This window comes from Podarcis vaucheri, assembly GCF_965113315.1.
Source record: "Podarcis vaucheri genome assembly, chromosome: 4".
NCBI lineage: Eukaryota > Metazoa > Chordata > Lepidosauria > Squamata > Lacertidae > Podarcis > Podarcis vaucheri.
The window spans coordinates 8,170,676-8,293,548 of NC_138762.1; the positions used below are offsets into that span (position 1 = coordinate 8,170,676).

Here is a 122,873-nt window from a genome sequence, read left to right on the forward strand (position 1 = left end):
CCTGGCGGTGGGGCGGAGAGACCTTCTCCCCGCCTCCAGCCTTCAGAAGGCTGCTCCGAAGCCTGGTGGTGGGGCGGAGAGACCTTCTCCCCGCGCCAGCCTTCAGAAGGCTGCCCCCAAGCCTGGCAGTGGGGCGGAGAGACCTTCTCCCCGCACCAGCCTTCGGAAGGCTGCTCCGAAGCCTGGCGGTGGGGCGGAGAGACCTTCTCCCCGCGCCAGCCTTCGGATGGCTGTCCTGAAGACTTGTGGTGGGAGCAGTGGCATAGCGTGGGGGGTGCAGGGGGGGGCCTGCCGCACCTGGCGCAACATCTGGGGGGGCACGGAAGAGACTCAAGTGCTAAAATCCACGGGTTAGGGGGCGCAAATTACTTGCCTTGCCCCGGGTGCTGAGAACCCTCGCTACGCCACTGGGGCTGAGTATGGGGGGAAAGCAATACTGACCCACCTTATAGGGCTGTTGTGGGAAACCATTACAAATCCAAAACAACATTATGCACTCAAAATGCTAAGCTTCTTGCATTAAAATCTCCGCAGTGCATAACTGAGAGTACAGTGGTACCTCAGGTTACAGACGCTTCAGGTTACAGACGCTTCAGGTTACAGACGCTTCAGGTTACAGACGCTTCAGGTTACAGATTCCGCTAACCCAGAAATAGTACCTTGGGTTAAGAACTTTGCTTCAGGATGAGAACAGAAATCGTGCTCTGGTGGCGTGGCGGCAGCAGGAGGCCCCATTAGCTAAAGTGGTGCTTCAGGTTAAGAACAGTTTCAGGTTAAGAACAGACCTCCGGAACGAATTAAGTTCTTAACCCGAGGTACCACTGTACATATCTTTATAAGAGCATATTTCATGTAAAAATAAAATAAGCAAATGCAGGATTCTAATCAATTGAACTTATTGTTTGCTATGTCCATGGAGTTTTCTTGGCAGGGATACTGGAGTGGCTTGCCGGTTCAAAAAGCAGAGACATCACCATGCTGACAAAGGTCCGTGTAGTTAAAGTTATGGTTTTCCCAGTAGTGATGTATGGAGGTGAGAGCTGGACCATAAAGAAGGCTGATAGCCAAAGAATGGATGCTTTTGAATTCTGGTGCTGGAGGAGACTCTTGAGAGTCCCATGGACTGCAAGAAGATCAAACCTCTCCATTCTGAAGGAAATCAGCCCTGAGTGCTCACTGGAAGGACAGATCCTGAAGCTGAGGCTCCAAGACTTTGGCCACCTCATGAGAAGAGAAGACTCCCTGGAAAAGACCCTGATGTTGGGAAAGATGGAGGGCACAAGGAGAAGGGGACAACAGAGGACGAGATGGTTGGACAGTGTTCTCGAAGCTACCAGCATGAGTTTGACCGAACTGTGGGAGGCAGTGGAAGACAGGAGTGCCTGGCGTGCTCTGGTCCAGGGGGTCACGAAGAGTCGGACATGACTAAACAACAACAACAACAACAACAACAACAACAATAATAATAAATTTTATTTATATCCCGCCCTCCCCAGCCGTAGCTGGGCTCAGGGCGGCTAACAACACTCAAATAATCAAACAGTCAAATAGTCACAGAGTCTAAAAATATTTCATTATAAAAATTAATTAAAATCAAATTGATGGCAAAACAACAACAAAACAAAACAAAAACAAAAACAACAACAAAATTGTTTGCTATACACATGCTCCTTCCTAATGACTGGAAGGTTTTTGTACAAACATAAAGCATGAAAATAAACATGCACTATAATAATAATAATAATAATAATAATAATAATAATAATAATAATAATAATAATAAAAATCAGGGACGCGGGTGGCGCTGTGGGTTAAACCACAGAGCCTAGGACTTAACGTTCAGAAGGTCAGTGGTTCGAATCCCCACGACAGGGTGAGCTCCCGTTGCTCGGTCCCTGCTCCTGCCAACCTAACAGTTCGAAAGCACATCAAAGTGCACGTAGATAAATAGGTACCGCTCCGGCGGGAAGGTAAACGGCATTTCCGTGCTCTGCTCTGGTTCGCCAGAAGCGGCTTACTCCTGCTGGCCACATGACACAGAAGCTGTATGCCGGCTCCCTCGGCCAGTAAAGCGAGATGAGCACCGCAACCCCAGAGTCAGCCACGACTGGACCTAATGGTCAGGGGTCCCTTTACCTTTATAATAAAAATCTATGAGAGTTACAGTCCCCAGCAAGATGGCAGCAAAAGCATTGGCAAATCTGCAAATTATCAGGAACGTCAGGATGATAAAACCTCATTTAGCAAATAGGCATGAGTGACTGGTCCAAACTTGCGGCTGCTGCAGAGAAGTTTCAGTAGGTCTAAGATATTGGGGGGGGGGGGGTGCTGCCACCCAGCGGCCTCTTGCATGTAGCGCAGAAAGAATGATAGACTCATAGAATTGAAGCGGTGGAAGGGCCCCCAAAAGGACATTGAATCATAGAGTTGGAAGAGACCACAAGGGCCATCGAGTCCAACCCCCTGCCAAGCAGGAAACACCATCAGAGCACTCCTGACATATGGCTGTCAAGCCTCTGCTTAAAGACCTCCAAAGTAGGAGACTCCACCACACTCCTTGGCAGCAAATTCCACTGTCCAACAGCTCTTACTGTCAGGAAGTTCTTCCTAATGTTTAGGTGGAATCTTCTTTCTTGTAGTTTGGATCCATTGCTCCGTGTCCGCTTCTCTGGAGCAGCAGAAAACAACCTTTCTCCCTCCTCTATGTGACATCCTTTTATATATTTGAACATGGCTATCATATCACCCCTTAACCTCCTCTTCTCCAGGCTAAACATGCCCAGCTCTCTTAGCCGTTCCTCATAAGGCATCGTTTCCAGGCCTTTGACCATTTTGGTTGCCCTCCTCTAGACACGTTCCAGTTTGTCAGTGTCCTTCTTGAATTGTGGTGCCCAGAACTGGACACAGTACTCCAAGTGAGGTCTGACCAGAGCAGAATACAGTGGCACTATTACTTCCCTTGATCTAGATGCTATACTCCTATTGATGCAGCCCAGAATTGCATTGGCTTTTTTAGCTGCCGCGTCACACTGTTGGCTCATGTCAAGTTTGTGGTCAACCAAGACTCCTAGATCCTTTTCACATGTACTGCTCTCAAGCCAGGTGTCCCCCATCTTGTATTTATGCCTCTCATTTTTTTTGCCCAAGCGCAATACTTTACATTTCTCCCTGTTAAAATTCATCTTGTTTGTTTTTGCCCAGTTCTCTAATCTGTCAAGGTCGTTTTGAAGTGTGATCCTGTCCTCTGGGGTGTTAGCCACCCCTCCCAGTTTGGTGTCGTCTGCAAATTTGATCAGGATGCCCTTGAGTCCATCATCCAAGTCGTTGATAAAGATGATGAATAAGACCGGGCCCAAGACAGAACCCTGTGGCACCCCACTAGTCACTCTTCTCCAGGATGAAGAGGAACCATTGATGAGCACCCTTTGGGTTCGGTCAGTAAGCCAGTCAGAAAGTCCATCCCCCCATCTTGCTGACAGAAAGTTCTTCCCGGTGCTTAGTCAGAAGGGGAAAATATGGCCCTCCAATGAAACTGAATGTTGGAAGCTTCAGGACAGACCAAATAAAGGCCTTTATAGAGCATAGACTAAAACTGGTGGGGTTTGCTATGTAATGCATCTGTCCTGTGTTCCTGCCTCCCTGATATTTGACCTTGAAATGTAACCGTGCCTCTCTGCTTGCCTGGACGGAGAGAACTCTGGCTCAGTGTGTTGTTATCGCCACTCCAAAAGGGACGCGGGTGGCACTGTGGTCTAAACCATTGAGCCTCTTGGGCTTGCCGATCGGAAGGTCGGCGGTTCGAATCCCCGGGATGGGGTGAGCTCCCATTGCTCTGTCCCAGCCTCTGCCAACCTAGCAGTTCAAAAGCACACCAGTGCAAATAGATAGATAGGTACCACTGTGGCGGGAAGGTAAATGGCATTTCCATGCGCTCTGGTTTCCATCACCGTGTCCCATCGCACTGGAAGTGGTTTAGTCCTGCTGGCACATGACCCGGAAAGCTGTCTGTGGACAAACACCGACTCCCTTGGCCTGAAAGCAAGATGAGAGCTAACCTCATAGTTGCCTTTGACTGGACTTAACCGTCCAGGGGTCCTTTACCTTTTACCTTATGCCACCCCAATCTCAGAAGGGTGAGATGCCAGCAGCTTGCCCAGAGTTTGGTCCCCTTGGAATGAAGATTGGTGGAGACTTGTGGTGTCTTTAGGATATCTGGTTTTATTTACGCGTATATACAGTGGCCACTCAGGTTGTGAGCGTGATCTGTGCAAGATGCACGTTCGCAACCCACGACAGCACATCTGCACAACGCGGGTTACAATTTGGGGCTTCTGTGCATGCACAAAGCGCAATTTAGCATTTCTGCACATGCGCAACCACCGAAACCCGGAAGTAACCCGTTCCGGTACTTCTGGGTTTCGGCGGGTCCGTAACCCAAAAAAACGCAACCTGAAGCGCCTGTAACCTGAGGTATGACTGTACAAGTTGAGTATTAATTTAATCTCAAAATAAAAAAATTCCTTCCAGTAGCACCTTAAAGACCAACTAAGTTAGTTCTTGGTATGAGCTTTCGTGTGCATGCACACTTCTTCAGATACACTGAAACAGAAGTTGCCAGATCCTTCTATATAGAGAGAAGGTGGGGAGGGGTATTACTCAGAAGGGTGGTGGGAATGGGAGATAGGCAGATAGCTGAGATGAGCCTGTTGACGACTCTTAACGACTGTAATAGGTCTTACAGGAAAAGGCAAGGGGTGAAAAGGTGAGAAATGGCTTAGTCATGTATAATGGGATAAGAATCCAATGTCTTTGTTCAAACCAGGTCTCTCCATGGTTTTAAGTTTGGTAATGAGTTGCAATTCAGCAGCTTCTCTTTCCAGTCTATTTCTGAAATTCCTTTGTAGTAAAACAGCTACTTTGAGATCTTGTATAGAATGTCCTGGGAGATTGAAGTGTTCTCCTACTGGTTTCTCTGTTTTGTGATTCTTGATGTCAGATTTATGTCCGTTTATTCTTTGGCGTAAGGTTTGGCCTTTTGTCCAATATAGAGAGCTGAAGGACACTGTTGGCATATGATGGCATACACAATGTTAGACGAACTCCCCACCTTCTCACTATATAGAAGGATCTGGCAACTTCTGTTTCAGTGTATCTGAAGAAGTGTGCATGCACACGAAAGCTCATACCAAGAACTAACTTAGTTGGTCTTTAAGGTGCTACTGGAAGGAATTTTTTTATTTTGACTATGGCAGACCAACACGGCTACCTATCTGTAATTTAATCTCAGAGCATTAATAGCTCCAAAGATCTCACTTTTGCGTTAATCATAGCTTTGACTCCAGCACAGAGCAAGCAGGTCTCTTGTGTCTCCAGCTTCCAGCTCACACACAACTCTGCCTTTTGTTCTCCTACCTAGCAGCTGGTGGTCGTGCTGGGATGCCCACCCATTTGTTCCATGGCACTGAGCAACTTCGTTAGTTATGCTAATTGTGGTGCTTAATTCGCCAGCCAAGGGCTGCTTTGGCAAGGTTGCTCTTATACCAGAGTTTCCCAATCTTGGGTCTTCAGCTGTTTTGGGACTCCAATTCCCATCACCCCTAGCTAGCAGGACCAGTGGTCGGGGATGATGGGAGCTGTAGTCCGATAACAGCTGGAGACCCAAGCTTGGGACTCGTACATTCCACCTCCAGGGACACAGGATCCCAAGAATTGGGACTCAGGGCATCATCCAAACTGACCCCACTCTCTGAAACCCGTAACAATATATATTTTGCATGAACCTTGCCTCTGTTGCCCCGCCCCTTTTGCTCCTGGTCCCTCCCACCCCCAGGTGACCCCCCAGGTGAAAAGAGGCCCTCTATCGCCGCCCCCATTTCCTACTATATACAAAGAACCATTAAACACACACACAAACCATTTGTTATTAAGAGTGGGAATTGAAGGATGAAACAACCAAAGAAGTAATGATAAAGTGGGCAAAGGAATTTGGCTATACAATCCAACTAGAAAACTGGGAAAGATTGTGGAAGGTGGATATCAATTTCACAGCCTGTTATATGATAAGAGAGACCATGATGAAAATGTTTTACCGCTGGTACCTCACTCTGAAAAAATTGGCTAAGATTTACAAAAAGCAATCAAACTTATGCTAGAGATGTAAGAGGGAGGTGGGAACCTTTTATCATACACAGTGGGGATGTAAAATTGTAAAAAAAAAAAAAATGGAACGTGGTATATGAGCTGAAAAAATTATTGAAGATTTCGTTTGCCAAAAAGCCACAGGCTTTTTTTGTTAGGCTTAATATCAAATGACATTCCCAGATAAGAACTGGAAGGGGGAGAAAATACCACCATTATTAGAATGGCAAAGCAAACTGTGAGTTTGTGGAAATGGCAAAATTGACGGCAATCATTAGAGGACATTCAAATCAGAGAATAATTAAGAGTGGGATGGAGTAAAGGAATATATGAAAAAACATGGTTCTCAAACTGGAATATTAATAATGTGTAAAACGTGCAGGGGTAAGCAAGGAAATAAATTAACTGAATAATGATTAAATTATAACAACACAACAAGACGGAAGAAGTAAAAATTTGAGATCACACGTGGGTGAAGGGGAGTGGGGGAAATGTGAAATGTTATTTATAATATAAAAGTTTCAATTCAAAATTTCTAATTGTGATGTATTTGTATACAGCAAAGAAAAGTTTAGAGTAATTAGGTATTTTTTGATTTATGTAACAGGCTGGGTTTTTTTAAAAACAAACATGGATGGTGAATTTGATGTTTGTAATTTTTCTTTTTTTCTTTTTGCTTGGAAATTAAAAAAAACAAGAACAAACACACACACACAAAGCCGCACCACGGCAGGTAGCGAAATATTTATTTTCATAAAACAAGGGTGGTCGTCGTCATCAGCAGGGAGTTGACAAAAAAAAATCTCACACCCCCCACAGAAAAAATTGCCAACAGTACAGTATGTGTTATTTAAAGGGGGCAAGGCTAAACGAGGACTCTATAGTCTTTGTTGAACCAGATTCGGTTTGCCTCCCACCCCAGAAAAGGGGAAGAAAATTATGCTGAAGGTTCAGAGTTTGGGGTGGGAAGGAGTGTTCGTGGCGGGGGTGGGGGGTGCGGGAGAATCTAGGGACGCTTCCCAGCCCCCGAAGGTAGCAAGTGACCCACAGACAGAGTACCTAACCGAAGGGGGACCGTCACCTGGCGACTCTGCGTTGAGTTTTGTGATATATGCTGCATACGCCATGGGAGGTCGTTTTTCAAACAGGTTCAAAGAAAACCACCAAATTGGCAAAAATTGGCATTGAATGCGCAGGCAGACAGGCAATGTCTTTCCAAGGCAGCTCATTCAAAAGCCAGGAGAAGAGGGGGAAGATAGGAGACCCCCCAAAAAACCACTGGAAGCACTGTCATCCTAAACATCTGACTGAGTGGGGATTATCAAAGGGAAGGAAGGGAATACCCCCGGAAAAAATTGAAGGGGGGGAAAATAGAGCCCTCCCTGCCAAAACAAGGGACGCAGCCGGGTCCGGTTCGCCCATCCAACTTCCAGAGGCGGCCCCTTAATTTTGGGCTGCTCCCCGGAAAGAAGAGAGCATCCTTGGGTACCACTGCCAGACCTAAAAAGGGGAAAGCAAAGGCAACCAGGAAGTGTTGGTGAAAATTTGGAAACTGCACTGGGAGGGGTCCTCCTCTCCTGCCTCCTCACTCCAGCTGGTGTTTGGGGCCTGGGTGCCATGTCCGGAGACTGGGCAGCAACCGTGAGAGTTTGGGGCTTTTTCCTCCAGTCCATGGAGCAGAATGGGGGACTCCCATCTTAGACGCGAGGGCCACTGTGGCAGAGAAGGCAAGAGACCGCAAGGGCAGGCTGCTCAAACACAGATTTATTTTTTTTGTCAGGGCTGTGACTACGCATTAAATTCCAGAAACTTTTCCAATCGGAAAACGTTCGGGGCATCAATGTGGAGGGTGTGTCTTCCAATATGCCTCGCTCATCTTTCCTGCGTGAGAAAGAAGTCATAGCCCCTAATCCTCAGCTTGGGACATAGGCACAAAACCAACCTCACCCATCTGGCAAAGGGTTTGGGTTTTCTGGGCCTGACAGGGCCCAATCCACCAGGAAGGTCTCTGGCCAACACCCCTCCGAACTGAACAGGAGCCGCACAAGGAGTTTGCAAGAGAACTTCCCAGGGGATGGCTGGGGATATTTCCCTAAGTCTCTTCTCTTTGCTTGTTGCGTATTATTTCTCTTCACCTGTTTTTTTGCAAGAGAGGGCGGAGAAGGATTTGACTGCAGCACGTGGTGAAAACTATCAAGGCTCCTGACACAGCCTCTATCCCTGCCTCTAAGAGCCATGGAGCCCAAACCCCAATGCAAATACACTCCCCTCTCTCCCCTAGTATTGAAAATATTGCTCAGGGGGCAACTCTCCTGTTCTCAACCGGGACTTGGAAGTGCGAACGCATGAGAAACACCTCCTCAAATACACAGATCTGGGCTCTAGGACGTTATCCCCACCAGAGACCCGGAACTGACAAGAGCCATAAAGGCGCTTTAAATCTAGGGGTTGCTTCCTTGAAATTTAGCTGAAGGATGCCCAAACCGTCGTTTGCAGCCCTGAAGCAAAGGAATGGACTGCTCCCCATTCCCATTTCTGTAATCCTAAAACAACACTGCCCTCTTCTTGCTTGCTGATGGTTGGCGCAACTGCACAGCGCCGTGTGAATCTGAACCGCCCAATTCTGGCAGCTGTTTCAATGCCACTGGCAAGCAGGGAACATCTGGAGTACCTGCCGGGCTGGGCTCTCAAACATCAGGCTTGGGGAAACCTCAGAACACCCCCCCCCCCCGCTTTTCAGCTCCTTTCCTGAATCCCCTTGGTGGACGCAGGTGTGTCAACCAAACCGAAACGCAGCCCCCGTTCGCTGGGGAACGCAAACACAGAAGGTCGGTCAAGGAGGCGACAGGCCACAAGCCACGGATGGAGCGATGCGTTTCAGATTTCTATGCATCGTGGCAGCCTGCGCTACTGAGAACTCGCCGGGAGGAAGAGGGTGGGAGGAAGACTGGCCCAAGCAACCCAAGAATGAAAGCCCTGCTCTGGAGGAGCGAAGCGGAGAGTCCAGCTTTGAGATGGCGGGATCCTGCATGCTTAAGAAAAACCAAAGGGGAGAGGGGGCTTCGATGGGGTCCGTCCGGGCCAAGGATTTCCTAAAACTTCCAGGAGGGGCTGAGCAGAGAATCCTTCGCATCCACCCGTGATTTCGCAGAGAGCCGGCTTACTTCCTTCAGGGCGACGGGAAGGAGGCGCCTCCCCCCCCCCCGATCCGGGGACAGACCAGGTTGGGGGTCCGGCGGCAGAAGGTCTGGCCACGGACTGGGCCCTGGCGCCAGTTGGTCCGAGTTGGCAACTGAAAGGGACGGCCGAGGAGGAGACAGAAAACACCATAGCCCTCTGGTGCAGGCTTATTTACAAGGGGAGTCGGTGCCGGGAGGACCGTCGGGGCATTAACAAGCAGGAAAAACACTGTGGAGGAAAAAAGAAAGAGAGGTAAACTCAGAGCAGAATTACGGTGCCTTGTTGCCCGAGCCAGCCAGCCCCTACACACTCAAGCAACGGGTCACAGGCACCACGTAATACTTGCTTTGCATTTGTGAGAATGAGACGGGCCCGTCCTGGTTTCGCCTAGTTGCCCACGAGCAACAGGTGTATACCGTATTTTTCGCTCCATAAGATGCACTGTTTCCCTCCGAAAAAGTACAGTCATACCTTGGGATGAATACGCTTCAGCTTAAATATTTTCGGGTTATGCTCCGCGGCGACCCAGAAGTAACGGAGTGCGTTACTTCTTAGTTTCGCCGCTCACGCATGCGCAGACTCTCAAAATGACGTCACGCGCATGAACAGAAGCAGCAAAACGTGACCCGTGCACGTGCAGACACGTCTTACGTTCGCTTCAGGATGCGAATGGGGCTCCGGAACGGATCCCGTTCGCATCCAGAGGTACCACTGTAAGGGGAAGTGTCTGTGCATCTTATGGAGCGAATGTGTGGTCCTTGGAGCCAAATCGCCCGAGTGCGGCGCGCGCCGTTGCCCCGCCCTCCCAGGCTGCCGGCGGCCTCCCCTTTCCCCTGAAGCCCCGGGAAGGTTTGGGAAGAAGAAGAGGAGTTTGGATTTGATATCCCGCTTCATCACTACCCTAAGGAGTCTCAAAGTGGCTAACATTCTCCTTTCCCTTCTTCCCCCACAACAAACACTCTGTGAGGTGTGAGTGAGGCTGAGAGACTTCAGAGAAGTGTGACTGGCCCAAGGTCACCCAGCAGCTGCATGTGGAGGAGCGAGGAAGCGAACCCGGTTCACCAGATTATGAGTCCACCGCTCTTAACCACACTGGCTCTCTGGTTTGGGAGTGGCAGGCAGGCTGTGCGCCGTTGCCCCGCGCTCCTGGGCTGCTCTTTGGGGGTGGGAGCCCCACCGCTCTGCCAGCAGCCTCCCCTTTCCCCTGAAGCCCTGGGAAGATTTCGGAGCCATGGCACCTGTCCGTCCCTCCACTACGGCTCGCCATGGCTCCCCTTCCTTGCCCCCTCCGCGGCTCGCTTTAAAGCAGCAAATTGCCATCTCTCAGTGCCTCCTAATTCAACTGCAAAGGCTTGATTGCCTAACTGGATTCTGAGCTCCGTTTGAAGTTGAAAAATATTAAGTTTGGGGATTTCTTCAAGTAGCAGTTTTGCGGAACTAGTCAATGCAGAGAGCATTGGAGGCTGCCCACTCTCCACCTTAGAGCAGATTTATGCCACAAGGTGCCATAGGAAGGCACTGGACATAGTAAAAGATCCATTGCAACCTGGTCACTGTCTCTTCGAGCTCTTGCCGTCGGGACGGAGATACAGGTCGATGAAGACAAGAACGAGTCGTCTTAAGAACAGCTTCTTCTCCAGAGCGATCTCGGCCCTGAATAGGAAGCCCGGACTTTGAAAGTCATCGAATCTCCCTTGCTGTATTATATTGTATTGTTTAATTAGTGTTTTTATGGAGCAGTCAAGTAATTTCGTTGTCCCCGAAGGGGGCAATGACAATAAAGATATTCTTCTTATTCTTATAAATACATGCAGAGCATCTCCACAAGCCAGTACAGTGGTACCTGGGATTAAGTACTTAATTCGTTCCGGAGGTCCGTTCTTAACCTGAAACTGTTCTTAACCTGAGGTACCACTTTAGCTAACCACTTTAGCGATTTCTGTTCTCATCCTGAAGCAAAGTTCTTAACCTGAGGTACTATTTCTGGGTTAGCGGAGTCTGTAACTTGAAGCGTCTTTAACCTGAAGCGTCTGTAACTCGAGGTACCACTGTAATAGTGAGCTCAACTAAAACCGAGCAGCCACCTGGCTCAGTAACAGTTTGACCTGCACAACTATTTCCATCCGATCAGTGCTATCTAGGCAAGTTCAGTCTTTGACTGAACTTTGGAGTTTAGTCAGATGTGATAATAATGCATTTTCTTTTTTCAGGCATTGCAGGAAACTCCCCCCCCCCCCCCGGTTGTATTTCAGGAGGGCAGGAACAGCGCCACGTGGGCGACTTTTGTGCAAGGGAAGAGACCAGCCTGGGGCTGCTTTTGCCCAACAAGCCTCACCATTGGAATCCACCGATGGGCTCTGTAAACCTGTGACGGATCAGGAACGTGGCGACGGCTTCAGCAACCTGGAAGAGAGCATCCAGAGATGTTGAAAGAGAAAACAGAAAGGCTTGCATGTGAAGGGAGCCCTGAATAAGCCCTGCCTCCCTGGAAACTATCAGGGGCACTGTATAAATAAATTTATTGATTAATCGATTAATATTCTACAGTCTTTTAAATGTGTTTGCAGGAGGAGGTTGCTATTGCTTTGCTGTTTGTGTTTTAACTACAGTATTTGTGTTTTCATCTAGCGGTAGCTAGACTGGTGACTGGGAGCAGCAGCCGAGACCACATAACATTTGAAAGACCTACATTGGCTCCGAGTATTGGCTCCCAAGCACAATTCAAAGTGTTGGTGCTGACCTTGAAAGCCTGAAACGGCCTCAGTCCAGTATACCAGAAGGAGTGTCTCCACCTCCATCGTTCTGCCTGGACACTGAGGTCCAGCACCGAGGGGCTTCTGGTGGGTCCCTCACTGCGAGAAGCCAAGTTACAGGGAATCAGGCAGAGGGCCTTCTCGGTGGTGGCACCTGCCCTGTGGAACGCCCTCCCACCAGATGTCAAAGTGAACAACAACTACCAGACTTTTAGAAGACATCTGAAGGCAGCCCTGTTTAGGGACGTTTTCAAGGTTTGATGCATTACTGTCCGTTAATATGTTGTTGGAAGCTGCCCATAGTGGCTGGGGAAGCCCACCCAGATGGGTGGGGTATAAATTAATCATCATCATCATCATCTCCTGAACCGGGCTCAGGGTGTCTAACAGCAAATATAAAACACTGCAGAGGTCGCTACAGGGCCAGGTTTAAGGTGTCGCTCTTAGCATAAAAGGTAAAGTGACCCCTGACCGTTAGGTCCAGTCGCGGACGACTCTGGGGTTGTGGTGCTCATCTTGCTTTATTGGCCGAGGGAGCCGGCGTACAGCTTCCGGGTCATGTGGCCAGTATGACTGAGCCGCTTCTGGCGAACCAGAGCAGTGCACGGAAACACCGTTTACCTTCCCGCCAGAGCGGTACCTATTTCTCTACTTGCACTTTGACGTGCTTTCGAACTGCTAGGTTGGCAGGAGCTGGGACAAAGCAACGGGAGCCCACAGCGTTGTAGGGATTCGAACCGCCAAACTTCTGATCGGCAAGCCCAAGGCTCTGTGGTTTAACCCACAGCGCCACCCGCATCCCTGCTCTTAGCATACAAGACCCTTAACAACTTGGGATCAATTTACCTGCAAGATTGCCTTGCCCCACGTGTGCCCACCTGACTGCTGCAGTCGGCGCTGCTACAGGTGTCCCATAATACCTGCTTTGTATTTGTAAGAACTCGATCTTTTGGTGCGGCCACTCTTACACACTGGAACTCCCTGCCTTTTGATATCAGGCAGAGCTTTCACTGTACAGACATACCTTGGAAGTCGAACGGAATCCGTTCCGGAAGTCCGTTCGACTTCCAAAAACGTTCAGGAACCAAGGCACGGCTTCCGATTGGCTGCGGAAAGCACCTGCAGCCAATTGGAAGCCATGGAAGTCGCGTCGGACATTCGGGTTCCAAAGAACGTTCAAAAACCAGAACAATCACTTCCGGTTTTCGATCGTTCAGGAGCCAAAACGTTCCGACTCCCAAGGCTTTTGAAAACCAACATACAACTGTACAATTTTCGGCACCTGCTAAAAGCAAGCCAACCCATCTGCTTGGAAAGTTGACGCAAGCCGTAATAATAGTTATACAATAATAATTTATTATTTACACCCCGCCCATCTGGCTGGGCTTCGTGATCCATTAACTTTTCCCGAATGTCTTAAATTACCGTTACTGATTTTTCTCAGGGATCCTTTTATGGTTTATCTTTTCTTAGTTAACTGCTTTGAGGTTGCTAGGGTTATTTTTTACCCCCCCACTCAAGCAGGGTATAAATAAAAAATATATACATTTTGCAAAAACAAAACAAAACATGGGGGCGAACTGTAATTCTGCCCTCAAAGCCACGACTGTTCCAAAACGCCACTCACTTTGTCCGGAGCGTCTTCGTGGACTGCGTGGCCGCACTGAGGAAGAACTTGCATCTGGAATTTCCCTGCAAGGGGGCAAGAGAGGGTGAGGCAAGACTCCCAGAATCCTTTGCTCCCGGCCTTCTGCTTTTGACTCCATGGGTCATAGGCACGGAGGAGGCGGTGGCAGCCCAAGACATGGTTTTTTCCTCCTAAGGTAAAGTACAGTGGTGCCTTGGTTCTCAAACACCTTGGTTCTCAAACACCTTGGTACTCAAACAACTTGGAACCCAAACACTGCAAACCCGGAAGTAAATGTTCCGGTTTGCAAACTTTTCTCAGAAGCCGAACATGCTCCGTTTTGAGTGTTACGCTTCCAATTTGAGTGCCGCACTCCTGTATTAAGTTTTACGCTGCAGTCTGTCTGTTTTGCTATTTATTTTGCGCTTTTGTTTTTGCAGCTCTTTTTTTGTGACTGTGTGGAACCTAGTTCAACTACTGATTGATTGTGTGACTGCAGTACCTTGTTTATTGCTTTCATTTTTATGGATCAATGGTGTCGTTAGATAGTAAAATCCATGTTAAATTGCTGTTTTAGGGGTTGTTATTAAAAGTCTGGGACGGATTAATCTCTTTCGCATTGCTTTCTATGGGAAAGCACGCCTTGGTTTTGGAACGCTTTGGTTTCAGAACAGACTTCCAGAATGGTTTAAGTTTGAGAACCAAGGTACCACTGTATCTACTTAAAATCTTGCATTGGTTCACAGGACGAACAATGACTATCATCAGTGCAGGTAAGAAAAAAAATATTTTTTTATCTTCTACAATACCATCTTATCTATTTTATAGTACAGTACATTGATTATTGCTTTCATTTTACGGATCAGTGGTCACATTAGATAGTAAAACGTTAAATTGCTGTTTTAGGCGTTGTTCTTAAATGCCTGGAACGGATTAATCCCTTTTGCATTACTTTCTATGGGAAAGCGTGCCTTGGTTTTGGAACGTTTTGGTTTTGGAACGGACGTCCGGAACGGATTAAGTTTGAGAACCAAGGTACCACTGTAGATGGATGCCACCCTGCATCCCGCATACAAAAGCTGACTGAACCAACAGTGGACCCCACTGTGACGTTAACATATGGGAGTGCTGGAGGAGAAATAGTTAAATAGGTTACCCAATCAGGACCCAGGGGGGTGGAGTCAGAGGGGCTATAAAATCAGCTCTGGGAGGGACAAAGGGAGGAGTTCGTTGGGAGTTGGGTGGTTGGTTGGAGGGGGAGTGAATTGGGATAGAGTCTGTGGGTAGGTTGAGTTAGTGTAGCGAAATACGCTGAGTCAGGAACAGTTAGGAGCTAGGAAGACAAGTCAATATCTGAGAGGTGGTTTAATGAGTGAGAGCAGGTAGCGGAAGTTATAGGTCTGGATAGGCACCCCATGAATGTAATTGACCGATAACATTTATGAAACCACACGCTTGTTAAACTGCAATAAACAAACAGAAGTTTATGTTCCAATTTAACCCTGACCAGACTCAGTATTGTACCAGGTAGGGCCTGGGTGGTGGTAAAAGCGACCCCTGACCATTAGGTCCAGTTGTGACCGACTGGGGTTGTGGCGCTCATCTCGCTTTACTGGCCGAGGGAGCCGGCGTTTGTCCACAGACAGCTTCCAGGTCATGTGGCCAGCATGACTAAGCTGCTTCTGGCGAGCCAGAGCAGAGCACGGAAACGCCGTTTACCTTCCCACCGGAGTGGTACCTTTTTATCTACTTGCACTTTGACGTGCTTTCGAACTGCTAGGTTGGCAGGAGCAGGGACCGAGCAACGGGAGCTCACCCCATCGCGGGGATTCGAACTGCCAACCTTCTGATCGGCAAGCCCTAGGCTCTGTGGTTTAACCCACAGCGCCACCCGCATCCCTGGGTGGCGAGAAATAAATTGGTGGCACAGGGATCAATAGATGGTGAAATGTCCGGGGACTCTGTGTGATCGCCACACCCACTAGTAATGGGATAGCATCCTCCAGCACACCTGGGGAGCAGCAGCAGTTGCTTAGCTGAGGAATCTCTGCGTGAGAGGCCTCAGGAGCTTGTCTCACTCTGCACCCGAGGCCACCTGAATTCCGCAAACCCAAATGCTGCAACGGTCTACATGCAAGTTACGGGGATTTGCATTCTGGGTGGGGCAAAGCACCCAGGAGGAGTGCGAAAGCCCACCCACAACCGATGGAAATTTCAGTACAGCTTCCTCCCAGGCTTTTGGGATTAAATGCACTTTCAAACGTATCCGGTCAGGCTTAAGGACTAGGAACTTGTCTCTGTCCTTTAAACCAGGCATGTCCAACAGGTCGATCACAATCTACTGGCCTATCACAGGATGTCCCTGGTCGATCTTTGTTTTTTTGTTTTAATGTAATATTTATTAAATCCTGGTTGATCTTTGGACCCCCCGAGAAATCCCCACCAAAAACAAACAAGAAAAAAACAACTCAACAACACTGGATCCCCAAAAATGGCTCAACGACCCTGGTCAATCCTTCAATGACAATGGGCAAATCAGTGCCAGTTCTTTTATACTGTGAGTAGATTGCAGTCTCTTGGGAGTTGGACATGCCTGCTTTAAATAATCCCAATTAAATAATCCGAATTTTAAAAAAAATCCGAATTAAAAAATAGCACTTTCGAACGACAGCATGCGTTCCGACAACACCCTAGTCCCCAGCTTTAAGAACTCTAATTGCCAAGCAAAGGGCCGATCTATCGGAGGTCATTGTTTGAATGACATTATCCAGAACTGGCTACCACCATCCCTGCCTCCTGCTAGATCCCTCAAAAGGCAATCCCCTTGATCCTCTTGGAAACCAATCAGAGCCCAGGACATCAGCATATTTACCTTGCATCTGGCCAATGGTTAGATCTTTATCCAGTCTGTCGACACCTAAAAAACGATTCCAGGGCACAGGAATAGAGAGAGAAGGAAGAGAAAGGTTTTTTTAAAAACGTTTCAAGTTATTTTGCCCTGCTGGAACTCCTGCAAAGGGCGGGGGGGGGGGGTTTGGAGGAGAAGAGAAGGGGCGAAGCATAATCCAGTACTTGCTGGAATTTCTGTTTTATTAAGGACGGGAGACAATTGACACAGGGCTCAGGGACGTTCTCTCTGCCCATCAACTTAAAAAAAGGACACTTAAAGCCAAATTAGAATACGTGAAACATTTTTGCAGAACCCCCCCCCTTACAACAGCTGTGGTTGCTGATGGGAGTTGTAGCCCAAGGCCATTTACCTTTTTATTTTTAGTTGTTGCTTCGTTAACAGCGTTTTACAGACAGTAACGTTTTCACAACGGCGATTTCTTAATTGTTCTACGTTATTTACGCTGCATTGGCAATGATCCGTCGTGTTCCGTCACACTATATTTATTTATGGTGTGCGAGCCGCTTTGGGATTCATTTGAACAAAAAACAGCGTAGAAATATAAGAAATAAAATCTATTGGCCGAACTGGCACAACCACAGGTTCCGCTTTTTGGTCGTTTACAGTGTGTCAGCACCCGAACTTTGAAACTTCCTGCCTATTGAGATTAAGGAGCCTTCTCTGTACTCTTTATGGAGCCTGCTAAAAACATTCAGACAAGCCTACCACGATGCTTAGAAAGTCATGGCAATTTTAATGTTTTTCTGTGTGTCTTAAATGGCTGTAGCGATTTTTTTCATGATTTTCTTGTTTTATTCTTCTGGTAAACCGCTTTGATTGTGTGTTTTTTCTTCATCTTCTTTTTAGACAAGTGGCGTTTAATTCTAAGAAATACAGTGGTACCTCAGTTTTCGAACAGCTTAGTTCTCAAATTACTTGGAACCTGAACACTGAAAACCCGGAAGTGAGTGTTCTGGTCTTCGAACTTGGTTTGGGAAGCCAAACATGCTCCGTTTTCAGTCCCGAGCTTCCGTTTTTAGTGTTGCGCTGCTAATTTGCTTCCTGCCAATGTAATTGAAAAGTTCCTCTTCCGTTTTTAGTGTTGCACTGCTAATTTGCGTCCCACCATTCCGACAGAAGTCTTCTGTTTCTAATTGCAGTGTCCTGGGGTGATATTTGGAGCTTTTATTTGGTGCTTTTGTTTTTGCATTTATTTATTTATTGGCGTTATTGTTTGTGTGGCTTTTTCGTTTCTGTGACTGTGTGGAACCCAATTCAGCTACAGAATGACTGATTGTGCGACAGCAGAAATGGATAAAAGCAGCAAAGGCAAGAGAACCATTAACATTGTTTATTGCTTTCATTTTGTGGATTAATGGTCACATTAGATAGTAAAATTCATGTTAGATTGCTGTTTTAGGGATTGGTTTTTAATCTTCTGGAACGGATGAATCCCTTTTGCACTACTTTCTATGGCAAAGTGCGACTTAGTTTCGGAAAGCTTTGGTTTTGGAATGGACTTCCGGAACGGATTAAGTTTGAGAACCGAGGTACCACTGTAAATGCTGAATAAATAAAACGGGAGAAGAGCCAGCCATGCAAATGTGACCGTCCAAGTCCGGACCTGAGCAGCCATTCCTCCCTACCCAAAAGGTGACCGGTACCTTGTAGGAGTGCAAATATCCAGAGATGTAGGGATCAGATGGGATTACTATGAGGAATTATAAAATATGCATCAAGCCATTGTGTCCGCTATGAAAGCATGGCGTTGACTGGGTTCGATTCATTGACAATAATTTCTGATCAAATCCCACAACCCTCTGCATCTCTGGCCATTTCCTCTACTGTCCATTTCTCTTTCTTGACAAGTCACGTATGCAGCCCAGTTGCTTCGCCAGGCATGCATCCTGGGCCATAAAAGATAGTGGGCAGTTTCTTTGATGTAGCTTTTCTGATATGTTAATCTTAGGATATTAATCTCAGGACCAGGAAACAGATTTTCACATGAAGGTGATTAAAAATTCCTTCCAGTAGTACCTTGTTGTTGTTTAGTCTTTTAGTCGTGTCCGACTCTTTGTGACCCCCTGGACCAGAGCACGCCAGGCACGCCTGTCTTCCGCTGCCTCCCGCAGTTTGGTCAAACTCATGCTGGTAGCTTCAAGAACACCGTCCAACCATCTCGTCCTCTGTCGTCCCCTTCTCCTTGTGCCCTCCATCTTTCCCAGCATCAGGGTCTTTTCCAGGGAGTCTTCTCTTCTCATGAGGTGGCCAAAGTATTGGAGTCTCAGCTTCAGGATCTGTCCTTCCAGTGAGCACTCAGGGCTGATTTCCTTCAGAATGGATCAATTTGATCTTCTTGCAGTCCATGGGACTCTCAAGAGTCTCCTCCAGCACCAGAATTCAAAAGCATCCATTCTTCGGCGATCAGCCTTCTTTGTGGTCCAGCTTTCACTTCCATACATCACTACTGGGAAAACCAGAGCTTTAACTACACGGACCTTTGTCAGCAAGGTGATGTCTCTGCTTTTTAAGATGCTGTTTAGGCTTGCCATCGCCTTTCTCCCAATAAGCAGGCGTCTTTTAATTTCGTGACTGCTGTCACCATCTGCAGTGATCATGGAGCCCAAGAAAGTAAAATCTCTCACTGCCTCCATTTCTTCCCCTTCTATTTGTCCCAGAAGTATGCCAGCTTAATTAGCTTTTGTAGTGTAACTTTGTCCCCACGAGGGGTTTGTTGAAATGCTCAGAAGAAATCTGATTGGTTCTTACAAACACGGTGTAAAAAGTTCTTTTGTGCATAAAACGACCTGGGCCGGATGGTGGACAGGAATTATTATTAAACACACCATTCCCAGAGTCTTGCTGGTTCAAGCCTCTGTGTGTATTCTTATTAATCAGAGTTCAATCCTTCCTTTGCTTTGGTCAGTACCTGGCTGCAGAATGCTACCTGTAAAAAAAAAACCCTTCCTCCCTCACAGGGCAGACAAAGCCAGGGCAATCTGACCTGTGAACAGTGACAAGGAGCCTCTCCACAAGGAATTTTTTTTGGGGGGAGTGTCTTTGTGGGGCTTGCAGAAGAAAGTGAAGCAAGAAATACACTTACCGGCCAAAAGCAGCAGCTTGGGAACAGAGCAGTTGAGGAAGAGGTTCGAAAGGCCCCGGAACCAACCATCCCAGTACGTTTCCGTTTTCGCCAGCTCAATCCGCCATGTGTAGGCCACATCCTTCTTGGTCTTTTTTTCAGGGTGGGGTAGGGGGGAAAGAAAATGTCCGCTTTAAAACGCCAGAAACACATCATGCGAGCATTGGGTTGCAGTCCTCCAGATCCCAGAGGACTACAACTCCCATCATCCCTGACCGCTGGGGCAAGGCTGATGGGAGATGGAGCCCGGAAGTGCAGGAAGGCTGCAATGTTTTCCCAAACCCTGATGTATCCCAGACCGGATCCATGGAAGCGTAAGAGGAGGGGAGGTTGCAGTTAATATTATTCCGAGCACAATTCAAAGTGTTGGTGTTGACCTATAAAAGGTAAAAGGTACAGGACCCCTGGACGGTTAAGTCCAGTCAAAGGCGACTATGGGGTTGCAGCACTCATCTTGCTTTCAGGCCGAGGGAGCCGGCGTTTGTCCACAGACAACTTTCCAGGTCGTGTGGCCAGCAGGACTAAACTGTTTCTGGCGCAACAGGACACCGTGACGGAAACCAGAGCGCACAGAAATGCCGTTCACCTTCCTGCCACAGCGGTACCTATTTATCTACTTGCACAGGTGTGCTTTCAAACTGCTAGGTTAGCAGAAGCTCAGACAGAACAACAGGAACTCACCCCCGTCGCAGGGATTTGAACCCTAAATGGCTTATGCCTAGTATACCTGAAGGAACGTCTCCACCCCCATCATTGAACCCGGACACTGAGGTCCAGCTCCGAGGGCCTTCTGGTGGTTCCCTCCTTGAGAGAAGTGAGGTTACAGGGAACTAGGCAGAGGGCCTTCTCGGTGGTGGCACCCGCCTTGTGGAACTCCCTCCCACCAGATGTCAAGGAAATAAACAACGACTTGACTTTTAGAAGACATCTGAAGGCAGCCCTGTTTAGGGACATTTTTAATGTTTAATGCTGTATTGGGTTTTTAATATTTGGTTGGGAGCCCCCCCAGAGTGGCTGGGAAAACCCAGCCAGATGGACGGGATATAAATAATATATTGTTGTTGTTGTTGGGCGGGGTATAAATAATATGTTGTTGTTGTTCCCATGAGACTGTTTTCATTCAAAACAGTCTGTTCCCCAAAGCCTATTGGTCTTCACTTGCCAGCGGGAGGACAGCAAGGAAGGAGCCAGTCTGACTTCTCCAGGCAGGGAGTTTCAAAGTTGCCTGGGAGAAGCCACTGCTGAGAAGACCCTGTTTTCCCTGAAGGGCCTCCCTAAAGTTCTCAAAACTCTGGCAGGTTCTTATGGGGAAATACAGTCTTTTAGATAACCTGGACCTGAGCCATATAGGGCTTCATAAATCATAACCAGCCCTGTATATACCGTATTTTTCGCCCTATAGGACACACTTTTTCCCCTCCAAAAATGAAGGGGAAATGTGTGTGCGTCCTATGGAGTGAATGCAGGTTTTTGCTGAAGCCTGGAGAGCGAGAGGGGTCGGTGCGCACCGACCCCTCTCGCTCTCCAGGCTTCAGGAAGCTATCCACAAGCCTTGCAAGCCCGGCGGGATGTCCCGCGGGCTCGCAAAGCTTGCGGGCAGCAGCCTGCAGCCCACAAGCTCGGGGGATAGTGGGGAGGCGGAGCGCCGTCACCCCGCTATTCCCCGACCTGATCTGGAGGCTGGCGGGGGGGGGGGGTAGAAGCAAGCTTGCTTCTCCCCATCGCCAGCCCCATAAGCTCGGGGGACAGCGGGGAGGCGGAGCGCCACCACCCCGCTATTCCCCGACCTGATCTGGAGGCTGGCGGGGGGGAGAAGCAAGCTTGCTTCTCTCCCCCCCCCCCCGCCAGCCCTACAAGCTCGCGGGATAGAGGGCAGGCGGAGCGCCGTCACCCCGCTATTCCCCGACCTGATCTGGAGGCTGGCGGGGGGGGGGTAGAAGCAAGCTTGCTTCTCCCCATCGCCAGCCCCATAAGCTCGGGGGACAGCGGGGCAAGCCGCTGCCCCACGGAGGCTTGGGAGGCTGTCCCCGAAGGCAGAAGAGGGAGACGGAGCGCTCCGTCTCCCTCTTCTAGCTTGGGGATGGCTGAGCAAACCTGGGGGGGAAATAAAAAAATTTTTCTTTATTTCCCCCCCCCCAAAAAAAAAGCTAGGTGCGTCCTATGGGCCGGTGCGTCCTATAGGGCGAAAAATACGGTAACCAGGCATCTGTAGGCAACCCTGCTTTGATCTTTTATCATGTTTTAAATATTCTGCTGGGAGCTGCCCAGAGTGGCTGGGGGAAGCCAGCCAGATGGGCAGGGTACAAATATACTATTATTACCATTATTATTATTATTATTAGGCTGCTAAAGAAGTATTCAGAGGTCATGGGGAAAGAGAGAAGAGGCAGCCAGTGGGTCAGGGATGGGGAATACCTGTGATGTTGCTATACAGTGGTACCTCTGGTTAAGAACTCAATTTGTTCTGGAGGTCCGTTCTTAACCTGAAACTGTTCTTAATCTGAGGTACCACTTTAGCTAATGGGGCCACACCACCGCCGTTCGATTTCTGTTCTCATCCTGAAGCAAAGTTCTTAACTGAGGTACTATTTCTGGGTTAGCGGAGTCTGTAACCTGAAGTGTCTGTAACCTGAAGCGTCTGTGACCCAAGGTACCACTGTACTCTGACCCCATCACCCCTGCCTGACAGCCCAACAACAGCCAGAGGCCCGCGGTTATTCCCCCAATCCTGACAAGATGCCTTCCTCACCTCTGCGTCATCATCCTTCTTCCTTTTGTTCATGGATTCTCCATTTTCGTCTTCCTCCTCCTCTTCCTCCTCCTCTATGATCCCCTCCACGATGGTTTTGGGACCTCCAGGGCTGGCCGCACCTTCGCACCTGGTTCAAAGGAACAACAAGGAGTGAAGGAGACCTGGACAAAAAGACCCCCAAGTCAATTTGAAACGCTCCACCTTGGCCTTAATGAGACGGGGGGAAATACCAGCATATTACATAGGAAACTGAAGTTATCACACCCCATGTAGGTCCCATAATTTTTAGTTTTGGTTTCCGGAATCCCGGGGGCAGAATGCATTTCATCCTTCCCTGGACGAGGATGTGGGATTTCTGTAAAACTCATTGATTCAAGAAAAACTCATTGATACAAGAAAGAAGATTCCACCTTAACATTGGGAAGAACTTCCTGACAGTAAGAGCTGTTTGACAGTGGAATTTGCTGCCAAGGAGTGTGGTGGAGTCTCCTTCTTTGGAGGTCTTTAAGCAGAGGCTTGACAACCATATGTCAGGAGTGCTCTGATGGTGTTTCCTGCTTGGCAGGGGGTTGGACTCGATGGCCCTTGTGGTCTCTTCCAACTCTAGGATTCTATGATTCCCTCCCCCTCATTTTTTTTCCTTTCTCCTCCTGTGATGAGGCTGTATTTTAATGTTTTAATGTTGTATTTTAATCTTGTTTTTAAGTTGTATTCATTCAGCTTGTTTTTATTATTGGTTGTTAGCCGCCCTGAGCCCAGCCTTGGCTGGGGAGGGTGGGGTATAAATAAATTTTATTATTATTGTCCGTGAGGCCGGCGTCATGGACGCAAGACTGCAGTCTGACCACAAAACTGGTAAAAGCCAGTTAAGCGAGGAACCTAATAGCAGAATGCTAGAGTGAAAAACAACTCCAGATGAGGTACAGGGAGGGTTCTAACAAACACAGTCGCACCTTGGATTTCAAACTCCTTGGCTCCCGAACAAATTAGCTCCCGGACTGATTTGTGAGTGTTCCGGTTGTCGAACATTCTTTTGGAAGACAAACGTCCAATGGGGCTTCGGATTGGCTGCAGGAGCTTCCTGCAGCCAATCCGAAGCTGCGCTTTGGTTTCCAAACGTTTTGGAAGCCGAACGGACTTCTGGAACGGAACCCGTTCGACTTCCAAGCTACGACTGTACAGCAAAAATAAATCGGCTGAGTAAAGTTGATTTTTGAGGACTGTGGTTGGATGAAGAGATGGAACAGCTTTCCACATTTCCACTAATACAGTGGTACCTCAGGTTAAGTACTTAATTCGTTCTGGAAGTCCATTCTTAACCTGAAACTGTTCTTAACCTGAAGCACCACTTTAGCTAATGGGGCCTCCAGCTGCCGCCACCGCATGATTTCTGTTCTCATCCTGAAGCAAAGTTCTTAACCCGAGGTACTATTTCTGGGTTAGCGGAGTCTGTAACCTGAAGCATCTGTAACCCAAGGTACCACTGTATAGAGTGCATCGTAATGCAAAGATCTCACAGATTCTCTGGTCTCTGTCCTCTAAAGCATTACTGAATAAAGTCTGACCGACTGGATAAGTGTTGTGAGCCTCTGCACTTGAACCCCCAAGGGAAATTTCTCCCAGAATGGGTAAACAGGGATTAAGGGGCATGGAAGTATTTAAAGATAAAGGTTTGGATTTGGAAGACTGCAATGTGGTCCCACTCAAAACATGGCTTTCAAGCCCCCCTCCCCCAATATTCCTACTACGCTTCAGGAAAAGTCACAGCGCCCGGCCGTCCGGCAAAAGGAAGGCAAGTTCCGAGTCAGAATTGTATGTATTGTTAAAGTATTTTTTGGTTGTGCCTTTTAAAAACAATGCCCGCATAATAATAATAAATAATAATAACTTTTTATTTATATCCTGCCCTCCCCAGCCGAAGCCGGGCTCAGGGCGGCTAACAACAATAAAATAATACAACATTCTAAAATCATTTCATTAAAAAATTACTTCAAATCAAATTGATGGCAACCATTGGGATGGAGTTCTGTGAAGATTGCCAAAGGAGGGAGTCAGACTGTGCCCTGGCCAAAGGCCTGGTGGAACAGCTCTGTCTTGCAGGCCCTGCGGAAAGATGTCAAGTCCCGCAGGGCCCTAGTCTCTTGGGACAGAGCGTTCCACCAGATCGGAGCCACAGCCGAAAAAGCCCTGGCTCTGGTTGAGGCCAGCCTAACCTCTCTGTGGCCTGGGACCTTCAGGATGTTTTTATTTGGAAGACCGTAAGTTCCTCTGTGGGGCATACCAGGAGAGGCGGTCCCGTAGATACGAGGGTCCTAGGCCGTATAGGGCTTTGAAGGTTAAAACCAGCACCTTAAACCTGATCCTGTACTCCACTGGGAGTCAGTGCAGCTGGTATAGCACCGGGTGAATGTGATCTCGCAGCGAAGACCCCGTAAGGAGTCTCACCGCGGCATTCTGCACCCACTGGAGTTTCTGGGTCAGTCTCAAGGGCAGCCCCACGTAGAACAAGTTACAGTAATCCAGTCTGGAGGTGACCATCGTGTGGATCACAGTGGCTAGGTCAGGGCGAGAGAGGTAAGGAGCCAACTGCTTAGCTTGGCGGAGATGAAAAAATGCCACCTTTGTTATAGCTGTAATCTGCGCCTCCATGGAAAGGGAGGTGTCAAAGATTACACCCAAACTCTTAACGAACGGTGCTGGCACTAATTGTGCCCCCACAAGAGATGGGAGTTGCCCCCCCAATCCCATATCGTCCCGCCCCAGCCAGAGGACCTCTGTCTTCGAAGGATTTAACTTCAACCGACTTTTGCTCCTTCTGCTGTGGCTGATAACCCTATGCTGCCTTTGATGTTATCTACAGACACCCCCCCCCAAAAAAAAGGAAAATAAAAATCTAAACTACCTGACTGGGATTCCTCAGAGGGATTTTGGGGAGAGCACACACACTGTTAAGTTGCAATCCAAACCCCAGAAGATCGGCTCCTGCGGGAATGTCGCAGCCATGATGAGAAGCTCCCGCCACCATTTCACACATCCATGTACGAAAACGGGGCAGAAAGAGACGATAAACGGCAACTGAAGAAGGCACGACTTACTGTTTGACTTGGCCAACCATAGAAACCCTGGCAGATTCAAGATTCCGTATCTGTCCGCTCTTTACACTAGAGAAAGAGAAAAGGAAACAGCCATTAGATGAGGGTTAGTTACTGCCAGGGTGGATAAAAATCAATTTATTTATTTTTATTTTGGATTTAAATTGGATTTTTTGGATTTAAATTGGATTTTTAAAAAAATGTGTTTGGAGGGCAAATCTTTTTAAAGATCGTTTTCTATTTAAGTTACATTATAGTCCAAAGGCTATTCTTCAGGAAATAAGGATTTGTTTTAAGTTTTTCATGTCTGCTAAAACTCAGTCTAAGGTTTGTCCGTTTTTTGTTTGTTTTTTTTAATTAACCACATCAGTTAACAAACATGGATACATATGCTATAGTGTTATTGTTTTAGTTCAATAAATTGTTTCAATCGTTATTAAGGAAATGGTTATTTTTCTCCTTCCAATAAAGTACAGCAGAAAAGTTGTCCAAATATAAACAGGTAACTTATTAAACCTCGCAATAATTTCATAATTATGTCAGTGTATTTCTAATAGTATAACCAAATCAGTAATTTTTGATATAACTGTAAAAACTACTCTGAAAATGTATTATTCCAAAAATGAAACCTTCATCTGGTTGTAAATATTAAGATTATACCAGCAAGAATGAGTCTTTATGTAAAAAAAGATTTAAATCAAGTCTTACTGACTAGTGATTGAAATTGTGATTGAAATCGATTTGATTTAAATCAAATCCACCCTGGTTACTGCCTGCAGCTTTTTAGCAGAGCTCTGCAAGCAAAGAATCACTTTCCCTACAGGGAACAGCTAGATTTTAAAACCAATGGAAAACCTATGGAGCCAAGTTACGGATTGTTTGCAGTATCACCAGTTACATGATATGTTTAAATTAGATAGAAAAAATGGATTTTTGGACCAAAGTTCACAATTTGAAAAAGAACTCCTGCAAAATCAGGATAAACTTATGTCTAAAATGTGTAATTTTTTATTGGAATGGGAAATAAAAGACGAGCTTGTTAAAGCTTCAATGACATAAAGGTAAAGGGACCCCTGACCATTAGGTCCAGTCGTGACCGACTCTGGAGTTGCGGCACTCATCTCGCTTTATTGGCCGAGGGAGCTGGCATTTGTCTGCAGACAACTTCCGGGTCATGTGGCCAGCAGGACTAAGCCGCTTCTGGCGAACCAGAGCAGCACACGGAAATGCCATTTACCTTCCCACCGGAGCGGTTCCTATTTATCTACTAGCACTTTGACGCGCTTTCGAACTGCTAGGTTGGCAGGACCAGGAACCGTGCAACAGGAGCTCACCCCATCACGGGGATTCGAACCGCCGACCTTCTGATCAGCAAGTCCTAGGCTCTGTGGTTTAACCCACAGAGCCACCCGCGTCCCTTCAATGACATACTGGGTAATAGATACAGATCACAATACAGATCTTAACCTCTGGGAGAAACTCAGAGAAAGTGACCAGAAATTGACAGCATGCTATTCATTAAAAGGGAGCTATTTAAAAATGATTCATAGATGGTAAAGTCCGAGTAGGTTGGCTAAGATTTATAGAACAGAATCAGATTAGTGTTGGAAGTGTAAAGAGGTAGAGGGAGCGTTCTTCCACATGTGGAAAAAGTTAAAGGGTATTGGGAAATTATTTATAATGAACTGAAAGAAAACTTTTAAAATTACTTTCCTCAAAAAACGAAGTCCTTTTCGTTTGGGATAACTCAGAGTGAAATTCCCAGGTGTCAGAAAAGGTTATTTATGTACGCAACAACTGCGGCCCGTGTTCTGTTAGCCCCAAAATGGAAAGGTAGAGTCCCAACCCAAGAGGATGGGCAACTGAAGTTGATGGAATATGCAGAACTTGCAGATTTAACATATAGAATAAAAGAGCAAACACATACGTTTGAAGAAGACTTGAAAACATTTATTGAATACCTGGAAAATAACTGTATGCAGCTGAAAACGCTGGCAGCATTAAGATAGATTCAACAGAGCAAATCATTTTTGATGGATGTAAAAGTGGAAAACTGATTTGAATGCCTATACAGTGGTACCTCGGGTTAAGAACTTAATTCGTTCTGGAGGTCTGTTCTTAACCTGAAACTGTTCTTAACCTGAAGAACCACGTTAGCTAATGGGGCCTCCTGCTGCTGCCGCGCCACCGGTGCCCGATTTCTGTTCTTATCCTGAAGCAAAATTCTTAACCTGAAGCACTATTTCTTGGTTAGCGGAGTGTGTAACCTGAAGCGCATGTAACCTGAAGCGTATGTAACCCGAGGTACCACTGTAGTAAAATACTCAGGGGTGTATGATATGTAAAATGAACCATGGAAAGAGAAGAAGGGAAGTCACTGGATATTTTAAAGTTTGTAAAATGTTTACTTGAAATTGTAAAATAGGAAATTTAATTAAAAATATATATATATACAGTGGTACCTCAGGTTTCATACGCTTTAGGTTACATATGCTTCAGGTTACAGACTCCGCTAACCCAGAAATAGTGCTTCAGGTTAAGAACTTTGCTTCAGGATGAGAACTCGTGCTCCAGCGGCACGGCAGCAGCGGGAGGCCCCATTAGCTAAAGTGGTGCTTCAGGATAAGAACAGTTTCAGGTTAAGAACGGACCTCCGGAACAAATTAAGTACTTAACCTGAGGTACCACTGTATATATAGAGAGAGAATGAATTGCTTTCCTAGTAAATGGGCTGTAAATGGGCTCCCTTTGCAATGGGCTGCGTAAGTTGCGCAAAGTTTCCCCTTTACCTCCATTCGATGGCGTTCTCCAGAGATTTGAATGTCTTTGGACGACTCCGAAGGAAATTCTGCATGCTGTTGAGGGCATCCATGGCTGTGCCTATGAACAAGAAAGGGGGAGAATCTGGCATGAAGCAAACCAGTGTTTTACAGAGGAGATGATATCCAAACCTACATAACTGTGACTGGGATGAAATCAAGGGTGCCCATTCATGCTCCCCCTATCCTTATAGCAGTGTTTCCTTTTGAATCATGAGGTCTAGAAACTTACTTGCTTTTTTAAAAAAAGTTTCTAGGCCTCATGATTTAAATAGAAAAACTGCCTAGGTCCCAACTAAAGAAGAATGGCAACTAAAGCCAACAGAATATGAGCTGCTTTGCAGACCTAACATATAGAATAAGAGAACAAGAACATACCGTATTTTTCGCTCTATTGGACGCACCGGACCATAGGAGGGAGAGAACAGGGGGGGGAAAATGTCTTGTTCTCCCCCTCTAAGTCAAGGTGCGTTCTGTGTGTTCAAGGTGTGTTCACCCGAAGCCTCCAGAGCCCAGCAGAAGTTCCCGCTGGGCTCTGGAGGCTTTGGGTTCCTTTCGACCTGCTCTTTGGGGCTGGCGGGGGGGGGGAGTGCTGCTTTCCCCACCGCCAGCCTCCAAACCAGGTCGGGTTTGGAGGCTGCTATCCGCAAGCCTGGGGAGCCCGGCGGGAACTTCCGCTGGGCTCCGGAGGCTTTGGGCGAACGCACCTTGCTCAGTGCGCCCCAGGCTTCAGGATGCAGGCTGCTATCCGCAAGCCTTGGGAGCCCGGTGTGCACTCCCGCCGAGCTCCCAAGGCTTGCAGATAGCTTCCTGAAGCCTGGAGAGCAAGAGGGGTCGGTGTGCACCGATGCCTCTCACTCTCCAGGCTTCAGCGAAAGCCTGCATTCGCCCCATAGGACGCACACACATTTCCCCTTCATTTTTGGAGGGGGGAAAGTGCGTCCTATAGAGTGAAAAATATGGTGCGTCCAAAGAAGATTGGAAGATGTTTATTGAATACAGTGGTGCCCTGCAAGACGAATGCCTTGTAAGACGGAAAACTCGCTAGACGAAAGAGTTTTCCGTTTTGGAGGTGCTTCGCAAAACGAATCTCCTATGGGCTTGCTTCGCAAGACGACAATGTCTTGCGAGTTCCTGCTGGTTTTTTCCTCCCCCCCCCCTTTTTCTAAGCCGCTAAGCCACTTATCAGCTGATCCGATCAGCAGATAAGCCGCTAAAGGCCGCTAATAGCACTAATCCACTAATCCTTCAATGGGCTTGCTTCACAAGACGAAAAAACCGCTAGACGAAGAGAATCACAGAACGGATTCTTTTCGTCTTGCGAGGCACCACTGTATATGGAAAGACTGGTAGCATTCAGATAAATTCTGAATGGCAGCAAGACTAATGGCTGAGTAAGAGGAAAGGAATCGAGGGAACAAGCGGCAAGTGACGCCGACTCTTACCTTCCACTACGTCAATCATGCAGAGGCCCAGCAAACTGGGCACCAGGTTGGACGCTGCCGTGTGCACGGCGATAGCCCCACCCATGCTGTGGCCAATCAGCATGATGGGCGGGGCGAGGTCCCCGTACATGGCTTCCACCACACTTCCGACGTCCCTGCAAAAAAGAAAGGTTGCTCCTTCCTTGCACACAGGATAATGCTTGGAATCACAGAATGGTCGAACAGGAAAGGACCCCCGAGAGCCATCTAGTCCAACCCGCTGCAAACCAGGGATCTTTTGACTAGGGCGGCACTCGAACCCGCAACCCCGAGATTAAGAGTCTCCGGCTCAACCTCCTGAGTGATCCCTTATTTACTTGCATGGGCCAGAGCTCAGAGACAGAACATCTGCTTTGCAAGCGGAAATCCTCTCCCAGTAGGCGCGTCTGAAACTCTGGGGAGCTGCTGCCAGTCAGTGTTGGAGACACAGAACTAGATTGGTCAACGGTTTGCATGTCACCTTGAGCTCCTTGAAGAAAAAGCTGGGAGTCAATGTAGGAGGTGCAGACAGGTGACCCCACCTAGGCCCGAAGTCATCCCGGGCCTCAAAACCAAATTCCCCCTTTCTCTCTTCTAAAAAATCCACAGCTTCTGCTTTTCTCTGCTTTCTCACAAGATGCTGCTGCGTAAGCAAAAGGTTATTTTTTTATCAGTACAAGAAGGCTTCAAAAAGCTAATGAATAGGCTCTGTCGATGCCAAGAATAAGCAGGCCTGGGAACTGAGTCTTATCTCATCCAGTTGCAACAAATCTTGGATACACAAGGCTTCTCAAACCCCCTTGGTTTCTGTACCCCCTTTTCTGGGAAGGGTGCCAGGAGTCCCAGGACAGGAGCGTTCTGTTCATGCTCAGAGGCAGGGCTCCTGAGAAGGGGGAGAAAGGGGAGGGAACTGGAGGGGAATATATGCTCAGTGCAATGGCTGTAAAAACTTGCGCTTGTTTGTGAAGTTATCACACTAGCTTCTTCTACCAAGCCCGGATGGTAGAAATAAAGCTCTTTCTCTGAAATTATCCCTTGAGTGTCTGTTTGACTCCCATTTCCCTCTCCCCGGGTGCAATGCTCTTCCCACCCCAGGGCAAAGCCTGAAAAGGCTACACCACCGTTTCAGCTCAGCTGCTTGCAGCAAGGCACTGGCAATGCCAAGGTTGTGGGTTCGATTCCCGTATGGGCCACCTGCATATTCCTGCACTGCAGGGGGTTAGATTAGATGGCTCTTAGGGGTCCATGAATGATTCATTCCTATAAATTAGCATACAAATACAATGGTCCCTTGGTTCTCAAATGCCTTGGTTCCCAAACACCGAAAACCCAGAAGTGTTTTCAAACGTTTTTCAGAAGCCAAACATCCAATGCGGCTGTCGGCTACTGTTTCCGGGGCGCCTGCACCAATCAGAAGCCACACCTTGGTTTTCGAACATTTCGAAAGTCAAACAGACTTCCGGAACGGATTAAGTTTGGTGCTTTTGTTTTTGCTATTTATTTTGTGTTTTTGTTTTTGAGGTTTTTTTCGGTTAATTTGTTTTTATGACTGTGTGGAACCCAGTTCAGCTACTGATTGATTGATTGATTGATTGTGTGATTGCAGAAATGGATAAAAGCCCTCCATCCAAACAATGACTATCATCAGTGCAGGTTAAGGGGGAAATTAATTTTAACTTTTATCATCTACAATACTGTCTTATTTATTTTATAGTACAGAACACTGATTACTGCTTTCATTTTATGGATCAGTGGTCTCGTTAGATAGTAAAATTCATGTTAAATTGCTGTTTTAGGGGTTGTTTTTAAAAGTCCGGAACGGATTAATTCGTATTGCATTACTTTCTATGGGGAAGCGCGCCTTGGTTTTGGAACGCTTTGGTTTTGGAACGGACTTCCGGAACGGATTAAGTTTAAGAACCAAGGTACCACTGTAATTCTTTTTCGTTTGGCTGCTTTCAAGGAGGAAGAAGCGAGGGCCTGTTTATTGTCACCGAAAAACGACCGCCATTTTCCAAAGCCTGCACGAAGGCGGAGACATAGCAGAGCCTGGCGGGAGAGGCAAGCAAGGGCACCCACATTTTCTGTCCTGGGGTGCTAAACGCCCCTGAGCACCTACGCTTCCGAGGGAGAAGAGGGACCACAGCAGCTTTCCCTCACGTTCCTCAGGAGCTCGACACCCGTGAACAGTTGGAAGGCGATCTCCTCACACTTTGGTATTGAAATGGACTTCCAGAACAGATTAAGTTTGAAAACCAAGGTACCACTGAACAGAGAACTCCCATTTTAGGCATGACCGAGGCACAACACTGAACCAGAAGTGACCCAGAAACGTCATAAAGATGACACTGAAACAACACTAAAAGGCCGAATGGGGTGTCTGCAGGCTTTTTTTAATGGATTTCCGATTTCCCACAAAAGGTGCAATGACATGGAACGCAACCCCTTGTGCATATGGGGAGTTGCCTGTAAATCAGAAAATAATAGGTAAGTGCAAACATCCTCTCCCGTTCTGATTTTTGGAAAAAGTTGGCAAAAGCACAATTGTCTCCCTATAAACCTGGAGTTGGATTTAAGATACTGCATTTGTCTCTCTTACACAAAACCCGCTTTGCCCTTGGAAAAAATAGGCCTAGATTTAGTCCAGAAAGATGCTCGGACGAAAGGTAGCCTAGATTATTTTTTTTAAACAAGTTAGCAACAGCCGTTTGTCAAAATCTCTCGCTCCAGGCCGCTATCGGGGGAAAGTCTTTGCAGAAGGGATCTCTCCAAGACCCCGGTGCTGACGCACAAACGCCGCAAACTGCTGTGTTTGGCAGAGCTGCTGCTTTTAGACCAAAACAGAGCAAGTGGCTGTTGGTGGCTTCACAGATGGCCGCCCTGCAAGGAGGCAGATGTCCCTGCCAGCGTGAAGGACTCTGTCACCTTCGCAAGGCAGCTCTCTGGAGACTCAAGAAAATAAATTTGCAGGGTGGGTAGATGAACGAATTTCAAAGAGCCTGGCCCAAGAACGGTTGGGCTACAGCTGAGGACCAGGTAAGGTAAAAGATAAAGGACCCCTGGACGATTAAGTCCAGTCCAAGGCGACTATGCGGTTGCGGCTCTCATCTTGCTTTCGGGCCGAGGGAGCCGGCGTTTGTCCACAGACAGCTTTCCGGGTCATGTGGCAAGCAGGACTAAACCGCTTCTGGTGCAACGGGACACCGTGACAGAAACCAGAGCGCACAGAAACGCTGTTTACCTTCCCGCCACAGCGATACCTATTTATCTACTTGCACTGGCGTGCTTGGACCCCTGACCATTAGATCCAGTCGTGACCGACTCTGGGGTTGCAGCGCTCATCTCACTTTATTGGCAGAGGGAGCCGGCGTACAGCTTCCAGGTCATGTGGCCAGCATGACTAAGCCGCTTCTGGCGAACCAGAGCAGCGCACGGAAACACCGTTTACCTTCCTGCCGAAGCGGTACCTATTTATCTACTTGCACTGGCGTGCTTTCGAACTGCTAGGCAGATAGCCAAATGCCCAAAGCCAGGACACTTTTTAGCACAGAGAGAGTTTTATCGCTTTGACGGATGCTTAAGGGCCAGTCTCAGGTCTTCCAACTTCACTCTTAAGTCCTCGTCAAAATCAAGGGCACCTCAGAATGGGTTGTCTTTATACGGCTGAGAAAACCAAGCACAGCAAGACTAGACTACGGAACAACCTACTTGGACATCGTCTCTGCAGAGAGGTCTTCTGGGTTCCTAACTTTTGTCTCACCTGCAAAGGAAAGCGGATTTCTTTTACTTAATCCGTTTGACAAAATTCATATGCTGCTTTAGTCTAACAAAGCCTCTAAGTACGACTCGCGATATGACATTTTGGTTCCTGAAATTCATCATCATCATTATTTCATTTGTATAGTGCCTTTCCATAACTGAAACAATATTCAAGGCAGCTTACAACATAACAAGATTTACATAATTACAAACACTACTGAAGTCGTAAACAAAAAATAAAGCACATCAAAAAGTACACAACCAAATGGAAACAATTTCCACATAAATCATAAGATCTAAAACTAAAGATACAATAATATCAATAACAGTAAGAAGCTCTCTCAACCTCCCATGAACAAATACACGAGCCCAATACAGTGGTGCCCCGCAAGACGAATGCCTCGCAAGACGGAAAACCCGCAAGACGAAAGGGTTTTCTGTTTTGGAGGCGCTTCGCAAGACGAATTTCCCTATGGGCTTGCTTCGCAAGACGAAAGCCCATAGGGAAATCTCCGGGGACCTGTTTTAAATTGCTGGCGGTCAGGAGCAAAGACTTTCGCCCACAGTCGGCCTTCAGAAGAGGTCCTGGACCTCTTCTGAAGGCCGGCGGGGGGGCAAAAGTCTTTGCTCCCCCCCCGCCTGCCTTCCCGGGACAGCGGAGACTTCTCCGCTGCCCCGGGCGATCTTAAAATGCTGGCGGGCGGGAGCGAAGCGTTCGCTGCCGACCCCCAGCATTTTAAAATCTCCCCGGGACAGCAGAGAAGCAGCCCCCTGCGACCCTCTCCCGGCTGGAGAGGTGACGTGCGCCTATGGCAGGAGCCCGCCAGCATTTTAAAATCTCCCCGGGACAGCAGAGACTTCTCTGCTGTCTCGGGGAGATTTTAAAATGCTGGGGGTCGGCAGCGAAGTGTTCGCTCCCGACCCCCAGCATTTTAAAATCTCCCCGGGACAGCAGAGACTTCGCTCCCGCCCGCCAGCATTTTAAAATCGTCCCGGGACAGCAGGGGCTTTTAAAATGCTGGCGGTCGGCAGCAAAGCCCTCCTGTCCCCGGAGCTTGCGGGGCGGGAGGTGGGAAGAAGGGCTTTTCTTCCCACCACCAGCCTTCAGAACAGCCTTCTGAAGGCTGGGGGTGGGAAGAAAAGCCCTTGTCCCCCCCCCCCAGCCTTCAGAAGAGGTCGGGGGACAGACTGTCCCCGGACCTGGTCTGAAGGCGGTTTCCCTAGGAACGCATTAATTGATTTTCAATGCATTCCTATGGGAAACCGTGCTTCGCAAGACGAAAAACTCGCAAGAAGAAAAAACTTGCGGAACGAATTAATTTCGTCTTGCGAGGCACCACTGTAATCTGTTCAACAGCCTCAGCTTTTGTAGCTGGAGTCAGTCCAGCTCTCCCAGGCCAGATAGGAAAGCGCCAGCAAGGCAGGGTGCGGGTCTTCCAGGGCTCACAGCCAAGGTGGTCTCATTTAAAACAACACTGGCAGAAATTTAAAACAATTTAAAAGAGGAGCCCTGTTATAAGAATTTTAAGGTCTTAAGTATATAATAAATGTTCATAAATGTACCAAGCAAACACGAACATAAATATGTAAACCACATGTCTGAAGAAGCACAGGAAGACAGTTCTGAAACCATTTAGACTCCCAAACTGACCAAATGTTTCTCTGCAAGGAGGGAGGAGGTGAAAAAACCTTCCTTGTTACAGGAATTTAGTAATCCCCATTTCAAAGGAATCGCCAGACTACCAGGAAAGGCAATCAGATAACCTGGCAGACATTCAAATTTCTGTTGTAGACCGCCTTTTCTGTGATGCAGGTATGATGTTTGTGGGGGGTGGTCTTGGGTTATATCCCTTTCTGTGATGTATGTATGATGTATGGAGGGGTGGTCTTGAGCTCCAGGGCAGGGAATTTAAAATGTCATTATATGGCCTTGTGCGCCATTGTTCTGGGTTCCTCCTCCCTCCTGCGTGTGGTGAGTGAGGACCCTGTTGCAACAGATCAATAAAGATCAGGCTTACTAGCTGCTTTGCTTCTCAATGTTCTCTGGTTGGCCTCTGTTATTTTCTCCTACCAAGAGGAAACCCACTTAAGGACTCTATACAGGCTCTTGGATACCCCATAAGGGAATAAGGGCAGATTTTGTTTACAACAGCCCTCTCTGCTGAGCAGCAGCAGCAGTCCTTAAGAGCCTGTCAGGCCCCGCCTCAGGCCAGATGGAGAGACGCAAAGGCTGGGCCCTTCAGGCCCTCAGCAGGCCGTCCTCACAATTCATTCCGATTGTGCAGATAAAATACAATGGACAGAATTCTGCAGGATGTGTTGCTAGTGTGTGGAAACAGCCAAGATCCAAGTATCCTCAGGAATACACGACCAGGTGGAAAAGACACCAGGTGCCATCCTGGTACCCGGGGCATCTTCACTTGGTCACAAAACGTGCCTGGCAAATTTCAAACACTGTTCAGAAGCACTGCTGCCCCCAAACTGTGGAGACAGAGCATAGATAGCATGGCTTGTAGTCCTCGATAGCTCTCCTTTCCTCCATAAATTTGCCTAATCCTCTTTTAAAGCCATCTACAGTGGTACCTCGCAAGACGTTTTTTGAGTCGTTCCGCAAGACGAATTTCCCTATGGGCTTGCTTCGCAAGACGAAATGTCTTGTGAGTTCTTGCGAGTTTGTTTCCTTTTTCTTAAAGCCGCTAAGCCGTTAATAGCTGCTAAGCTGCTAATAGCCGCTAAGCTGCTAATAGCCGTGCTTCGCAAGACGAAGAAACCGCAAGACGAAGAGACTCGCGGAACAGATTAATTTCATCTTGCGAGGCACCACTGTAGTTTGGTGGTCAGCATCTTAAAAAGCAGAGACATCACCTTGCCAACAAAGGTCCATCTAGTTATAGCTCTGGTTTTCCCAGCAGTGATGTATGGAAGTGAGCTGGACCATAAAGAAGGCTGATCGCCGAAGAATTGATGCTTTTGAATTCTGGTGCTGGAGGAGACTCTTGAGAGTCCCATGGACTGCAAGAAGATCAAACCTATCTATTCTGAAGGAAATCAGCCCTGAGTGCTCACTGGAAGGACAGATCCTGAAGCCGAGGCTCCAAAACTTTGGCCACCTCATGAGAGAAGACTCTCTGGAAAAGACCCTGATGTTGGGAAAGATGTTGGGAAAGATGTTGGGAAAGCACAAGGAGAAGGGGACGACAGAGGACGAGATGGTGGGACAGTGTTCTCGAAGCTACAAACATGAGTTTGACCAAACTGCGGGAGGCAGTGGAAGACAGGAGTGCCTGGCGTGCTCTGGTCCATGGGGTCACAAAGAGTCGGACACGACTAAACGACTAAACAACAACAACAGCTTGGTGGTCATCCCTGTGTTATAAGAATTTTCAGGTCTTATAAATATATCATGAACGTTCATAAATGTACCAAGCAAACACATATATAAACATATAAACCACATGTCTGAAACCCATAGGAAAAGTCCTAGATCCATTTTGACTCTTTCAGTCATCTCCAATATTTTCTACAAGGTCAAAGGAAATGCAGAAACCTCCCCATTCTCTCTGTCCTCACAAATCCTGCCTTAAGGGCACATTTAAGGTGTGAATAGGGTGAGTCTGTGACCTGGCTAAGGAATTAAGTATTATCATTACAAAAGACTGGCCATGCTGCCCAGGTAATCCAGTCAAATGACCATTAACAAGTAACCTGGCAGACAGGGTAAAAACAATGCACTCAGATTTCTGTTGTAGACCGCCTCTTCTGTGATGTAGGTTTGATGTTTCTGGGGGTGGTCTTGGACTCCAGGGCGGGCAATTTAAAATGTCTATATAAGGGCGGGCACACCTTTGTTCTGGGTCCTCCTCCTCTCTCCTGCATGTGGGGGGAGCACCCTGTTGCAACAGCTTTTAATAAAGACCAGGCTTGCTTTTCACTAGAATTCTGGTCTGGTCTCTGTCATTTAGCTAGCCGGTAAGGGCTTTCAATTGTGCTCTGCCAGAGGCCCAGAGAAAGACCCCTTTTGACTCTTATTACACCTGCCTCCTATGGGAGTTCCATAATTAGGAGCTAAGTTTATTTATTTTATTAACTTTATTTATAAGTTAAACAAAAACAAAAACCTCAAAGCGGTGCACAAAAAGACAGGCTTGTTGTCAAAGGCTGATCCGAACCTTCCCATTTAGGAAAGCCTTTGACCAACTGAGCTGTTGCTGAGACCTGCTGCCTGCATTTTGCAATGTTAATGTCTACTTGTTTTATTGAATTGTTGTGTGCATTAAAAAAAGACTACCTGTGTCTTGGCAATCGCAAGAGCCTTTTGGGCGAACGGCAGAGTGAAACCTTTTTGGACTAAAATAATTTAACCACACTAGGTGGGGCTCGATGGCTCGATATAATCTTTTAATGAATCCTTCGGAGAGAACTGCCATTTAAGGTCAGGGAGTAGAGGGGGTGGTTGGCTGTGGAGAGAAAAACCCACAGCAGTACCAAAAAAAGAGTCGCCTTTGATTTCTGAAAGGATTCCTTACCATGTCCTCTCAGATCCAAAGCCACGATCCGGCACTGGACACGGCTGATGATGGCAGACTGCAAGGAAGGAAAAGATTTCATTTATCCGTTTTATTTAACAGGGCTTACATACGGCTTCATCACCAATACCTGTAAGGCGTTTACAAAAGTACAATATGAACTATTGGGAAATAATTTATAATGCATTGGGGGGGGGGGATGTTTAAAAGCACTTTTCCAAAAAACAAAAACAAAAAACAGAGCCCTTTCTTTGAGGATAATTCAGGTGGAAATTCCCAGGTGTCAAAAAAGGATATTTATGTATGCCACTGCTGTGACTTGTGTTTTGTTAGCCCCAAAATGTAAAATGAGAGAGGTCCCAACCAAAGAAAAATGGCAACTTAAACTGGTAGAATATGCATAGCTTGCAGATATAGAATAAGAGAACAAGAAGAACATATGTTTAGAGAAGACTGGAAAACGTTTATTAACTATATGGGGGGGGGGAATTGTGTACATTTGAAAACGCTGGCAGCATTCAGATAAATTCAATGGTGTAAATAAGTTTTGATGGATGTAATAATGGAATACTGAAAGGTTTATATAAAATGTGCAGGGATTTATGTTATGCAAAATGAACCATGGAAAGAGAAGGAGGGAAGTCCTGAAATTTTAAGGTTGCTTAAATAAATATTTTAGATTAAAAACAGAAAATTTAATTTTATTTATAGATAGCACAATATGAACTATCCACTCAAAATAATGATTATAAAAAGATCAGGCATTAAGCCGACCTTAAAAAGTCAAAATGTAAGTAAAAGTACAACCACACATCCCTAGAACTGTGAGGTCCCTCCCAACTCTACAATTCTATGATACATGTTGAAGCACTTGTCAAAATTACATGCCGGGGAAACTTGCCTGAACAATAATAGATTTTTTGGAACGTGCTGTAAGCAGCATAGCGAAGGCATGCTTAATATCAATGGGCAGGCGAGGAACAAATATTATGTGGCGTTATGAGAATTAGCTAACAGGACCAGTGGTCAGGGATGATGGGAATCATCATATATAAAATACATGTTCATAAATGTACCAGGCAAACACATACATAAATATATAAACCACGTGTCTGAAACAGTACAGGAAAACCAGGAAAACCACAGTCCTGAAACCATTTTGACTCTCCCAAATTGACCTCAGATTTTCCTCTGCAAGGAGGAAGGATATGGGAAAACCTCCCCATTGACTCTTTGCTCACAAATCCTGTCTTAAGGGCGTATCTGTGTATGAATAGGGTGAGCTTGTGATCTGGATTTAGGAACTGAGTATTTACCATCACCAAAGAATGCACAGGCTGCCCTGGTAAAAGCAATCAGTGACCATTATCAGGTATCCTGGCAGATGGGTTTTCTGCTGTAGACAAGCCTCCTTCTGTGATGTACATATTATGTTTTTTGGGGTGGTCTTGAGCTACAGGGTGGCGATTTCAAAAGTCTATTTAAGGGCCTGCGCACCGTGGTTCTGGGTTCCTCCTCCCTCCTGCGTGTGGTGAGTGGGGACCCTGTTGCAACAGTTTGATAAAGATCAGGCCTACTAGCTGCTTAGCTTCTCAATATTCTCTGGTTGGCCTCTGTTATTTTCTCTTACCAATGGAGAACCTACATAAGGACTCTTGGGTGCCCCACAAGGGAAAAGGAGCAGTTTTTTCTTGTAATGGTGGCACCTGTCAGTTTGCAATGCGGCCAGTTTGGAAAGCCACGCACAAACACTTTACTTCCCCACTGGGAAGGGAAAGGGCTGACGGCCAGAGGGAGCGCTCTGGTCCCATTGACCAGCCTGGGGGGGCCTCGGACAAAGAGGGCAGGCAGTTTGGAGCAGTGTAAAGTAGCAAGGAGGCCCCACCAGGAATATGAATGAAGCTCAGGGGGTTGGGGGAGAGAGTGGGGAAACAGTGGGACTGGGAGAAGGCCAAGTCTCTCGGAGGGCCTCCGGTCTTTTAAGTAGTGGAAGGGGGGGCTCTGCAATGGGGACAAGGCGACCCACTTAAAGAAGAAAAGGCTGAAATCAGGACAAGGTGACCCACATCCCCAGAGCAGGGGGAAAATGAATTCTGCAGACCAGGCTAAACTCATACAAGTAAACATAGGGGTCATAGAATTGTAGAATTGTGCAATCCCCTGCGATGCGTGTCCCCTCCTGTTTGGAATAATTTATTCTGCAGGTTTTAACTGCCGGGTGGCGCTGTGGGTTAAACCACAGATCCTCTTGGGCTTGCCAATCAGAAGTTCGGCGGTTCGAATCCCCGCAACGGGGTGAGCTCCTGTTGTTCAGTCCCAGCTCCTGCCAACCTAGCAGTTCGAAAGCAGGTCAAAGTGCAAGTAGATAAATAGGTACCGCTCCGGCGGGAAGGTAAACGGCATTTCCGTGCACTGCTCTGGTTCGCCAGAAGCGGCTTAGTCCTGCTGGCCACATGACCCGGAAGCTGTATGCCGGCTCCCTCGGCCAGTAAAGCGAGATGAGCGCCGCAACCCCAGAGTTGGTCGCAACTGGACCTAATGGTCAGGGGTCCCTTTACTTTTATTGTTTTTTAGCTGCTCGCGCTACTCGGGGGGAGCTGTAAAAAAGGGGAATACAAAAGCATGGCTCTCAGAGCGCTACAGATGCCACCCAGACTCCTCTGCTTTAGAGATTTCAACAGGTTCAGCCAGGATTAGACGGGCTAGAAACCGGATGAAAAATGAAATCCGAAAGCCGAGGTGCTTCCAAAACCGAATTCTGTGTTGAAGACCTTTTGTTCATCGCCATTTCGGCCCCACCTCCCCCCCCCAGGTGGCGTACATGGGTCTTCTCCCCCTCCTCATTTAATACCCACAACAACCCAGTGAGGTAAGTAGGCTGAGAGGCAGTGAACCGGCCCAAGGTCGTCCCCCCCTTCAGTGAGCTTCACGGCCAAGTGGGAATTTGAACCTGACACTCCCACCAATACGCCATACTGGAAATGCCACGGTCTGCGGCTCCTGTGGAACGCCAGTAAATTTATAAAGCTCCTGGTGTGAAGGTCTTAACATTTATTTTACTTATTTTAACAATATGTACTGCTTAACCATTTTTGTCAGAAAGAAAACCTCTCTAATGCAATTACATAGAGTTAAAAAGTCATGAGAAAACGCCAACTAATTTAACAGATTTTGGAAACAAGTAGGCACAACAAAATGTCAGGGGTCAGCAAACCTTTTCAGTAGGGGGCCGGTCCACTGTCCCTCAGACCTTGTGGGGGGCCGGACTATATTTTTTTGAGGGAAAGGAACAAATTCCTATGCCCCACAAATAACCCAGAGATGCATTTTAAATAAAAGCACACGTTCTACTCATAATAAAAAAATTCCTTCCAGTAGCACCTTAAAGACCAACTAAGTTAGTTCTTGGTATGAGCTTTCGTGTGCATGCACACTTCTTCAGATACACTGAAACAGAAGTTGCCAGATCCTTCTATATAGTGAGAAGGTGGGGAGGGGTATTACTCAGAAGGGTGGTGGGAATGGGAGATTGGCAGATAGCTGAGATGAGCCTGTTGACGACTCTTAATGACTGTAATAGGTCTTACAGGAAAAGGCAAGGGGTGAGAAGGTGAGAAATGGCTTAGTCATGTATAATGAGATAAGAATCCAATGTCTTTGTTCATGTAACAAACGTTCTACTCATGTAAAAACACGCTGATTCCCAGACCGTCCACGGTCTGGATTTAGAAGGCGATTGCGCTGGATCTGGCCCCCGGGCCTTAGTTTGCCTACCCATGGTCCAACTATTAGGGATGCAGGCAGAAATAAGAGGATCGTGATCTACTAGGTGAGTGATCCAGTGGAAATCAGTACAAGAGGATGGTTGGGGCTGATCCAAAAACTGCCCCTCCTTCTTTCCTGACTGCTTACAAATCCAAACAACTAAAAAGGAGGGAGATCTTTCTGGGGGTAGGAACTGTTTGACAGTGGACTCAACTCTTCATGGAGGTTTCTAAGCAGAGGTTGGACGGCCATCTGCCATGGATGATCTAGCTGAGATTCCTACATTGAAGGGGGTTGGACTAGATGACTCTGGAAGTCCCTTCTAACTCTACAATTCTGTAACTTTCAACTCGTGGCATTTACTGAAGACAACCATCTGCATGCCGGCTCCTCCTTAGACCTGAACCCAGTACAGCGATTGCATCCTATAGTGTGCAGGATCAAAGTTTCCTTTGCACTGGGTGGGGAGATGTGTGAACTCTCAGTCGGAATGGTGGAAATAGGGAAAAAAGCTCCAGTCTTTCCCAAAATAAGGGGGGTGGGGTGGGATTTGCACCAGCCACACTTATGAAAAACAAGAGCCCTGCTGCAAAGACGATGACGCTTCGTGATTTGTTCCTGCCAGATAAATAACATATTTTTGGAATTGCAGTGATTAAGCGGCATTGAGGCTCCAAGGGTTTTAAAAATAGGCCTTTTGTTCCAGGAAAATCGACTGGGTGGCAAAAAACCAGGCGCACCCAGCAGCGGCGGAGAATGCCTGTTGAAAAGGCTCTCAAGAGACAAGGAGACAAGGGATGCCTGCAACTGCGGAAGCCATTATGCCCTCCAACTTTTAAGCCAGGGATGGGGAGCCTGTGGCCTGTGGATGTAGCTGGACTCCAAATCCCATCATCCCACAGGCCATGTTGGCTGGGGCTGATGGGAGTTGGAGTCCAATGGCCCCTGGGAGGATTGAGGTTCCCCTTATCTTAATTTATTGGGCTGCAGGAATCCAAGGAAGGGCAAACAGGGGCTGGGTTGAGGGATTTCTGCAAGTCGGTAGCAGCGAAAACCTAGGCATGTCTGCTCAGAAGAAAATCTTGTGGCTTGCTACCCAGGTAAAGTGGACACAGGGTTGCTGCCTTAAGCCAGTTCATAAGAGCTATGCTGCATCGGATTTCCCATGCAATGTTCTGCTTTCATCAATGGTCCAAGCAAACAGGAAGCCGCCTGCAACCAAGTCAGGTCATTGTTCCATTGAGATCTGTATTGCCTACCCTGGCTGGCAGCAGCTCTCTGGGGTTTAGGACAAGTCTCTCCTAGCTCTACTAGGAGATACAGGGGAGAGTGAGGCCATTGGTCCATGTACCCTAGACTTCCCTGACCTGGGACGCTTCTGGCTGGGGCTGATGGGAGTTGTAGTTTGAAAACAAATGAGGACACTAGGTTAGGGGGGAAAACAGGGATAGCTTAACTGGCAGCAGCAGCAGCAGCTTATAGAATTGCAGAGTTGGAAGAAGGGGTCGCTAGGGTCATCTAGTCCAACCCCCTGCAATGCAGGGATCACAGCTGCAGAATCCCTGAAAGGTGATCACCGAATCTCTGTTACCTCCTGCTTGGTCTACTGCAACGCGGTCTACATGGGGATACCTTCGAAGCTGTCTCGGAAACTGCAGCTACCGGTGACTGGGGGCTGCAGCCGAGACAACATAACACCGGTCTTGAAAGACCTACACTGGCTCCCAGTACGTTTCTGAGCACAATTCAAAGTGTTGGTGCTGACCTTTAAAGCCCTAAACGGCCTCGGCCCAGTATACCTGAAGGAGCGTCTCCACCCCCATCGTTCAGCCTGGACACGGAGGTCCGGCTCTGAGGGTCTTCTGGCGGTTCCCTCATCGCAAGAAGCCAAGTTACAGGGAACCAGGCAGAGGGCCTTCTCGGTAGTGGCGCCCGCCCTGTGGAACGCCCCCACATCAGATGTCAAAGAAATAAACAACTATATGATGTTTTAACTACTGCCATAATTGTATTGTTTATCATTATATTGATTGTTAATTTAAACTTAATTTTACAGTACTGTATTTCTGATTTGTTTAGTACGGTATGTGAGTCTGGCCTGGGACTGTAATAAATTTAATTCAAATATATGACGTTCAGAAGACATCTGAAGGCAGCCCTGTTTTGGGAAGCTTTTAATGGCTGATGTTTTAGTGCATTTTTGGCCTTCTGTTGGAGGCCGCCCAGCGTGGCTGGGGATACCCAGCCAGATGGGGAGGGGTAGAAATAAATTATTATTATTATTATTATTATTATTATTATTATTATTATCATCATCATCATACCTCCAATGAAGGAGAGCCTGCCACCTTCTGAAGGGGCCTTTTCCTCTGTCAAAAGGCTCTTGCCATCACAAAGTTCTTCCCGGTGCTTAGTCAGAAAAAAATATGCCCCTCACTACGAAGCTCAATATTGGAAGAAGCAGGACTAAACTGAAGAAAAGTCTGTTTCATGCAGCGCAGAGTTAAAAGGGTGGGATTCTGTGTTCCTGCCTGACTGGAAGCCTCCTGAAAGCGCAATAATGCCTCTATGCTTGCCTGGACGGAGAGGGGTTCATGTGTGTGTCTCTGTATAGTGCTACACACTAACACAGAGTGGTAAGATTCCAGGGGGTTCAACAATCTTGCCTCCTTGGAATAAAGGTTAATGGAGACTGTGGTGTCTTTACGATGTATGGTTTTCTCTTCTACACTCACAGCAGGTGCCCTGCTCTCCGTCGTAGCCTTTAAAAACAAGGCAGCTATTGTGCTGGAAAACCACAACGCATTTGCTTGCGGCCATCAAGCCGCAACAGGGATTCTCATCCCGAAGGACGCTTTCCGGGTTTATTCTGTAAAGGCGCCTCGCAAGCAGAAGGGGCTCCGTAAACAACGAAATATTAACCGCAGGAAAAGACGTGCAATCAGCTGTTCACTTACGGTAAACACAGCCCAGGAAAGGGCAGAATGGCCTCCGCCGTGTAGAAGCAGTAAGACGGGACCCTCGGACCCACTCTTGTAAATTCGAAAAGTGTATGAACAGTTAAGGACATGGTAACCTTCTCAAAATAAAAAGAGAAAGACCTCCGAGTTAAGATGCAAGCTGCAACATCGTCTGAGCCTCCCAGGAACACATCGTCACTCAGTCAACAGGACATTATTTTATTTTTTTACGCCCAGAAGACTTTGGCACCGTCCTTTGGCAGCGCTGAAACGGTTCATTGCCACCCAAAGCGAGCTCAATCAGGGAAACATTTTGCAAACATCACCACCCAAGGCCATCTGCCGGGAGCCACACAGCGTAGAGGGTGGCAGCTTCTAAACAGGGGCCTTATGGCTACATGCGCAACAGAGGACCCTATAAATCAGGATTTTTTTTAACAAAGGAGGGGAAAAGGATATATCCTTGCCAGAGTCGCTCTCAACCACAACATCCTCCATGGACTCGAAGTACTGGCTCCACGGGACAGCAGAATAATCGCGCTTCCTTCCAGGCCTGGAAAACAGAGACACGATGCTTAAATATTGCACCTGGGTGGCTTAAGAAGTATTTTGCTGTGTGCAGGAAGGCCCTTTATGTGCAACAACAGCCTCGTTCTTGCAGTTTAAAAGAAGGAGAAGAAAGTTACAGCCATTCCTTTCATTACAGATTGGATTCCCCTGGGGTACCATAAATTAATCCAGGCTCCATCACTGAACATCTTTTGCCAGCAACTCAAAATTTCATTTATTTACCAAAGAAAGCTTTAGAAATCTATACTGGTGGATAGTGGAGCCAGGTAACAGAAATAATATCACAGGTTAGCACACAGACATTTCACAATCATCCCGGGCCTGAATGTAAGGAAGACTAAGATCTACATCAGGCATAGGCAACCTCGGCCCTCTAGATGTTTGGGGACTACAATTCCCATCACCCCTGACCACTGGTCCTGTTGGCTAGGGATCATGGGAATTGTAGTCCCAAAACACCTGGAGGGACGAAGGTGCCTATGCCTGATCTACATCCAGCAACCTGCAGCCTCCCAGATGTTGCCAGACTACAACTCCCATCATCCCTGGCTGCTATACATGCTGACTTAGGTTGATGGGTACATAAGAACAACATACTGGATCTGACCAATGGCCAATCTAGTCCAGCATCCTGTTCTCACAGCGGCCAACCAGATGCCTGTGGGAAACCTGCAAGCAGGATTCGAACACAAGACACCCCCCTCACCTGCTGGAGGGATGCATCAGGGGCTGAGAAGGCCAAACACATGCCATACAAATAAGGTGTTCTATGAGATTACAGGGACACAGGTTTGGGGGCTAAATCTCCTTCTCTCACGACCAGATACAGTGGTACCTCAGGTTAAGTACTTAATTCGTTCCGGAGGTCCGTTCTTAACCTGAAACTGTTCTTAACCTGAAGCACCACTTTAGCTAATGGGGCCTCCTGCTGCTGCCGCGTCGCCGGAGCACAATTTCTGTTCTCATCCTGAAGCAAAGTTCTTAACCTGAAGAACTATTTCTGGGTGAGCGGAGTCTTTAACCTGAAGCGTATGTAACCCGAGGTACCACTGTACAGTGATCCGTGCTGGATGCACATTCACAACCCGCAACGTTTGCAAACCGCAGAGGCGCCTCTGCGCGTGCGCAGGATGCAATTCGGTGCTTCTGCACATGTGCAAAGCACTATTTAGCGCTTCTGTGCATGTGCGAGCAGCGAAACCCGGAAGCAACCCGTTCCGGTACTTCGGGTTTCAGCGGGTCCGTAACCAAAAAAAAAACGCAGCCTGAAGCGTCTGTAACCTGAGGTATGACTGTACAGTGGTGCCTCGCAAGACGAAATTAATTCGTTCCGCAAGTTTTTTCTTCTTGCGAGTTTTTCGTCTTGCGAAGCACGGTTTTCCATAGGAATGCATTGAAAATCAATTAATGCGTTCCTATGGAAACCGCTTGCCAGGCTGGCGGTGCGGAGAAGGGCTTTTCTCCCCACCGCAAGCCTTCAGGACAGGTACGGGAACAGAGGGGAAGGGGCGCAGCGCTTCTCCTCTGTTCCCGGGGCTTGCGGTGGGAGGAGGGTTTTTCCTCCCCACCGCCAACATTCAGAACAGCATTCTGAATGTTGGCGGTGGGAAGGAAAACCCTCCTCCCACCGCAAGCCTTCAGGACACCCATCCGAAGGCTGGCACGGGGAGAAGGGCTTTTCTCCCCACCGCCAGCCTTCGGAGGAGCCTTCCGAAGGCTGGCGCGGGGAGAAGGTCTTTCCGCCCCACTGCCAGCCATCGGAGGAGGTCCGAGGACAGTGGGGAAGACGCGCTGTGCTTCCCCGCTGTCCTGGAGATTTCCCTATGGGCTGTCGTCTTGCGAAGCAAGCCCATAGGGAAATTCGTTTTGCGAAGCGCCTCCAAAACGGAAAACCCTTTCGTCTAGCGGGTTTTCCGTCTTGCGAGGCATTCGTCTTGCGGGGCACCACTGTATTCCGAAGCTTCACCTGAAACTACTCCAGCCAGGAAAGTGGCGCTTGCCTAATTTCTTCCCTACAGCAACACCAAAACAGTCTCGCCTCAAGCATTATTTTCACCGTGCAAACAGAAGCTGAGATTATTAGCTCAAGGTGGCCTCCGTCCTCCGAAAAGCTGCTCAGATCTGCCAGAAGCATAGCCAGATGTGGTGCAGAGCCAGCTTCCCCAACCTTGTGCCCTCCGGATGATTTGGACTCCCACAAGGCTGCTGGGAGTGAAGCGTCGAAAACATCTGGAGAACATGAAGACTGGGGGAAGGCTGGTCCAGGCTGGTTAGCTGTTCTCACCGCAAAGTCTCGGGCAGAGATCGCGGCTGGCTCTGCTGCCAGTGTTTTTTTTTTTTTATTGCTTTCACTGGGGAGTGGACCTGGGACTTCTGCGTGCAAATGGTGTGTTCAAGCAGCGAGCGACGGCCCCTCCCAGAGAGACGCCTTCCGCTGTCACTTTGCATCATCCATGCACAGCAAGTTCCCTTCAGCGATTCCCCACCCAGCCTTCCCTGGCAAATGGCCAGCAAGCGCCACAATCTGGTAACACCGTCCTCTCCTTCCCCGCTCACTCCTGGACCTAAACACCACCTCTTTGCATGTAGGGTTCAAGTCCCTCCTTTTTGCAAACAGAACACCCCGCGATCCCTCACAGCCCCCATGCATTGCTTGCGCTGGATGAACATAGAATAGAATCATAGAATCATAGAATCATAGAGTTGGAAGAGACCACAAGGGCCATCGAGTCCAACCCCCTGCCAAGCAGGAAACACCATCAGAGCACTCCTGACATATGGTTGTCAAGCCTCTGCTTAAAGACCTCCAAAGTAGGAGACTCCACCACACTCCTTGGCAGCAAATTCCACTGTCGAACAGCTCTTACAGTCAGGAAGTTCTTCCTAATGTTTAGGTGGAATCTTCTTTCTTGTAGTTTGGATCCATTGCTCCGTGTCCGCTTCTCCGGAGCAGCAGAAAATAACCTTTCTCCCTCCTCTATGTGACATCCTTTTATATATTTGAACATGGCTATCATATCACCCCTTAACCTCCTCTTCTCCAGGCTAAACATGCCCAGCTCCCTTAGCCGTTCCTCATAAGGCATCGTTTCCAGGCCTTTGACCATTTTGGTTGCCCTCCTCTGGACACGTTCCAGTTTGTCAGTGTCCTTCTTGAACTGTGGTGCCCAGAACTGGACACAGTACTCCAGGTGAGGTCTGACCAGAGCAGAATACAGTGGCACTATTACTTCCCTTGATCTAGATGCTATACTCCTATTGATGCAGCCCATCACCTACCTCTGATGGAATCTCATGCACCAGGCTCAGGATCAGGCACGACCCCCCCACACACACAATTCTTTGAGCTGGTTGCTGCCTTGAGGTTGCCACTATTACAATGTGATTTTTACAACACGTACATGAAGAGAGAAGTGCATTGAGCTTTCACATCGCAAACGACAGCCTTCTATCTCCTTCTCCATCCTTCCTCACCGGGCAAAAAAAAGAGGACCCATTAAACCCTTTGGACACCCCATGGCATAAGGCCGGATGTGGGTGGCGCTGTGGGTTAAACCACAGAGCCTAGGACTTGCCGATCAGAAGGTCGGCAGTTCAAATCCCCGCGACGGGGTGAGCTCCTGTTGCTCGGTCCCTGCTCCTGCCAACCTAGCAGTTCGAAAGCACGCCAGCGCAAGTAGATAAATAGGTACCGCTCCAGCGGGAAGGCAAACGGCGTTTCCGTGCGCTGCTCTGGTTCGCCAGAAGCGGCTTAGTCATGCTGGCCACATGACCCAGAAGCTGTATGCCGGCTCCCTGTGCCAATAAAGCGAGATGAGTGCCGCAACCCCAGAGTCGGCCACGACTGGACCTAATGGGCAGGGGTCCCTTTACCCTTTTACAATGAAGAAAGAAGCGCATTAAGCTTTCACATCACAAACGACAGCCTTCAATTTCCAGGAGAATCCCCTTCTCCATCCTTTCTCACCGGGCAAATAAAAGGACCCCTTAAACCCTTTGGGTAAGGGTGAAGAAATTGCAACGCCCCACGCCAGAAGGCCAGAAGCAGCAGTCAACCTGGGATTCCCCAGGTGGCCTCTGCCAATGTCTGCAACCAAGGAGCAGTGCTTTTTACGGTGCACTATTGTCTTCAGAGCACCTCCTTGCATGCAGAAATTCAGTCCTGCTCATGAACCAACCTTGGAGAGCACACTCTCTCACACTCTCAGCCCATGGGGGCAGGGGGGGAGTGGAAAACTAGGCTGACCTACCCTGCAGAGCTGTTGTACGCAATGCATTTCAGAAAACACCGTATGAACACCGCAGCTGTTGTTATCTACCCTTTGAAAGCAGGCACTTTTACATACTTCTGCCCTGTCCTTAGGAACTGGGCACCTCATTAATACAACTCCACCCCCCCCCCATATTACACATCACATAACCCCTATTTGCTGTTGGCATTTGTCTCAGGAGACAATGGAGGAGTGTGGCTCTGGGGTTATGTCAAACCCCCATGATACACACATACATATCCACGCATATCCACATTGTATATATGTAAAGGAAAAGGGACCTCTGACTATTAGGTCCAGTTGCGGACGACTCTGGGGTTGCGCACTCATCTCACTTTATTGTCTGAGGGAGCCGGCGTACAGCTTCTGGGTCATGTGGACAGCATGACTAAGCCGCTTCTGGAGAACCAGAGCAGCGCATGGAAACGCCATTTACCTTCCCGCCAGAGCGGTACCTATTTATCTACTTGCACTTTGACGTGCTTTCGAACTGCTAGGTTGGCAGGAGCTGGGACCGAGCAACGGGAGCTCACCCCGTCGCGGGGATTCGAACCGCCGACCTTCTGATCGGCAAGTCCTAGGCTCTGTGGTTTAACCCACAGCGCCACCCGCATCCCTTACTGTATATATGTGTGTGTATATACAGTGGTACCTTGGGTTAAGTACTTAATTCGTTCCGGAGGTCCGTTCTTAACCTGAAACTTTTCTTAACCTGAGGTACCACTTTAGCTAATAGGGCCTCCCACTGCCACCACTCTTCTGTTCTCATCCTGAAGCAAAGTTCTTAACCCAAGATACTATTTCTGGGTTAGCAGAGTCTGTAACCTGAAGCGTCTGTAACCTGAAGCATATTTAACCTGAGGTACCACTATATATATATATATATATGCTTTCGTAGATTTTCACGGGTACAGGAATGCAGGTTTTGGTGTCTTCGGGTGTCTTCCCGTGTAAGAGTCGGGGTGTCTGTGCGACGTTTCGACGAGGTCTCACTCGTCATCTTCAGGCTGGTGCTTTCGGCTTCTTGTTACTGGAACAGAGCAGAGTCTGGTGTTTGAGTTCCTATAAATACTGTTGAGGGGTGTGGTGTATAGCCTCCAACGTTCTGGGCAAAGAGGAAGTTCCTAGATTAGTGTGCCTTTTCTTCTTTTGTTCCTTAATTACTTGAGGGATATCTTGGGTGATTTCATGAGTGATATTCAGAATATCACTGGGTGGGTCATTAAGTGTAGATTAGTTGCTAAAGCTTTCGTGTCTTGACCTCTTGAGCTTGTGAAGAGTTTTTCTGAGAAGATTGCTGTGCTGCATTTAGTTGTGCTCTGGCTTGGCTTCGTGTATAGGGGCGAGCTATGGTTTTGTGCCTTGTGCCAGCCAGATCTGTGTAGGGATTGCAGGGGGGTGCAGCATCCGGAGGTGCCACTATAGTTTGGCTACTGGATGGAGTCTGTAATATGTCTGTGGAGAGGGTCTGGGTTTGGGTCTGGTGTGGTTGATTGGTGACGGCGTTCTGTGTGCCTCTGGTTCTGGTGTCGGTTTTTGTGGGGAGGGCTAATTTCCAGATGTCTGGCAGGCGGGACGTGTCGTCACGCTTGTTCATGTTGTGAGGGTGTTTCTCTATCTCGATGGCTTCCATGATTATTCTCTTGTGGTGATGTTCCATGTTAAAGAGCAATTTGGAATCTGCAAAATTAATTTCATGTCCTGTTTCTTTCATGTGTTGGAAAAGAGAGGAAGTTTTTTCTTCTTTTTTGACGGCATTCTTGTGTTCTGCGATACGTGCATTTATTCGTCTGTTTGTTTGTCCAATGTACGTGGCTGGGCAGACTTTGCAGGGTATTTCATAGACCCCTTGGTTTTCCAGCTGGATTTTGTCTTTTGGGTTTCTGAGGATATTGGCTATTTTTTGGTTGGTGCAGAAGGCTGTTTTGATATTGTGTTTATGGAGGATTTTGCTGATTTTGTCTGTAGTGCCCTTGATATAAGGAAGGAGGGCCATGCCATTGTTTTCTTCTGTGTCTTGGTTTTTGGGGGGTGTTTCTTTTTGGATTAGCTTCGTAACCCTGTTTTTCTGGTATCCATTGGCGATTAACACAAACTGAGACCTCACATAAGACAGACAGACACACCAACAAACTCTACAAACTAGAGAAACGCCAGAAGCCCAGCCACCCTCCACAACAACCCATGAAACAAACAGTACATAACATATCAAACAGGATCCTCACCCCAACTGAAACCAAAGTACTCTCCAAAGGTTTCAACTTTGCAGTCGCCCCGAGACGCATCCCCACGGAAAACATCATATGCGGAGTCGAAGCTAGCCTGACCAAAATCGACCCAGATGAAGCCAATAAAATCAGACTTGAAGTCACCAACATCCTCTGCTCCAGCAAACCACCCAGAAGCAATTTACACAAAGAAGAACAGAAAGCACTCACCAACCTGAGGAAAGACAACAACATAATCATTCTCCCAGCAGACAAAGGCAACGCCACTGTTGTGATGAACACATCGGACTACCAAGCAAAACTATCAAATCTACTCCAAGACCCTACCTACCAACCTATAAAAACAGATCCCACCACCTATCTGGAAAAATTTAACAGGTTTGTACTCAGCCATTTTATCTTAAGTACAGTAAAAGTTCTTCAAGTAGCAAAATATAAAGATAAAATGGCTGAGTACAAACCTGTTAAAGTTCAGTCTTTTCCAAAGCTTGGTGAGAAAGTAACAAAGGATACTTCGTACTGGAAGAATTTCAAGTAACAAGAAGCCGAAAGCACCAGCCTGAAGATGACGAGTGAGACCTCGTCGAAACGTCGCACAGACACCCCGACTCTTACACGGGAAGACACCCGAAGACACCAAAACCTGCATATATATATATATATATATATTGGCAGGGGTACCTTTACCTTTACCTATATATATATATATATATATATATATATATATATACACACACACACACACACACACATATATACACAGAGAGAGAGAGAGAGATATGAAAATACATATACATGAGAATATACATACAATGTATGTATATTTAGGACACACACACAAGGCTTCCATTGAAAGCAGAGAGCGCCCCCTCCCCCTCCCCCCCTTCAGAGCCCCCCTTCATTTTGCAGACAATCATTCCCCCCAAAAAAGACTCTCCCACCCACGCGTGTTCTGGAAAATCCCCCCACCCCACCCACTCCCAAAATAAACCCTGGGCAAACCCCGCCCTGCCCCATTCATCCTCCCCAAAGCCACGCCCCCTCCTGCACTCGGCGCCCCCTTCCCCACCCCAGCCGCATGACGCCACGCCGCCACCCTGGTCCCCCGCCGCGTGACGTCATCTCCCTCCGCGTGACGTCACCCGCCTCCCCCCGTCTCCCCCCCCCCCCGCGTACCCCATGCGCATCTTGGGGAGGGCCTGGCCGCTTCCCCCGGCGGGTCCCGGCGGGCGAGGGGGCAGGCGGCCCAGCTGCAGCTCCTTCTCCAAGGCGGACATGGCGAGGGCAGCGGGGAGAGGCGAGGCGGCGGCGGCGAAGGGGCAGGATCCGGCCCCCGCCCTCCCAGAAGGAGCCGCCGGCCAGCCGCTCCCAGCAGCCTCTGCGCGCCGGAAGGACGCCTCCCCGCGCCCCAAGGCGTGCTGGGAAATAGAGTTTCTGAAGATTCCAAACGGGAGCGGCCGCGGTGCACCCTGGGAGGCGCGGTTCCGTTTTAAGAGCATGAGCGAGGCGGGGCGGCGCCGTAGAGATAGTAAAGTCTAGAGTCGCTCTTTAGTTTTCCATGATTAAAAGCTGAAATAAATTTATACTTTTTCCATTACAAATGTTCATATTCAATTCACTCATGCAGTCAAAATCATCGCCTTCCCTTGCCCTCCCTTCCGCGGTTCTGTATATTTACCCATTGTGACTGCATGTTCCAATTGCTCAATAATTGTTATTGTCCCCCCTTCTCAACCATACCTTCATATACTTTAAACTGCTGAATCCGTTCCATCCCTGCTAACGTTTCAACCTGCAAACATTTTCCACTCTTCTTTAAATACTCTTCCTGATCTCTTATTTTATAGTTACAGATGGGTAGCCGTGTTGGTCTGCCATAGTCAAAATAAGAAAATTCCTTCCTGTAGCACCTTAAAGACCAACTAAGTTAGTTCTTGGTATAAGCTTTCGTGTGCATGCACACTTCTTCAGATAATTGTGTGTATCTGAAGAAGTGTGCATGCACACGAAAGCTTATACCAAGAACTAACTTAGTTGGTCTTTAAGGTGCTACAGGAAGGAATTTTCTTATTTTATAGTAATAATAATCACAAAAATAATAATTTATTATTGTTAATAATAATGTTGATATCAATATCACAATTAAAATTAAAATTAATTAATAATGACTATTTATGTGGACAAGGATTAAATGTAAGGTATGTGTTTAGAATAGATTTATGAAAAATTTTGAAAACTTATTGATTAGAATATTTGTGTGAGATCGTATGGGAAAAATACGGAATAACAGATACAATCTTGTTTAAAATGTATATAGGAAGTGTAGTGGAAGTTAATCAATGAATTTTTTTTATTATTTTCATATTGAGATATTTGTAGAATTAAGTTGGAAGAGATTCTTCCAATTTTTCTTTTTTTCTCTTTATTTTTTCTTCTTTCTTCTTTACTTCTTTTTCTCTCTTTTGTTCCTTTTATATATATATGTGTGTGCTTATTTGTAATATTTTGCTTATATTTTGTAACAATTATGTTAAATAAACAATAAATTTTAAAAATAAATAAAAATAAATAACACTCTTAATATTATTTTAAAATCTAAAATTGTTTTTAATTCTAATAATCATAGTAATCATAATAATTACTAATAATTACTAAATTCGTTGATTTTGCTAAATCTGAATACTCCACCCATTTCACCCGCCGTTATTCTTTGCTGCCATTATTCCCTCTCTCCCTTGTTCTCCATCCCTGCGCTTTTGAGAGAAGCAGAGCCGCGGTACCTCAACTGGAATGCTCCTCTATATTCTTATCTCTACGGTGCTACCGAAGGCCCCCGCGGAGACGCCTTTCCTTGGCGGCGCCTGCAGCCCCGCAGCGCCCTCTGGAGGTCGGAGGTCGCACCGGAGGCGGCGAAGTCCCCGCCGGGCTTTCCTCCCGCCGTTGGCGCCGGTTTCCCAGAAGGCCGCGCGGCGGCGGCGGCCGTTGCTAAGCAGCGGGAAGCGGGCTCGGGGGGCCTAGTCGGGAGGATGAAGCAGAGGAAGGCCAAGGCGGCTGGCCCGGCCCGGCCGGGGTCCGGCCGCAAGAAAAAAGGTGAGGAGGGGTCTCGGGGGGAACCCCGCAAAAGTAACGGGGCGCGGCGGGCTGCCATTATCGACCCACCCCGAATTGGTGGGTGAGGTGGGCAGGGAAGGAAACGACAACCCCTCCCCCCGGGCTCACCGCATACTTTAAATTTACTATTATTATTATTATTATTATTATTATTATTATTATTAAAACGGCAACCCCTCCCCCCGGGCTCACCACATACCTTAAATTTACTACTACTACTATTATTATTATTATTATTATTATTATTATTAAAACGACAACCCCTCCCCCCGGGCTCACCGCATACTTTAAATTTACTATTATTATTATTATTATTATTATTATTATTATTATTATTATTATTATTATTAAAATGACAACCCCTCCCCCCGGGCTCACCGCATACCTTAAATTTACTACTACTATTATTATTATTATTATTATTATTATTATTATTATTAAAACGACAACCCCTCCCCCCGGGCTCACCGCATACTTTAAATTTACTATTATTATTATTATTATTATTATTATTATTATTATTAAAACGGCAACCCCTCCCCCCGGGCTCACCACATACCTTAAATTTACTACTACTACTATTATTATTATTATTATTATTATTATTATTAAAACGACAACCCCTCCCCCCGGGCTCACCGCATACTTTAAATTTACTATTATTATTATTATTATTATTATTATTATTAAAATGACAACCCCTCCCCCCGGGCTCACCGCATACCTTAAATTTACTACTACTATTATTATTATTATTATTATTATTATTAAAACGACAACCCCTCCCCCCGGGCTCACCGCATACTTTAAATTTACTATTATTATTATTATTATTATTATTATTATTATTATTATTATTAAAACGGCAACCCCTCCCCCCGGGCTCACCACATACCTTAAATTTACTACTACTATTATTATTATTATTATTATTATTATTAAAACGACAACCCCTCCCCCCGGGCTCACCGCATACTTTAAATTTACTATTATTATTATTATTATTATTATTATTATTATTATTATTAAAATGACAACCCCTCCCCCCGGGCTCACCGCATACCTTAAATTTACTATTATTATTATTATTATTATTATTATTATTATTATTATTAAAACAACAACCCCTCCCCCCGGGCTCACCACATACCTTAAATTTACTATTATTATTATTATTATTATTATTATTATTATTAAAACGACAACCCCTCCCCCCGGGCTCACCGCATACCTTAAATTTACTACTACTACTACTATTATTATTATTATTATTAAAACGACAACCCCTCCCCCGGGCTCACCACATACCTTAAATTTACTATTATTATTATTATTATTATTATTATTATTAAAACGACAACCCCTCCCCCCGGGCTCACCACATACCTTAAATTTACTATTATTATTATTATTATTATTAAAACGGCAACCCCTCCCCCCGGGCTCACCACATACCTTAAATTTACTATTATTATTATTAAAACGACAACCCCTCCCCCCGGGCTCACCACATACCTTAAATTTACTATTATTATTATTATTATTATTATTATTAAAACGACAACCCTTCCCCCCGGGCTCACCTCATACCTTAATTTTTTTATTATTATTACCGGGCTCACCACATGCCTTAAATTTATTATTATTACCAGGCTCACCACATGCCTTAAATTTATTAATATTATTATTTCTATTATTACCGGGCTCCCCACATGCCTTAAATTTGTTAGTATTATTATTACTACTATTATTACCAGGCTCACCATATGCCTTAAATTTATTAATATTATGATTACTGGGCTCGCCACATACCTTAAATTTATTATTATTATTATTATCACTACTACAACTACATTTATATTTATATGCCGCCTGGCAAGGGACTCGAGGTGCCTTGCAGACAACAGCAAGAACAGCTCAAAACAAAGAAAGAAAAGCAACCGTCAAAATACAATTTAGCACTGATAGAATTTGGGAATTATTCTAGGGACAGAACTACCTAAATTGCACAGCTCCGTTTTGTAACAGGTAAAATTGAAATAGAAGGAATAGGAGAGAAAATAGAAAACATACGGGGGGGGGGGGGAGAGAAGTTAAAACAATGAACTATGGACCGGGGGGGGGGAGAGAAGAGAAGCCAATGTTTTGTTGTGTATTTGGATGTTATTGGGTTACTATGTAATAACTGAAAGATGATAAACAAAGTTCATTTTAAAAAAGAAATAAACTAACTGGCCTGTTTTGGATAAATAGTAATGCTGTGGTCTACCTCTTCTCCACAGACGTCAGTGATATCTCCCCCTCTACAAGTTTGCCTCCGCTTGTAGAAGGACAACTGCGCTGCTTTCTGAAGCTGACCATTAGCAAAATCTTATGGATGGTTGCCAAGCCACCTGCTTCCTTCCTTATCCGGGTGAGGTGGTGGGGAGAAACATCGGACGGGACAGCCTTTGTTCCCCGGGATACCTCGCAGGCCGAGCAAAAAACCCTCAAAACTACGACCCGCTACCCAGTTCGGTGTGGACCAAAACAGTTTGTCTCCTATCTGACAGGTACAGCTACTTCTTTGAAGTCTGAGCATGTGGTTTGTTAGTTTAGGGTTGGACAAGCTGCCAAAGCACAAATCGGCTACTTTTAAAATGAGGCTGCATTTTAAATCGCATTGAAACCTGTATTTTAAATTAGTTCCCCCCCCCCATTATGTTTTTACTGTGATTTTATTGGTGTTAGCTGCCCTGAGCCCGGCTCTGGCTGGGGAGGGCGGGGTATAAATAAAATGTATTATTATTATTAAATGAAAGGCAATGGATGTGTTTTGCCCCTTCAAGGCAAGTCCCAGTGAGTCAGCTTAGAATGAGATGTAACAAACAGTGAAATTATTCTGCATTGCTGGCAGATAAGGTTCATTCTCATAATCGGTGGGCAACTTCTGCTTTTTCAGAGCCTTATAAAAGTTGCTAGCTGATGGTCCCTCAGTTTGATGCCTGCATTAGAAGGATTTTATTTATTATTTTTGGTGGGAGGGACACCCCTTCCCATTGCCCCTTTCACTTTCTCCCCATTTCAGGTCCTTCCATCACCCCTTGTTCCAGGCACCAGCCTGGGCCACCTCCATACCAGTTTCTTATTTCCATCATGGTAAGTATCCAGCCATGGCTAAGAGATGGAGGTGAGGAACTGGTTTTCATATACAGTGGTACCTTGGGTTAAATACGCTTCAGGTTACATACGCTTCAGGTTACAGACTCCGCTAACCCAGAAATAATACCTCGGGTTAAGAACTTTGCTTCAGGATAAGAACAGAAATCGTGCTCTGGCGGCGCAGCGGCAGCAGGAGGCCCCATTAGCTAAAGTGGTGCTTCAGGTTAAGAACAGTTTCAGGTTAAGAACAGACCTCTGGAACGACTTAAGTACTTAACCAGAGGTACCACTGTATAGGGTAGCTTGAATAGCTCAGCCATTTGTTTCTGCATCTTGAAGTAAAAGCACACATTGTGCTGTTTCTTCACGTTTTGTTTATTGAGCTCGTTTATTTTTGTTTGTTTTGCCTCCTACAGATATGGGTGCTCTTGTCCTGGAAGTAATGGCCAAACCAAATCACCTTCCAATTGGCCGGGTGCAAATCAATGGGCTGGCACAGCTCTCTCCAAGTCACCCAATCAGCGGTTTTTTCACCATTGTCTCACCAACATCTGAGAAGATGGGAGAGCTGCAGGTAAGTCTCAAACCTTTCCCTGTTTAATGGTCACCCCCACCCCATGTCAGACATGTGCTCCAAGTTCAACACATGGTGAGGTGGGCATGAAAAGATAAAGCTACTAACGAATTTAATAAATAATAATAATGTGTGAAGCGATGAAAAAACTCGCTTTCCAAATGCTAACTACTACTGCTGAGCCCTTTCAAACATTTTCTTACAGGTATCTCTTGTTCTGGAACCGCTGTCCGAAACCTATGACAGCAACAGCTCCGTCCCAAACACAGACGTCAGCTTCAGTGCTGGTTTGTCAGTCCGGGGAACCAAAGAAACGGCTGACTCTAACCCATTCCTCGCACCCTCGCAGCCTCACAGGCCGGCTAGCACGAATATCGTTGGAAGAGAGTCCGCTAGCAGTAGTAGGGCCACCACACCAAGGTGTTTTTCTCTTTTTTCCCCATTTTTATCTCAATGAATGTTTTAAGATGAAGAGACAGATAAATACATTTGAGCCATACATTTGTCAGGGTGGAGGCTTTTGTTTGTGTTGTGAAGCCTTTTAATAGGCTTTTGTCATTTTCTCACCTGTTGTTTGCCACCCTGGGCTCCCTTGGGAGGAAGGGTAAGGTAGAAATTAACTAAGTGATGGCAGGGATGGGGAACATGTGGCCCTCCAGAGGTGGGACCCTCAAAACTCCCATCAGCCCACTGGCACAGCCAAATATCGGGGATGATGGGAACTGGAGTTCAGCAACGTCACGAAGGCTTCATGGGGTCGTATCAACTGCCATTTTTCTTGTAAGGTCCATTCACTTTCCCAAAGCATGTATTCAAGGGAAAAGGAGGCACCCAAGGTCCTGTGGCTGTTCTGGGTTTAGTACCCCATTAGGTGGGTTGGGGAGCTGCCTCCAAGGCCTTTGGCTCTCGCGTATTCGATTGCCTCTGAACCTAGAAAGGGCAGGCCCTCAAGAGACCCAGGAAAGGGTGCTGGCCACTTTTGTTTTGGTTTAATTTGTAAGTGGAGAGCAGCTGGAGCTCATCTTAGATGGAAAGAGAGGCCATATTGTCTTCAGTTGGTTCCTTGTCTCATAATCTCATATTGATGGGAAATTGGCAACCAACTGGTCTGGGAAAAGCACTCTCCACTCAAGATTGCACATCTCCCTTGAAGAATGGCGTGGTCTAGGTTTTCCACTGCTGGGAAGGAACCAACCTGATTGTGTTTTGCATTCTCATGTATCTGTTTTGGACAGGACTATCGGCTGCTAGCAAGTCTTATGCCTGTTTAAAGTCCTTTTAAAAAATTGCTAATGGGCTTAACTCTGGCTTCCATTATGCACCCAGGGAGCTCAGTATTCCTCGGGAAAGCTTATTTTAGCACATGGGTAGACAAGCTAAGGCCCGGGGGATGGGGCTGGCCCAATCGCCTTCTAAATCCAGCCTGTGGACAGTCCGGGAATCAGCATGTTTTTTACATGGGTATAATGTGCCCTTTTCTTTAAAATGCATCTCTGGGTTATTTGTGGGGCCTGCCTAGTGTTTTTACATGAGTAGAATGTATGCTTTTATTTAAAATGCATCTCTGGGTTATTTGTGGGGCATAGGAATTCGTTGTTCTTCCCCCTCCCCCCCAAAAAATATAGTCTGGCCCCCAACAAGGTCTGAGGGACAGTGGACCGGCCCCCTGCTGAAAAAGTTTTCTGACCCCTGTTTAAGCAGATCAGAAGCTGCATAGGTGTCTGTTATGCATATCAAAGTGGATTGGTGTCATTACCCATAAGCATTTCAGGGTGGGTGGGCGTGCCAGTCTCTTCCCAGTTCATGTGAAGCCATGACTTGAACATCCTGGGTTGCAAAACGGCTCATGAGCCCTGTCTCTGTGTCCCTCAGTGACGATGACCTCTGTCAGGTGATGCAGAAGGAGATTGCACTCCTCAATGGAATTCAGGAGAACATATTGCCAAATGTCTCAGTGCCCAAGTAACTCTGCAGGCCAGAATGTCCCCTAGCCCTTCACTCTGCAGTACTCTGAAGGCAAGGGTGTGTTTTCTGTCCCCATTATTCAGCTCTCCCTGTCAGTTATACTGGTACCTTATATGCATGCCCAGAACAGCATTAGGGGCATTTTGGAAAAACCATCCTTGAGTTAAACTTTGTGATGGTGCTTATGTTTTGGAACAGGGGCAGGGATCACTTGTACTTTCAGGAGAACTCCGAGAACCTAAAAGAAGGGTTTTTTCGACCTCACCAACACCACCTCCAAGGGCACAATGATTCTGTCAATGCAAATGATCCAAAACAACAAGGATTGTTTTCCGGTGGCTCTGATCTTGAGGCTCAAGTGAGGTCGGCTAAGGAAAGTCCCAAACCTGCCCATGTTCTTTCTTGCAACAACCCACCCACAAAAGATCTCCTTTCAGGTATGTATATAAACAGTTGGGTTTCATCTACGATGTTATTGTTTTAAAAAGTTCTGTCATGTTGCACTTTCCCCTATAGGAGTGGTCAAAGAATGGCTCACCCATAAGTCAGTATGTACAGTTGTTATTTTAAATTCAGTGTTCACTCTTGTTCTCTTTTCCCCAGCCCTTTTGGATAGAGGCAATAGACTCCGAAACGCTATGGTAGTGTCTGCAATGACTTCGAATCCCGATCCCGATATACAGCTTTATGAACTTCAGACCATGAAGCAGGATGTCTCCAAACTAGTTGAAAAGTGAGTTTGGGAGAGTATGTGGGAATATTTGTGTCATGGATATAATGGCATTCAGGATGCTTAATAAAAGCAGTATGTATCAAATCACTTTTTCAGAGTAGTTTGGGGCCAACAATTCTATAGACACAGACAAAATAGTTATGGTTCTATCTCTGACATCTGCTAAATTAGGAATATGCAAGTTGCCAACTCTATATCAGAAAAAACCCATGAAATGTGTACATTTACATCTCATTTCAGAGATATATGATCTAACTTTGTGTGTGTATACTAAATTGATGGAATCAGTAGATTGGTCCAACAGTCTGTAATCATCTTTACTCATTCGGTACCCTGTTTTCCGAATTCTTACTCAAATTAGTGAAAATGGAAGCCTGTTGAACTAGAGAGGGGCTCAGATTGTTTTTAGGGTTTTTTTGCTGCAGGAATATGTCTGAAGTCCAATGGGATTTATTACAAGTTAAATGTATATAGGACTGCAGCCTATAGCAATAAAATTTGTTTAAATGCCTGGTGCCTAAATAATGCTAATATTGGCACCAAGCAAACCTCATTGGTTTTGGTAATTTATCCTTGCTTAATATCATAACACCCCCCCCCCCCAGTTCAGCCTTACCCAACCTAGTGCCCTTTGGCTAAATTGGACTACAACTTCCGTCACTCCTGGCCATTCACTATGACTTCAGGGGCTGATGGGAGTTGTAGTCCAAAGCATCCAGAGTGTACCATGCCTGGGAAGTGCCTAGTTCATCTTTATTGCCATATTTTCTTATCCAGGAATCTTAAAAACCTGCACCCTGGCCTCATATCTGCCACTGAAGAGCCTCTTCAGCCACTGCCTGATGGCTCAGAATTTGATTTACATGCTGAAAACACAGCAATCCAGCTCTTGCTGGGCAGGTAAGATGTGAAATGTGTGGGGAGACCTCTAGCAACAAGGGTCATCATGAATACAATAGATTCTGTCTAACACAGCTAGAGACTCAGTCTCATTTGTGTTCTAATATTTGTGTGTATCTGAAGAAGTGTGCATGCACACGAAAGCTCATACCAAGAACTAACTTAGTTGGTCTTTAAGGTGCTACTGGAAGGAATTTTTTTATTTTGACTATGGCAGACCAACACGGCTACCTATCTACAACTGGAATCATTTGTGTTCTGTACATCACCTAGCAGAGTGGTGCTGGATAAAAACCAAAAAGCTAGGACAGTGCTGAATTCAACGTTACTGTGTGCATGCACATATCTGTGTATGTAGCTAGATAATGTACATATTTACCTTCTTTCCTTTTCTCCCCCACAGTTCTGGTTCTTCCCCTCTGCGCCTTTTGGATGGTACAGGCTCTCCCCTGGAATGTATCTCTCCCGGGAGTGAGGTGTATGACAGTGAGCTGAACGACCCCCACTATGACCAGAGCCTCCTGGAAAACTTGTTCTACACAGCTCGAGTAAGCGCCAGAGGCGTGTCGGTGGTTGGGGCATGTTATTGTGACTAAGCTTTCCATGAACCAAGCCAATCTTACCACAGTCAGCTTACTGGCTAGAAAACATTATTTGTACATACCGTATTTTTCGCTCTATAGGACGCACTTTTTCCCCTCCAAAAATTAAGGGGAAATGTGTGTGCATCCTATAGAGCGAATGCAGGCTGCACGGCTAAGCCCAAAGCCAGAACAGGGAGACGGAGCGCTCTGCGCAGCGCTCTGTCTTGCTGTTCTAGTTCGGGGTTAGCTGCGCAAAGCCTCAGCAGGGCAGCAGGGTGCCTTCACCCCGCTGTCCTGCAGAGGCTACGAAAGCTGTACGAAGGTGGGGGGAAGGCTGCAGCGCTTCCACCCACCACCAGCCCCACAAGCTCGGGGAGTAGCGGGAAGGCGGCGCTCCCCCCCGCCTGCCCCAAAGAGCAGGTCGAAAGGAACCCAAAACTCCCGCTGGGCTCCGGAGGCTTCGGGTGAACGCACCTTGAATGCACCTTGTTTTAGAGGGGGAGAACAGGAAAAAGAAAAAAAATGTCCTGTTCTCCCCCTCCTATGGTCCGGTGCGCCCTATAAAACGGAAAATACGGTAGTCTGTTATCCTGTGTTTGAAGGAGGAGGCATTGCTCAGTGTTGGAACCCATGCTTTGCCTGTGCAAGTTTCCAGATTCAACCTCTGTCATCTCTAGTTAAAAGGGTCTGAAGAGGGGCTGTGAAATACTTTTCTGCCTGAGATACTGGAAGGCTGCTGTCTGTACTGGGCTAGAATGAACCAGGCAACAATTCTGCAAATCAAAGTCTGCTTTGCTTATGTCAGCACAGTAACCTGGCACCCACCACGTGTTTTAGACTACAACTCCCAGCAGCCGTAGGCATTGGAAGTTAGCGTATTTTCGCTCTATAGGACGCACTTTCCCCCCTCCAAAAATGAAGGGGCAATGTGTGTGCGTCCTATGGAGCGAATGCAGGCTTTCGCTGAAGCCTGGAGAGCGAGAGGGGTCGGTTCGCAGCTATCCGCAAGCCTTCGGAGCGCTCCAAAGGCTTGCGGATAGCAGCCTGCAGCCTGAAGCCCGGCGAGCGCTGCGCCAATTCCCGCAGCGCTCTCCGGGCTTCAGGCAGCCATCCACAAGCCTTCTGAGCGCGGTGGGAGTTCCTGCCGGGCTCCAAAGGCTTGTGGATAGCTGCCTGTTCTGGGGGCTGGGGTGGGGGAAGCTCAGGCTTCCCAGTCCCGCAAGCTCCGGGAGCTGCGGCGAGGTTGCACGCAATCTTGCCGCCGCTCCTGGACCGGGGGGGGAATTCCCCCCCAAAAAAACTAGGTGCGCCCTATGGTCCGGTGCACCCTATGGAGCGAAAAATACGGTATAGTCTCAACATTTGGGGGGTGGGGGGCAACAGATTGGGGAAGGCTGCCTTATGTTCTTCCTCTCTGCCTCTCCTTTCATTCTGTCTTGCCTCTCTTGCGCTGGGCATCGTCCAAAAGACGAGAGCTGCAGAAAGACAAAAACGTTTGTTTTAGGTGTGCAAAAGACTTAAGTGAAGTTTAAAACACTACCCCCCTCCTAGGCCAGTCAGATTTATGTGGTGCCCCCCCCCCAGAAGATTAGCACAGCTCGTCCACAGAGTGTTCTCCTGAGAAAATAATGTGGTACTCACCATGAAGATTCTTTTAGTGTGAGGCATCTGTATCACACCCTTGGCAGCTAGAGGCATCCCACACAAAAAAAGTATTCATGTAGGAACACATCAGATATGCCACACCTCTCATTTGTGCCGGGTCTTGCTGGAGGAGTGGATGAAGGCCGGAGGTTCTGCCTGTGCCCCTTTAACAAAATAGAATTTGAGGAGAAAATGAAAACTTGCAGTGTTTGGGAAAGGTCACCATATTTTTTTAAAAAAATAATTCTATGGTTCCTTTTATTAATCCAGCAACGTGCCTACTAAAACGGATCATGTATTTCAGCAACTGAGTTTGAATTTTAGAATTACATTCTTTTTATTTAAATATTTTTTTATTCATTTTCCATTTTTGATAATATAACTTCATATCACCTTTTACAGAGTTTTAGCTCTGCCGAGCTTTTGACTTCCCTCCGTTCCATCATCTGGTTTTTATAAATGGTTACCATCTTGAATCTCAAGATGTTCGATGTATTATAGTATTTTAATATTCTTTTTGGAAGCCGCCCAGAGTGGCTGGGGAGGCCCAGCCAGATGGGCGGGGTATAAATAATAAATTATTATTATTATTATTATTATTATTATTATTATTATTATTATTATTATGAGAACTTCCTTTTGGTAATTGAATCGTTAATTCCTGAGTGTTCTGTGACTGTTAAATTTTTTTGCTTTTCTCAATCTTTTTCCCTTAGAAGTCCGACAGCAGCTTAAGTGACTTCCTCAGTGATGAGGAAGATACTGTCGCTTCCGGAAAAGTAAACAAGTCGCAGAACAGCAAGTGTGGGAGATCAAAAAAGGCTTCAGAGTCTAGCCCCTTGGGTCAGAAAGGGACTCGAGAGACAAAACCCAGGTAAACCAGTTGCTGTGGGCTCCATTACACATGACTCAAGCAGGTCAGAACTGTAATAACTTAAGGACTGCTTCTCTCCATGTGAACCGACAAGGACTCAGCGATCAGCATCCGAGGGCCTACTTTGTGTGCCCCCTCCAAGGGAGATCTGAAGAGCGGCAGCACGAGAACAGGCCTTTTCTGCAGTGGCTCCCCATTTGTGAAATGCTTCGCCAAGGAGGCTTGCCTGCCACCATTGTTACACATCTTTAAGCACCAGGCAAAAACTTTGCTTTGCAACCAGGCCGTGGGCCTTTAACTATCTCTGGCCTTTTTGAAGTGGGTGGGATGTTTTAAATGTATTTCTTTTTCCTTGTGTTTCTAATGCACCTATAGGGTGGGGTAGAATTTTCCAATCTTTTTGAGTCCACAGCTCCCTTGACCAACTGCATTCTTTCTCCGGCACCCTTGTGGGGCTCAGGAGCCCAGTTAGGTCACCCCTTGCCTGCAGAGCTGGCAGCCCCTCACCCCTTTTCGAACACCCTCCCTTGCAGAGTGTTCCCTCAGCCTCCTCTCCTCTCCCCTCTCCTTGGGAGTCCTCCGGGAAGCTTCTGCTGCCGGCATCCCTGGTCTCTGAGCTCACACACACACGCACACACATTGCCCCAAAGAGAGGTGCCTCCTCACGCTGCCCCTCAGGAGCCTAGGACTTGTCAGTCTGTTCCCAACAGCAAGGGCTGGCAGACTGACTGGCTGGGCTCCCTTGCCTGCTTGCTTGCTCTGAGGTCTCCTCAGATCCTGGCAGCCAGCACACCCTGACCAGCCCCAGAGGCACCATTCGCCTGGGGAGCTTGAAGCCAGGGCTGCTGCAACAAACTGCTGTGCAAGCCTTTGGGAGACAGAGACGTGAGAGAGGGCATTCAAGGAGGGAGGGAAGGAAAGAGGGACAGAGGCCAGTGTTGCCCATGATACCCCTGACCATCATTCAAGGCACCCCAGGGTGCCACGGCACACTGGTTGAAAACTACTGGGGTGGGGAATTGTCCCAACCTGTTTGGTTGGGTTTTTTTTTTATTAAAAAAATACTTTTCTTTTGCTTTAAACAAATACAGTGGTACCTCGGGTTACATAAGCTTCAGGTTACATATGCTTCAGGTTACAGACTCTGTTAACCTAGAAATAGGGCTTCAGGTTAAGAACTTTGCTTCAGGATGAGAACAGAAATTGGGCTCCGGCGGTGCGGCGGCAGCAGGAGGCCCCATTAGCTAAAGTGGTGCTTCAGGTTAAGAACAGTTTCAGGTTAAGAACGGACCTCCAGAATGAATCAAGTAGTTAACCCGAGGTACCACTGTACAGAGAAATATAAACAACCAAAATTACAAAAAAAAATCCTTCTTAATAATAATAATAATAATGATGAAAAAAGCTAAAAAACTACAAAAAAATCTAAGTGCATGGCATAGAACTTAAGCTATTATGGGAAAGAAAAAGGAAAGGAGGAGGAAAGGAAAAAAGGAAAAAAGAGGAAGATGAGCCAAAACACAAGAAGTCTCATCTATTGTATGCTTCCGTCAAGGTCACAACAGATCATTATTCTTATCAATTCTCTCTATCTGCTGTTTGGTTGGTTTTAACTCCCTTTGGGTTGCCGTGGGCAAGAAAAATCACTAACAAATTTAAGAAATAATAATAATGACATCACAACTCCTGATTTCCTCTGAACATCAATTCAGTTCAGGTGTTTTTCCCTACACAGAATTGGTGCATTTGTATCAAATGTGTGAGCATGCAAATTCATGGAGGATCAGACGATTAGTGGCTGCTCACAAGAATGGCTAGGTACTATCTCCCCTGTTGGAGACAGTACGTAACTGAATGCCAGCTGCTGGGAATCACAGCTTCATAGGGTGCTATTGCACTCTGGTACTGCTTGCATGCCTCTTGTGAGTTGGCCACTTTGAAAACAGAGTGCTGGACTAAGTTAGGCCACTGGTCTGATCCAGCGCAGGCTCCTCTTAGGTTCTTATGTGCAAGAGATGTAATAGAACAACTCCTTGGAGCACCTTTCTCTTTCCTTTTTATGAGGAAGGTTACCTTAGCCTGCAAAGGAATTTCAGAAATAGACTGGAAAGAGAAGCTGCTGAATTGCAACTCATTACCAAACTTAAAACCATGGAGAGACCTGGTCTGAACAGAGACATTGGATTCTTATCTCATTATACATGACTGAGCCATTTCTCACCTTCTCACCCCTTGCCTTTTCCTGTAAGACCTATTACAGTCGTCGTCAACAGGCTCATCTCAGCTATCTGCCCATCTCCCATTCCCACCAGCCTTCTGAGTAATACCCCTCCCCACGTTCTCACTATATAGAAGGGTCTGGCAACTTCTGTTTCAGTGTATCTGAAGAAGTGTGCATGCACACGAAAGCTCATACCAAGAAATAACTTAGTTGGTCTTTAAGGTGCTACTGGAAGGAATTTTTTTATTTTGACTATGGCAGACCAACACGGCTACCTATCTGTAACTTAGCCTGCTTGTTTGCATTCCCCTTCTCAGCCATTCTCCTGCTGGGCCACTTCCTCTTCATGAGGCTTCCATGGAAAATACAGAGGAAACCCGAGCTGTCAGCTTGAGCCTTGACAGACTGGCAGTGCTGGGCCGGGTCCGATTAGCTAGAGCAGTCGTGGAGAGCCTGAAGGTGCCCCCTGAAAACATCACTCCAGGCAAAAAACGATCAACTGGAAAGCCGCCCAGGCCAGCGTTGGCCAAAAAGAGGTAATAATTCTTCCTTCTCACTTCGGGGCGAGGCCTGTAAGCTCATTGACTTGATCCAATCTCAGCAGGAATCATTAGAATCGTTCATTTTATCACAAGAGCAAAGATTTGGGGATGATGTAAAATCCCTGTTGATACCAAGTCAAATCCATTGGCCCATTTAGTTCCATGCTGCCTCCACTAACTGGCAAATGGCTCTCCAAGATTTCAGGAAAGGGTGTTTCCGTGCATTTCATGGGGATCCCAGAGGTTGAATCCTGGACTTCCTGCATGCAAAGCTGTCACTCTACCGCTGAGCTTGAGCTCAGTGGCTTGTGTTGATGCCCTTTCCACTTTGGCCCATTATATTAAAAACAGTTGATTGATTCACCCAATACGCTTTCTGTTTCTCCCATTCACAGGACATTCTTTGTCGAGTTTCACTTTCCAGTGGGAGCTTCAAAGATTGGAGCAGGGCAGGCTGCCGTAACGACAGAAATAGTTCGGGTGGCGTCAAGTAAAATCTTGGGGGAAGGTAAGCCTTGCCTGGGGGAAAGGGGCCTTTTCTCCCATGGATGGGGCAGCTGATTGCATGGTGCCATGCCCAACACCACTTTCTGGTCCTGTCCTTTTAGGTGTAGCATCCATTTTGTCCTATGCCACACTGCACCTGGCACTTGCTCAGAATTCCAAATGTTCCCATTGACCCCAAAAGGCTGGCAGCCCCTGCTATGGGTGGAGAAAGGTGGTGGGATTGGATCTTTCTGATAAGGAAAATAAGCTGTTCAGCTCCCCCCTCCCCCCAAAAAAAACCACACAACTACAGTGGTACCTCGGGTTACATACACTTCAGGTTACAGACTCCGCTAACCCAGAAATAGTACCTTGGGTTAAGAACTTTGCTTCAGGATGAGAACAGAAATCGTGCTCCAGCGGCGCGGCAGCAGCAGGAGGCCCCATTAGCTAAAGTGGGGCTTCAGGTTAAGAACAGTTTCAGGTTAAGTACGGACCTCCGGAACGAATTAACCTGAGGTACCACTGTAGAGGCAAAGGACTTTATAAGACAATTAGAAAACGAAGAGTGGCAGTCTAGTTAACTGGAATAGGATTTGTTGTTGCCGTTGTTTAGTCGTGTCTGACTCTTCGTGATCCCATGGACCAGAGCACACCAGGCACTCCTTTCTTCCACTGCTTCCTGCAGTTTGGTCAATAGGATTTAGTTACTAGTAAAGAAAGGGATCCGCTTCATGGATCGCTGCCTTGTTGTGGTGAAGGGGCTTGAATATCTTGAAGAAGCTATGAGCTATGCCGTGCAGGGCCACCCAAGACAGACAGGTCATAGCCGAGAGTTTAGATTACATGTGATCCACCTGGAGAAGGAACTGGCAAACCACTCCAGCATTTTGCCAACAAAACTCCATGGACATAAAAAAGGAGAAGCTTTGAGAAGAAAGTGAGAGTTTCCAAGGCATGCTCTGATTTATGGGGTTATGGAGAGTCGAACATGACTAAGACGACTAAACAACAACAACAAAATGAAAGGGAGTGAAAGAACCTTTAGATAGTTAAGTGGGGGAAATTATTAATAAGGTTAATAAAAATGGATTTTAAATGCTGAAATCCTGGGAGACAGCCTCATAGACTTCCTTTGGAGTATATATGTATAGGATAGCACTGTAAATGCGAAAAGCCTAAATCTGCCAGAGAGGAATGGGGTAGTTAAGTAGTTAGTTCTGTTCTTCTTTCATTGTGCCTTTCCCTCAAAAGCTTCCAGACACCTTTCTTCTGCCATATCCTTGAAATTTTGACTGAACATCTTTTTCTTCCCTCTTCCATCCCATCGGGCATCCAATCCCTGTCAATTTACCTTTCCAGTGGTGAAGTTTCAACAGCGGTACGTGTTCCCCGTTCACTTCAGTGGCACAATGATAACCCACTGGTGGAACTCGGACCTTGAGTTTCACGTCTACTCAAAACAAGGCACACAAAGAAAGGTATTCATTATTGTTTTTCTGGATGAAGCAGATTATCTAGACCCATTTCAAACCTACCTTTAAGCCCTGCTTATGGGACTGCTGCTTATTAAGATCTGCAGCTAAGGCTTCACTCTTTGTCCCACCAGTGCTGGACGTCTGTGTGGCAAGAGCCAACAAGGAGACCTTTTCACGGGCTCCACTGCAACCCCTCCTTTGAGAGGCATAGCTTGGCATTCCGCTGGTGGAGGAGGGCAAAAATGCTTCTTTTTCAGTTGGCTTTCAGCATATTAATTAGGTTTAAATGGATATTTTAAACCTTGTCTGCTTATAGATACCCTTTGTAGACCTGTGTGTAATTTGTGATTTTTTTTTAAATAAGTTTTGTTTCGTAATTTAATTTTTTTGTTTTACTGTTAGCCACTATTTTGTCAGAAAGTCAGGATTTTAATGTTCTTAATGCCGTATTGGCCTGAAAATAAGCCTCACTCTCCCCCCCCCAATTCTGACCATGAAAAGTGCGGCTTATATTCGCAACCTTACGGTATGCAGCCAGGAGCGTGGGGCAAACAGCGCCAGGAGTGCGAGAAAGTGGCACCCGCCCTGTGCATAGTCCCCCATCCTCTCCCCCAAGGCCGGTAAGGGAGACAGCAAGGAAGGGGAAAGGCCGCCGGAAGCTCACCCCCCCCCCCAAGTATGCAGCCAGGAGCAGCGAGGAATGGAGAGGCTTATATTTGAGTATTTTTTCCTTCCCCCCCCCTCCAATTTTAAATGTGTGGCTTATATTTGGGTGCGGCTTATATTCGGGCCAGTACAGTACATATCTTTTCTTACTGATTACGTTTCCTTGAAGACCTTGGCAGAACCCCAGCCCCCAAACCCAACAGAGGTTTTACGACCATGAGCACAATACAGTATAGATTATGTAATATTGAAAAGTGAAATGCGCAATGTTACCCCCTCCTTCCCCATTGTGTTCTCCTGTCTTCAGCCCCTGCTGATTGGCTCAGCCGTTTTCCCGCTGCGAGACATAATTCAGTCTGAACAACTAACGGTCAGCCGTGAACTGCCTGTGAAAGAAGTCGGAGAGCCAGCCCAGCTGGGGCCTTTGAAGGTATACACAACCTGCTTCTATACTGTTCTACACACAGGTAGCTTGTCTTAATGCAACACTTAGGTGTCATATGCTCTCATTTCTAAAATCTGCCAACATTGTTGAACTATTCGGAACTGGTATTGTTGTTGTACAATATTCTATTCCGAGGATTTGCCTTGGCTTTGGTGCTTTAGTTAGCACTGGGTGAGCCCCTGCCCTGTAGCCTTTGGGAATTGGTTATTTTTTTTACTGTGAAATCTTATCAGTAGCTTCCTTTTCTCTGCTCCTCTCAGTTTCATGACGAATACAGTGGTACCTCCGGTTGTGGACGGGATCTGTTCTGGAGGTCCAGTCGGATCCCAAGGTTTCTACAACCTGAGGACCACTTCTGCGCATGCACAAACTGCTTCTGCGCATGTGCGTACAGCAAAACCCGGTAAAATACTTCGGGTTTGCTACGTGCGCATCCCAAAGTTTACGTAACCAGAGGGAGGAGGTACGACTGTACCGCCTGAATCTGTGAGGGCATGAATTGCCCACAGGTTTGTTGCCAAAGGAGACTAAAGAATTGGCTTGTATCGTTGCCTCTTGCTTTGGCCATGGAAATTTTTTTGGGAGGCTGCTTTCTGCATTGGAGCTCATTCAGGTGTCAGGTTTACATCTGGGAAGAGAAGGACCCCAGCTCATTCCCAAACAAAGACCTCCTATATTTATATCTAGAGTATTTATTATATCTAGAGTGAAGCAGTCACCTAATGGTGGGAATATGTATTGAGTGGCTGTGCTGGGTACTGCTCAGTTTTTTAGGGCCACCGCCATTCCTGACCCTTTGCTTTCCAGGCCTGTTGCAGGTGATTTTTGTTCTTTTTCTTATTCACCACTGTGAGGTCTGTTGCCTGCTAATCATGCAGATGGGGTTGGAGATGAAAGTGGGGATTGGAGGGATGGTTCCTGATGTCACCATGGTGTTGGTGGTTCTCTAAGGCAGTGGAAAACAGAGTGATTCCCTTGGGGGCAAGCAGATTGGGGGTTGTTTCTCAGAATGTCTGCTGAAGAAGCTTTCCATATTGCAGCGGGTTCTGGGGCGTCTTTCAAGGTCCGCACTGGCAAGAGCTGCCTGGACTCTTACTGTACCTCTTCTAAGTGGATGGTGCAACCCAGAACAAACTTGTCTCTGCTGTTACTGATTGTCTGGGTGGTCGGTGGGGAGGGGTGTGCAATGCTTACGGAGAAGGGCAAGGTATCAGGTAGGTCAGCGCAGTGCAAGTGCAGTAGCAAGAATGACAGGTTAGCTCCGCTGCTGCACTTTTGCACTGTGCCAGCCTCCCCGGGGCTTTGACCCTCTCCCACCCGGGAAGTGCAATGATGCCACCGACTGGAGCCCATTGGTGCACCGGTTCTCTTTCCTGTTGCGCATGCACACATACACACACAGATTTTGCTATTGAGGAAGAAGCCCTACAAAGCTTCCAATAATAATAATAATAATAATTTTATTATTTATACCCCGCCCATCTGGCTGGGTTTCCCCAGCCACTCTGGGTGGCTTCCAACAAAACACTAAAATACAACAACCTATTAATCATTAAAAGCTTCCCTAAACAGGGCTGCCTTCAGATGTTTGGTAGTTATTTTTCTCTTTGACATTTGGTGGGAGGGCATTCCACAGGGTGGGTGCCACTACCGAGAAGGCCCTCTGCCTGGTTCCCTGTAACTTGGCTTCTCGCAGCGAAGGAACCACCAGAAGGCCCTTGGCGCTGGACCTCGGTGTCCGGGAAGAACGATGGAGGTGGAGACATCATGGTTCACAGGAACAGAGTTTGAAAAGCACAGCTGCAGAAGGTTGTGCTCTCAACAGGCAGCAGGTAACGCGTTATTTCTAACTTTCTTGCGGCAGGTGTCATTGGAACTTGCGGCTGATAATAAAGATTTTTCCAGCACCAGTGCCAAGGCAGCGAATGGGGCACCACAAGCTCCAGTTCACGCCATCAGGAGTCCCGGAGTCAAGTTTCAAGAAGTTGGCAGGAGCACCACTCCTGCTGGAAGCCCCCCAGTCTTGAAGCAAACTAATTGCCAGCTCCCAAAGAGGAACCAAGAGTCTTCACCTGCAGTATCAGAAAGGGCCAACGTTGGCGTGAGTCAGCTGCCAGTCCCCATGCCCGTCTCCCGTAACCTCCTGAACCAGCTGTGTGCATCAGAAGAAGAAGGTTTGCTGCTGCACGTACTCTTGATGGTCCCAGAAGGGAAGGTCTTTGTTCCCAAAGACGCTGGATTTCATGGCTCTTGTAACGTGTATCTAAACTGCAAGCTCTTCAGCACAGAAGAAGCCACAAGGTCTGCTGTGATATGGGGGACCACAGAACCCATCTTCCAGTTTTCTCAGGCAAGCTTCAGTTTTTTCATGTGCGCAGTAATCCTGGTAACATTAATTCCTCCTCAGTGTTTAACGTCACGTCCTTAAAATTGTGAGGTCAGAGAACAAAATACAGGCCCAAAACTTTTATTATTTGCCCACTGCTTTACAGCAGGACGGCCAGTTTCTGTATTCTAAAGTAGTTGTCAGACTTGCCAGGAGGCAGAATGTGTTTTGCTGCCCTTCATAATAATAATAATAATTTATTATTTATACCCCGCCCATCTGCCTGGGTTTCCCCATCCACCCTGAGCAGCTTCCAACTGAATATCAAAAACAATACAGCATCAGACATTAAAAAACTTCCCTAAACAGGGCTGCCTCCAGATGTCTTTTAAAAGTAAAATAGTTGTTTATTTCCTTGACATCTGCTGGGAGGGCGTTTCACAGGGCAAGCGTCACTACCAAGAAGGCCCTCTGCCTGGTTCCCTGTAACCTCACTTCTCGCAGCGAGGGAACTGCCAGAAGGCCCTCGGCACTGGACCTCAGTGTTTGGGCTGGATGATGGGGGTGGAGACGCTGCTTCAGGTATACAGGTATTCTTAGCTGGCTTGACCCTATAATTAAAGCCGCCCAATTCCCAGCAGCAAAGGACGTCTCAGTCATGAGTCAGACCCCACCTGTATCTAGTTCTGGGCACTGGAGTTTAAGAAAGATATTGAGAAGGCAGCCAGGATGACAAAGTGTCTGGAAAACAAACCTTATGAGGGTGTTGGGGATGTTTAGCCTGGAGAAGAAAAGACTGGGAGGTGGTATGAAAGCCTTCTTCAGATATCTGAAGGGCTGTCATTTGGAAGATGGAGCAGGCTTGTTCGGGTGAGATTACAATTACAAGAAATGAGATCCTGACTAAACATTAGGAAGAACTTTCTGACAGCAAGAGCTGTTTGAAAGTGAATCAGTCTCTTTTGGGAGGCTGTGGACTCCCCTTCCTTTGAGCTTCTCCAGCAGAGGTTGGATTTCCATCTGTTGGGGATTATCCAGCTGTGATTCTTGCATTGCAGGGGGTTGGACTGTAACCATTGGGTTCCCTGCCCACTTTTCAATTCTGTGACTCTCTGTGTGCTCAGACATGCCCAGGTCACCTGCATACAGAACCCCACGAGAGACCAAATATTAAAGTGTGCGAAACGCATCTTTTATGGGGCAGCCTAGAACAGGGGTAGGCACACTGAGGCCCAGAGGCTGGATCCGGCCCAATCGCCTTCTCAATCTGGCCTGCAGACGGTTCGGGAATCAGCGTGTTTTTACATGAACAGAATGTGTCCTTTTATTTAAAAAGCATCTCTGGGTTAATTGTGGGGCATAGGAATTCGTTCACCCCCCCCAAAAAAAAAATAATAGTCTGGCCCCCCACAAGGTCTGAGGCACAGTGGACCGGCCCCCTGCTGAAAAAGTTTGCTGACCCCTGGCCTAGAACATCACTAAACAAAATTAACTTTTGAAACTCGTTTTCTTTTCTTCACAAGGAAAACTTGTCAGCAAACATTTTACCTGCAACTTAATCAAACCTGGTAAGCTTGCAAGGGGACTTAATCCCCCCCCCATTAGCTGTATTGAGTCCAAGGACAGTTTACTGTGGATTTGCTGGTTTACATGCCGTCCTCTTTATTTTTATATTTGCAAAGGCTGAGATGAAGGGCTGTGTGTGTGTGTGTAGGCCTGCTTCTCTGATCAAAGAGTCTGATCAAATCTCTAGGTAACTCCTATTTCACTGACATCAAAACATCTGGAGAGGCTGAAGAACAACGTGATGGTCATAGAAGCTTGGAACAAGGTGTGCATTCCAGGAGGAGACGCCCTGCTAGGACTGGTGAAGCTTCCACTGCATCAGTTCTACGTTTCATTCAAGTAAAAACTCATTCTTCGTTTTTAAAAAAATTTTTATTTTACTGTGTTGTGGCATATTTACTCAGTTTTCTTCTTTCGGGAACACTGATAATGCCCCCCCACCACCACCAAGTCAGATTAAAAAACCGGAAATCACTTCCAGGCAGTGATTTTTAATTTCCATCCCTAACTTGGGCTACATATGATATATTGCTGTGAGTTCATCCTGAAGTAAGCTAAGGGGCAGTATACTGCCCAAAACATCCACCACCCAGTTTGCTTTGATTCATTTGTTTCTTTCATTTCTTATCTATATAATCTAAATAAAAACAAAAACAGAGAAAGAGAAAAGAGTCTTCTCCCAAAACTAGTTGTTAACCCTTGTCTCACACAGAAAGCCATGGACCCTCTCAGCTCTCACTGGGAGCTTTCCTTATCATCATCATCACTTTTAATTTGTATACCGCCTTTCTATCTTACAATACTCAAGGTGGTTTACAAGCCGAACAAACAAAGAATGTACACCTTATAACAATACAAAAATGTGATAATAAAACGGCTTTAAAATAAGCCATCTACATCAAATAAAGCTCCACGTTCATTAGAATAGTATAGAATAATAATATCAGCATATAAAAATTAAACAGAAACCCACTCTTAACAATTGCAATAAATAATTTCGAAACTACAGTGGTACCTCGCAAGACGAAAAACGCGGAAGACGAAAGAGTTTTCCGTTTTTTGAGTCGTCTTGCGAGTTCTTGCGAGTTTGTTTCCTTTTTCTTAAAGCCGCTAAGCCGTTAGTAGCCGCTAAGCCGTTAATAGTCGCTAAGCCGCTAATAGCTGTGCTTCGCAAAACGAAAAAACCGCGAGACGAAGAGACTAGCGGAACGGATTAATTTCGTCTTGCGGGGCACCACTGTACAATCAATAAAACAACGGCAAGCCACAGTGCACAAAATAATACAATACAACTTGAGAAGCAGAGACTGGAGGGTGGGGCAATGCAGGTGGAAGAAGGCCTTGCCTGATGGAGTCTCTCCCCTCACAGGTCTTCCTCCAGGACCAGCTTCCTTATGATGACTCCCAGGGCCAGGGGGTGGGGTCTCTCACCCTGGAAGACCTTCCCTTCCCTGCCTCTCACTCACAGGGTCCTGCCACCAACCACCTGCCACCTTCATGTGCGAGTAATCCTTGGACTCCGGTTTCTTGCATTTCTCACCCACTTTCCCCCCTGAGGTTCCAGGGTGTGGCACATAAACTGAAAACACAATCACAGAAAGACTGAGTGGGAATTTGAGCCAAGGGGACTGAGAGTCTAGGGTCGTATGTGGCCCTGCGTTCTTCCTAGCCCCTTGGCACACTGTCAGGACACACACACTAGCAAGGCCATTGCTCCATGCCCTCCTCAAGTGCTTTTGACTGGCTTGGCTGCCCTTGAACTGTCATTCAGTTTGCTTTGACAAATGATGGAGGGAATTCCAGCGGTGAGTAAAATTCATCTGGCTGGAACGTGCCCTACCATACAAAAACAAATCATAACTTCATCCACTCTTGCCTTCCACCTCTCCTGTATGACATGCAGCCACCCTTGGAAAGGTTGCCCATCAGAAAATATGACCCTAAAGCTGGAAAAGTTCCCCTGTCCCCAGACTTACGCTTGCCCCAGGTATCCAGCACAATTCAGATGAGTGATGAGGCCTTGAAGGCTCACAGATCATATTAAGTATGCAGCTTGCTTAAGCAGAGAGTCTAGGAACTGCAGCATGAACTACAGAATATACAGTGGTACCTTGGGTTACATACGCTTCAAGTTACAGACGCTTCAGGTTACAGACTCCTCTAACCCAGAAATAGTACCTTGGGTTAAGAACTTTGCTTCAGGATGAGAACAGAAATCGTGCTCTGGCGGCAGGAGGCCCCATTAGCTAAAGTGGTGCTTCAGGTTAAGAACAGTTTCAGGTTAAGAACAGACCTCCGGAATGAATTAAGTACCGTATTTTTTGCTCTGTAAGACTCACTTTTTGCCTCCTAAAAAGTAAGGGGAAATGTGTTTGCGTCTTATGGAGCGAATGCAGGCTGCGCGGCTATCCCAGAAGCCAGAACAGCAAGAGGGATTGCTGCTTTCGCTGCACAGCGATCCCTCTTGCTGTTCTGGCTTCTGGGATTCAGAATATTTTTTTTCTTGTTTTTCTCCTCCAAAAACTAGGTGCTTCTTGTGGTCTGGTGCGTCTTATAGAGCGAAAAATGCGGTACTTAACCCGGGGTACCACTGTAATCTCACATGTCAAATTCATAGAAGCCCAGCTTTCCTGCATTTTAAAATGCCTAGCCTCCATGAAAAAGTTGCCGGTCTCTGCTAAAGGCAAAGGTGGCAAGGAGATTCACTGGTAGGGAAATTGGACTCTTCTGCATGTTTTAGTTAGTTAATTCACCACTTCATGCGTCAACAGGAATCGCTACGCAGTTTACATAGCATGACTGTCTCCCTCCCTCCCTTCCCAGGGACCCCAAGATATCCAGCTTGCTGCTTCAGGCTCAGTATCCGGTGCTGGCTGTCGATGGCTCCATGCCCGTGGTGGACGTCTTCACCGGCAGCAAAAAGGGGAGCCTGAAGGTCATTCTGGCCATGGGCTCCGCGGAGCAGATCGCGGCACTGCAGAGGCTCAAGAACGAGGAAGGAATGGCACCTCCCGTGGCAATGCGCCCTCCACATGCTCTGGACTCTCTTGCCATGCCTCTTCCAAAGGTATTTCCATCAAACATATCTTTGTGTTTGCTGAGGCTGCCCCCAAAATTAGCACTTTTTCCGCCTAGAGCAGGCATAGGCAAACTCGGCCCTCCAGATGTTTTGGGACTACAACTCCCATCATCCCTGACCACTGGCCCTGTTAGCTAGGGATGATGGGAGTTGTAGTCCCAAAACATCTGGAGGGCCAAGTTTGCCTGTGCCTGGCCTAGAGACCCACCAGAGACCGCACCTGGCTGTGTCTCCAAGAGCTTTGTCCTTGGGGTGGTGTTGATGGGGAAGGAGTGTAGAAAATTTAAAGTGTGTGTGTGTGTGTGTCTGTGTGTGTGTGTGTGTTGTGTTTATATGTCAGTGACTGTCTTACAGGTGTGGCAAACCTGCGGTATACCTGTGAGATCACTATACCAAATATACACCCACTCAACCACTTTAGTTTGCAGAAATGGGGTTGTTGCAAGTGCCACACAAAATCACCCCGCATTTGTGAGCAATCAGTCTTTTAGTGCAATAGCATCTACTCTCTGGAACTCCCTGCCCCAGGGAATAAGTCAGGTGCCTTTGCGGTACCTCTCTTGGGCACGTTTTGAACCTTTGCGTTCAGACAATCCTACCCAGATGTTTAGAAAACTGAAGCGAGCTTTAATGGTTTCAAATATTGTTGTTTGTTCTTTTCATTACCTTCTTTTCGTAAGCCGCTTTGAGGTTTTGTTTTGCTTTCCCAGTCAGCTGGTGTATAATTTTTATGAAATAAATAATGGTGGTGGGTTATTACCCCAAGCCTAATCTGCGGGTTGCCATCTGATGGTATTTTATTCTAATCCTGATCTGATTTTAGGATGTATTTTAATTGATTGCCTGATCTTATGTTGGTTTATACATTTGATGTTAGCCGCTCTCAGCCCAGTTTTGGCCGGGGAGGGCGGGGTATAAATTATTATTATTATTATTATTACATGCCCAGAACATGCTGAGATTTGGCATTTTGTTCACCAGAGATGGGGACTCTCCCCCCACAGGGATTCCCCTCTTTCACAGGGATTCCATTTTGTCTATTATTTAGCAGTCAGGCAGAGAAAAGGAAGGGATGATGGAGCACATTTTTGAGATCCACATTGAGAGCGTCAAAGGGCTCACTCCCCTCCAGTCCACAGTCTGGGGAGAGGCTGACTGTTACGTGCAGTACCACTTTCCCGTTCAGGAGTCGGAGTCGGACGTACTGCGTGAGACAGAGTTCTGTGAGAATGGTAAGTGCCGTTTGCCCATCAGGATATTCCGGGTGCTCTTCCCAACTTCTGAACCGAACTGGCTAGAGTGCCATGGTGATGGACAAATACGTATTTGAGCTTCCAAACTGAAACAAGGCTGCTCATCTATAATAGGACCAGCAGTGGCTTTGCTTGCCAGGGCTTTGCTCTCACTGACGGCGACTGGTTTTACACTCAGGGCACCTGCCTCCTCTCCTGTTTGGAAGGTAATTGGACAGGATTGGAGCATGGAACCTCTTCCTGGCTAGCTTGCACATGAGAATGTTGCCAGAAAACTGAGTTATTGCCTGCTGGCCTCCCCAGGGTGCAGAGCTCCCATATCTGATATACTGTATGTTCCGCTGCTCTACCCCTTCAGCTGAATGTAGAAAGTAAGTGGCCAAGAGACAGGAAGTGACAGCTGCAAGGATCCCAACCTGCTGAACGTCATTGTCAGCTCGAATCAACGTGATGGATGAGCAAGGGCCCACAAACACGCCAGACTGAGCTTAGAAACTGGCGACTGGGAGGGGCCGCCGAGACCACATAACACCGGTCTTGAAAGACCTACACTGGCTCCCAGTACGTTTCCGAGCACAATTCAAAGTATTGGTGCTGACCTTTAAAGCCCTAAACGGCCTCCGCTCAGTAGACCTGAAGGAGCATCTCCACCCGCATCGTTCTGCCCGGACACTGAGGTCCAGCTCTGAGGGTCTTCTGGTGGTTCCCTCGCTGCAAGAAGCCACGTTACGGGGAACCAGGCAGAGGGCCTTCTTGGTAGTGGCGCCCGCCCTGTGGAACGCCCTCCCACCAGATGTCAAGGAAATAAACAACTATCTGACTTTTAGAAGACATTTGAAAGCAGCCCTGTTTAGGGAAGCTTTTAATGTTTAATGCTGTATTGTGTTTTTAATATTCCATTGGAAACCGCCCAGAGTGGCTGGAGAAACCCAGCCAGATGGGCGGGATATAAATAATAAATTTTTATTATTATTATTATTTATTAGACACGGGTGGCACTGTGGTCCAAACCACAGAGCCTAGCGCTTGCCGATCAGAAGGTCAGCGGTTCGAATCCCCGCAACGGGGTGAGCTCCCGTTGCTCGGTCCCAGCTCCTGCCAACCTAGCAGTTCGAAAGCACATCAGAGTGCAAGTAGATAAATAGGTACTGCTCCGGCAGGAAGGTAAACGGCGTTTCTGTGCACTGCTCTGGTTTGCCAGAGGCGGCTTAGTTATTCTGGCCACATAACCTAGAAGCTCTATGCCGGCTCCCTCGGCCAGTAAAGCAAGATGAGCGCCGCAACCCCAGAGTCGGTCACAACTGGACCTAATCATCAGGGGTCCCCTTTATCTTTACATTATTATTATTATTATTATTATTATTATTATTATTATTATTATTATTGAAACAAGCTAGAACCCAATATCAATGCCCAAAGACAGGCCTAACGTGAATGACAGCTGTAGGAGCAGCCTTGGGTCCTCTTGGCTAGTGAGTGGGCTTGGGTCAGTGTTGGGTGGCACGTGGGTCCCTTGTCCCTTGCATCACAGGTCTTTTCTGGCTTTGCTTTACCTCCTCAGGCCTTGTGTTAAAGCCTTTCCGCTCAACAACCACCTTGTGCGTCCCTGACCCCAACTTTGGCGACGAGCGTCATCACTCCTTGATGGTCCCTGCTGATGTCCCTGTCCAAAGGCTTCTGCTCAGCTCTTTCTCTGCCCAGGGCTTAGGAGGAGGAGGAGGAGGGATCCAATTTGAAATCTGGTGCAGGTATTTCTTTTGGCGTCCCTCACCATCCCTACAATGCCCCTTGCTTAGCAGCACACGCAGCCAAGGCAAACACCCACCTCTCCTTTCTTCTGGCGTCAAGTCATGGTTAGGCCCATGGCCCAGTAGACCTGAAGGAGCGTCTCCACCTCCATCATTCTGCCCAGACACTGAGGTCCAGCGCCGAGGGCCTTCTGGCGGTTCCCTCACTGTGAGAAGCCAAGCTACAGGGAACCAGGCAGAGGGCCTTCTCGGTGGTGGCGCCCACCCTGTGGAACGTCCTCCCACCAGATGTCAAAGAGAAAAATAACTACCAAACTTTGAAGGCAGCCCTGTTTAGGGAAGCTTTTAATGTTTAATAGGTTATTGTATTTTAGTGTTTTGTTGGAAGCCGCCCGGAATTGCTGGGGTAACCCAGCCAGATAGGCGGGGTATAAATAATAAATTATTATTATTATTATTATTATTATTATTATTATTATTATTATTATTATTATTATTAGATGACCATGCGAAGAATCCTCCTCAAAGCGGGGCACAGAAAGTCCTAAAAGAATTGAGTCCTCTGTACTTGAGCTCTTCGCTCTCAGAATTATCCCTTTCAGACTCATTTCTTTGACCCTGTAACAAAACCTTAAGAGTTTGCATGCAACTGGGCCAGGTGATGAGAGAGGCCCTTTCCCCCTGAAACCCTGGAGAGTGGCTGCCAGTCACACCAGGCAGCCTTGCTTTAGATGGACAAGGAGTATGACCTGGCATAAGCCAGCTTCCTATGACTGGGGCTGTTGGGATACAGTACATGGCTGCATTTGGCTTGGTGGGCCACATGATGCTGGCCTAGCAGGCTCCTCTTTGCAAAGGGTTTGCCCCTAACGTTTACTTCTCTTCTTGTAGGTATTACTACCCCAACGTCCGAGACCAGATGGTAGCCAGGGGGACCTTGCCGCTGTCCCGCCTGTGTGCCATGGTGACCATGCAATACCGAGAGGACGTGGGCATCCAGACCTTCAGTCTACCCTTAATCCCAAGGACTGAGAGTACAGGGGAACCCCATCCCCATTCCTCAGGTAACAGAAGACATTGGCCCAGAGCAAGTCTGGAGTTTGGTCAGGTTTTACTGTACCAGAGTGTAAGGCATAATTTTTCAGGACTTTAAATAAATTTTATCTTCCTTGTGGTGGTGGTGGTGGTGGTGATTTATTTATTTATTTATTTATTTATACCCCGCCCATCTGGCTGGGTTTCCCCAGCCACTCTGGGCGGCTTCCAACAAAACACTAAAATACAATAACCTGTACTGGAGGGCTCAGTCCCATTTTACAGGTGAAAAGCAGGGCAGAACTTCCAGTATGTCTCCACCCCCATCGTTCTACCCGGACACTGAGGTCCAGCACCGAGGGCCTTCTGGCAGTTCCCTCACTGCGAGAAGCCAAGTTACAGGGAACAAGGCAGAGGGCCTTCTTGGTGGTGGCGCCCTCCCTGTGGAACGCCCTCCCACCAGATGTCAAAGAGAACAACAACTACCAGGCTTTTAGAAGACATCTGAAGGCAGCCCTGTTTCGGGAAGCTTTTAATGTTTGATGTATTATAGTATTTTAATATTCTTTTGGAAGCCGCCCAGAGTGGCTGGGGAAGCCCAGCCAGATGGGCGGGGTATAAATAATAAATTATTATTATTATATATTAGCAGACAGGTTTGGAGATTAACAGTAAAACAGGGGTGGGGTGTGTATGTATGTGTAAGGTAGATCAAGTGGAGGCAGGAAGGCTTCGTTTTTCTCTCGACCTCCAGTTTTTTCTCACAGCTGAGCTAATTTTGGTCTTATCTGGGGAAGGGGGGAAACAGGCCCAGGGTAGAGGGGTTGAGAGAATTGGTGCAAGAAGGACCAATTGGTTATACAGCCTCTCCTGAAATCCTCCCCACCACCACCACACACACACATTGGAATTAGAAGGCAAACATGGTATTGGGGAACCTTGTGTTTGCCTTATAATGTCAGGTCCCACCCTGAGGCTAAGAAAGAGCATCTTGCATTCTGTCCGCCATATTCTGTTTCTACCTTCCTTAAAGGTAAAGGTACCCCTGATCATTAGGTCCAGTCACAGACGACTCTTGGGTTTCGGCGCTCATCTCACTTTACTGGCCGAGGGAACCGGCGTACAGCTTCTGGGTCATGTGGCCAGCGTGACTAAGCCGCTTCTGGCGAACCAGAGCAGCGCACGGAAACGCCGTTTGCATTCCCGCTGGAGCGGTACCTATTGATCTACTTGCACATGACGTGCTTTCGAACTGCTAGGTTGGCAGGAGCTAGGACCAAACAACGGGAGCTCACCCCATCGCTGGGATTCGAACCGCCAACCTTCTGATCGGCAAACTCTAGGCTCTGTGGTTTAGACCGCAGCGCCACCTGTGTCCCCTTTCTACCTTCCTTAGATTCCGCCAAGTATTAACCTTCATGTGGTTGACGAGAAGGACCAGAGCGTCTGTTTTCAGGAAGATCTTCAGCTGTGACTTCTTGTCACATCAGCCACGTGCAGACCTTGCCCGCGGTTTCAGCAACGGAAAGCTTAAATATGTATTTCTTTCTCCTCCCCTTTTCCCCAGGTTTTCTTGATGTGAGCGTAAAATACAGGCGCTCCCTGAAAGCGACGGAAGGCATCCTGGCAGCTCAAGCAGTTTCTATTTCTGTTCAGATACACTTTGCAGCCGGTTTGCAGGCAGCAGCCAGGTAAGCGCACAGCCCAAGAGAGTGTTGAGTGCTGCTGCCAGTCAGAGCTGACTGCCCTAGGCTTAGATGGTCCAGATAGTTTGTATAAGGGCAGCCACCCTGCTTTCCTGCCCCTATTAAATACGGCAACGCACAATCAACACATACCCATGAGCTTGCCTGTCTAATTTTTTTGTAATCGCTCCTTATATGCGTCTCTGGGATATTTTCTTCTCTTTGCTAAGAGCCGTGGCAGAAAAGAACCCTTCGCTCCAGTGCAGTGCAGAAGTTGGAGTGAACGCTTACGTCTCCGTGCACCTGCCCTTCCTCCCCGAATCAGAGAGGCGCAACACCCGAGCCGTGGCTCGCACTTTCTGTCCAGAATTCGAGCACCACACAGAGTTCCCGTGCAACCTTGTGGTCCAGAGAAGCAGTGGAGAAGCCTGTTCCTTGGGGGAGCTGTTGCAGATTTCGGAGATAGTGTTTTCCGTCTTTCACAAGAGCCTGAACTCAGGTATGTAAAATACACGGGGGCAGCCCATACTTTTGCTGTGCCAGTGACAGAACCTGCATCACTCTGAGCTGGGTGGGCAAGGGGAGTGGACCCAGCAAGCTACCAACGAAGGATCGCTTAGGTTGCAAACCCACCCAGCACTCCCACCTGCTCTTTTGCACAGCATCCATCAACTTCCATCAAATTTGTGCAAGAGACATTTCCAGCACTGGCACAGCAAGGGCTTAGATGGTGCTCTGGCAGCAAGCATCAGCTCTTTCTAGCCATCCAGCTGCTATATTCTACTGTATTTTTAAAGCACAACACATTTGCTTTAAACCGTCAGCAGCTGGCAGCCTTTGGGACTGGTCCAGTGATTGCCTTCAAGCTTATAGCCAGCAAACAGTCCATTTACTGGGGCCCCTCAATTTCTATTACAAAGGGATCAATATGTGCTTCATTTCCTGGATTTGTATGTAGCTTTCCTAGACTAAATCACTTGAGCTCCTTGCTTTCATGCTTTTGAGTTTGTGTTCTGATGAAACAGAGGCCATGATGGTTGTGGTGGTGATGACATTATTATTATTATTATTATTAGTAGTAGTAGTAGTAGTAGTAGTAGTAGTAGTATTTATATGCCACTCATCTAACTAGGTTGCCAGTCATTAGGCTTTGTACACCAAGAATGAGGAAGCAGTGGTAGATTATCACCCAATGACAGAACAGGGAATTACCCTTCATAGAACAACCAACCACTGAGCATAAAGAATTGCCCCACAGTTAACTGCGGCAAACATGCCCAGTTCCAAGGGATAACAACTGAAATCATTTCACATAAATAAGCAACTATGTCAGGAAAAGAACCCCTGGACAATTAAGTCAAAGGTGACTATGGGGTGTTGTGGTGCTCATCTCACTTCAGGCTGAGGGAGCTGGCGTTTGTCCACAGACAGCTTTCTGGATCATGTGGCCAGCATGACTAAACCACTTCTGGTGCAATGGAACACTGTGACGGAAGCCAGAACACACAGAAATACCGTTTACCTTCCCACCACAGTGGTACCCATTTATCTACTTGCACTGGTATGCTTTCAAACTGCTAGGTTGGCAGAAGCTGGGATAGAGCAACGGGAGCTCACCCATCCCAGCTGTAGGAAGGACAGTTTTTGCCCACACAGATCCGATCTTATAAATCCATCCTTGCCAGTAGCTCAAGGATTGCTTTTCCATTGCACCTTTTCTACACTCGGCCATTCTGAATACATTCTGGATGTATGAACCATGATTTTTTATTTATTTCATATTTATGCTATGTCCTTCATTTTGATCTTACAGCACCATATGGAGCAAAAGCCCAGCCTTCGAGGGATTACCTCCTGGGAACTGCCAAGATTCCAACCAGAGACCTGTTGAACAGAAGATCAGGTAAAGATACCTGCGTTACCTTTGGTGTACGTAACAGAGTCGCTTTTTGATAGGGAGGTGCTCAGTAAATGAAAATGTTCTGCTCCCCCACGCCCACTTTCCATTGAAAGGAGATAATGACACTCTTTTTCCTGTGTTCTCTGTGAAAGGTATTCGAGGCTGGTTCCCAATAACTCTGCCTGAGGATCTGGTGCCTGCTCATTGTGCAAACATCCTGCAAACCACAGTTGGAGGCCTGGAGCTTTCTGTCACCTTTGCCCATCCTGGGGACCGGCAGCGTGTCCTGGATGCGGCTAAACTTTTAGGCTGGAATTTGAAGGAAGCCAGCGTTGAGTGCCTGCAGGACGACAGTGAGGGCGAATGCCAGCCTACTCAAAACACTGCAGCCGTGGCCATTTCCATCCCTCGGCTGTGGCTACCAGTGCAGTGTGTGCTACTTGCAGGAGAGACGCACTTAAACAAAAGCGTCCATTGCTACCTCCGCTATAAGCTGTATGACCAAGAAGCCACGTGGACGTCTCTTAGGAGGCCCAAATTAGCCGAAGACCAGAAGCACGTGACCGTGAGCTTCAAGAAAAGCAAAGAAATGGATCTGCCGTTGAGCCAAGCCTTACTGTGGTACTTCAAGGAGGAGAGGCTGGAGGTCCAGGCGTGGCGAGCCTATGGGAACGAGAGCAACACCGAGAGGCCGCTGGATACTGATCGACTGATTGGGTCGGCCTATGTGGACCTTGCTGCGCTCAAGGAGAGCTCAAGGGGGAAAAGGACAGTTAGTGGTATGTTCACTAGCAGCTTAAAAAACGTTGGGCAGATTTGGGGCTCAATCCATCAATTGCCATCCAACCCGTAGTCTTTGCATTCTCCTTTTTAACCCCATCACCAAGCAATGATTGTAACAGCCGTGCCCCTATTGGCATATTTATGCGACACCCACTTCCTATATGGAGTTTGCTACCAACAGGCGTGCTCTGGTCCATGGGGTCACGAAGAGTCGGACACGACTAAACGACTAAACAACAACAACCAACAGATGTGGTGGTGGCTGCCACTACAGATGGCTTTCAAAAAGTATGGGGGCAATTTCTTGGAGGAGAGGTCTAGCGCTGTCCATGGGATGCAGGAAATAACTTCCCAAGTTCAGAGTCACATACAGTGGTACCTCGGGTTAAGTACTTAATTCGTTCCGGAGGTCCGTTCTTAACCTGAAACTGTTCTTAACCTGAAGCACCACTTTAGCTAATGGGACCTCCTGCTGCCGCCGTGCTGCTGGAGCACGATTTCTGTTCTCATCCTGAAGCAAAGTTCTTAACCCGAGGTACTATTTCTGGGTTAGCGGAGTCTGTAACCTGAAGCGTATGTAACCCAAGGTACCACTGTACTTTCGATCACCTGGTGCTGGTGGCCAACAGGGATGGCTGGCTCCAGCCTAGGCGGAAAGGGACGCTGCCCACACTTTTCTGCCTGAGCAGGAGTGGGAGGCAGCAAATGAATGAATTAAATAATAATTGTTGTTGTTTAGTTGTGTCCGACTCTTCGTGACAACAACAACAATAATAATAATAACTTTTATTTATACCCCGCCCTACCCAGCCAAGACTGGACTCAGGGCGGCTAACACCCGATATAAAACAAAGTGATTGAAATAGAACTTAAAAGCAAGATTAAAATACAACATTAAAATATTAAAATACAGCTTCATTTCAATGGAAACTCAAATCAAAAACTTTTTGGGGGGATGAAAACGTCAAGTCTTCACCAAGGCTAACTTTCCAGACTGGTCCTACATGGGCCAGAAAAAAGCCAGGGAAGTCCCCAAATAGGAGTTCCATCGCAGGAGGGGAAATGAAAAAAGAAGAGGGGGGAGGGAATCAAATTGATTCCAAGCCGAAGGCCAGGCGGAACAACTCTGCCTTACAGGCCCTGCGGAAAGAAATCAGATCCCGCAGGGCCCTGGTCCCATGAGACAGAGCGTTCCACCAGGCCGGAGCCAGTGCTGAAAAGGCCCTGGCTCTGGTTGAGGCTTGTCCGACTTCCTTAGGGCCCAGGACCTCTAGTGTGTTGCTATTTATGGACCTTAAGGTCCTCCATGGGGCATACCGGGAGAATTTTTTTAATACCAGCAAGATCTCAGAGATTACAGAACCAGACACTTGGCCCCTAACCTCTCTTCTGCTTATTGAAATGTGCCTTCTCCCATCATTGCAGGTGTCTTCCCCTTGTTCCGGCGCAATTCTTCAAACTTGTTGGGAGCCGCCGTGCGAGTCCACATTGTGGCGGCTCCCAAAAGCCCCTCCAGACCCGATGTTTCCGAAGATGGCAGCAGTGGCATCAGTGACCACGAGGAAAGACGGAAGGAGCCTGAGCAAGATTTGAAACCTGATCAGACCTCCGTTGTGGAAACCCTCAGCGAGAAACCATCCAAGGAGTCTCCCCACACAGTGGGTCATGAGCAAACATTTGCCGTCAGCATCCTTGTGGAAAGGGCTATGCACTTGAGCTTAAAAGGTGAGTAAAACTCTGGGCTCCCTGGGGTCTAGGTTGAAATCCCACAAATGGGACATAAAAGCGGTGTTCTGTTGTTACTTGTTTGCTTAGGTTTATATTCACCTTTAAAAACACTAGGAGGAATTGAACAAGGTGATTGTTTTGTCAAGGCAAACATTTCAGTTTTCCAGACAAAATGATTCCCCCCCTCTCCTCTCCCTGCCCTGTTCCAGAGTTTATTCCACCCCGAGCCAGTGTCAGAGGGAGGAGAGTTGAGGAAAACCGCCCCACTTCACGAGTGCTTCTGCTTACGGGACACATTAGTTAAATTCCACCCATTATCAGGGTAAGTTGACAATTAAACATTGGAAACAGCATAAACAACTAATCTGTTACATGAGCACATGAATTTCCTTGCACAGCTCCGGTTCATCCTAAGAACTGTTCCCAGTGTTTCCATTTTTAAAATGAAAAGGTGCTGTCTGCTCCCAGGAAATTATTCACAGTGTAATAAGTCTTCGTTAAGGAGAAAGTTCTGTGTGAAATAATGATTCAGTGTCTTTTTAGGTTCTAAGGCTGTAAGCAGGAGCTCAGTGTTTGCTGCTGATGTTATTGATCTTATACATAAGCTGCTTCAGAAAGGATTTTGGAGTGAATAGTTTGGAGGGCAGGGGGATAAACAAATAAGCAAGCAATTTAATTATGTTTGCATGTTAACCACTTGTAGTCATAATGGAATTCTTGCATTATATGTCCATCCCTTTTAGACAGAGGTTGTTATAAACTCCTATCCCTTTATGATAATCATAAAGTACTGCAAAACTCCAAAAAGATATCAGTAACAGGCGTTTGGGTGGAAGTGTTCTGCAAGGGAATTTGCCGTTCGAAAGAACTGCCATCAACATGCCCTTTGTCCTGATCTTGATTTGGGCAGCCTTGGGCTCTGCATCAGCGCCTTCCCAGGGAAATTTCCTGGGATTCATGTTCCACATTGTTTCTGTCTCTGAAACGGCATCGAGGCTCTTCCCAGAGGGCGACCTTGTTGTTCTGTGGGTTCACAACAGCGACTTTGTGCTGAGCAAACTAGGTCAAGCCAATTAAACGATTAGCTAATCTCTATTCTCACAGGCTTCTTCCCATGCTTTTGAGATAAACAGTCCCAGGTTGGGAGGCTGGTAAGCTCTAGTCCTGCTCCAGCCATGAAAGAGATTATACAAAGTAGGGGGAGGAGCCTTTTATTTGTCCGTTCTCTTGCACCAAAGAACCCTCGGTCTTCTCTTTGGCAGTTCCTAAAGGCCTGTCTTGTGTATTATAGTGCTATAGTAACGTTCAGCAAATTCTATAAAGTGGTACCTCGGGTTAAGAACATAATTCGTTCCGGAGGTCCATTCTTAACCTGAAACTGTTCTTAACCTGAGGTACCACTTTAGCTAATGAGGCCTGCCGCTGCGCTATTTCTGTTCTCATCCTGAAGCAAAGTTCTTAACCCGAGGTACTATTTCTGGGTTACCAGAGTTTGTAACCTGAAGCATCTGTAACCCGAGGTACCACTGTATTTGCACATTCCCCCTGCACTTTCCCTCTGCATTTTCCGCTTGCTGTAAGACAGTGGGCCTTACCCAGAACATTCATCATCATCATCAATCATTTATTTATTTATTTATGCCCCGCCCATCTGGCTGGTTTCCCCAGTTCCTCTGGGTGGATTACAGCATATCTGAAAACATAATAAAAACATCAAGCGATAAAAACTTCCTTAAACAGGGCTGCCTTCAGGTGTCTTCTGTAATTCTTTATCTGCTTGACATCTGAAAGAAGGGCATTCCACAGGGAGGGCGCCACTACCAAGAAGGCCCTCTGCCTGGTTCCCTGTAACTTCGCATCTCGCAGCAAAAGACCCTCGGAGGAGGACCTCAGAGTCTGGGCTGAGCAATGGGGGTGGAGATGCTCCTTCGGATCTCCTGGGCCGAGGCCGTTTAGGGCTTTAAAGGTCAGCACCAACACTTTGAACTGTGCTTGGAAATGTACTGGGAACCAGTGAAGATCCTTATATGGTCCAGGCGGCTACTGCCAGTTACCAGTCTAGCTGCTGCCAAGATTGCTTATTGTCCAAACAGGCCTGTGCATGAGCATGTGAGCAATGGGGCTTTGGTGCCCTCAGCCTCCTGCTTCTCGTTCGCATTGCCAGTTGCAAGGCTGTGCTTGCCCGCCTGGCAGGCTCACAGGAACCCGGGATCATGGAGTCATTCCCCCAGAACCATCTGGAAGTGCCCTTTCCTTTGGCCTCAGGGATTGTGGTTCTTCTGGGGAGAGCCTGCATTTCGTGGCACCTCCCAAAGTTTCCTCCTTTCTCATAACTTCAGACCAAACCAACATTTGGCCAACTTGTCTTTCAGGGAGTCCTCTCACTGAACGTGGGGTCGTGGCACCCAGTAGCTACGTGTCCTTTGTCGCTGCCGATGCCGATAATCCCGTTGCCACGGAAATAGTTGAAAATTCCGACTCACCTGTTTGGGACTTTCAGCAGCAGAGCAGGTATGCAGTGTGAGCCTTTAACAAATGGGAATCTCAGAAGCCCCATCATCTGCTATGCAGACAATCAATTGGAATAGCAGGCTTCCTGCACAGGGAAGGATTTCTCCAGTCAAAGCAACAGAAATGCATGTTACACATTTGGGGGTTTTGTTTGTTTGTGTGCTTGCAATCAAGCAGTACTTAAATTTTTGGAAATCGATAAACCCTGAACAAGAGCACTCCCGTTGGGAGGCAAAAATGCACTGCAGGTACCAGTAAGGAGCAGTAGTATTTATACAGCACCACCCAACAGAATGGTGCTTTAGGCAGTAACAGTAAAAAGATTATATTTTGCCACCAAGAACTTGCAATCTAAATCTTTCTGCAGCTATGACAATAATAGGGAGGGGGGTAGAATAAGTTAGCTTTAGTTTTGCTCAAAGATGAGGATTAAGGGGTTATAACGGGACGCGGTTGGTGCTGTGGTCCAAACCACTGAGCCTCTTGGGCTTGCCAATCGGAAGGTCATCAGTTCGATGGGGTGAGCTCCCATTACTCTGTCCCTCTCTTGCCAACCTAGCAGTTCAAAAGCACGCCAGTGCAAGTAGATAAATAGGTACCACTGTGGCAGGAAGGTAAATGGTGTTTCCGTGCACTCTGGTTTCCATCACGGTGTCCTGTTGCACCAGAAGCGGTTTAGTCCTGCTGCACGCATGACCCAGAAAGCTATCTGTGGACAAACGCCGGCTCCCTCGGCCTGAAAGCGAGATGAGCGCCGCAACCCCATAGTCGCCTTTGACTTTACCTTTACCTTATAAGCAAAAGCCAGAAGTGTCAAAATGTACACACCAGTTTTCAGGCACATGGGCCCTGCTGCTGCCACCCATGCCTACCTATTCGCACATACCCCCATATGTATTTGGGAAGCGGCTATAGCCTTGCCTGCGGAAGGTCCCAGCTCCAATCCCTGGCATCTTCATGCCGGGCTGCCAGAGACTCATACCTGAAACCCTGGAGAGCGGCTGCCAGTCAGTGTAGGCAGTGCTGGGCAAGATGGGCCAATGGTCTGACTCAGTATAGGGCAGCTTCCTAAGTTCCTACATTCTCATACCTTAGGGAGAGTTTTCCATATGATATGTAACTTGAATTTCGGCAGTGTTGGGACCATGATCAAGGCGCATTTCTGACTTTTTCTTCTTCTTGACAGACTCTCCAAAGAGCTTCTGTTGGATCCTCAGCAAACTCTGGTCTTTAAAGTGTGGCACAAAGCAGGTATTATTCTCCAAATGCAGTTACCGTATAGCCAACAATCCCCAAGCTCTATACCAAGGGGAACCATTACTAAAGCGCCCTACGCAGTTGGGGACCAGGAAGCCTTTTAATTTCACTTGTGTGGACTGACGAGCTCTTTCCAAGTAAACTAATGGTAAAGTGCTTGGACCTAACTTGGGAGGCCGTTTTCATGTATGTGTTCTAAGTAGGAAGGAAGTGCTACATGCGTCCAGAAGACACATGTATTGGATGCTTTGGATCATGCCCAGAAGCAAATAGGTATAGGATAGGAGTGGTAGGATCCTGTAAGCCAGCACCCACAGCATCCTCACTGCTGCATTCAGGACTACAGTGGTACCTCTGGTTGCAAACATGAAAAGCTCGCAACCTGAAGCGCCGTATCTGCACAGGTGCGCGGCGCGATTTGGCGCTTCTGCGCATGCACGAGTGGTGAAACCCGGAAGTAACCCCTTCCGGTACTTCCAGGTCACCGCGGAACGCAACCTGAAAAAAGTATCATGAAGCAAACATAACATGAGTTATGAATGTAGTTGCTGCTTCCAAAGACTCTTCGAAGGTAGATGCAAGGAAGGCATGTGTCACTGTGGTCAGGTCTGCCCCTATCAGGAATGGGCCCACCAGCCTAAGTTAGGCAATGTGCTCCTGGCCACAACTGTCATCCGAGAGATAGGCATGCAGGGATTTTCATCAGTCACTCCCCGCCAAGTTTGGATTAAATAAAACAAAGCCAAATCAAGTTTCTAGTTCTTAAGACAGTGACTCCAAATGCCCCATGAGGCAGGGTCCTCTTATTCCCTTCGTGGCTCTCCGTCCTTTTCCCCGCGGCCTTAATGTGTGCAGCTCTGGCCCACGATTGCATCTGTTCCTGCCAAGTTCTCCCACTCCCAACAATCTCAGGTTCTGCCTCATCTCAGATATTGGGGTCTGGCAAATGCATGCAGGTCTGTGCGCTTCGAGAAAAGAATTTGAACTCCCTTGGGGCTTTGCTCCAGAATGCCAAAATCTGCTTGCAGGAGATAATCCAAACAATGGTTACTTTTGTGTTTGCCAGAAGGAATGGCTGTTTCTTGTTTGCACCGGCATCCGTGCAGGGAAGGGAAAAAACAGACAGATTGTTTCAAAGAAAAACTGCAGCAAGTCTCCTTTCAATGTCCTTGAATATTCAGAGGCCAGCTGGCAATGGGCAGAGATGGAAGAACGTACAGTATACAAACAGCCCTAATTTGGGGGCTGCATTCAGACAGCCTTGGAGCCTGTTTGTTTCCTTCTCCGCATGGGGGCACTCAGGTGATTTCTTTTCCAAAGTCTTTCCCACCCAAGAGATGGTTATGTTGGATACAGTGGTGCCTCGCAAGACAAAAAGAATCCGTTCTGTGATTCTCTTCGTCTAGCGGTTTTTTCGTCTTGCGGAGCAAGCCCATTGACGGATTAGCGCTGTTAGCGGCTTTTAGCGGCTTATCTGCTGATCGGATCAGCTGATAAGTGACTTAGCGGCTTAGAAAAAGGGGGGGGAGGGAAAAAACCAGCAGAACTCGCAAGACATTGTCGTCTTGCGAAGCAAGCCCATAGGAAATTTGTTTTGCGAAGCACCTCCAAAACGGAAAACTCTTTCGTCTAGCGAGTTTTCCGTCTTGCGAGGCATTCGTCTTGCGGGGCACCACTGTATATTTATTCACCCTTTTTATCCAGGTATTTTAGAAGTGTGTTCCCCCAACGCCAGTAGCAAGGCTCAGGATCATGGGGTGGTGAAGTTGTGCTCTTTCCTCTGGGACATGAAGGGATGCCACAGCCAGGGGCAGAACGTTGGGCAGTGTGAAATTCAACACAGGAAGATTTCACTCGGAATGCCTTCCTCCGCAGAGAGTGTGTGCTTAAGGCTGTGGGCGACTGTGCAAAATGCTTTTTAGCTTAGGAAAAATTGGGGGGCGGGGAGCATGATAGAGGTGCATGAAATCATACACAATGTGGATAAAAGTGGATAGAGGTGTTTTCTCCTGCTTGCATAATGCTCAAGCCCGGGGGCATCCAGTGAAGATCAGTGGTGGAAGATTCAGGAAAAATTTCTTTGCACAGTGCATAACTATTACAGTAGTACCTCGGGTTAAGTACTTAATTCGTTCCGGAGGTCCGTTCTTAACCTGAAACTGTTCTTAACCTGAAGCACCACTTTAGCTAATGGGGCCTCTGCTGCTGCCGTGCCGCCGGAGCACAATTTCTGTTCTCAGGCTGAAGCAAAGTTCTTAACTCGAGGTACTATTTCTGGGTTGACGGAGTCTGTAACCTGAAGCGTATGTAACCCGAGGTACCACTGTATTGGAATTTGCGGCCTAAAGATGCAATGTTGGCCACCAACTTGGATGGCTTTAAAAGCGGGTCAGACAAATTCATGGAGGAATTCAAAGTCGTCAGTGGCTGCTGGTCATGATGGCTGTGTACTTAACCTCTGGCATCAGAGAAGAGTGTGACTGCACTCATGTTCCCCATGTGAGCTTCCCAGGCACACCTGGTTGGCTACTCTGAGAACAAGAAGGTATACTGTAGCTCAAACTTTTTTCAAAGAGGGCCAGATTTGATGAAGTGAACATGTGTGAGGGCCAAAGTTGTTGACCTTTTTTTAGGATTGAAGTTGTTGAGCCAGGATTAGGCCCCCGAAACGGACTTTGGACATACCTACTGTAGCTAGTTAGGTGTGATTTTTGGCCATGTTTTCCTGGCTGACGCCTGTGTATTTTCCACCCTGCCTTCCCTACAGATGAGAGGCAACCATTGATATGAGAGCCAGTGTGGTGTAGTGGTTAAGAGCGGTAGACTCGTAATCTGGGGGACCAGGTTTGCTTCCCCGCTCCTCCACATGCAGCTGCTGGGTGACCTTCAGCTAGTCACACTTCTCTGAAGTCTCGCAGCCCCACTCACTTCACAGAGTATTTGTTGTGGGGGAGGAAGGGAAAGGAGAATGTGAGCCGCTTTGAGACTCCTTCGGGTAGCGATAAAGCGGGATATCAAATCCAAAGTAATTTTGTTGTCCCCGAGAGGGGGCAATGACAATAAAGATATTATTATTATTATTATTATTATTATAAACTCTTCTTCTTCTTTTACAGATGTTGAACGGGTGATAGGATTTGCCTCTGTGGATCTCTCCCCCCTCCTTTCTGGCTTCCAGTTAGTCTGTGGCTGGTACAACATCACAGACTTCAGCGGACAGTGTCAGGGGCAGATAAAAGTCGCCGTTTCCCCCCTCGAAAATATAACTCATCTCAAAGAAGAAAGACAGGCAAGAAGCCAGACCAAATCTTCAGGATCATCAGTATGTCCATTTCCCAGTTTCTCAGGTTTCTGACTTCTGGACTGACAGAATTACTGCAAATATTCCATATTGACTGCTTAGGGGTCTTGGAATGCAGCTGTCAGAAATAATACATGGCCTTTCTCACACTAACTTGACACAGGTGTTGGGCAAATATTATGAACAAATTAAAAATATCTAACCCAAGAGGCCTGTGGTAGTTTTATCTACAATCCCCTTTGATGTTCTGGCTTGTTCATTCATTCTGTGAAGGGAAGCTAGAGGGGAAGCTTTCATTCCAATGAAATTGTGGCTTCCAGAGCAGCTGCAGCTGCATGTTGGCTCAGCCCAGGAGATATTTCTTCCTTCCAGTTTCCCTCTCTGTTGTGTTGCAGATTCCAACCACCAGCTCTTTTGCCCTCCAAGCGCAGGACTTGTACACTGCCTTCCCCAGCTTCTCCACAAGAGGCACCAGCGAACATCTAAAGTCCCCATTGAAGGGCACTGATGCCACCAGTCTGGAGAGGTGAGAAGAACATGGGGGGGGGGGGCAAATGACATGCTCCCCCCCAAATGAGAGGGGGCTGTGAAGTAACTGTGTAATTGTTTCAGATATTATTTGCCAAGAATACCTTCCACGGTGCGGCTGCCGCACTTCCCAAAGCACTCAAACATCACTATTTTGTTGCCTCCCACCAGCCTTCAGCATATTTATGGCTCTTCCATGTGCTTCACGGGAACCTGTTAAAGAGCACCTGTAACATCACTGCTGACTGAGAACTCAGCTGTTCTCCAACCCCTCAGTGCCAATACTGTGTGTTTAGCTAGACATGTTTTATTTAATGTTTGTGGACTGTGCACTCCACGTCTTCAGTGCTGGAGGGACGCTGCCCCATTTCCCCCCCTTAAAAAACCTTAAATACAGTGGTGCCTCGCAAGACGAAATTAATTCGTTCCGCAAGTTTTTTCTTCTTGCGAGTTTTTCGTCTTGCGAAGCACGGTTTCCCATAGGAATGCATTGAAAATCAATTAATACGTTCCTATGGAAACCGCTTGCCAGGCTGGCGGTGCGGAGAAGGGCTTTTCTCCCCACCGCAAGCCTTCAGGACAGGTACGGGAACAGAGGGGAAGGGGCACAGCGCTTCTCCTCTGTTCCCGGGGCTTGCGGTGGGAGGAGGGTTTTTCCTCCCCACCGCCAACATTCAGAACAGCATTCTGAATGTTGGCGGTGGGAAGGAAAACCCTCCTCCCACCGCAAGTCTTCAGGACAGCCATCTGAAGGCTGGCGCGGGGAGAAGGTCTCTCCGCCCCACCGCCAGCCTTCGGAGCATCCTTCCGAAGCCTGGCGGCGGGAGGAGGTCTCTCCGCCCCACCGCCAGCCTTCGGAGGAGGTCCGAGGACAGTGGGGAAGACGCGCTGTGCTTCCCCGCTGTCCCGGAGATTTCCCTATGGACTTTCGTCTTGCGAAGGAAGCCCATAGGGAAATTCGTTTTGCGAAGCGCCTCCAAAACGGAAAACCCTTTCGTCTAGCGGGTTTTCCGTCTTGCGAGGCATTCGTCTTGCGGGGCACCACTGTAGTTACAGTGGTACCTTGGTTCCCGAACGACTTGGTTGACGAACAAATTGGCTCCCAAATGCCGCAAACCCGGAAGTAAGTGTTACGGTTTGCAAACATTTTTCGGAAGCCAAACATCCGATGTGGTTTCCTCTTGAGTACAGGAAGCTCCTGCAGCCAATCGGAAGCCACACCTTGGTTTTTGAACGGTTTTGGAAGTCAAACGGACTCCCGGAACGGATTAAGTTTGAGAACCAAGGTACCACTGTATTTACCTTTACACCCACTTCCAACAGCAAGGTTATTTCCTGCGTACCATGTTCCAAAAGAATAACCAGCAAACTGGGCTGGGGCCAAAGGAGAACCACACGGAGAAGTCAAGGATCTGATAAGGAAAGGCTGAAAGATCTGCCTGTGTTCAGTCCTGTGTTGACATCCGCATGCTTTCAAAGGAGGCCTCTCTAAGTGAAGGGGATCCTTAATGATTTTGAGCATGGAACTAGGGGGATGGTTTTTCCAGAGAAAGTAGTGTGGGCTGTGATTTTGTGTGTAAGGTGTTTGAATCTTCAGAAATGGAGAGAAAGATGTTATTGTCCCTTGAGCAAGAGTGGCGGAAGGTGAAGCATGGAGCAGAGAATCACTAACAGCGTTTCTTCCTTTAGCAGGACTGGGTCCTTGGGGTCCCAGATGCCCCGTCATGAAGAGCACGTGAAGAACATCCGCCGATTCCACGAGTCGCTGCAGCAGGCAGAAAGCAACACGTCCCAGTTGGGAAGACTGGATTCCCTTTCCCATTCCTCACGCACTTCCCTTCTCAGAACTCTCAGGTAAAGCCACGTTGCAGGTGGCAGGACGGCAAAACGCTCTGTGCCAGCAGGAGCTCTGTTAGAAAATAATATGCTAGCTCTTCCCCAAAACCCCTCCGCACCAAATCACAGCAAGATGCTTTGCAGGCTTGCAGAGTGGAGAGGAGGAGCTTAGGATTTTCCCTGGTTGCAGGCGAGATGGTCATTGATGGAGCTCTCCTCTGTTGCTGAAAGTTGGTGCTTTTGAATTCCACATCAGGAGTGCCTGCAGCTGGGTCAGGCCAAAAGCTTGCCTAGTCCCAGCCTTCTCTTTCCCAGAGTGGCCACGCAGGTGCCTCTACAGGAGCCCACAAAGAAGGCAACCTTTCTGCAGGCTTTCTCCACTGTCCGATATCCAGGTGCCTCGTGCCTCTGACCCCAGATCTCCCTTCAGCTGACTCTGGTTGCTCAGTGGCAAGGAGAAGGCAGGTGGCACTCTGCTTTGAATCCAGGGGGGGGAAGAGCTAACTCCTGGCATTGCAAAAGGGTTCTGGGCATGTTGTTGTTGTTTAGTCGTGTTCTCCCTGGTCTCGGATTCTGCCAGTCATTTCCACCAGTTCCATATAGTCCATCACCTTCGTCTGCCATTCTTCCAGGGTGGGTAGATCTTGTGTCTCAGGCACTCCTGTTTTCCACTGCCTCCCTCAGTTTAAGTAAACTCATGCTGGTAGCTTCGAGAACACTATCCAACCATCTCGTCCTCTGTCGTCCCCTTCTCCTTGTGCCCTCCATCTTTCCCAACATCAGGGTCTTTTCCAGGGAGTCTTCTCTTCTCATGAGGTGGCCAAAGTATTGGAGCCTCAGCTTCACGATCTGTCCTTCCAGTGAGCACTCAGGGCTGATTTCCTTAAGAATGGATAGGTTTGATCTTCTTGCAGTCCATGGGACTCTCAAGAGTCTCCTCCAGCACCAGAATTCAAAAGCATCCATTCTTCGGCAATCAGCCTTCTTTATGGTCGAGCTTTCACTTCCATACATCACTACTGGGAATAGCTGTCAACTTTTCCCTTTTCTTGTGAGGAATCCTATTCGGAATAAGGGAATTTCCCTTAAAAAAAGGGAAACGTTGACAGCTATGGTTCTGGGACATAGCCCCTGTTGAGACCTAACTAGAACTGAGACCCAAGGGCAAAAGGATTCGCTAAGGAAGTGGAAAATAAAATGGATTTTGACCTCCACCTGTTTATCCTTTGCTGCACATAAGGCCCTTTATGTGATAGGGCTCTGCTTCCTCTCTGACTTCTCTTCCCTTCCAGGAAAAACCTGAGTGAGCTGGATGAGATTCAGAGGTACTTCGGTCAAAAGCTCGCCAAACCTCATCCCGACTTGGGTTCTCCACGGAGAAACACGGACGATCTGGGTGCCAGTCACCAAAGCCCCGCCTCCACGGTGGCAGATTCGGAAGGACGCCATCTGCTGGAGAAATCCAGTCACCTGGTTTCTCAAGTCAGCAGCCTGATTGCTGGTGAGATGTCGGAATTGGGGGTGGGGGGTGGCAGTGATGGGAGGAGGGGAGGTTGCAGCTTGACGGGCAGAGAGGAGAAGACCACTTCAGGCAAATGGAGAAGCCTGGCAGAAGGCTCAGAGGGGGGACAGAGACAGGGAGGGCAAAGGAGTACGTTGATAGATGAATCTGTGCAGGGTGAACGTCTGCGGAGCCCAATGGAAGTGTATGGGGCACCTGGTCATGGAGGGCAGGGTGTTGCGCAATGTTGGTTTCAAATGAAATAGAAAAGCGCATGGGGAACAGGAAACATGATTCAGCTGCTCCTCCTGTCCCCATCTTCCTGCCTTATCCACTTATAGGTGAAACTTGAAAAATTAGAATATCATGGGAAAGTTCATTTATTTCAAAATTAAAAAATTCCTTCCAGTAGCGCCTTAAAGACCAACTAAGTTAGTTCTTGGTATGAGCTTTCGTGTGCATGCACACTTCTTCAGATACACTGAAACAGAAGTTGCCAGATCCTTCTATATAGTGAGAAGGTGGGGAGGGGTATTACTCAGAAGGGTGGTGGGAATGGGAGATTGGCAGATAGCATTTGGCAGATAGCATTGGCAGATAGATGTTCATTTATTTCAGTAATTCAACTTAAAAGGTGAAACTAATATATGAGATAGACTCATGACACGCATCATGATCATCACAAGTATAACAAAGGCTTGACATATATCGCTTTGCATGTCATGAGTCTATCTCATATATTAGTTTCACCTTTTAAGTTGAATTACTGTAGTACCTCAGCTTAAGTACTTAATTCATTCCGGAGGTCCGTTCTTAACCTGAAACTGTTCTTAACCTGAAGCACCACTTTAGCTAATGGGGCCTCCTGCTGCCGCCGGGCTGCCGGAGCATGATTTCTGTTCTCATCCTGAAGCAAAGTACTTAACCCAAGGTACTATTTCTGGGCTAGCGGAGTCTGTAACCTGAAGCGTATGTAACCTGAAGCGTATGTAACCTGAAGTAGCCCTGTACTGAAATAAATGAACTTTTCCATGATATTCTAATTTTTCGAGTTTCACCTGTGCGTTGTCCATTTTGTTGTTTCTTCAGCTTGTAAACTGCCTCATGCTTAGTAATACAGAAAGGAGGTATACAAAGTGAAATGAAATACAGTGGTACCTCGGGTTACAAAAGCTTCAGGTTACATACGCTTCAGGCTACAGACTCCGCTAACCCAGAAATAGTGCTTCAGGTTAAGAACTTTGCTTCAAGGTGAGAACAGAAATCGTGCTCTGGTGGCGCAGCAGCAGGAGGAGGCCCCATTAGCTAAAGTGGTGCTTCAGGTTAAGAACAGTTTCAGGTTAAGAATGGACCTCCAGAACGCATTAAGTACTTAGCCTGAGGTACCACCGTAGAACGTTTTGTCCCATTCAGAAACAGCCCTGAGGAGGTGAGAGAGAAGAAACAGGAGTGGGAAGTTGGCAAAACCTTCCTTGCCGTTTGCTACAGCCACTTTGATCCCCCCCCCCTCTTTGCTCTTGTTTCTCTGCCTTTCCACTTCTTTCTTTCTCCTCCACAATCATTGTGGGATTGCTTGTTTTGTTTTTTGTTTCAGTTAAGTGGTCTTCTCTAAAACCCTTTCTCAAGACTGCTTCACATGCTGCTTCTTCCAACTCAGGAATGAGCCCCTATGTTGGAACAGAGTTACACCTCAAGCAGCCCTGACGCTCTTTCCCCTACTGTTTTCTGCTTTTGTTCCCACAACATCTTACCATCACATCTTGTCCCCAGATCTCTCTTTGAGCGCTCTCTTTTTCCAGTGACCTTTTTGTTTTCCTTTTAATCTTCCCTCAACCGAATGGGTGCCAATTTTTGAATGCTCAGAGGAAATGAGGCTTCACCTAGCAACGAAACAAGAGACTTTCCTCCTTCTCACTCAGTTGTGATGTAGCTCAAGTGACACAATATTGCAGGGCCATTTCCTAGGCAGCCAGAGTTGGTGCTCCTCTTTTGCAGAAAACGAGTGATGCTGTGCTTCATTTCCTTTTCACTGCAACATCTTCTTTTTTTCTTTCTGTGCCCAGTATATGTACGTAAAGGGTTTGACTGGCTTCTTTCTTTGGACACAGCCTGCCCAGTATCAGGCAAGGCACGGAGTTCATAACTGTGAAAAATAAGCCTCCCTCTCGCTCCCCAGGAGCAAGTCAACAAAAGTAGGGATTGAACTAAGTGCCATGCGTTTCGTGTTGACTGGATGGTGTAGCTTAATATTCATAGGCTTAATGCAATCCAGGGAGGGCTGCAGTTCAATGGGGTGTTTTGCATGCAGACGGTCCCAGATTCAGTCTGCACCATCTCAAGGCAGGGCTGGGAAAAGGCTCCCTGTCTGAAATCCTAGAGGGCAGACATTTCTGAGCTAGGTGCACCAATGATCCAACCTGGTACACTTATACAGTGGTGCCTCGCAAGACGAAAATAATCCGTTCCGCGAGTCTCTTCGTCTAGCAGTTTTTTCGTCTTGCGAAGCAACCCTATTAGCGGATTAGCGCTATTAGCGGTTTAGCGGCTATTAAAGGCTTAGCGGCTTAGCGGCTAAAAGGCTATTAGCGGCTTAGAAAAAAGGGGGGGAGCGAAAAAAATCGCAAGACTTGCAAGACGTTTTCGTCTTGCAAAGCAAGCCCATAGGGAAATTCGTCTTGCGAAGCGCATCGAAAAACGGAAAACCCTTTCGTCTAGCGGGTTTTTCGTCTTGCGAGGCATTCGTCTTGCGGGGCACCACTGTACCTTGGTTATCGAACACCTTGGTACTCCGATGTTTTGTCTTCCGAACGCCACAAACCCGGAAGTGAGTTTACCGGTTTGCGAATGTTTCTCGGAAGCTGAACGTCCGACGTGGCTTCCGCGGCTTCCGATTGAGTGCAGGAAGCTCCTGCAGCCACTCAGAAGCCGTGCCTTGGTTTTCGAACCGTTCCAGGAGTCAAACAGACTCCCAGAACGGATTAAGTTCGACAAGCAAGGTACCAGTGTATAAAGCAGAATCTTTTGTGGCTCAGTGTGTACAGACTCACACAAACAGACAGACAAACAAACAGTTAGTGAAAGTACTGCCACTTTTGCAAGGGACTTGCCTTATTAAAGCCCTAATGACCCTTGTTCTTCATTGGTACGTACCTTTCAGCTGTGCATGTGGGAGAAAAATCTGCTACATGAGGGGTAATGGAAGACAAAAATCCCTTGAAATGAAGGGCATCAGGGTTTTTTTTTTACATAGAAAGCAAAACGAAACAGTACTTGGTGAAGATTTGAAGGTCTTGGACTTCACCTGTCTGGTTAACCCCATCAACAGAGCTCAGCTCTCCTACAACAGCTCAAAAACAGATTAGCTGCAGAGACTGAAATAATGACCTTAAATAATATCCAGTGAGGGTAAAAAAAAATGCTAATGGTGTTAGGCATAGAGATATATGTCTATTTATTTTTAGTATTATCCTGGTGTCAAAAAGAAGGTAAAGTAATTGTCAGGCGAGCCTCTCTAGGAAGAGTAGTCCAACACTCCCTGCTCTGGAGTTGCCTCTTTCTAATCTAGAGGCATTCCCAGAAGAGTGGCTCTGCAGAAATTGTAAGCAGGGTGTGTGCATTCCACTACTAAGGGTGGGTGAACTCTAGCTCATGCTCCAGCTCTTCAAAATTTAGGAGAGGTAAACCGTGATGTAATGCTAGTCAAAAATTGGGGGTGGGAAGTGCTCTGCATCCCTGAGGATGGATCCCAATTCGCAAGCCCAGCTCCTAACTTTCAAGGAAACCTGTATCACACCTGCAGTGGGCCAGATGCACCATCCAGCGACACAAATATCATCCTTCCACTCCATTCCTTGTGCTTTAGCACTGCAGAAACAGCCGTGGCATTATCGACCTCTGCATGAATGCTGAAACCCGGCCTTTCCCCCCTTTCTTCGTTTTTAGCAACCCCCTGAATCTGTTTTCCTTCCCACAGACCTGCAGAACAACATGGGGAAGAATGCCGGAGGATCTGTGGGCGCCTGTGTGGATGGCAGCCGGTGTTCTAGCGCTACTGCCTTCCATGGCGAGGATGGTCTTCACGAAACAGAAGATGCTGCCAGGGCTGAGGTTCCCAAAGGAACCACCCAAAAGAGCGAACCTTCAAGCACCTGTGTCGACAAAGAGCCTTCGCTCCCTCTTGGCGAATCCCCTTACGGGGCAGGCATGCTGTACAAATTCCTTGGCCAAGCCAATTCCCAAAGCAGCCATCCCTTACCTGCTTCTTTTACCCAGAAAGGCAAAGGCGCTGCGCAGTCTCACAGTGAGGAGGAGGAAGAGTACGAGGAGGACGTCATAGAACCGAGAACGCTGAACGAAATCACCACCATGACGGACAGAACCAGCCCTTGGTCCAGCCTTGTCTCTGAACCAGAGCATGATCGTGCCATCATGAGGAGCAATGGCCAGCTTGCAGGGACTGCTGAACATGCGCTGAAAGAAGGCAGCGTCAGAAGCAGCCCCGTGTCCAGCGTCACCCAAGACGACCCTCTGAGCGTGCCCAGCAGCGCCAGATCCAGTAACAGCCCCTTGAGAGAAGACGGGGATGACGGACGACATGTGAGGAGGCGGGACCTCGAGGGTAGTCTGGAAGAGCTCTTGCCACCTGCTCCCATCCAAACAAAGGATGGGGTTGCAGAAGAGGAAAGGGCAGATGGCGGAAGAGCGCAGGAAATCGGGGGCAAGATAGTGGAAGGGGAACCGTTTATTCCATGTGACGGTGGTGGCGGCGGTGATGGAGACTCTGCAGCAGCTAAGCACCGTGCTCCAGAGACGGGAGAGGGCAAGTTGGGCTTAGAGAGCGGCCCCCGAGGTGAGGAAGGAAGGCGCTTGAGCGAAGACGCTTGCCTTAGAACAGTGGGAGCTGAACAGCATTCTGGAAGCTGCTCTGACGAGAGCCATGAAGACTTACCTGAGGAGTCAGAGAAGCCTCCAAAGCCCAGTGTAATCCTGTATCCTTTTTCACCCGGCTAACTGAGCAAGCCCCCTGGGCTTCAAATAAACAGTGAAATTCTCCTAGGATGACTCTTCCTTTCTCTTGGTCCAGCTTTGCTGTGGCCAGTGGGAACAGGCCGATCGCAGCCAAGATCCTCAGTGCCATGCAGCCTGACGGGGTTATCTAAGAGCAGAAGTGGCTCAGAAGTGCTGCCTCCATTCAGAAACAGCATCTCGGTGACCAGGTTTCTTCTTTGCTGCCTAACATGCAGCCTCCCCCCCCACACACAAAAAAAAAACACTTTCTGCCCTCCAGGTGTCTTGGACTCCACTTCCCATCAGCCCCAGCCAGTTGAATTCATCTGGTTGGCAACAGGTGGGGGAAGGTAAAAAACAGGACAGGCTGTGGCAGACACAGCTTCCATACAGGAAAGGTTTCATGGAGCAGAATTGGGTGGTAGGGCTGGCCGCAACCTCTGCCCCACATTAGACGGGGGTCAGAATCTCGGTAGCATTTGCCCTACAGGCCAGGTTGAAGCTTGTGCTTTAAGTCTCTGGCTAACCTTGTTTTGCCTCCTCGCAAAAGCTACATCAGTGATCAGTCAAGAACAAGGTACGGTGATTGTTCGTTACGGGTGGCGGCGCCTGTCCGTTCCACTTACCTGTTTTTATTTTGTGTTCTCTGGGAGGAGGCGTTGCGTAACATAAGATGATTCTTCCACCTTATATAAGTTAAATTTTAACGTTTTGTTGAAGCAGCTCCACGTGTGTCCTCAGCGTTGCAAGTGATAAAATAGCCCCATGCAGCCAAATGACCGCAGGATGTAACTGGATTGGGATTAGTGCGTGCAGCCCCAGGACATCACCCTAGTACCCTTAAGATTCCCTGACAGTGAGCCTTCTCACTGCTGAGATCTTAAAGATTCCCATAACTCACCTTCACAGGAAGCTAATGTCAAGGTGGTGCAGATTTTTGTTACCACACTGGGGGGGGGGAATAGATTGGGATGATGTTGGTGCCACATTTTGGCTCTTCCTGTTACGCCAGGTTCTGCATCTAGGGGCACGCAAGATGAAGGGCCCATAGGTCAGTGGCAGAGCAACCCTCCTTTCCATTTAAAATGATCTCAGACACAGAAACTAAGATACAGTGGTGCCCCGCAAGACGAATGCCTCGCAAGACGGAAAACTCGCTAGACGAAAGAGTTTTCCGTTTTGGAGGTGCTTCGCAAAACAAATTTCCTATGGGCTTGCTTCGCAAGACGACAATGTCTTGCGAGTTCCTGCTGGTTTTTTCCCCTCCCCCCCCTTTTTCTAAGCCGCTAAGCCGCTTATCAGCTGATCCGATCAGCAGATAAGCCGCTAAAAGCCGCTAATAGCGCTAATCCGCTAATCCTTCAATGGGCTTGCTTCGCAAGACGAAAAAACCGCTAGATGAAGAGAATCACAGAACGGATTCTTTTCGTCTTGCGAGGCACCACTGTACTGAAGAAATGCTATCTGGGCAGCAGACAATCCTGGCTTGTAAAGACCCAGCTTAAAGTGAGTTGCACAGAAGTCTTCACCAGAAAAACAGTTTGGAGAGGCAATGTAGATCATTGCTAGAACACTCATTTTGCAGGTGGAAACCCCCAAAACTCAAGACATAAAGAGTTTGGGGTAGCAGGCAACAGGGAAAAGACCTGGGCTGGAGCGGGGAGGAATGCACCAACAGTTATACAGTACAGTGGTACCTTAGTTCTCGAACTTAATCCATTCCGGGAGTCTGTTCAACTCCCGAAAGCGTTCGAGAACCAAGACGCGGCTTCCAATTGGCCTGCAGGAGCTTCCTGCAGTTGATCGGAAGCCACGTCGGATGTTTGGCTTCAAAAAAAGTTTGCAAACTGGAACACTTCTGGGTTTGCCGCATTCAGGAGCCGATTTCTTTGGAAGCCAAGCCATTTGAGAACCCAGGTATCGCTGTACTAGGCTAGACGGGCAAATAGCCTGAGCTGCTACAAGGCAGCATCTTGCTGTCTGCAAAAATTGGAGGCATATCACTCCTGGGCCCAAGGGGGAAGATACATTGGCCTTTCAGGTAAGAAAAGAAGTTTAGTCTTACAAAGAGAGGTGCCAGATACATTTGGCACCAGCCTGGCTGCAGGAGTTGCCAGAAGGAGACGTATAAGGCCTCGGGGACTCCACTTCTGTCCAGCAGTCTGCTTAAGATGAGAGTCACACAGAGTGTAAGAATGACCACCCTCCGTGTTGTTCTCTACCTGTCCACCCAAAAAGGGTTTTTTGCAGAAGGCATTGCTGTGGACATGCACACAAAGTGTCCGCCTTGCACCAACAGGCCCAGAGCAGCAGACGCAGCAGCTACGCAGCCTCTGCCCTTTCCCATTAGGGCATGCAGAGGAATTTGCTGCAGTGCGGCACCAGCAGGAGTCCCAACCTGCTTCCAGAGTCTCTTCCTTAACGCTGCCTTGCAGATCTGACCCCGTGGTCGTCCCCAACTTCTTCCTTCCACCGCAGCATCTGGAAGCCTCCATGCGACTGCTCAGCATCACTTCTCCTACTCCACTGGCTGCTGCTGTTAAAGTAAGTAGAATGGCCTCTTGTGCTTTCTCCCCAGCCTTTCCTTCAAGTAGGAGCCTAGGCAGAGGGCTGAGTGATTTGTTTGTTTTCCCCTTGGATTTTATGGGATGGCCACCAAGACCATATAACACTGGTCCTGAAAGACCTACATTGGCTCCCAGTACGTTTCCAAGCACACTAACGTGGTGCTAACTTTTAAAGCCCTAAATGGCCTCAGCCCAGTAGACCTGAAGGAGCGACTCCACACCCATCATTCAGCCCCGGACACTGAGGTCCAGCTCCGAGGGCCTTCTGGCGGTTCCCTCCCTGCGAGAAGTGAGGTTACAGGGAACCAGGCAGAGGGCCTTCTCGGTGGTGGCGCCCGCCCTGTGGAACGCCCTCCCATCAGATGTTAAGGAAATAAACAACTATCTGACTTTTAGAAGATATCTGAAGGCAGCCCTGTTTAGGGAAGTTTTAAATGTTTAATGCTGTATTGTGTTTTTAATATTTGGTTGGGAGCCACCCAGAGTGGCCAGATGGGCAGGGTATAAATTATAAATTATTATACTGTAATATTATTATTAATATTGTTCATCCAGGTATGTGGTGGCTTTACAGGGGAGGTGGGTAGAGGAACCATGGCCCTGCCCCAACTCAGGAAGGAAGGAAGGAAGGAAGAGAGAGTGGACTTGGGTCCATTGCTGTGGTCCATGTAGGGATATAAACCCACTAATAGAGCCAGTTATCCATTGCCTTGTGGGATATCTTTGGGAGAGGAAAAGGCTAAGGCGTGAACACTACACAGATCCAGAGTGGAGTCCCTGAGGCCTTGTGCGCCTCCTTCCGGCAACTCCTGCAGCCAAGCTGGTGCCAAATGTATTGCTCTGCTTTCCTTTGGACCGCATCGGGGGGGGGGGTCTTGTCATCAGGGCAGCCCAGGACCCCCAGACACACTTCCCAGGCTTGTACCCCAGGGAAGTCACTAAAACATTGCAGGAGGCAGCAGTTAGAAGTTACCGGTCTCTGCAGCCACACCAGGCGCTGTGATTCTTCAGCGGTTTGACTTCACCCCGGAGATGCACTACGTTGTCTCTTGAGATGGACGGATGCCAATAACTAGGACGTTCAAGTACAATTGGGCAGGCTAGGCCTTGCAAAGGGAAGGGCTTTGCAGAGTCAGAGGCCCCACATGCAGTTGTGTGCATGCAGGAATACGGTCCTCACAAGCCTGGAGTCTAGTGTCAGGCCCAGCATCCAGAGGACATTTCTAAGAAAGCAAGCTTTTAGCCATAAATGCTGTGAAGATGGCCTTGTGTTTGGTGGAATCTAGGAAGCAGGGTTGAGTGGAAGAAGGAATTCCATTGATCCTAGAGGTGCCCTTTCCCATTAATGGAAAAAAGGAGGAGCGATGCACAGTTAGCAAATTATGTGCAAACAGGTTGCCATTAACGGTTGTTGGCCCACGACAGTTAGGTAAAACCTTTGGGCAGTCAATATTTCTGAATGCCAAATGCTGAGAAATTACAACAGGGAGGCCTGTGGCTTTCCTTCCGCTGCTTCCTGGAGGCCTGTGACCAAACCACTAGAGGAAACCAAATGTTGGTGGCCCCTAAATTTGATTCCGCAGGGCACTTGGTTCTTTTTGTTTTTCAGTGACTTGATTGGTAAAATTTGTAAGTTGCACGAGTTGGGTTTTTTCTTGACCCAGAAGATTCTGTGCTGATGTGGGGTGGAGAAAGTGGGCAGAGAATATTTAAAACTGTTTAAGGGATCTAACTCTGCTGGGCCTGGGGGTAACCTGAGCAACGCGGTCCAGGTCTGGTCCCGAACCCAAGGATTCCGCGAGGAGTCAGTCCAACAGGGCCAAGGCAGGAAACCAGCCTAGGTCAGACACAGGGTAACAGGCAGGTTCTAGCAAGCAGCAATGTTGTTCCCACAACCTGGGGCAGGCTTCAGCAGCCTTTTATCGCTGAGGGGGTAACAGCCGGTCCTGATCCCCTGGCGACTCACCTCCCTGTTTTGCCTGAAGGCGAGCACTCCTCCTGCAAGTACTCAGGTCTCTCCTTCTCTCAGACCTTAGTCTCTGCAGCTCAGGAGACGTCGGTGGGTTACTAGACCCAGAGGCCGCCTCAGCCTCCCCTGACCCAACCGGTAGTGGAGCAGCTGTAAGTGATGGCCCAGCTGGAGGCAACGAGGTCATCCCCGCATCTGGAGCCAGGGCAGGATCAGGCCCCTGACTCGGCCCAGCTGGTGCTTGTTGCAGGGGAACCTGTGCAGACTGGGACTCTTCAGGATCAGGCCCCAGGCTCTGTTCAGATGCCGCCTGAGGCAGAGGATCCAGTGTGGACCGAGACTCTCCCGGTTCCGGTTCCGAGTCCCAGACCATCACACTAACAGAGCAGTTCAGACCCCCAGTCCACCACCATGCTGGAAGGAATTTGGATGTGACGGACGCGCCCTGCCAGCAGGGGAGCCTTACCAGTGAATGGCCAAATGGCGGCCAGCAGGATCGCCCCGGAGTGTTAAGGGGATGGGACTAGGCCATCACTGGATCCGGATGATCCTAAGACAGCTTTGCTGCCGTCAGATGATGGCAATGGACCTAATCTAGGCTTCTTTGCTAGCCTGGATGCTGGCACAGCAAAGAGGCGCTTCCTTCCCTCCTCTCCCCCCACCCCCTTTCAGCTCTAGCCACTGCAAACTGGAGCACAGTCAATACAACGGTGGCTAATCCACTCCCTCAAGCTCAGCCACCCCCAGCCATTGGCCAGGGATTTGGATTGTGCCCTAAATCAGCCTGCTGAGTTGTGATGGCCCTGAAAAGTCGATCCGAATGAATTCCAGACAGCTCGCTCCTTCGCACAACCGCAGGCAGCTGTCATCACTGCAGTGGGGCGAGTTTCTGGTGTATTTACGCTGACACGAAGGATACTGGGGGTTGAATCTAGAGCCGAGAGGTCTGTGGTTCAGAAATCAGTGAACGAAATGAGGGCAGGGACTTGCAGAAGTTGCTGTTGAATTTTCAGGAATTGGCAGGAGACGTTGGCTTAACAAATGAGCTTACAGCTAAAAGCTGCTGAGCGAGAAGGCCAGACAGGCTGTTAAAGCTGAGAGAGCACTAAAAATCTTAGGAAGGGATTGGTGTGCATAAATAATACATCAAAATACATTTGGTTGCTAATTTATAAGTGCACAAATGTAGCTATTGCAAACTGGTTGCTTTGAAAGGGAATGCTGGCTTCTTTGGAAGAAGTTTCCTTAAAGCGTCAGGTGTTTGGGTTTTTTATAGCCTGGTCTCTAAATGTTGTTTACACCATCCCCATAAATCCATGGAGCTGGTGTAAGTTTCACCAGGCAAGTTCTTGTTGTTATGGTAGCCAGACTTATCAGCTGCTGGTCGTCAAAGCAAGTTTAATGGGTTCATTCCCCCCTGCCCTATGGCCTATGGAGGTGAGTGGCGGGGGAGCTCTATAAAGAACATCTGCAAAAGAGGGAACATCTTGCTTGGATAAAACTGGAGGCAGAAACTTGTGAGCCTGATAAAATGAGCAGGATCTGATATTAAATGAGGCAGCCATGGAATTATCCTCAAAAGGATATATATACTCGAGTTCTAATCACACCACCTGGTTTAGCCAGCCACTTGAAGCTGTTCCCAGGATGTGGCTGCTGTGGCATGCTGACAGCTTCTACAATGGTACATTGATTCTCAAACTTAGTCCGTTCCAGAAATCCGTTCCAAAACCATATAAGATAAACCAAATAAGATAGCTGCTTATTTCCTTCACATCTGAAGGGAGGGCGTTCCACAGGGCGGGCGCCACTACCAAGAAGGCCCTCTGCCTGGTTCCCTGTAACCTCACTTCTCGCAATGAGGCCATAGAGTCCCTGTACAGTGGTACCTCGGGTTACAGACGCTTCAGGTTACAGATGCTTCAGGTTACAGACTCCGCTAACCCAGAAATAGTACCTTGGGTTAAAAACTTTGCTTCAGGATGAGAATGGAAATCGCACAGCAGCGGCACGGCGGCAGTGAGAGGCCCCATTAGCTAAAGTGGTACCTCGGGTTAAGAACGGACCTCCAGAACGAAATAAGTTCTTAACCCGAGGTACCACTGTATGACTGCATTTGGCAGCAATCCCTGTAGAAAAAAAGGAGGACGAGCCAGGCGTGGGAGGTGTTAACTGGTGTTTGCACACATGCCCTGAGCTGAACCTGCCCAAGCGCTTTTCCCTGGCAAGGGACGGCGTAAACACAACGTGAGTGCAAAAGCTGCCTTGAAAACCATGCAGAGTGAGGGCGTTCTTCCCAAAAAAGGGTGGAATGGGTGTAAATCGAAGCTGCTGGGAAAAGCAACCATCTGGTGCCATGGCGAATTTTGGGTAATCTTCATTAGCTGATGGAATGAGTGCAGAGGTTGTGCAGCGTCTGCACTGTGGGGTGAGGTGAGTTCCAGAGCAAGGCCGCTGTGTTGTGTGTACTTTGTCCTGCAAATAAGATTTGGCCCTGCATAGATCTTGCTGCCTGTTGCTTTGTTATTATAGAGCAAGGTTTCCCAAACTCAGGCATCCAGCTGTTTCTGGACTACAATTCCCATCGTCGCTGGCCCTGCTAGCTAGGGATGATGGGAGTTGCAGCCCAAAAAAAGATGGAGACCCAAATTTGGGAAACCCTGCCAAAGAGTCTCCTCCGTCCACCTAGTGTCCTCCGCATGTTTAGGACTACAACTCATATCAACCTCAGCCTACTGGGGCGGATGGGAGTTGTAGTCCAACACATATGGAGGGCACCAGCTTGCAGAGGCTGCTATAGAGCCTTCGTTCTTGAACTCTTCAGCTGATCTGATTCAACTTCTTTCCCTTTGGGATAAAGCTCCTAGTTCATACTCAGTCACTACAAATGAATATTATCGCACAGATGGAATCATGCAACTCCAGTTCTGGCTTGTAAAGTTGGCTTTGCCTGGAAGCATCCGTGGCTTTATAGACCCCCTAAATCAGGGGTCAGCAACCTTTTTCAGCCGTGGCCCATTCCACCGTCCCTCAGACCTTGTGGAGTGCCGGGCTATATTTTTTTTTGGGGGGGTGAACGAATTCCTATGCCCCACAAATAACCCAGAGATGCATTTTAAATAAAAGGACACATTCTACTCATGTAAAAACACCAGGCAGGCTCCACAAATAACCCAGAGATGCATTTTAAATAAAAGCACACATTCTACTCATGTAAAAACGCACTGATTCCCAGACTGTCCGCGGGCCGAATTAAGAAGGTGAATGGGCCTCATCTGGTCCCTGGGCCTTAGTTTGCCTACCCCTGCCCTAAATGTTGCAAGTTTAAGATGCTTTCTGCTGCGAGGGGTTTTCAATTTTGTCCTTTCCCACAGCCTTTTGCACTTGCATTGCAAAGCTTACTGGAGAGATTCCTTGGCTGCGATTGCATTGCACAGCGTTAGACTAGATGACCCATTGGACCCCTTCCAACGCTAGCATTCTGTGAATCGCCCTATTATAAAGCCTGTGGGGCTGCTGTGCATTGCTGCCTTACGGCATTAGGCAGCTGCCTGGGCTGGACAGCTGCCAGCTGACTTATCTTTAAGTGACCCAGAAAGAGGAGGCGAGTGTTTTTGAATACCAAGCCGGATCCCGTCAGCTCCGATCAACCTGAATTCACAGGCCTGGTGTTGAAACAGGAAACATGCTAAGCCGCTCTCAGGCATGTCAAGTTGGAAAGGTGGGCAGACCCTGTGGCAAAGGAGGCTTTAGGAAACGCCCAAGTTCACATTTCTCATTTTCTGTATCCTGCATTGCTTGCTAGCTAAAGCTGTACAGAGGTCAAAAACACGAGCTCCAGGCCGGCTGTAGCTGGCTGCAAGTTCTGCAACTTCAGCGTTCTCAAATGTTTCAACAGCAGCCACTCGCCTTGGAAGATAGCATGGAGAGAGAAATCGAGCTGCTTGAGAGCAGCATTAACGTTTATGTGACTCAAACTTAAGCGTACAGATAGATATAGATATGAAACAGGCATTTAAAAATGACGCAAGTGTCATCTGTTTTGGATTTTGAACTTGTCCTTTTAGCAACAGCTCAGGACAGGTTGCAGTGTTCAGAATCGGTGGCTAAGATCACCAAACATGGGTGCTTAAGGGCAGGAGGGGTCTTGTGGCAGCAGGGTGTGTGTGTGTGTGTGTGATAATAATAATAATAATAATAATAATAATAATAATAATAATAATAATAATTTTATTATTTATAAACTGCTCATCTGACTGGGTTGCCCCAGCAACTCTCAGCAGCTCCCAACAAAATATTTTTTAAAACAATAAAATATCAACATCCCTGAACAGGGCTAATAATAATAATAATAATTAATTATTATTACTCTGGGCGGCTTCCAACAAAGATGAAAAATACACTAAAATGTCACATATTAAAAACTTCCCTGAACAGGACTGCCTTCAGATGTCTTCTGAATGTCAGGTAGTTGTTTATCACTCTGACATCTGATGGGAGGGCGTTCCACAGGGCGGGCGCCACTACCGAGAAGGCCCTCTGCCTAGTTCCCTGTAACTTTACTTCATGCCAGCTCCCTTGGTCTGAAGTGAGACAAGAGCCGCACCCCTGAGTTGCCTTTGACTGGGGTTCTTTAACTTTTTTTAACCTTGCTGCTTCTCACAGTGAGGGAAACACCAGAAGGCCCTTGGAGCTGGACCTCAAAGTAGTTATTTGTTCGTGTGTGTGTGAAATATTGCATTCATCAACCTTTGCAATCACCGTTACTGACTGAAGAATGAAAAACCCCTTATTCTTCTGCAACTAGATATTATTATTCTTGAAAATAAATAAATAAAAATTACACCCATGGGTGCTCAAACAGGACTCTTGACACCTAGGTTTCCCTGAAGGCTTGAATAAAAAGAAAGGGCCATAAGGTTTCATTTTATTCTGCTCTTAGGAGATAAAGACTGTGGGCCACTGAAACCGGGGAGGGGGCACACCTGGAATCCCACAGGCAGGTTGGAGGATGGAAGGGCAAGGAAGATCTGCCAGGCCAGCAGCTTTTGCAATTGGTCCCTGGCGTATAAAACCTGCTGAGAAAGGCCCCCTGCCACCCACTGCTGCAGCCTGACTCCCTTTAAGGCAGCTTCCCACGTTCTTATGATTAGCAAAGATCCGCAGTTTCTGTGTCTTCAGAGGAAGTTGGTGCAACATCACTTTCTGTTTCAGGCTGGAAGTGGCGCCGCCGTTGCTGCTGCCGGGAGAATCCCTAACCGAAGGCCGGCCCGTCACAACCCGAGCCTGACGCCAGACGAGCTCCCGGAAAAGGAAATGAGAAGGATCGCTCGGATATTTTCAGCCCAGTTCTCCAAAAAGCAGTAGCGGAACGAGGGGGGCAGGGAGGTCCATCAGTGACGTCTGAAAGGCTGTGAAGCTTCTGAGAAAGGTGGTTGCTTGGGCTTGCTGTAAACTTCTGGCTCGTTTGGGCTGCCGTAGCAAGCACACATCTCAAGGAGCCCCGGGAGAAAAATGATTTTTGAGGAACCGCACAAGCCCTTTCTGAATCCGTATGGGAGTTCTGAGCCTGGTGTGAAAGCGGGAGACCCATCTGTTGCTGTATACCAGAGATGCAGCCTGCCTCATACGAGGTCTGTCCATTCCTCCTAGAAGGGCGTGTGGCATTAGTCAAATAAGCCAAGGAATTAGGTTACAGGCAATGGCAGATCCCTGCCTACCCTCTGGATCCGAGCTCTGCCAGGAGCTAAAGTTCCATTCCTTCCCGCGTTCAGCTCCTTCTCCTAGCCTGTGTTCTTACCCCAGGAGCTGTTGCAGCAGTGCTGCTCCTTCCCCCACTATACCAAGTAATGTGAGAGGCCCTGCACCATTCTGGAGATTTGCCCTGGGTGTCTTTCCTATCATTGCACCGGGTGCCCAGTTTCCCAGAGGGCAGTGCTGGTGTGGGGAAGGAGCTACAGTAAAGTCTGGGGCTGGTCAGACTTCCACCCTGTTCCACCCTTGTAGGCCTGGGATTCGCGTGACATCTCACAACTTGGAGGCCATGAAGTTTGCTTCATTGTTTTCCAAACGTTCAAACAGGACAGAATCGCCTTTCCGAGCAGAAGCAGACAGCGCCTGAGAGTCTGGCGTGAGCGATGAAAGTTGCCGCGTTGCGTTTCTTATCCTCGCAGTTCTTTAGAACTCAGTCCGGGGTTACGGGTCTCATGTATATCCAGGTACACTTGACAACATGCAAAAGGGCAGTGCAAAGGACCCTGGGCTCAGACGACAACCTTCCTGTAGCTGCTCTTTCCTGCTGAGTTTCGTGAACGTGGGAGACTTGCCCAGCATAGACCCTCCGTTTGCAAACTTGGCTAAATGCACACCCAAGTAGGTTGTGCACGTCCACCAGGATCAGAACAGTTTATATGCAAATAAAATTGTTGCACTTTTTTGTTAAAATACAGGCAATATTGTGGATATAAATATCTTCACATATTTACATATATATTTTTTTAAGTCCGTTTTTTAAAAAGCACACTGGGCCTTGAAAAGCATCTGCCCTAAAGGGAAATCATGCTAATTTATTTGTAAAGAGTTTTTTTAAAGACTTGCGAGTCTCTCTGTCTTTTTTTACAATAAAACGGCATTTATATTTTTGTGACCTCGAGCGTGTTTCTTCAATAAGTGATGTTTTGTGCAGTAGTTGTTCATATAATCCTGGAACAACCTAGGATGCGCTGCAGGTGTCGGAGTGAGCGGAAGGTAGATCGTTATCTGCTTAGTAGATAATTAAGTCAGGAGTGGGAAAGCTCAGGCCTGGGGGCCGAATCCAGTCCTCCAGATCTCTGCACTTGGCCCTTGATGGTCATACTTCACAACCCAGGTGTTTTTGCCTCGCTGGAAATGTATGCTTGAACTCTGATAATGCCTCTTACTTGCCTGAATGGGGGACAGAGAGGGGTGTAGAAAATACCCTGACATATAATGCTAAAATTTAGAATTATTACCCACTTTTGTCTCTGGTCCGGCCAGAAGGTGGTCCAAAAGAGAATGCAGCCCTCAGGCTTAAAAGCTCTCATTTCCCCTCCCCCCATTCTAGGTGATTTTCAGCCGGTCATCAAATATTTCCGACTCCCAATTCATAGAATCGTAGAGTTGGAAGGGACCACGAGGGTCATCTAGTCCAGCCCTGCGACGCAGGAATATTTTGCCCAGCATGCAGTTTGAACCCATGACTCTAGAATTAAGAGTCTCATGCTCTGCCGACCGAGCAGCGGAAATATGATTCTTTCCCTTCCTTTCTTCCAAATACAGCTCAATGTTTTGAGCAGCTTCTTAGAGAAAGTGTTGCATAGTAGCTGTTTTACTACAAAGGAATTTCAGAAATAGACTGGAAAGAGAAGCTGCTGAATTGCAACTCATTACCAAACTCAAAACCATGGAGAGACCTGGTCTGAACAGAGACATTGGATTCTTATCTCATTATACATGACTAAGCCATGTTTCACCTTCTCACCCCTTGCCTTTTCCTGTAAGACCTATTGCAGTTGTTAAGAGTCGTCAACAGGCTCATCTCAGCTATCTGCCAATCTCCCATTCCCACCACCCTTCTGAGTAATACCCCTCCCCACCTTCTCACTATATAGAAGGATCTGGCAACTTCTGTTTCAGTGTATCTGAAGAAGTGTGCATGCACACGAAAGCTCATACCAAGAACTAACTTAGTTGGTCTTTAAGGTGCTACTGAAAGGAATTTTTTTTATTTTTTTCTTCCAAATATAATGCATAATCTAAATAAGCAGGGCAAGAGACTGTCGGCTCAGTTCCCTTGAGGTGCTCAGAACATATCCCTGGGTTCAACATTCCATCAGGGCTTTTCATCTGCTGTGCTGAAGTTACACTAGATGGACTATATAAGAACAGCCTTTGCTGGATCAGGCCAGTGGCCCTGTCCAGTCCAGCGTCCTCAGAGTGGCCAATCAGGAAACCAAGCAGAATCTGAGCTCAGGATCATCTCTTTCCCTGCTGTGGTATTTGCAGCAAGTGGTATTTGGACACTGGCCTGATACCTAGCAAGCTAATCCCTTTGTTAAATATTTTGACCTTGCTGGACTGAAAAGATAGATAGCTCCGTTATGATCCTTACACTCCTCCAACAAGTTTTAATTTTCCACACTGCTGGACACACACACCCCAACACCCCCGGTGCGAATATTATGTTATATTTTGTGCGAATGTGCCACTGTCAGAGATACTGATGGATCTTTCCCTCTCTGCCCTCTGCAAACTTCAAAACTGCAGCTGTAACATTTGGCACTTTTGCTATGCCCCTTTGCCCATCCTTGGACTTACTCTTCCATCCATCCAACATCACATTAAGTGCCTGGATTCTCACTCTCCTCCTCTTTGAGCTCAAACAATGGAGCAATATGAATTTGCTGCCTCATAGATACAAGGCCAGATTGCTGTGAAGCTATCAAATATCAGGGAGTTCTATAAACAAGTGATGACGCCTTCTCCTGGACTGGATGTCCCAGAAATTCAGTAAGGGGTTGGTTGGTTGGTTGGCTGGCTGGCTGGCTGGCTGGCTGGCTGGCTGGCTGGCAAGACGAGCCTCAGATCAGCCCCTTCCTGCCTTCTGACAGCAGGGCCACGATCCAAGGAACACGCTTGCAACACTGTTCCCGAGAAAAGGAACAGATAAGCTGTTTTGCAGTGAGTCTTGCAATGGTGTTGCTGCAGATTAAGAGTAAGGACCAGACGGTTGAATGGTGAGAAAAAGCCAAAAGTCAGGGCCACACAGAAATGGGAGAGAGGCAGGGAGAAAATGGGAGGAGATCCATTCCAGGGCAGAGAGGTGGAAACATTTAATGGTGAGGACTTAACACCTGTGCGTTGTCCCACATCTCACTTTTCGGTAAAAAAACAAACAACAAATACCTGCAAGGCCGTACACAACATTCAAAATTGCAGCAGTTTGAGTTTTTTTGAATTTTATTAAGTTTGCATTTTAACATATTTAGACACATCTTCATTATCTACCGTATTTTCTGCTCTATAAGACTCACGTTTCCCTCCAAAAAAGTAAGGGGAAGTGTGTGTGCGTCTTACGGAGTGAATGCAGGCTGCGCAGCTGTCACAGAAGCCAGAACAGCAAGAGGGATTGCTGCTTTCGCTGCACAGCGATCCCTCTTGATGTTCTGGCTTCTGAGATTCAGAATTTTTTTTTTCTTGTTTTCCTCCTCCAAAAACTAGGTGCGTCTTGTGGTCTGGTGCGTCTTGTAGAGCAATAAATACGGTACTTTACTTCCTTTGCTCATACGAGCTTGTCGACTCTCCTGCCTCCTGGTTTTCAAAATTAAACTTTATATCATAGCATTTATTTGTTGTTGTTTAGTCGTGTCCGGCTCTTCGTGACCCCCTGGACAAGAGCACGCCAGGCACTTCTGTCATCCACTGCCTCACACAGTTCGGTCAAACTCATGCTGGAAAGCTTCGAGAACACTGTCCAACCATCTTGTCCTCTGTCATCCCCTTCTCCTTGCGCCTTCCATCTTTCCCAACATCAGGGTCTTTTCCAGGGAGTCTTCTCTTCTCATGAGGTGGCCAAAGTAGTGGAGCCTCAGCTTCAGGATCTGCCCTTCCAGTGAGCCCTCAGGGCTGATTTCCTTCAGAATGGAGAGGTTTGATCTTCTTGCAGTCCATGGGACTCTCAAGAGTCTCCTCCAGCACCATAATTCAAAAGCATCCGTTCTTTGGCGATCAGCCTTCTTTAGGGTCCAGCTCTCACTTCCATACATCACTACTGGGAAAACCATAGCTTTAACTAGACAGACTTTTGTCAGCAAGGTGATGTCTCTGCTTTTTAAGATGCTGTCTAGGTTTGTCATTGCTTTTCTCCGCAGAAGCAGGCGTCTTTTAATATCATGGCTGCTGTCACCATCTGCAGTGATCATGGAGCCCAAGAAAGTAAAATCTCTCACTGCCTCCATTTCTTCCCCTTCTGTTTGCCAGGAGGTCATGGGCCCAGTGGCCATGATCTTAGTATTTTTTATGTTGAGCTTTTATACATTTATTTTATACATTTTATACATTTTCCAGTTTACATTTCACTCCTTTAAGATTTCACAATTTTTAAATAAATATAAAAGGGTCAATATTGTTCTCTTTACAAGTCCTCTCACAACCCTGCTAGTGTTGGTAATGGCTTGCAATGGTATTTCAAATATTGTATATATTTACTCCAGTCTTTTAGGAATGCTTGGTCTTGCTGGTTTCGGATTTTGTCCGTCAGCTTTGCCCGTTCTGCAAAGTCCATCATCTTCATCTCACTCTTCTTTCGTTGGTACTTTCTGTTGCTTCCATTTTGGGGTTAAAGAATTCTTGCTGCAGTTGTTGCATACATAAACAGTTTCTTTTAATCTCCCTTTGGTATCTCATCCCCCACCATACCCAATAAGAAAGCTTCTGGTGTTTTAGCTGTTGCAGGAATTTATGTATAGGTTGTGGGGGGGGGTGTTGCCCCTCCAGCAGATATCATGCACATGCAGCCCACTACCAAAATCAGCACAATCGCTTTTGTGACTTTTGTGATTTGTCCCCACAAAACACTTCATCACAGTTTCTTCCTATCTATTCAAATGGCCTTTGCTGCACGATACAAAAATTAAGAATTCACTGATAAATGTATCTATGTACTGGCTCACTGGGACAACTTCAGAAATTCATATAGACATGTGAGCTCAGCTACTCAGCAGCCCCTCTGCCTGAGGGATAATCCCTGGCATCCTGATACCTGAGTGCCAGACAGGTAGCCATTCCAGAAATAACAAACCCAGACGAATCATAGAATCATAGAATCATAGAGTTGGAAGAGACCACAAGGGCCATCGAGTCCAACCCCCTGCCAAGCAGGAAACACCATCAGAGCACTCCTGACATATGGTTGTCAAGCCTCTGCTTAAAGACCTCCAAAGTAGGAGACTCCACCACACTCCTTGGCAACAAATTCCACTGTCGAACAGCTCTTACTGTCAGGAAGTTCTTCCTAATGTTTAGGTGGAATCTTCTTTCTTGTAGTTTGGATCCATTGCTCCGTGTCCGCTTCTCCGGAGCAGCAGAAAACAACCTTTCTCCCTCCTCTATGTGACATCCTTTTATATATTTGAACATGGCTATCATATCACCCCTTAACCTCCTCTTCTCCAGGCTAAACATGCCTAGCTCCCTTAGCCGTTCCTCATAAGGCATCGTTTCCAGGCCTTTGACCATTTTGGTTGCCCTCCTCTGGACACGTTCCAGTTTGTCAGTGTCCTTCTTGAATTGTGGTGCCCAGAACTGGACACAGTACTCCAGGTGTGGTCTGACCAGAGCAGAATACAGTGGCACGAAGACAAAAGGGTGTGATTAACTTGGCTGTGAAACAGGGAAATGTAAAGATCTTTTCTGTTACACTTGTGGGTGTTTGGTGGAGGGCAAGGAGAACCATGGGGCAGGGTCCAGGATGCTCAGATTACTATAATCAGACCTCCCTTTTCATGATGTAACCATGATGTATTAGTGATGTAGTTTGGGGGGTATAACATGGGGATTAGCAGCTAATAAAAGTTTGGGGGCTCTTTTGTTCAGGGCTTCCATCTTGTTCCACCTTGCGGCAGGTGGGAGTCCTGTCGCGACAGTCTTCAATAAAGACCAAGCCTACTGGCTGCTCTTTTGCTCTGGTATTCCTGGCTGGTGTCCTTGTTTTTTGTCCAAGGGAGCCCTCAGATTTCTCCGTTAACGTAGCAAAAACATTTTCTTTAACTCATTATATATCATTTCCCAGTAAGCTTTTTCCTCTTTACAGTTCCGCCTCATGTGATCAAAACTTCCTACCTTTCCTTTACATTTCCAACACGCTTTAGTTCTTGTCCTGTACATTTTAGCAAGTTGGGTTGGTGTTAGATACCCAAAATGGCAGCAGATTTGATCCTTGTGAGGTTGGAACCAAGAGGTGGCGCAAGGGCTACTTGCCACATAACAGATCCCAGTAAATCCACAGGGCTGTTCCACCTGCAAGCTCTGCTGTCTGTCAAAACTGAACAACGTCCCTGAACTAGCGATTAGACGTCTCAATCAGTGGCCTGCAAGCAATTTGCCCTAATTGCAAAAGAAGCTGCAGCATGTGACCCCCCCCCCCAAAAAAAAAAACACATGACACACATGAACTATCTGGTGCAAAGGCCACAGTTCCCTCGCTCGTTTCACAGAAGTGGCTTCTCTAAATAGCAGAAGAGCAGGTGGACAGCCCCGGGCCCTCGTCAAACTCCAGTGTTTGTCAGTATCTATTTTTAATGCGCCAATATCCAGACCGGACCACTAGGTCCTCAGTTTACAAGGAAACGGGGGGGACGTAAACTTCGGAGTCGTCAGCAAAGTTACGTAGGAGAGCTGGGCTCCCTCTGCAAAGCTTATAACAAGTTCCCCAGGTCAAGGGAGGACACGAGATAAACGCCTGTCGCTGCGAATCTCCTCGTAAACTTTGTGCAAGCAAATCAGGAAAAATCCTCCCCAGAAAACCTGATTATTGGGAGGAGCTTGCTAGCGTAGACGTTTGGGACTGCAGAGCTGAAAGGGGCCCATCCAGGGCGGGACAGTCCCTTATCCCAGGGCCATGTCCCGCTGCTGTCCCTTATTGATGATGACCCTTAAATAAGCTGCTGAAGGTAATGGGGCCCTTTCTATGTCCAGCTGTCCTTTGTCAACAACAAATTGTTGCTGTTTTTTTTTTGTGTTGGATATATGCTACATGGTAATTTATAGGACCTAATAGGTATTTAAAGCCATTTGAACGCAACAAAATATGTATTTTATCAAAGTAATTGTTGAGCCCTTATTTTGGCTGCTGATCCCTTATTTTCAGATCTGTAAGTTGACAGCTATGGCAAGCACAACCAGACTTTAAATCGCTTTGTAAGGTTAAAAGCCGGGTTGTAAGCAGTAATGGGGTCCTACTCTCTGCAGATACATTTGCAAGCCAGGCCCCTATGTTGGGAACTTTTTTATTTTATTTTTTGGTATACTTTTTATTAAATTTTTCTGTTTTGCATTTTAGAATATTCATTTAAACAACCTTAAAATATCAATGGCTTCCCTCCCTTCTTCTCTTTCTGTGTTTCATTTTGCAAACCATAAATCCCTGCATGTTTTACATAAACCAAACCATTCAGTTTTCCTTTATTACATCCGTCAAAACTTATTTACACCAGGCATAGGCAAACTCAGCCCTCCAGATGTTTTGGGACTACAACTCCCATCATCCCGGACCACTGGGCCTATTAGCTAGGGATGATGGGGGTTGTAGTCCCAAAACATCTGGAGGGCCGAGTTTGCCTTTGCCTGATTAACACTGTCGAATTTATCATAATGCTGCCACCATTTTCAAGTGTGCCCAATTTCCCCCCATGTATTCAACAAACATTTTCCAGTCTTCTTGAAACATATATTCTTCTTGTTCTCTTATTCCATATATGTTAAGTCTGCAAGCTGCGCGTATTCCACCACTTTAAGTTGCCATTCTTCTTTGGTTGGGACCTCACTCGTTTTCCATTTTTGGGCTAGCCAAACACGAGCCACGTTAGTGGCATACATAAATAACCGTTTTTGACACCTGGGAATTTCAATCTGAATTATCCCCAACAAAAAGTACTCTGTTTTTTTGGGGGGGAGTACTTTTAAACTTTTTTTTCCAATTCGTTATGAATTATTTCCCAATACTCTTTTTTTGCCCTTTTACAAGTCCGCCACATATGATAGAACGTACCCTCAACCTCATTGCATGGTTTTTTACCGGGTGGCGCTATGGGTTAAACCACAGAGCCTAGGACTTGCCAATCAGAAGGTCGGCGGTTCGAATCCCCACGACGGGATGAGCTCCCCTTGCTCGGTCCCTGCTCCTGCCAACCTAGCAGTTTGAAAGCATGTCAAAGTGCAAGTAGATAAACAGGTACCGCTCCGGCAGGAAGGTAAAC

At 47.3% G+C, this 122,873-nt stretch overlaps 2 protein-coding genes across 3 annotated transcripts; one reads left to right on the forward strand and one right to left on the reverse strand.

Moving 5' to 3' along the window:
* Positions 1–6,867: 6,867 nt before the first annotated feature.
* PPME1 (protein phosphatase methylesterase 1) lies at positions 6,868–53,295 on the reverse strand. Of its 2 annotated transcripts, XM_082219470.1 has the most exons (15): positions 53,112–53,295; positions 45,325–45,419; positions 44,864–44,955; positions 38,142–38,199; positions 33,565–33,616; positions 29,839–29,993; positions 28,364–28,454; positions 25,578–25,643; positions 22,480–22,609; positions 19,692–19,821; positions 16,571–16,615; positions 13,699–13,763; positions 11,654–11,721; positions 11,162–11,221; positions 6,868–9,546 (listed from the first exon to the last, which is right to left on the reverse strand). In XM_082219470.1, exons 1-14 carry the CDS (start codon positions 53,210–53,212, stop codon positions 11,200–11,202), a joined length of 1,170 nt encoding a protein of 389 aa, XP_082075596.1. In that variant the 5' UTR covers positions 53,213–53,295; the 3' UTR covers positions 6,868–9,546; positions 11,162–11,199. The 2 variants fall into 2 exon arrangements, with proteins under 2 accessions (XP_082075596.1, XP_082075597.1); XM_082219471.1 differs by lacking the exon at positions 11,162–11,221 and having other exon boundaries at positions 53,112–53,294.
* A 1,564-nt stretch (positions 53,296–54,859) lies between these two features.
* Positions 54,860–115,525, forward strand: C2CD3 (C2 domain containing 3 centriole elongation regulator). Its single transcript, XM_082219684.1, has 33 exons — positions 54,860–55,025; positions 57,329–57,598; positions 58,604–58,761; positions 58,967–59,181; positions 60,925–61,163; positions 61,330–61,459; positions 62,237–62,359; positions 62,763–62,907; positions 65,304–65,461; positions 68,000–68,218; positions 68,620–68,732; positions 70,073–70,191; positions 71,162–71,284; positions 73,164–73,649; positions 75,379–75,530; positions 78,015–78,258; positions 79,319–79,502; positions 81,085–81,271; positions 82,163–82,335; positions 83,874–83,997; positions 84,222–84,490; positions 85,805–85,894; positions 86,044–86,670; positions 88,100–88,399; positions 90,775–90,913; positions 92,100–92,164; positions 95,287–95,492; positions 95,867–95,997; positions 97,689–97,853; positions 99,128–99,336; positions 103,310–104,324; positions 106,779–106,887; positions 114,094–115,525. The coding sequence occupies exons 1-33, from the start codon at positions 54,962–54,964 to the stop codon at positions 114,244–114,246; spliced, it is 7,104 nt and encodes a 2,367-aa protein (XP_082075810.1). The 5' UTR covers positions 54,860–54,961; the 3' UTR covers positions 114,247–115,525.
* Positions 115,526–122,873: the final 7,348 nt, after the last annotated feature.

Excerpts from the sequence above, each read along its gene's own strand:
- PPME1 (XM_082219470.1), bottom strand. The coding sequence starts at position 53,212 with ATGTCCGCCTTGGAGAAGGAGCTGCAGCTGGGCCGCCTGCCCCCTCGC. Across the intron at positions 28,455-29,838 it reads CATGATTGACGTAGTGGAAG|GCACAGCCATGGATGCCCTC; the intron begins GTAAGAGTCGGC and ends TCTTGTTCATAG. Across the intron at positions 19,822-22,479 it reads AGAAGGATGATGACGCAGAG|ACCAAGAAGGATGTGGCCTA; the intron begins GTGAGGAAGGCA and ends CCTGAAAAAAAG.
- C2CD3 (XM_082219684.1), top strand. The coding sequence starts at position 54,962 with ATGAAGCAGAGGAAGGCCAAGGCGGCTGGCCCGGCCCGGCCGGGGTCC. Across the intron at positions 85,895-86,043 it reads CCTGTTGAACAGAAGATCAG|GTATTCGAGGCTGGTTCCCA; the intron begins GTAAAGATACCT and ends TCTCTGTGAAAG. Across the intron at positions 86,671-88,099 it reads GGGGAAAAGGACAGTTAGTG|GTGTCTTCCCCTTGTTCCGG; the intron begins GTATGTTCACTA and ends CCATCATTGCAG.